This window comes from Oryzias latipes, chromosome 10, assembly GCF_002234675.1.
Source record: "Oryzias latipes chromosome 10, ASM223467v1".
Classification (NCBI taxonomy): domain Eukaryota; kingdom Metazoa; phylum Chordata; class Actinopteri; order Beloniformes; family Adrianichthyidae; genus Oryzias; species Oryzias latipes.
Window position 1 is genome coordinate 15,785,381 of NC_019868.2, and position 137,426 is coordinate 15,922,806.

General features: G+C 39.4%; 16 protein-coding genes across 23 annotated transcripts in view; 6 read left to right on the forward strand and 10 right to left on the reverse strand.

Annotated features, from left to right (window-relative positions):
* Window positions 1-3,407: 3,407 nt before the first annotated feature.
* LOC101173314 (neuronal acetylcholine receptor subunit alpha-9-II-like) lies at window positions 3,408-8,750 on the reverse strand (the record flags this gene model as incomplete). Its single annotated transcript, XM_023959483.1, has 5 exons — window positions 3,408-4,785; window positions 4,861-5,212; window positions 6,472-6,652; window positions 7,315-7,469; window positions 8,559-8,750. Coding segments are annotated over 5 exons (1,659 nt in total), but the record flags the coding sequence as incomplete, so codon positions are not given.
* Window positions 8,751-11,898: 3,148 nt separating this feature from the next.
* LOC101174511 (ubiquitin-conjugating enzyme E2 K) lies at window positions 11,899-20,825 on the reverse strand. Its single transcript, XM_004073293.4, has 7 exons — window positions 20,473-20,825; window positions 19,805-19,898; window positions 19,590-19,648; window positions 19,409-19,491; window positions 15,223-15,322; window positions 13,222-13,350; window positions 11,899-13,129 (listed from the first exon to the last, which is right to left on the reverse strand). The coding sequence occupies exons 1-7, from the start codon at window positions 20,533-20,535 to the stop codon at window positions 13,055-13,057; spliced, it is 603 nt and encodes a 200-aa protein (XP_004073341.1). The 5' UTR covers window positions 20,536-20,825; the 3' UTR covers window positions 11,899-13,054.
* A 224-nt stretch (window positions 20,826-21,049) lies between these two features.
* klb (klotho beta) lies at window positions 21,050-29,103 on the reverse strand. The gene is made up of 6 exons (XM_011480210.3): window positions 28,014-29,103; window positions 25,219-25,732; window positions 24,861-25,129; window positions 23,443-23,699; window positions 22,396-23,312; window positions 21,050-22,127 (listed from the first exon to the last, which is right to left on the reverse strand). Exons 1-6 carry the CDS (start codon window positions 28,770-28,772, stop codon window positions 21,706-21,708), a joined length of 3,138 nt encoding a protein of 1,045 aa, XP_011478512.1. The 5' UTR covers window positions 28,773-29,103; the 3' UTR covers window positions 21,050-21,705.
* A 1,056-nt stretch (window positions 29,104-30,159) lies between these two features.
* LOC101174929 (toll-like receptor 1) lies at window positions 30,160-33,598 on the forward strand. The gene is made up of 2 exons (XM_011480211.3): window positions 30,160-30,381; window positions 30,860-33,598. The coding sequence occupies exon 2, from the start codon at window positions 30,867-30,869 to the stop codon at window positions 33,252-33,254; it is 2,388 nt and encodes a 795-aa protein (XP_011478513.1). The 5' UTR covers window positions 30,160-30,381; window positions 30,860-30,866; the 3' UTR covers window positions 33,255-33,598.
* ints10 (integrator complex subunit 10) lies at window positions 33,524-42,432 on the reverse strand. 3 transcript variants are annotated; one of them, XM_011480213.2, is made up of 18 exons: window positions 41,978-42,432; window positions 41,816-41,883; window positions 41,637-41,740; window positions 41,412-41,551; window positions 41,240-41,321; window positions 41,018-41,158; window positions 40,765-40,939; window positions 40,352-40,521; window positions 40,132-40,271; window positions 39,882-40,035; window positions 37,764-37,846; window positions 37,261-37,416; window positions 36,637-36,745; window positions 35,313-35,392; window positions 35,037-35,199; window positions 34,847-34,940; window positions 34,481-34,549; window positions 33,524-34,042 (listed from the first exon to the last, which is right to left on the reverse strand). In XM_011480213.2, the coding sequence occupies exons 1-18, from the start codon at window positions 42,104-42,106 to the stop codon at window positions 33,886-33,888; spliced, it is 2,214 nt and encodes a 737-aa protein (XP_011478515.1). In that variant the 5' UTR covers window positions 42,107-42,432; the 3' UTR covers window positions 33,524-33,885. The 3 variants fall into 3 exon arrangements, with proteins under 3 accessions (XP_011478515.1, XP_004073343.1, XP_020562257.1); XM_004073295.3 differs by lacking the exon at window positions 34,481-34,549; XM_020706598.1 differs by having other exon boundaries at window positions 40,765-41,158.
* A 203-nt stretch (window positions 42,433-42,635) lies between these two features.
* On the forward strand, window positions 42,636-46,063 carry slc25a51 (solute carrier family 25 member 51). Its single transcript, XM_004073296.4, has 2 exons — window positions 42,636-42,807; window positions 44,423-46,063. The coding sequence occupies exon 2, from the start codon at window positions 44,480-44,482 to the stop codon at window positions 45,413-45,415; it is 936 nt and encodes a 311-aa protein (XP_004073344.1). The 5' UTR covers window positions 42,636-42,807; window positions 44,423-44,479; the 3' UTR covers window positions 45,416-46,063.
* A 2,084-nt stretch (window positions 46,064-48,147) lies between these two features.
* On the reverse strand, window positions 48,148-72,592 carry LOC105354904 (FERM and PDZ domain-containing protein 1). 4 transcript variants are annotated; one of them, XM_011480216.3, is made up of 17 exons: window positions 72,398-72,592; window positions 65,607-65,749; window positions 63,391-63,501; window positions 61,643-61,815; window positions 60,387-60,489; window positions 60,082-60,127; window positions 59,755-59,859; window positions 59,513-59,608; window positions 58,258-58,383; window positions 58,036-58,155; window positions 57,194-57,327; window positions 55,510-55,636; window positions 55,129-55,221; window positions 54,329-54,511; window positions 53,887-54,034; window positions 52,683-53,633; window positions 48,148-52,491 (listed from the first exon to the last, which is right to left on the reverse strand). In XM_011480216.3, the coding sequence occupies exons 3-17, from the start codon at window positions 63,495-63,497 to the stop codon at window positions 49,940-49,942; spliced, it is 5,064 nt and encodes a 1,687-aa protein (XP_011478518.1). In that variant the 5' UTR covers window positions 63,498-63,501; window positions 65,607-65,749; window positions 72,398-72,592; the 3' UTR covers window positions 48,148-49,939. The 4 variants fall into 4 exon arrangements, with proteins under 4 accessions (XP_011478518.1, XP_011478516.1, XP_011478517.1 ...); XM_011480214.3 differs by having other exon boundaries at window positions 53,833-54,034; XM_011480215.3 differs by lacking the exon at window positions 72,398-72,592 and adding an exon at window positions 66,328-67,560 and having other exon boundaries at window positions 53,833-54,034.
* An 809-nt stretch (window positions 72,593-73,401) lies between these two features.
* Window positions 73,402-74,491, forward strand: tomm5 (translocase of outer mitochondrial membrane 5). Its single transcript, XM_023959194.1, has 2 exons — window positions 73,402-73,629; window positions 74,184-74,491. The coding sequence occupies exons 1-2, from the start codon at window positions 73,509-73,511 to the stop codon at window positions 74,216-74,218; spliced, it is 156 nt and encodes a 51-aa protein (XP_023814962.1). The 5' UTR covers window positions 73,402-73,508; the 3' UTR covers window positions 74,219-74,491.
* A 1,316-nt stretch (window positions 74,492-75,807) lies between these two features.
* LOC105354952 (zinc finger and BTB domain-containing protein 5) lies at window positions 75,808-77,787 on the forward strand. The gene has a single exon (XM_011480426.1). It carries the CDS (start codon window positions 75,808-75,810, stop codon window positions 77,785-77,787), a length of 1,980 nt encoding a protein of 659 aa, XP_011478728.1.
* A 628-nt stretch (window positions 77,788-78,415) lies between these two features.
* LOC101154959 (glyoxylate reductase/hydroxypyruvate reductase) lies at window positions 78,416-81,421 on the reverse strand. The gene is made up of 9 exons (XM_023959193.1): window positions 81,203-81,421; window positions 80,828-80,958; window positions 80,259-80,331; window positions 80,065-80,181; window positions 79,841-79,929; window positions 79,586-79,687; window positions 79,280-79,415; window positions 79,052-79,182; window positions 78,416-78,968 (listed from the first exon to the last, which is right to left on the reverse strand). The coding sequence occupies exons 1-9, from the start codon at window positions 81,286-81,288 to the stop codon at window positions 78,847-78,849; spliced, it is 987 nt and encodes a 328-aa protein (XP_023814961.1). The 5' UTR covers window positions 81,289-81,421; the 3' UTR covers window positions 78,416-78,846.
* A 1,437-nt stretch (window positions 81,422-82,858) lies between these two features.
* On the forward strand, window positions 82,859-96,117 carry ssh3 (slingshot protein phosphatase 3). Of its 2 annotated transcripts, XM_023959196.1 has the most exons (18): window positions 82,882-82,987; window positions 84,863-84,996; window positions 85,645-85,655; window positions 86,960-86,997; window positions 87,167-87,353; window positions 88,548-88,663; window positions 88,787-88,855; window positions 89,438-89,503; window positions 90,305-90,487; window positions 91,846-91,939; window positions 92,013-92,141; window positions 92,371-92,417; window positions 92,552-92,698; window positions 93,999-94,199; window positions 94,345-94,537; window positions 94,619-94,717; window positions 94,810-94,905; window positions 95,019-96,117. In XM_023959196.1, exons 5-18 carry the CDS (start codon window positions 87,315-87,317, stop codon window positions 95,136-95,138), a joined length of 1,599 nt encoding a protein of 532 aa, XP_023814964.1. In that variant the 5' UTR covers window positions 82,882-82,987; window positions 84,863-84,996; window positions 85,645-85,655; window positions 86,960-86,997; window positions 87,167-87,314; the 3' UTR covers window positions 95,139-96,117. The 2 variants fall into 2 exon arrangements, with proteins under 2 accessions (XP_023814963.1, XP_023814964.1); XM_023959195.1 differs by lacking the exon at window positions 85,645-85,655 and having other exon boundaries at window positions 82,859-82,987.
* An 81-nt stretch (window positions 96,118-96,198) lies between these two features.
* Window positions 96,199-97,471, reverse strand: mrpl18 (mitochondrial ribosomal protein L18). Its single transcript, XM_004073298.3, has 4 exons — window positions 97,206-97,471; window positions 96,953-97,121; window positions 96,476-96,710; window positions 96,199-96,384 (listed from the first exon to the last, which is right to left on the reverse strand). The coding sequence occupies exons 1-4, from the start codon at window positions 97,294-97,296 to the stop codon at window positions 96,307-96,309; spliced, it is 573 nt and encodes a 190-aa protein (XP_004073346.1). The 5' UTR covers window positions 97,297-97,471; the 3' UTR covers window positions 96,199-96,306.
* Window positions 97,472-99,361: 1,890 nt separating this feature from the next.
* tcirg1 (T cell immune regulator 1, ATPase H+ transporting V0 subunit a3) lies at window positions 99,362-108,506 on the reverse strand. 2 transcript variants are annotated; one of them, XM_011480219.3, is made up of 21 exons: window positions 108,321-108,506; window positions 107,367-107,500; window positions 106,989-107,067; window positions 106,748-106,896; window positions 106,569-106,664; window positions 106,407-106,468; window positions 106,202-106,328; window positions 106,027-106,109; window positions 105,850-105,943; window positions 105,518-105,730; window positions 105,261-105,411; window positions 105,031-105,170; window positions 103,967-104,124; window positions 103,796-103,886; window positions 103,602-103,720; window positions 102,738-102,951; window positions 102,374-102,487; window positions 102,203-102,298; window positions 101,985-102,105; window positions 101,724-101,895; window positions 99,362-100,020 (listed from the first exon to the last, which is right to left on the reverse strand). In XM_011480219.3, the coding sequence occupies exons 2-21, from the start codon at window positions 107,481-107,483 to the stop codon at window positions 99,927-99,929; spliced, it is 2,490 nt and encodes an 829-aa protein (XP_011478521.1). In that variant the 5' UTR covers window positions 107,484-107,500; window positions 108,321-108,506; the 3' UTR covers window positions 99,362-99,926. The 2 variants fall into 2 exon arrangements, with proteins under 2 accessions (XP_011478521.1, XP_011478520.1); XM_011480218.3 differs by having other exon boundaries at window positions 102,203-102,301.
* A 725-nt stretch (window positions 108,507-109,231) lies between these two features.
* Window positions 109,232-115,985, reverse strand: prpf19 (pre-mRNA processing factor 19). Its single transcript, XM_023959198.1, has 16 exons — window positions 115,803-115,985; window positions 115,436-115,585; window positions 114,453-114,529; window positions 114,047-114,188; window positions 113,857-113,930; window positions 113,689-113,754; window positions 113,545-113,586; window positions 113,380-113,454; window positions 113,216-113,291; window positions 111,661-111,770; window positions 111,410-111,565; window positions 111,244-111,313; window positions 110,982-111,155; window positions 110,668-110,750; window positions 110,036-110,141; window positions 109,232-109,920 (listed from the first exon to the last, which is right to left on the reverse strand). Exons 1-16 carry the CDS (start codon window positions 115,819-115,821, stop codon window positions 109,823-109,825), a joined length of 1,518 nt encoding a protein of 505 aa, XP_023814966.1. The 5' UTR covers window positions 115,822-115,985; the 3' UTR covers window positions 109,232-109,822.
* A 139-nt stretch (window positions 115,986-116,124) lies between these two features.
* Window positions 116,125-122,463, reverse strand: LOC101174031. Its single transcript, XM_023959199.1, has 11 exons — window positions 122,303-122,463; window positions 121,891-121,948; window positions 120,751-120,765; window positions 120,541-120,671; window positions 119,748-119,883; window positions 119,300-119,584; window positions 118,592-118,930; window positions 118,329-118,513; window positions 117,186-117,287; window positions 117,007-117,105; window positions 116,125-116,898 (listed from the first exon to the last, which is right to left on the reverse strand). Exons 2-11 carry the CDS (start codon window positions 121,940-121,942, stop codon window positions 116,683-116,685), a joined length of 1,560 nt encoding a protein of 519 aa, XP_023814967.1. The 5' UTR covers window positions 121,943-121,948; window positions 122,303-122,463; the 3' UTR covers window positions 116,125-116,682.
* A 4,885-nt stretch (window positions 122,464-127,348) lies between these two features.
* The window catches only part of LOC101174273, a 10,577-nt gene continuing 499 nt past the window's right edge, over window positions 127,349-137,426 (forward strand). The window contains exons 1-12 of the mRNA XM_023959200.1: window positions 127,349-127,456; window positions 127,966-128,008; window positions 128,515-128,663; window positions 130,029-130,161; window positions 130,493-130,756; window positions 130,838-131,122; window positions 131,208-131,365; window positions 131,445-131,552; window positions 133,919-134,038; window positions 135,073-135,198; window positions 136,721-136,759; window positions 136,871-137,426. The exon at window positions 136,871-137,426 is cut by the window's right edge and continues 499 nt beyond it. Of these exons, the coding sequence (XP_023814968.1) occupies window positions 127,969-128,008; window positions 128,515-128,663; window positions 130,029-130,161; window positions 130,493-130,756; window positions 130,838-131,122; window positions 131,208-131,365; window positions 131,445-131,552; window positions 133,919-134,038; window positions 135,073-135,198; window positions 136,721-136,759; window positions 136,871-137,050 (1,602 nt within the window). The 5' untranslated portion in view covers window positions 127,349-127,456; window positions 127,966-127,968 and the 3' untranslated portion in view covers window positions 137,051-137,426. The remainder of the gene's footprint in view (window positions 127,457-127,965; window positions 128,009-128,514; window positions 128,664-130,028; window positions 130,162-130,492; window positions 130,757-130,837; window positions 131,123-131,207; window positions 131,366-131,444; window positions 131,553-133,918; window positions 134,039-135,072; window positions 135,199-136,720; window positions 136,760-136,870) is intronic.

The window sequence follows — 137,426 nt, forward strand, 5'->3', positions numbered from 1 at the left end:
ACATTTCAACAAATATAAACCAGGAAAATGTATATATATATATGATGGGAATTACTGACAGAAATTATAATAACACAGCCCCTTCAGGAATATTCAAACAATGCAATTTACTCTAATAGAAGGGTTTTATGACTTTGTTAAGACCGTAGTTAAGTGGCTCTTGCTTTAATTGCTGTTGGGATTGCAGCAAATTTAAAATGCTGCTGAAATCTATGCTGCCACACTCTCACTAAAAGAGAAATGGAACTGAGGTAATAGAATGAAATGTTCTCTGCTCTGCTAGATATCTGGTAAATTCCCCCCTCTAATTTTAGGAACGATAACCAGCAGCTAAAGAAATGTACTTAAACAACTTAAATAAGGGGCTGGAGTACACCATAATGGGGTTTTTTGGGAGAAAATTGACAAAGGTATGTGTAGGTCTGTGACTTATGCAGGTTCAGGAGACAGGTGAGCTTGAACCACATCCTCCAAGGTTACAAGAATGTCTGTGATACAAATGGAAACAAGTCAAATCAATTGCCTTGCTTCCTGCTCTGACAGGTGCTCACCTCCACTCCCTCATGGCTGTAGTGATTACACACCCCTGCAACTTGGCTCACCCAGACTCCCCCCCTATAGTATAAATGTGCCTCCTCATGTGCCTCATTGATTTGCAGCTTTACACCCTCTTCCCGGTCAGGAGGGCATTTTTTGTCTTTTTCTTTACTTTCACACGTTTCTCATCAATTTATCTGCATTCAGTCAAGCATGTCAATTAACTACCAGGAAGCCATTTGTTACCATTTGAAAGAGTTGCCCCATCTGCGAGGAATATAATAGGCTCAGTTCTCAAATTAGTAATCAAAATAAATCAAGGAGGATGGGATGAAGACACTTTTAGTGTCTTCACCTTCATATTTCCCAAAAAACACAGCTTCCTACTCAATATTGAGCCAGCACAAAGCTGTGGTTGGCTCATCCAGAACTCTTTGTTTTGACTGTCCTTCACTGAGGAGCTTCACGGGCGACTGTGTGTGTGAGGTTATTCTTTGATAAAAAAAAAAAAAATAAAAAAAAACTGTTGTACATAGATAGATTTTTGTATGATGACAAAAACAAATGCTGTTATCTGTGTTTTTGTAAAAGAGCCTGATTAAGTACAACTAAGAAAACACAATTTTATTGAGGCAAGGTCAAACGTTTAGACAGCAAAAGCTGAATCTTAAGAAAGTAAAAAGACTCTGTTCTAAATCTTGCAAGAAAACAAATTTTATTAACCTTTTTTAAACAGGCAAAATAATCTTAGTTTAAGGAAACCTGTCTTAGTGACTAGTATTAATTTTTCAATTGACACTTTCTCTTGCTTATTTAAAGAAAGTTTTTTTAAATATTCAGATTTTTTTCTGATTTCTAAAGGGCCTCTTTTTTTGCTGTGTGCTAAGAGCATTGAATGAGAGTTTTAAAAAAAAAAACAGTGACTTTGCATGCAAACAATTGCCCCCCAACCTCTTTGCCATCTGTAGATAACTGATGCTAAAAGGTAGACACTATCAGGGAGGCCATGTCTGTCATACAGCTTGGAGGAACAGCAGGGCTGATGCTAACAGCTGTGTATTCCAGCAGGTTCTGTTCTTTGATCCATAAGGCTGTGACAACTATCATGTGAAATGTAGTGCTCTTTTTTAAGCTGTCAGAAGCGTGGCTTATAGTCATGTAAATAACTGCATGTAAAAACCGTATTGTTCCAGCACAAAAATTATTTTAGAGAAGATTATTGTCCACCAATATTAATTTGTTCTTGGTTACTTATTGTTTGAGCAAAACCATATATTTTATTAAAGACTTCTTTTAGGAAAGAAATGTCAGGGAAATGTCACTTTATGGAATGGAAAGACTTTATAGCAGCTGATAGGTATAAATCCTGCACATTAATACTCCCATATAAAGTTTCAAACAGAGAGCCTTGGGATACATGAAAAATGAGTGCCCTCTGCTGTGAGCAATGAAAGATCTAAAGGTTGGCTTCAAAATCCAGTAATTTGTGTTCTGTGCAATAGTTAGTTTTCCCACTTTCATCTACCTTGGAAAAGACGGTTGTTGTTCACCTTTTGGCATATCCCTTTAGGGTCACCACAGTGAATCAGCTTTGTGGTTTGGCAGAGATTTTTTACGCCGGAGGCCCTTCCGGACACAACCCTGTAGGGCCCAGACTTGGGCCCCCTTGTGGCTACATAGGCGGTAGAGTAAAGGGTCTTGCCCACGGACCCACTCTGGATGAACCTCATTGTGCCCCCTGGGAATCGAACCCTGGTTTCCCATGTGCTGGTCAATGCACTCCTGCGTTAAATGCATTCAAATAACTAAAAGAATTCCTAATAAAATGTTTACCCAAAATATTTTGAAAGCTGTTGGGTGATAAGGGCACCATTTTTATTAAAAACCATTTCATTTGGTAGTTTTGGGAAAAGGTATTTTATGAGGGGGGAACTTCAAGTGTTGATATATTCTAAAGGGTGAAATGTTTTGGTTTAGCTAAAAGAAATGATTAAACCTAGAAAAAAACATTGCTTATTGAAAAGCCTTTTTTCTTCACAACAGTTTCATTAAAAGTTCCTAAATCTTTGGAATGGACTTTGTATTTAAAAGTGTTGGAAAAATGCAAAGGAGTGGGGAAAAATACAATCGTTTGAAATTTTAAAAGATTTATTAAAAATGTTTGCCAGTGTAATTCAAAATGTTTACATTTTCTAAAAGGTTTTCTCTGCACCAGCATTCCCTTTTTCTCCATGCAGTTCCCTCTTTCCCACCTGCTGTCCACACGTACACACTCACAGAGGTATATGCATTCATTTGACTTTCAAAGTTGCAGGTATGAGTTTTGCTGGAGAGGAGTGCAAGAGTGTGCACACTGTGTTACATAATTGATGCTCCATATTACCTTACATGCTCACTGTGCTGGCTGGGCAACAAACAAAGCTCGCTCATGAACTATTCACTGGATGATTCAAAAACAGAAAAATGATTCTGCGGGATCCCGAGTGCACCACAATGCTGGATGCCTCAACCTTCGAGCATCTTCTTTCACTGTTCTGATTAGGGCTTAAGTGGACTAAAAATATGTCACGTGTTCACCAGAATGACAATAAAGCATATTCATTTTTTTAAAGCTATGATTTTAAAACAGTTACTGTTTTCTCATTTAACCCTTGTGCTATCTTAGATGACCCCACCCTTGCATTGATGTGTTCTCCCTACCATGACAAAGGTGGATAAAGGTGGAAAGATTTCATGTAATCCATGGACACCAGTGAGGTTCACAAATCATTTAAGAAAAAAGGTTCAGCGCACTGTCTAGTGGGTCTAGATGACCCAACTCCCAATGTTAAAGTGCCTAGGATAGCACAAGGGTTACAGGACTGCATCTCATAAGATTCCTTTAATATTTGTTGTGAGGGAAGAAAAAAGCAATAAATATGTTTAATTGTGAACACATTTTTGTTTGGTTTGGTTCATTTTATAGATAAAAACCTAATAATTTATTGTTGCAAAGTACTGTTCACTTACTCATTAGCTTTATATCAGGAAATAAATATTATCTTAAAATGAATATAACTTTTAAATAAACGTATAAAACCAAAATATTTAATTTAAACAAATGTAAGAAATAGGTATGGAAGCATATTGCATTCATTAAAAAAACATGCAGTCTTCACTCTATTTTCTGTTTGTGATTTTCGTTCCTAATTTTCTTTTTAACTACTAAAGCAAAGAACTACAAACAGGTTGGGCACTAACTTCCTCTGCTCGTGAAAACTATAAGATGACCTGCAATTAAAAACCACAATGTGACCAAGTCTGTTTGTAGTTCTTAAAAAAACAGAAGGAAAAACACCAAAAATTTAGAATGAAAAACACCTGTTTATTTTTTTCTGTTTTTTTATTGAGTACAATACGCTTCCATAAACAATTCCATGAATGTGTGTTCAGTTGAACAGTTTAATATAACAACCATCTTCTGGTTTAGTCACTTTGCTTTGCCAATAATGAGAATGCTCATGAGGAAAACCATGATGAAGAAAATCCACATGAAGAACCTGTCCATCACTTTAGCTATCTTCTTCCATTCTGCTCCTTTAACACACGTGGCCCTCTGCTCTCGAAAACAGTTGGCAATAAACTCCACATTTTGCATCAGCTTGTTGTCCATTTTGGGAATGCCACCCCTGTGGCTGCAGAACACGCACGACCTAAAGGTCACAGTGGGACAGTTCAGCAAAGGCGGCTTGTCTTCAGGGCAGCAGGGAAGCTTCTGGTCCTCAGGACAACAGGGAACCTGTCTATCTTCTGAACTAAAGTCAGTCATAGGGATTTTTTCATTGGAACCTTCATATTTTCCAGGTGAAAAACTGGAAAAGCATTCATTCTCTTCTCTCATGATGTGGTGCTGGACTTCTACTCTGTGCTGCTGTTGTACAAGAGAGGCCTGAGACCGGGGCGGTTTGTATTTGTGACTCTGCCAGTCCTCTTGGCTGTGGTGGCTTCCAGGTCTACCGTTTGCGTGTATGTGAGAATGCTGGTTGGAAGCATCATCTTTGAGGCCATGGGACGACTGAAGGGAGGCAGAAGCACAGTTCTCCCCCACTTCATAAACAAAGAAGATCTTGGACATGTAGTCAATGATGAGTACTTTAGCCCAGTGTGGAACTGGCTTGGCTTCTGCACCACAGAAGTGAATGTTCATGATGAAGATGGTGAGGGCCGTGGAGGCTGTGACCATGGTCATGGTGGCAATGTAGTACTTCCCTGTGTAACAAATAGGAAAAATGCACATTTCTCTATCATTTTTGCTTTCAGGAAATGCAGCAAAACACCTCTTACCTATGAGCGGAACGCTCTCTGATGGTGGCATGCTTTCAGCCACCATCAGCTGGAAAACAGTGAGAGCCAGGAGAACTGTCACCCCAAGCGAGACCTTCTCCCCAGAGTCTGCTGGCAGGTAGAACCCCAAAGGAGCCAGAAAGGAGATGAGGAAGCATGGCAGGAGGAGGTTGAAGATGTAAAAGGAAGAGCGCCGTTGCAGCAACACTGTATATGTGATGTCTGGGTATGGATCAGAGCAGCAGCCATACATTATGACATTCTTAGTGGCGGGCATCCCATGGCACTCCCACTCCACGTTTTCCACAAAGTCTGACAGGTCACCACTGTCCATGCCCATATAGATGTCAACCTAGAATTGGGAAAGGAAAATATGAGGCTTTAAAGCTCTTTAAAGTTCCTCGCATCTTTTGATTGATTGTAAAAGCATTCCCAGTGGTCTTTTGATTATGATTATACTGTTTTTAGCGTATATCAAAGGAACCTTTGTTGTTTTCTTGGACAGTTTCCGCAAAGCAGCAGTAGTTGCCTCTTAATTGTGGCAGGGACTATTGGTATGAAGCAAGACCGCCCCAACTTCCCGTCATACATCTATTTACATGTTCTCCTGCTAGCTTACTGCACCTCACATTCACAACTTAACATTGAACCCAAGCAATATCGAAGCTATCCAGCAGTATAGTTTGGATTCAGATGCCAGCTCAGAACAGGAAAATGAAGACCTACATGGATCTATTGGTGTAAAACACATGTGTCAAACTCAAGGCCCCCCATGTCATTTTATGTGGCCCGCGAGAGCATAAAAGTTTTTTATTTCTTGAAATAAAAACTAAAAATTGGTGTGTATTTATTCATGTCTGGGGGAATCTGACTTGAAATATCAGATTGGGCAACTATACATTAGGACTTAAACACTGTCCATATAACCTAACCTGACAGAATCAAATTTAAAAGGATTTATGCTAGAGTAACAAGCAAACATATGTTTTCTATGCAACTGTAATTGTAACTTTAAAAAGTTATAATAAATAAATTATCAGTTATTTAACATTAAGGAGTAGTTACATTTATTTTTCAATACATTTAGTTACATGTATAAATTATATCTGGCCCTTTGAGGGCAGCCACTGTGCTGATGTGGCCCTCGGTGAAAATGAGTTTGACACCCCTGGTCTGATGCATCAGAATGGAGCGGAGCAGGGAGCTTGTGCCCCACCAACTGTAGCTCCTATGTTTTTTCTAGCTGCATTTTTCTGTCTGCTCCTGATTCACAGCAATGTGAGTAAAGAAATACTCTTTAATTCAATTTTAACCTTAATCTATTTCATATATGTCCTCCACCATCAGAAAATGCCACAAGAACATTTTAAATACACCATTTTAATGGGATAATTCACTAAAAAGCTGAAAACTAAATCATTTTGCAAGTTTTTAGGAATATAGAAGATGTTTTTCTGTCTTGACCAAGATTTTTCCTACAGATTTGGTTACATATTACCCTGAAGTCTTATTTTTTGATAAAAGCGTTTGCTAAATCTAAATCTAAAAACATGTTCAAACATACAACTCTAAAAAGAACTTTCTTATTTGAATTTTAGTCGTACTTCTTACCTGGTTTCCATTATAGGTCCAAGAGCCAAAAGTGAGATTGCATTCCTGACTGTCAAAGGGAAAGTAGGACACATCAACAACACAGGAGCTCTTGGTGATGGCAGGAGCATCCCATGTTATTTCTCCATTGTAGCGAAGCTTCACATTGGTGTCCATTGGTCCTGAGAAATCATCATCGGCTCTGGAAGAGCAAGTTCACTTGAGAAGATAATTTACATGTTTTACGTAAATGGATGTAGTAAACATTTCTCAATTGTGTCTCCTAGTTAATATGTGTGTAATATGGACGTTTCCCACAGTTTTATTATCAGAGCACTTTCATTCCCTACATGCACATTTTAAACTGCTTTGAATAAATAAAAAAATGTGTTGTTTAAGAATGTCCTTTAAATAAACACTTAAAAGTAATTTAATTGTTGAGACTTATGTTTTAAACTCCCGAGGTTGTTGCTTTTGTCACACAGGTTCCATTCATTTTTGCGTGACTTCATTTTCTTTCTAGAGCAATTTGCAGCCAAGCCATGAGGCGGGAATGGTCCCACTGGATAATGGAATGAACCAATCCCCCTAGTGGCTGACCTTAGTAATGTCTGTCTTGCTGCTTTTCCAGAACTCGGACGGATGGACGGATGGATGGACGGATGGATGGATGGATGGATGGATGGATGCTAAGTGGCAGCATGTTACAATTGTGCACACATTTTCTGAGGCACCTTCATGCAAACAAGCTTTAAAAAAAAATCTTAAAAAGTCATAACTGATTTTGCTCAACATTTAAAGCTAATCTGCTGAAATTTCACATGGATTGGTGACCTGAGTCAAGAATTAGTGTTGCATGCTTACTTATTATAGAGAACAAGGTCAGGCCTCCATACCAGGCTGCTTGGAATGTGGATGACGTCCAGACCATCATAGTCGTCTTTGTTCCACTTTAGGTAAGCATCATGCCATGTCTGCCTGATCCACAGGTAGGCTATCAGCACCTGGTTTCTCTCATCCTTCACACACAATAATGGGTACACTCATTCAAGAGGTTTTGATAAAAAAGCATACAAAAGGCTGTTTATAGCACCGCTGAGGTTCTTTTTCATTCCCTTTTACTTTAAAGACATTTTCCCTGTGAGTCAGAAGTCTGCTCTGTTCCTTGTAATATTATAACCTATTGTCACTTTTAATATAAGTCTTAGAAAGAACTGCTGCAACCTGCGTAAGTTTATAAAATTGTGCTGCCTGTCTAAGTTTCATGATCCTTTTTCCAGTGTTTGGCTGTTATCACATATATAAAGAAGTCAAATCTTTGCCAAGTATAAGGAGTCAGACAAAGCTTATCCCAAAACTAAACGTTTTGAATTTTTCTAATGAGAAAAATAAATTGTTTGAATAAATTATTTTAAAATGGAAACTTCCAGGATGGAATGCACCTAGTTTTTTTCACAAGTTTAGTGTCTGAACACACAAAAACGCAGATTTGTGCAGAGGACTTCCAAAGACCTTCTTGTTCTCCCTCATCAGCCCCGCTCATACATACACTCCTCCGATTAACATAACGGCTGTAACCCAGACCTGTCTGTCAATATCAGGTGAATAAAGGCCCATAACAAAAGAACACATAACCACTATGTGTAACAAAAAACCACAGCACACGCAAACACACACTCATATCTCCTCATTGCTCTCGGCTTGCATCTACTCAACCATGTCGGACTTGAGCACACATATAAAGACTCTTTACATTCAGGTGGAAAAAGTGTCTGTTTTATTTTAAAATGCAGAAAAAATCTTGAAACCACTTGAATTCACCTCAACTTAAACACAACAAGAACTTCCCCTTCATAAAAACTGTATAAGGAGTGTCAATAAATTTCCTATAAATTCATTAGACAGTCAGCAGTGGAAAAAATATTTAAAAAATAAAAAGAATAATAGGTTTTTTCATCTCTATTTCCATTTTTAGTTTCTCCAATCAGACCTTTCAGTGAGTATGTTCGCCTTTTTCAGCTTTGCGAGGTTCAAATTCTGTTTTTTCCGCTGCCATGTGTAACAGTAAGTTACACATGGGGTGGATGTACCTGCATACCTTTACTCACCATGTCTTTGATCTGAGAGAGGGTGACCTGTAAGGTGACATTAAGGGCACTGTCTGTGTCCTCCACAGGGCGCAGAGCATTGGAGTAATTCTCCATCAGATCATTCAGCAGTTTCTGAGCATATTGACCCTGTGCACTGTGAACCGCTTCAACCGAGAAAAGAAAAGGAGCCAAGTATGTAACTGTTCCGTTTTAACTTTACAGTAGATGCTTTCAATGCAGTTTTTTAATTGCACTTACCTTTAGGAAGCAACACAGCCAGGAAAAAAGTAAGAATCATTTCAAGTGTTTTTTGGGATGTCTCAAAGAAGAAACTGAAGGGATCTTCAAGCAGCAACCAAAACAAAAGTTCCTTCCCTGGAAGGCCAACTTCATGTTCTTCCAACCCCAACTGCGCTTTTCTGCAAACAGCAATGCACCGGCTCACACAGCCATCCTCACTGCTCTCACCCCCTGACAGGGGGAGGCAACGTGTCTGTTGGCTGGAAGACGGAATAAAACTCCAGCTATCACATGGCACAAACAGACGGAGGGAAACAGGATGCCCCCGAATCATCGCCGCACCACACACAACAGTTTTTAACCTGTTGTTGATGTGCAGCCAGGTGGGCTGAATGTCTGCTTGTGTCACAAAAGAGGCTAAAGGGAATGTTCTCAAGTTTAAATATGAGTTGTATTTGAATCTCAGAGAAAATGATGTCTTTTTAGAAGGTAATTATTTTTTTCAAAAATGTATCCAATGTATTTTTTCACCTAATAGTCTAGGGCAAACCTTAAGAAAAGAAAAATATGTCCAGTAATGCTTAGAAACACAAAAGAAATAAAGAATTTTATATTAACATTGACAACCAGTACTAGGATTTTTTTAAGGCTAACTTCTCTTCTTTAAGCCAGGATTTTCCCATTGAAACAAAATTCAAAGTATTTGGATATTTGAAGAGAGTTCGTTTGTGATTAAGATTTTTTTTTCAAAGAGTAAATCTTTATTTAGTTAAAATTACAGTGGGAACTAATAATTCCTATATGCTGATATTGTAAGTTAGATAGATGACTTTACTTTATTAATCCCACAATGGGGAAATTTCATTTATCTGTGGCAGCAACACGACATTCAGAAATAATCTATATAATATAACATCAATAAAGGACATCACAAATTACATTTATATTAGATAATTAAAAATATTACTAAAATTATTATGAAAAATTATTATGAAAAATGAGATTCTTATTAAATAAAGAAATAAATATTAAATAAATACAGCTGCAAAAGTGTAAAAAACATGCGGTCTGCAAAACATGTAAACTGTAAAAAAACATTACAAATTTTTTCAAAATACAGAAATAACTAATGAAGTTCACACCAAGAACAAAAACAAACAACTGTTCAGGAACAAAAAACAATTTAAAATTGAAAAACAACAACTACAACAAAAGTAAATGAATCAATGACTAAACAGAAAAACACCCCTGGGACCGTGGAGTGTCACTTTGACACGGTGTAAGTTTAAGTTATAGTAAATTCTGTTTAAATATATTCATTTTCATTGGTATTACAGAGCAGCTATAAATAGTATTACAGGCAACTTTTGTTTTTCAGCTTGTCTGATCACTCTAGCCACAAATTCATCCAACAGAGAAGAAAATATGTCTATGTAAATATATTAACATTCTTTAATTAGTGCTTGTTTGAAGTCCAAAAGCTTTTTTTATAAAACTTTGATTTTATTCTAACTTTTCAAACTCAAACTTCCATTTTTTTGTCCAACTTATTTGTAATTAAAAAGAACGTGTTTAATAATTAAATCTTCTGTTTTCCTAAAGTGTTTGAACCCAAAGGTTGAATCTATTTCAGGAAGTTTTTCAGGCAAGTGTTTATTAATCTGTTATTATTACTATTAAAAACAATTTAATGTCTATGAATCTAATAAACAAATGATGCTGTTTCTTTCCCGGTTAAAGGAGTTCAGAAAACAGCAACTTATGTAACATTTTGTTGTTTTTGTAGGGAATGAAACATTCTCTTTTATTGACAGCGTGAATAAACACTTGGGGCTTTATTCAGATGCAGTTTGTGAAGTCAAATTTATTTCAAAATCTGCTTCTTAACAAACCATATTTGACAACCATGATTATGGTGTCAGGAACTTCTACTTTCAGTATGATGTGTGAGCTCTGTAGGGGGTTTCTTTGAGCACTCGGCAGACTGTCCTCGGGGTAAATATGCAGAAACAGTCACTTTACAGAGGATGGGCAACTGTCTTCCACGGGTTGTACTTGAGATTATTTTTTTCTATATAGAACGTTAAACTCCAGATAACCCTCAGACCGACATGCTATATTTTAAGCCACGTTACAACTATTGCTGTCTTAACCTCTATTTATATATTTATATATATATATATATATATATATATATATATATATATATATATATATATATATATATATATATATATATATATATATATATATATATATATATATATATATATATATATATATATATATATATATATATATATATATATATATATAGAGGACCAGAGCATGCCAGAAAGCATTCATAATAGGTCTGCACACCTTTTGATCAAGAATGTCAATTAGCAACACCTGCATGCGGTCTTTGTCCGTCCTTCAAATTGACATTTTCCTTTTTTGTTGTAACGTACAAAATGGGGAAATCATTTATCCTTTATTTTCCTTTCTAAGGTTAAAAGCAACTACTGATATTTTTACATCACAAAGTAGGTCAAAGTAGGTTCACCCTCATCTCAGAAGGATGCCTGGTTACCTGTATGCAGCGCAAAGATGCCAGGGCACAGTACTACAATCCAGCATCGTTTTACTTTTTACTGTATTAGGTACAGGATTGTACCTAATATATGAAAAATGAGGGGGAACATGTTTTTACCATCCATGCTACGTTCTTCTAAAATGCTCTGCGCCATCGGGAGGTAAACAAAGCTACCCAGAACCCAGTTCTGCACAAATATCGACTAAAGATGTGCACGGATCTGCATAAGCCGTGGAAATTCTTCAACCATAGAGCGGTTGTTCCATTTACACTGTGATGCAACTCCCTGTAGGTTACATTTATGTTGGTCTGGCATTAATTTCACCCCACCCCCCAATCACATTTCTATTCAAATGCATGCATGGCAAAACAACCTCATAAACAAATGTTGAAAGCTTCACAGCAGCAAGAATATAATATTTAGGTCTTCTAGAACTAGTTAGGTATTCTGGAAAAGGTTTTTAATGAACTGAATATTTTTGTCCTGGTGGTCATTTAATCTTACAACACAAATTTTGAAATAGAACAGAAAGAACAAACAGATTAATTTACACTGACTTTAATATCTTTATTTACAGATGGATCATTGACATTTATCCGTTTGTGTGATTAAGATGATGCATTCAAAGTCATTTTGAACAGTTGACATCCAGACTTGTCACAGGTTGTGTTACTGTAGAGGATTGGTTGAAAACTTCTGCTAAAATTTTTGTAGGTTTAAGGGCAAAATAATGGATTGCTTTAGATGTGGTGTTGGGACACTTAAAAAAAAAAGTCAACAACATGTGTAGAAATAGGCTTCTCCCCCAGACTGCAGTGGAGCCCCCTTCAGGAGAGGAGCATCACTGCTGCTGTGTGAACACCGGGAAGACGCTTTGAACGGGTCTCTGGTGTATGGAAAAAGCCAACCTGTATGATACATGGTGCGATGCATAATGTGTTTAGTTCATGCATATTAGGGCAATCGGGGCATACTCCATTTTCCTGCGATTGCCCACAATTCAATAGTTTGCCCGGATTTCAACACCACATGTGTAACGTCGAAAAAATAACTCAGTAAAGATGCACTTTTCTGTTTTAAGAGGACTTATTGTAAGGGAGTCATAATTTCAAATGTAAAAAAAATAGAAAGAGATGTATTTTAAAATGGTATGATCCAACTTCTTCACTGTTTAGAAGACAGACACAAAGTGTCTCAAGTCTTGACCAGATCAACAAAATATGAAAACTCTTGGCTCACTCCTAAAAAGCATAACAAAAAAGGTGATCAAAGATGAAAAAATATGCACTGCATAGGCAAGAATAAGCTGATAACAGCTGCTTCTTGGACTGAACCAAAACAAAAAGCAGGGAGATACACGGACAGATGTGGGGAAGGGCTATTACTCTGGACTTTGCTCTTGAAGGAGGTGACATGGGCTTCTGATTGTAGAACCGAGCTGAACGTTGAACCAGCATGAAAGGGACCAGAGGTCAACGCTCACAGAGCAGTTGATTGGAGTGCGGTACAGTATATGTGTGACAGGATGGGCGAACTGGGGAGGAGTGGAGGTGAGTCTGCTGTCAAACAGAGGGTTCCAGAAAAAACGTCTTCAGACAGCCGAAACTTGGATGACAACGTTGTGTTTGTGCATGTGTGCATGTGTGTGTGAAGAGAGAAAAATGGGGTTCAAGACTCGGATGAAGCGGGCACCAATTTTCAGTTACTGAGCAGGAGCTCTGTCGCCGTCTCCACATCCCAGGATTTTGATGACAACGCCACTATTACTGCATTCTAGGGAGAGAAAAAAACAAATCTTTATGTTCTCGTCTTCATTCTGCAGTACAACATAGTAGGAAATGCCATAAAAAAACAAAAGTACATACTTTTTCAAAGCCCATGGCACAGAGTTTGTCTATTTTGCGTGTGTACTCCGGACTGGAGACTGGAGCGCCTGCATAAACGTGAGACCAGAGTCTCGCCGTCTGTTTAAACATCTCTGGATTCTGCTTGTACTGTGAAGTGAACAAACATGAAACATAATCACATGCAGATCACATTTTTGCCAACAGAACTTGACAGTTTATTTGAAATTTAAGTATTTTTTTACTAAACATTGTTGATGAGTAATATTATAGTTGTAATTACATGTCAACAGCGTTTTCCTTTTTCATCACACCAGATGTGTCATGCTATAATTATGTTAATTAAGGATGTGTTGGTTTTACCCCAACAGAAAGTCCATTTTCCTTCATCAATCTGTAAGCGGTAATTGATGTCATGCATCAGAGGGTAATGTAGTTCCAGTCCCCATCTCAAAAATGTTAAAATAGTTCAATGCATTCATTGTAAACATTATACATCTCAATTTCTTTGTGCAAGCTGATCAAATATGTAAAGTGTACCCAGTGGTCTTTTAATTATGATTATGCCGGTTTTGGGCTAAATTTAAAAAACCTGTCGTTTTCTAGGACAGTTTCTGCAAGGCTGCAGGAGTTCATCAGAATTTCACCTCCTAGTTGTGAGCAGGACTGTTGGTGCAGAGTAAGCCAGTCTCCACTTGATCACCACTAGATCACCGCTACAAGCTTTTTCCAACTGAATTTTTGCTTTATCTTCTCCTGATTCAAAACGATTTGAACAAAGAAATACTCAGAAATGTAATTTTACACTTAATTTAGCTTTATACGTTTGTTTTTTGTTGTTCTTTAAAAGGGTTGGGTTGATAAAAATCGATAAATCAAGCTGAATTAATCTAAGCTAAATCAATAAACTATTCATAAAAGTACAGATTCATCTTTTATACCTTTCCTTTTCCGGTGACCTACGCAAAACAGCAGTAAAGTGAAAATCCGCCAGCTTGATGCTGACGTATAATGGAATTTCCCATTGGATGGCTAATGCTTGCTCGACCTTAACATACATTGCTGACTAAATTAACATCCTTATGTACTCACAGGCATGAATTTTCCAAACTCTTTTAAAAAACCGTTTTTATATACAAGTAACCATTTGTGGTCTAAAGCACTGTTTTTTGCTCAAATCTTCTGGAATATGGTGTAATGCTTTAGCGCAAGCTCCACCTAGTGGCCAAACCGAAACGCCTTCCAGAAGAGGAGGAACATCATGATCTGCACATTTCTGTTGGAGGGAGCTTCTCCTTTTTACAATTTTACAGTATGTGAGCTGCATCAGATTAACATGAATATCTTCAAAACATATATAATTGTTGTATTTCTATACAAATATGTCCAAATGTGTAAGCCATGTAAATTCAAAATCAAATCAAATCGAGTGGATAGTGAATTTGATCGATCCAAGCTGCGGTGAATCGGATCCAATTGATCCAAGAAATTAGTGCTGATACCCAGGCCAATTATTTTATGCATATAAGTCTATAGAAAAGTACAATTGTCTCTTGTTTATTGCAGGAGTTACGTTCCAAAAGTAATATGAGATAAGTTAAATCCATAACGTAGTCCTCTTTATTTTTTAAAGATTTTTTTCTTTTGTTTAAACTCTTAAAGTTGAAACCTACGTAAAGAAATGAGTCCAGTATCATACAATGAAAGCAAAGATCTGCTTGCGACAGAAGATTATTGTCAATTGTGGGAGTTTAATGTAGTATGTAATGTACAGGAGACACAGCACAGAGGAGATTGACTGAAAATTATCTGCAGCCAATCAGGATGAAGAACATAATGTGCTGACGGAAAAAAGCATGCAAAAATTTCACCAAAAAATCCACAAAACAATACTGCGAAAGGTGAATGGTAATATAGTGAGAGAACATTGTACAAGCAAAAGAATAAAGATCACAACCTGATTTTTTTGGTTTTTGTTTCTTGGTTGACTCAAACAGACCCACAAATTCCAAACACACTTACCTGATTGGCTACCACTGCATCCTGCGGATCATCTGGCTCTGCAGCCGCCAGCAAAGCTTGCAAAGACAAGAGGACCGTCCTCAATGTCATAGCAGCTGCCCTGAAACGACAGAGCAACAACACAGACAAATGAGGAGAAAAACTGAATGCAGATGTTTTCCAAACACATGATGGCATTCAGGCTGTAGGTTAGGATTCCAAAAAAGTGACAATTAGTCATCCTATTTGATTCTACAATTCTATTACAAATGAAGACATGACTCAGAGAGGCTTCACTGGAAGAATCACATTCAGTGCCGTTACAAAATTGTGAACTTGTTGGTGTTTTTCATCAGGTTCAATGAGAGAAACTGCGTTTACATCTGTGAAAGTAATCAAATGAGAAGCTCTGGATAAATATTGAAAATGTTATAGTATGTATAACCACATGGAGTAACTGCAAGTGCCAATAACAACCAAGACATTTCTATGACAGGAACTTGTCAAAGTTCAGTGGTGCAATGAGCAACAATTCAAAGACACACAAAAAGGGGTATAAGCAGATGAGTCATTGCTCAAGTTTCTAACAAGTGGGTGGGTGTGTAGAATCCACTGAAAAGGTGGAAAAGCTACTGATGTTTAAACCCAAACACATGTAGATCCAGCAGGTTTAATGGTGTTACATACAAACTGTAATATATTGTGGCATCCCTCGTCAGTACAAACCTATAAAGTTGTTCTAAGTTCTATTTATGACTGCACATTTTATGTGTTAAAAATATTCATTTCTTGCATTTTTTTTCCTAAAAAAGTCAGAAATTATTAATGATTGTTCTAATTGAAAAAAAATATTTAAAGGATTTGGATTTGAATGCAACAGAAAGCCGTTAAGGTGATGTTTAGACAGTATTTTCCACCACAGTGACGAATAAAACAATAAAACATTCTTAAACAGTTTCTGATTTGTAACATCTGTTACTGCATTTTGAGCATAAATGTTTCAAGATTATTATTAGTTGGGGTTTTTTTCTTGTAAGAGTCCTACACAGTACTCACACAGTGACACTTTAGTCAACAGTGTTTATTTTTTTAGACTAAGTATATTTTTTCAAGAGCATTCCTCCCTAAAGAGACTTCCAAATAAGTTTTTTTGGTAGATTTCACTAGCTTTTAAGTTACTAACTTAGTGGTCCAAGCAGCTGCTTAACATCCCGTGACGCGTCAAGACAGACAGATTTGGTGGACAGAATCCGGTTGATTTCCAAAATAAAACTTTCCTCAGTTTCATAGAATAAAATAAATGGAAATAATCGTAGTTGGTGTATGCATTTTTTCTGTCTGTGGACAAAGTGATCCACGGACCGATACCGGTCCACAGCATTAGACCATTTCCTGGCTGTCTTTTCAAAATTAAAGCTTTTTTTATTACTCAGATCAGTAATTTTGATTAAAAAGAATAACCTCTGTGTGTATGTCTTAACAACAGTTTGCAATATATCTATAGAAAACTGAACGGAGAAACAGAAAAGGAAGAAGTAACAAAAACTTTAGGTTCTAGCAACCTCTTTTTCTAACCAGAAGAGTATAATATGCAAAACAACTGGTCCAAATACTGATCATCACAGGCCTTGTAGTTGATTTATGCAAAAGCACTCGTGCTAAATCTCTGAAACATCCACACAACGTGACTGGAAACTTTGCTCATATTGGTGCTTTTGAGGTTATTAGCCAAGACTGAGCCAACCTATTCAAAAGAAAAACAACCAACTAAGACATAATTACATTTTTGTTTTTTCACGTTAAACCACTTCAAGTTGACTTTGGTTTATAAAAAAATTGTTATTTTGATTGTAACCTTAGAAAGAAGGCCAAAGGTAAATCAGTCAAAAATGTCCTTTCTTTGATGGATGAGCAGGAAGTCCTTTTGGAAGATGGAAAACGAGTCAGACGGGACAGGTAAGCAGCTTTAGTTCCTATTTGGTACACTCCAAAAGTCTTGTGCGACCTTGTATATCTTGCTTAATCATTTGGTTACAACTGAAACATTTCAAATGCAACAAAACAGGCAGTTCCTAGGAAAAGTCTGCTTCTGAAATGTGTCTAATGTAACCTGAGGTGGAGCTGATGAAAGAAATGAACGACAGCAGATCTGATAAACTACCAAGCCACACCCTTAGCCTTCAAACCGATGGAAAATACTTCTAGTCAAAATGCAGCGTTTAACCCTTTGGAATCAAGCAACACCTGACGGCGTCCTGAGGCTGTGACATCAGCTTAATGTCAAATATAAACTTATTTTAATACTCTGTGATTAAGCTTTCATTGAGTGACAGAAAGAATGTGGCAATTAGTTGTAGTTTCTAAATGAGAGTGATGTTTTATTACTTTAAAAAATGAATGTCAATTAGGGACTCCAGCTGACTATTCGGATGGAAGAAGAGGAACAAGTGCCGGCTTCAGGGCCATCATCTGAATCTGAGGACTCCAACTGCAGACTGAAAAAGGCCAACTTTACTTTATGAGGGGTTAGAGAGAGGGGAACTTTTTCATCTACCAGCACAGCGGTGAAATCACAAAAGCGTATAAGGACAAGCTTCCTGCTGCAATGAAAGGCTGTCACAACTCTGATGATGAAAATGCCGACCCTCTCTTTATTTTGGATGGGGAACGACAGGATTTTTCTAAAAATTGCGGAAATCCTGCGATGAAATGCAAAACTCCAGGTCACCGCCATTGCGGGAGGAAGGCAGTTCCCCCTGTTATAGAGGAAACAAGAGCCAGACACACCTCCAGCTGTGAGCAGATTCCAGCTGAGGAGAACACCTGGGGGGTATTCCAGAATGCAGGTTATGCCAGCTCCCATGGTAAGTTTGAGGCTAAGGAAGTTGATAACCTCAGCTTTCGGTTCCAAAAACAGAAGTATGTTTCAGGGTATGTCAAGTTGCCATAGCAACTCATGCTCTGAACAGAACCTGGTGTGGAGCAGGTTTAGTTGAAGGTTAGTTTTCAGAGAGGTGAAGCAGAATAGCGTGTCCATTTGAAGAGGATTTAGTGGATGAAGAAGCTCAGATAATACTTTTTCCACCATGAGAGGGTGATAAGACCATGTATGGATGTTGGAAAGATAAACTTTTTTACTTTGATCCAACTTCATTATTTGCTTCAATTAAGATAAATCATTTTTTGAGTTCAGTCAACTTAAAAATAACACATAGTTATCAGACAGTTATTTTACTTTTATTCAAATTAATTCAATTAAGTAGGTGTAACTGGTGCTGCTGTTAGATCGACAGCACAAGGAATGTGGGATACCATTCCCTTTGCCTGCCAGGACGAATTTGTTTAATTCTTTCTGCACCATGAGTGAGAGGGAAGGAGAGGGTAATGAGTTTATTTAGCACCCCTAGTACGGCATGATATTACAAGAACTGAAGTTAGACTCAGAGTCATGATAACTGAATATACGTTATACATGCAAATCCACACTGTGTCATTCATTTTATTGTTATAAAAATTAGTATATCTGCAGCTCAAACTAAGGCATATGAGAGTTCAAGAAAAACAATGAATTAAATTTTTTTTTAATAAAATAACAATAGCTGCAAAAAGCAGGAATTCCAGTAAAACCTTTCAAATGGGCCGCAGTTCACCCAGAGACTACTTCAAATGAAGTGGAGACACTGCCTTTGTGACAACATTAGGAAGCACACAGTATGGAGGTGCGGGACCTGTGATGTGCCTTAATGTGTTCAACTGTAACAGTAACTATTTTTATATCTGAATTTCCTCTGGAATTGTTTTCTTGTATTTTCATTTGAGACCTGCAAAACAGTTTGTTGAAAACATTTGTTTTTCAAATTATTTAATGCTGTAAAAATGGTTTGTTGAACATTTTTGGGGGTTTCCACAGCAAAATGAAACACATTTTCACTGTCAAAATGTTTTGTTTTTAAATGATTTGTGTCTAGTGAGTGAATACAACATGGAAAAATTACTAAATAAAGTTAGTGCCAATAGGTGAGGTTGTGCTGATTAAAATCATAGCAGGTAAGCTAACAATTTGTCTTCCAAATTGTAAAACATAGAGGTATATTTAAAAGTAGACAAAACTAAGATTTAGGCCCTCAGTTCCAGAGAGTTAAGAAGCAAAATACTGTCTTACACAACCATGAATGCATCAGGAAGGAAAGCTGCAACAGTGACTCACCACTGGTCTTTAAGAATGTCCAAACATATTGCACCTGTTACTGAGCTGATATTGGGATGCCAGATCTTTGTGATAAACCGCACCTGCAATTTTAAAAAATGGTTTTAAAAACACTGGGACAGCTCAACTAACTATGTTAAATCACACGTTTTTATTTAGAATAATAACTGGGAATCCTTACCTTGGGTGGATTAAATGGATATGTCTCTGGAATTTTTATTTCAAGTTGATATCTACCTCCTTAAATAAATAAAAGTAAAGTGTCAAAACAAAATGAAATGAAAGTTAACAATTTAAATTGTAACAACAGATATCAATAAAGTTTTGTTCAAAAATGACTCTGAAACCTTGTAGTACAGTAGGTACATTTTTACACAGTTTTAGCTGATGTCTCACCTTCATACGGTGTATCAGGGGGGCCTGCTATTTCCCCCTTAAGTTCTGTGAAGTTTTCATCCACCAGATCGACCTTTATCTGGTTTTTGCTGGTCTAAAAGGGACGAAAAGTGAGCAGAAAAACATCCGACATTCAGCAAAGAAGGTTGTCAAACACCAATCTGCCTACTTAGCACAAGCTGACTTTCCTCACAATTGTTGAAGTTGACCTCGACTTGTTGCACATACACATCTATATTATATACTTGTCTGTAATGTACATGTTTAAGCCAATCTATACAGCGTCAAGGCAACATGGTCATGGAAAATGAAATGCCTTCACATTACGAAAAGAGAATTTGACCAATTCACTGTAGTCACCCCAGCTAGCTTAGTAGCCATGAAATACACCCCAAGTTAGCAATGTTAGCGAAGCTCGTTTACAGCAGAAAGAGAAAATAAAATGTATTAATAGGATTCAAAATAAAATTATTTATTTGGTTTGAGACTCCGTAGAGTGACAGTCTCCTGGCTGCCGCATACGTGTGTTTTTGTACAATTTTGTGAGAGGTGCAGTTAGCTTGAGCTAACTACTAGCGACTAGCAAGCTGACAGCTGAGCAAGCAACGCGTCACTCTCATTTAGCCACGGCAAGGGCAGAAAATGAAGTGGTAAACCTGGTAACCAACCTCTTCGCTTTTAAGCACCTCCTTGAACTCCCGTTTTATCCTTTGGACTGCTATGTTGGCCATGGCTTCACCGAGTTCTGGTCCAGATGAGGCCTCGCGGCTGTCCCGACTTGTTAGCAAGGGCTAGCTTGTTCTGCTCCACAGCAGCTCCTCACTTTTTCAAATACAAATTCAAAAAAACCCGAACCAAAACACTGTCACAACCGCTACTTGGATCGTCAGTCCCACGGATCGACAACAATTTTAATTTGTTGAAGTAGTAAAACATGGATCTTTCCTAATAACTGTAGAACAAGACAATGGTTGGTGGTACTGAAAACATTATAATACCAAAGTGCAGGCAGTGTAGGGATGTCATGTGATCCGAGCCACCCTGAACCCGTCTCGTTTTTATTGGTTTAAAATAATAATAATAATAATAATAATAATAATAATAATAATAATAATAATAATAATAATAATAATAATAATAATAATAATAATAATAATGCACATTTTGTTACACATGCTAGGTTTTTTAGGTCAAGAAAAAAAAAACGTTTTATTTCTAAAAAAAAAAAAAGACATTGTTGACTTGTTTAAATAAAATATGACATATTTTTATTGTAGTAATTATAATTTAGGTACAAAGATTCAAACCATGATTCAGACAGATATACACAAACAAAAACACTACTAATAAACAACATCTGAATAATTCTTTCTGTCTGCAATAAAACATATGTTATACTTCTAGCAGCTAATTACAATGAGGTGTTCACCACTGAACTGAGAGTAACAATGGAGAAAACGGAATTCTGTAAAAAAAATAAAAATAAAACACTGTAAAAGACAAGACATCTCATTGTGACGGCAGTAGGGGGCGTCCTCCTGTCACTAAAGAATAAAAGAAAGTTTTACTGTTTTTTTTTTATCTTTTTTGTTTTTGTTGGGTTTATTCTTTTTAAGGTTTTAGATTTACAGTTAAATCTGGACTCATCAAAGTTCCACACCAAACTGTAATTATTGTTGACATTATATCAGTTTTGCACTTAAATAACAGCCTGCACTTTCTTTTTGTAAAACCACACACATCAATAGGTTTTTTACCATTATACAATAGCCTATAACCACATACATCAACAGAGATGCTTTCTTATGACAGTATAACTTAACAGTAGTCTCAAAAGCAAGAAAGAGGTCCTTACAGGTGCGAGGACAGCATTGTGGCTTATTTCAGTTCCTCCGCTAATTCTAATATTCGACAGTAGGACACAAAAGCATGGGCGCTCCTTTATTTTTTCTCATCTGGATTACCCTGCGTTTGTGTCTCCCTCTGTCTTGTTTATGATTTCTCCTGGCAATGATGACATAGACCACAAGTGTTCCCAGCATAGCAGCTGTTATAAGGAGACAGCCTCCGAAAACCAGCAATGCTTTGTTTCTAAAAATCCATTCGCACGTGGAGCAACTTTTGTGCAGCTCACTGGACTTGCACGGCTGCTCTGTGGCATTGTTGGGAAGACCGCTGTGAGCGATGATTTCTCTGTACGCAGCGATGGAGGCCTTGGGTTTGGACTGGAGTCGGGCTGAAGTGAAGAGGCCGTACTGGGGGCCGTGCCAATCCTGGAACTTCCACACGTAGAAACCCTGCAAGTTAACTCCATCGAGGTACGCTGAAAGTGAAAGGTAAACGAAAGAAGTTAGTTGAAAAAACACGTATCTTCCCTTTTAAATGTTTGCAAAAGCATCAGTCACGTAAGAAAAAACATGTTTTCTTGAGAAAAGACATGAAATTTACATCAAGCGAAGTAATATTTGTTTTCTCACTCCTATTTATCATCTTTCATTTTTTTATGAAGTTTTGGTTATATAACTAGAAAGATTGACCCACTTTAGCAATAAAACTCAAATGTGATTGTGCAATGCATCCTTAAGACTCACCTTTGAGCCCCTCCTGCAAGTAACTCCTGAGGTATTGCTGTCTGAGTAAATCCTCGACAGGAGCCAGATCATCAATGCCACTGCCTGTTATGTAGATGGGGAGTTTTCTGCCATATCTCTGGCTCACCCATTTCAGCATCTTGTGCAGCCCCCAAGGTACCACAGCCTGTCCCATGCTGGAGGAGGGCCAGGTGGGGTCAGAAAGGGTCAAACAGCCGTGATCAGGGGATGGGTTTCTCTGCTTCTGGGGTTGAGGAGAAACTAAGCGTGTGGTGAAATGGTTGATAGCAATAAAACTCAACGCCCCTCTCAGCTCCTCCCTCTCACTGTCTGTAAAGTTAGGAAGAGGGGATCCTGGGAGGCCCATCAAGCGAGCTCTTTCCATCAGGTATGTCTTAATTTCATGTGGGTAGTCTCCTTTAATCTGCTCTTCTCCGTACTGTGTTCCCAGCAGTGGATCGATGAATCGACCAATTTCAAACAGAAGGAATCTTTCCGCCGCTGCTTCATGGGATTCTAAGAAAGGGTTTGCTGGTTGGGCCCAGTCAGCATGTAGTGCGAGGGACACCAATGATTGCTGCTGGTTGTACTCCCTATCATTCAACCTCCAGGCTTTTGCATGCGCTAGAAGAAGGTTATGAGCTGCTTGGTGTCTCTCTATCCCACTAGGATAAGCATCAATGAGTCTGTTTGGCTCATTAATGGTGATCCAGTGTCGAACCCATTTGCCGAATTCCTGGTAGCAAAGTTCAGCATATTGTTGAAAAGCTTCCACTGTGTTGTATTGGAGCCAACCACCAGAATCATGGAGTGGAGCAGGTAAACCCAGGTTAGGAGCTCTGTGTGTCGGATAGTACATGATGACCATGGCCTCCAGACCCAGCCTCTTGAGCTCAGTAAGCACACAGCGGTAGTACCTTAAAAAAAAATTATAGTTCACAAAAAGAAGAAAACTGCAGAGTAGACTCAATAGATTACACTAAATTTCAATAAATCCAATTCCTCTGAGATTTTGCAAGTTGTATTTGTGAGTGGTTGTTCTTCTACCTCAAAGCTTCGGTGTTTACTAGAGAGCGATCTCCCTTTGGCAGAATCAAGGTCCAGTTTAGAGCAAAGCGATAATGGGATGCCCCTGTAGATGCTAACATACGAAGATGACTTGGAATAAACTGGTAGTCAGTGCACTGAGCTGGTCTGGTCTGCAGTTTCACTCCTGGGACTGGATGCAGCGATCCATCTCCTGTCAGGTTCCATCTATACAGTAGAGGATCATTGAACTGTGGAGAGTAGGGATGGAAGTGGACCTAAAGAAGAAAAAACATTCAAAAAAATTGCTTTTTGAGGTTTTTTACATGCGTCATCAATGTCTGCAACTCATTTAAGTTTTATGGTCAGTATGGAGCATATCCAGTATCGCTTCATGCCAAAAAACTTTCAGCTGAAATGATGGACATATGTCATCATCTAATCAGCGATGTCCCATAGTACCTTTTCTGGTTTCTTATTTTATTTTTAAAACTTTTCACTTTGATTTCTGGAAATTACTTTTGTTATCCGAAATGTTTAATTTTTTTATTGTGTCCCCTTTTTTCTTTTCTTTTTTTTCTTATCTAATTCTGTTTTTCTATTATGGGTTTAGCTTTTTTTAATATTATTGTATTATATAATCATTACTGTGTTAAGCTTCGAGTGAATGTTGATGTGAATTGCACTTCGGGTTCGGCCACCGTACAAAACAGCTTTACAGATAAAAATACAATGGGTTTAGGTTTCTGTTCTAAGAAAAAAACACAATGAAGGTTAATTTTTTACCTTTTACTTGCTGTTTAAAAGGGCAGAGGATAGTTTCATTAAATACCATTGTAGGGATTTCACAAGTATTCCGCTTAAATTTCCTGTTCTTGGTTTTGTTTATGAAAACAGCACGGTCTGTCAGGTCAGCTTTTAGGCCAAGTTTTAGAGGACTACACCTTATTCCTTGCTCAGACAAAAGTCTATTTTAAGTCAAAGAATTCTGATGGCGAGCTAGGGCAATAAAAACCTGAGTAACAGAGAATAGGTTACACCTGCTTTTACGATTTCAAAGGAAAACTGAAAAAAGAAGAGGTGAGGAAAGCGTTCTTCAGAATAGGAGAGGTTTATGTGTAGAGGACAGAGGGTGGAAGGCTGAAATGAGATCAGCACAAGCTGCAGTACACACAGGATTAAAGGAAGAAAGAGGAATTTAGACAAATGCATTGTAGCGTGTTTTTCGGTTCACCTGGAAAAGATTAACTTAATATAATGTTTCTCATGACACCTGCACACACTTTCACACTAACATGCAAAAGTTCTTTTTGTTTTAGATACACTAGTGTAGTCTCTTTTAGCGACATGCTTTTTTTTCTTGCATCACACACTAAGAAACACAACAAAATGTGCCACATCATGACTTACATTTATGGATGGTTATTTTCTCAAGTTACCTGTAGGGTAGAGTCTGCGATGCCCCAATGAAAGTTGCAGGGGAAATGACCTTTAACCTCTGTGGAGGGTTCATCACTGTGGAAACCATTGTCTGCAACTACCTGCCTGTAGTACTTAGCGGAGGTTTTGGGAGTCCTGCCACAGCCTGGCTGGTTGAAGTCAACATAGAACAAGCCTCTCCTAATACTGTAGCCATAATTCCACTCAAATCCATCCACCAGTGACCAGGCCACATAGCCGAACACCTGAACACCATCAAGCTTAACCGCTGTAAAATAATCAACCATGGTAAAATAATTTTAACACACTTTTGTTCGGTATGTTTGTCACATTATCCAGATTTTGCCACTTGCTCACCTTTCAAAACTTGGTTGATGAAGTTCTTCATCAAATAAATGGCAACGGTGTCTTCCCTTCCCACACTGGCTTCAGAGAACCAGCCCGCCTCGGCCACCAGAACCCTCAGGTCCCCATATTCTAGTTTTATCCAGTTCAGGAGTCTGTGCAGGTCGGGAGTTACAGTTTGTCCATGATGGACCAGGTCTCGGCCCAGACGGAGATTATTAGGGCCAAACGACAAAGCAAAGAAATCTGCACTTTTCTTCACCCAGAGTTTCTCCTCAGGCGTGAATGTGGGCAGGAGACGGCCATACTTCTTTCGCAGAGAGTCGGGATAGTTCCCTTCACCAAAAATGGGACCGGCAAACCAACCAAGAACAGCCTCTATTGACTGCTGGCAAGAGTCAACATTGGCAGCCGTGGCTTCACCTCTTTGGGGTTCAACCCAGTGGGACCCTAAAACAATGGATACTTTACCTTTTTGACTCGCCCGGAAGTGGGAGTCATAGATGTACCATGCTCTGGCATGTGCCTGAAAATGAAAATGACACACTTTGTTACATTCAGCTGTCTAAAGAACAAATTACTCATCAATTTTTGTTCAAATATCTGTGAAAAAGAAACAAAAATTGAAGAAATAGTTGACAGTTTTCCCAATAAGCACATCGACTAAATATTTGAGGGTCTTGTTATTGTGCAACTCAGCTTAAAGGCACACTTTAAATATAAATTTACCTTTTGTAATTTTTAATATTTCTTACACTTTAACTAGTCAAAAATGTCAAAAGTGAAGAAAAGTCTTTCGTGTCTTCTAAAAGCAGCACAATTTACATTTATGAACAAATCTACCCATCTGTCAATACATTATGCCGCTCTAAATGTTTTCCAAATAAATGATTCCAAGGTTTTAGGCTTTAGATAATAATTAGGTATGTAAAGGATACAGATAAGAATCAAAAATTCAGTATCAGTGTAAAACCACATATACACTACAAACAAGATTATGTTGATAAAAAGGTATAAAATTGATCAGGATGTAAATAATTGGTTTCTGGCTAACATTGTCTGTTTTTCTTCCTGTTGTGTCTCTACTGAAGTTACACTAGATTATTAATCATTTATTTTACTTCTCCTTTTTTCAGTGTTTTATTGTTTATTGCTTTTATCAGTATGTTTACTTTTTAATTCTCATTTCTATTTGAATTTGAATTTCCGGTCCTTCTTCAGTTGGATCCCTCTCCCTCTGGGTCAGCTGCTGTTCAGCCGTCTTAATGTAATGCAGTTTGTGTTATGATTTAATAGTAAGAGTGCTTTATAAATAAAGTTTGAGTTAATTTGATTACTGTCTTTTTCTTTTTTTATGTGCATGTGATGTAAGCATAAAAGACGTCCAATCACAAGTTTGCTTCTATCAAGTCAGGTCATTGGCTGAAGGTGAACTGCAGCGAGGGATGTGTGCTGTGTGCACAAAACATATGATAATCTTTTTTTTTTTTTTAAACACTGCAAAGACCACATGAAAAAACTAAAATGATAATTTTCATTAAACCACAATGAACAAAAAGACATGGACTTTTGTTGCTTAAAATTGAAAGTGCCAGTATGGGGGGGGGGGGGGGGGGGTTCTCTGTTAAAAGGCATTTTCATTTATAGTTTCAAATGCCAGTTGAACAATAAAATGTATATCTAGATTGTCTCCGTTAAGGTAAAAGACTTGGACTGTATCCTATTGCCACAAAGTTAATTGAATCTTTAATGTATTGAATTATGTGAGAGCAACAGATAAACACCTCTAGAATTAATCCATGTCTTTACTCAATATATTTAATGGTGAGTAAAGTAAAAGATTGATTTCATATAAATATAATCAGCTGTTGAAGTCCTGTTTCAAAATCTTTCATTAAATTGTGCAGGGAAATAGGGACAAAACTGTGACAATCATTCATCAGGTTACAGAATGGCTGCTAAAAGTTCAAAAATATGAGAGGGGAAGAATGAAACATTTCCAGAAATAACAAATGAACATAAACGTATCTAGTGCACATTCAATCCATCCATCTTCTGAATATGCTGAATGCCTTTGGGGTCCCACGCCACTGCAGCCAAAACCAACCACTGTTGGGCAAAGGCGGGGTCCGCCCTGAACAGGTTCTACTGAAAAACGCATAAAGTATTCTAAAAAAAAAAAGCATCAAAAAAGGCTTCCTGTATAATGTAAACGGGCAAACTGTACTTTTGTAAGATTTAACACAGAAGTACGGTGGCCGAGAACTGCCATCGTACAGAAGTAATCATATAAATCTTATTTTTTTAACCAAAGAATTTCCTTTGCAAAAGTGGGAAACCTCAAGTCAAAGCATTTAAAGGTAAACATGACATTTTCATGTCTAAATTCATCTCCTCAGCAGTAGCTGTCCCCCCACCATCTGTGCCTGACTGCACAAACATAAGCGATTATTAATGAGGCGTATCTCTGTGTCTTCCTGATATCTCTCCAGCACAGAAGTGTCGAGGTGGTGGACTTTGACCAAAGTATTTTTTTTAGGCGTCCTGTTAACTTATCACATGCTTGTCAATAAAACATTTGGTCAAATAGTCATTAAAAAGATCAAATAAAAAGAAGTTGAGGATTTCCAAATATATGGAACTAATGAAACCAAATTTGTTTGAGGTAATTATAGAGCCGTGTTTGCCAGGCTTTCCTGCGACCAAGCAGTCATTTTAAAGATATAAACAGTCATTGACCGTTTCTGATGACACTATGGAAGTTCAAAGTTTGCACAAAGCAGTCGTCTGAACTATACAAATCTTACCCTGATAAGGTTGTGGGCCACAATAAGAGAACCAGAAAAACCTCCTTTCTCTCCAGGAGCATGCACGCCTGTCCCATATCCTTGCACAGCCGCCAGATATGGATTGTGGATCGTGAGCCAGTGCTTAACCCGACTCCCAAACGTGTGGAAACAAAAACGGGCGTACGCCTCAAAAAGCTCCACCAACTTTTCATTTTTCCAGCCTCCATATTGCTCCTGGAGCACCTGTGGCAAGTCTGAGTGGTAAAGAGTGACAATGGGCTGGATCTTTTTTTCCAGAAGCCTCTCTATGAGGCTGCTATAGTGCTCCACAGCTACTGCATTGGGCTTGCCTGCAGCATTGCCATCAGGGAAGAGCCTTGGCCAAGACAGAGAGAACGAGTAGGCTCTGGCGCCCAGATAATCCAGTGCCTCAACATCCTCTTCCCAGCAGTTATAGCTGTCACTCACAACATCTGCAGTGTCTCCTTTTGAATTACCACCTGTGGAGGAATGGGTGAAAAAATCCCAAATGGAGGTGCCTTTGCCATCCTGATTCCAAGCTCCCTCTGTCTGAAATGCTGACGTTCCTGAGCCCCAGAGGAAACCCGGAGGGAATGTGCCATGTAGTAGAGACTGGTCTGTGATGACGGGGTTTGTTCTGGGAGGCTGCCATATGCTCATGCCTCCCCGACGAGAACAGGCCGCTTTGTTCCAGCAAAAACCCAACAACAGGAGGTAGACTAAGGAGCATGCGGGTACAGAAAGGTGGCCCGGCATTCTGGAGCTCAGAAATCCACTTTAATGGGACATCAGGTGTCAGTCATTGTTATAAATCCTCTCCAAATTGATACAGAATCCATGAACTTTTGTAGAGAAAGTGATGATCCAAGCCAGAGGAGAAGGATATGTGAAACCCCAAGTTGCTACAATATCCATCTGACAACCTGGTCAGCCTTCCCTATCTCTGTCTCAGTGTACTTCTGCTCCCTCTCAGCCCCTCCCTACCACATAATGTTCCCACATTCAAAGGTTGACTCATATTCACACGTCTGCATGACTATACCGACATAACACAGCCAGTTGATTATTTCTACTTCTGAAACTACTCCATGTCTGCTCTTTGTATGATGAAACCAAGCTGAGACATAGAAATCACAGCACGTCATGGTTATGATGCTCTTTGTTAGCTGTTTCCTTTGAGGACACGCTGTCAAAAAGCTGACAGGCACATTGCAGTTGTTGTAATAAACAATCTTTGGTCAATTATTAGCTTGCACTCTGATCTTAGCTTTATAACTAAAGATTTGTTTGCACTTTTTATAATAAACCCTTGGAGATTTTTTAGGCTATTTTTGAGACAATAGATCAAAAATGATCTTTAAATGAAGATGTATATTAAACATATTGTAAGGGCACAAAGAGAACAAGAGCTGCAAACAAAAAGAAAGTGTTTTTTCTTCTTCTTTTGCTTACGGTCAAAGTGTGTTCAGCTAAATTGCAGTGTTCCCTCCAGATTTGATCAGACACTCCCAAGTGAGAATGGTGGTCATTTGACCTTATTCAATTAATTCTATATTTGTGGGTGCACAAGGCATTGCCCCCCAGGCAAGAGCAGCTCAAGCTGGCTATAAACAATACAGAGATATATATCAGTGTGTGTTGCAGGTCCTCTTGTGATTATCTTTGACCAAGCCTCCCTGACTCCAAGGTAAAAGCTAATAAAAATTAAATATATTTCTTTTATTATTTCCTTTTATTAAAGCAATATGTACGACAGCTCCCAGTAAACAACATAGTCACTTCTACCTCAAGGCACGGCTGGAATAATTGAATTGCACTGCAAAATCTCTATTTACTGTTTAAATCAGAACAACTTAAGAGAAATCCCTGCAATGAAAGCACATTCTTTTTTCAGCTCATGTTGCGACATTATCTATTTAAAGAAAAATGATTTGAGCTCCGTGCACTGCAAAAAAGGAACAATAAAGTGATAAATCAATCTACTGTATCCAAAAAACACTATTTGGAAAAAGATTTTTCAAAAATGTTCAAAGATTAAAATGTACTGAATGTACTTTCTAAATCAACACAGTTTACTACTGTTAGTGAAAGGGGAAGTGAAAATAGGATGTGCCTGTTAAAAAAAAACTTAAGTAACAACAGCAGTTGCCTCCCAGCTTTGCTAGTCAGCATATGTAAAAAGATGAGACAGACTCTGATGAGGTCAAATTCAGCGATCTGGTTACAAATTGACTTTTCTTGTTTGTTAGATTAACCTTTATTATTCATTTTTATTTTACAAATTAAAGATCTTAAACTTGTGAAATAGTTTTTTTTCAATTGATCAGACAAACGGTGGTGGAGAATACATCTGTTCTCACTGAAGGTTAGTGTCTTCTTTTCAACTATTTATCGTTTTTTTAAAATCAGTTTATGTAGTTGGTGCAGAAAAATGCAAAATGAAAAAAAAATGTTTTTTAATTGATACAGGTGACTTTTTGTAAAGATAAATCAGAAAAGCAAAGAAATAAATGTAATGTCTATGAAGGCATTTATAAATATACATGGCATAATTAACAGCAACACAGTAAATACTGTTAAAATTTATCTCAGTTAAAGCTAATTAGTAGCTGATATGATAACTAGAAAAGTAAAGTTTTGAATTTTTTAAATTTGCAGCAACACACTAAATACAAAACCATCACAAACTGAAGATATTATCAATATTTTCAAGTCTTATTGATTCCTGATTATCATCTGTGTCTCTGACACAGATTTAACTCATATGTGTTAGTGCGCCTTCATTTTTTGTTCTGTGTTTGTTTTTGAGCTGCTAACATCTGTTTCCTCTCATCCTTATCCAGGCAAAGCATGAGACTCTCAGCAGCTGTCCTGTGTGCAACGGCCATGTTGCTAGGAGGGCAGAGGTGTGCTTTGCTCCCTGGAAGCATGGTAGACCGTTCATCCAAGAACCTATCCTCTGTCCCAGGAGACCTGCCGCCGAGCGCCGTGTCCGTAGACCTTTCCAGAAACCACATACATCAGATTCACAAAGGAGACTTTCAAAGTGTCCCCATGCTGAGGTTCCTGAATGTGTCATGGAATGGTTTGGAGCACATCGACGCAGAAACTTTTCTTGACACTCCACACCTGGAATATCTGGATCTGTCACACAACATTCTGATGAACCTCTCAGGCCAACGGTACCTGGTGAACGCGGGAAACCTCGTGGAGCTAAACTTGGCCTGGAACATGTTTCTTAACATGACACTTGGGGAGGAGTTCAGCTTGTTGGTAAAACTGAAGGGACTGACCATTGGAGCCAGGAACATTGGTGTGGGAGACTTCAAAAACATTGCAAGGCTAAAACTGCAGAGTTTGACCCTTTTCCTGGAGGAGGAGCTTGGATACGAAGTTGGCAGTCTGATAAATGTCAATGCTAAAAGACTGAGCATAGTTTTTGTTGATCAAACAGTTAACAGTGGCCTGATCTCTGATGCTCTGTCGGTTTTTGATGAAGTGGAGATGAGAAACTTGACAGAGGGCTTTGATGATTTAACCACGCAGCTTAGAAAGAAACCAGAATGTCGTACTTCCAATCTGACTGTCAGTGACATGGCAATCGACTGGAGGAACTTAACAGAGTTTCTGAATGTGGCTCTGCAAACTTCTATTATCCACATAAGCTTAACAGATGCAACTATAAACAAGCCTCCTTATTTTGACACCAAAGTGGCTCAGACAGCAAGAACTAAGACCTTTACATTAAGACGGGCAGTTGTCAGCTCCTTCTTCTTTTCTCAGGAGGCCATGTACAACTTTTTTATCAACCTCCCAGTGCAATTTCTAGCTGTCCTGGAGACTTCAATCATACACATGACATGTCCGGAGAAGCCGAGTCCAGTTGTTGAGATTGACTTCTCCTCCTGCGCTCTGTCCGATTCCCTCTTCTCCAGAATCAAAGGTCAAGAAACCATTGAATGTGAAACTCTTACTAACTTGACAAAACTGTCGTTAGCAGACAATAATCTGAAAAATATTCAACTGCTGAGTGAGCGCGTGCAGCACATGATCTCTCTGCAGCACCTGGACCTCAGCCTCAACTCTCTGGTTTACGACGGCAAGCTGTGCCGGTGGCCGCCCAGCCTTACCGTCATGAACCTGTCCTCTGGAGGCCTGACAGAGCAAGTGTTTGAATGTCTGCCAAGAGGACTGGAACGGCTCGACCTCCAGAACAACCAGATCTCTGTGGTACCAACATCCATCTACAAACTGACAAAACTCTCTTCTCTCAATCTAAACTCGAACAGGCTGCGGGACCTGCCGGTGTGCAACACCTTCCCTATGCTGAATGAACTCCTGCTCAAGTCAAACTCTCTTCACGCCCCTTCTGTGAACAACCTGGAAAACTGTTCAATTCTGAAGACGTTGGATGTCAGCCACAACCCTTTTACCTGCACCTGCTCTCTGAGGGATTTCATTAAACTTGGTATCAGTACTGAAAAGGCAACAAGTCCTATTGAGTTGTTGAACTGGCCTCAAGACTATTATTGCACCTACCCTGAGGAACTTAGAAATTCTCCTTTAAAAGACTTCTGGTTGTCAGAGGTTTCCTGTAATGTCCATCTTCTTGCAGCCACCATTTTGGTCCCTGCAGGGGCGCTAATTATTAGCATTGTGCTTCTGTGCCACCATCTAGACATTCCCTGGTACATGAGCATGATCTGGCAGTGGTTGAGGGCCAAACATCGAGCTAGAACACGACAAGTTCGGCCTGAAGATCTCTTGGGTGTTGAGTTCCACGCTTTTGTGTCTTACAGCCAGCACGATGTGGACTGGGTAAAGAATTTCCTTCTTCATAACCTTGAAGGTTCCGCCGGAGGGCTCAAGATTTGCCATCACGAAAAAAATTTTGTGCCCGGGAAGACGATCGTGGAGAACATCATGGCATGCGTGGAAAAAAGCCGCCGCTCTGTCTTCATACTCTCAGCTCACTTCGTGAAGAGTGAGTGGTGCCATTATGAGCTCTACTTTGCCAGCCATCAAGGCCTCTCTCTGGGCACGGACGGCATTGTGCTGGTGCTACTCGAACCTCTGCCTCAATACCTCATTCCCAACAAGTACTATCAGCTTAAGTCCATGATGCTTCGTCACACCTATCTGGAATGGCCTCAGGACAGAGCAAAGCACAGGCTGTTCTGGGCTAACCTCAGAGCTGCCCTGCAAGCTGACCTACCTAACCTTTCGGTCACAGACTAGGAGGATTAACCAGGACTGTGTGAAATGAGGAACTGAATCTGAACTAATGAGGGAACAGAAACACTTAAAGGAAATGAGAAACATTTGGATTCTTTTTTTATTTTTGCTTTGCTAACTGTTTTTTGTTGCAAAAAAAAAAAAAAAGTTGGGGAAGGCTCTCATTTATTCTATTTGCAAAAACATCTGCGTTCTTCTTTTACTGTGTGAGCAAATGAGACTCATTGTTGTGTTTGAAATGTGCAGTAAGGAAACCCCCAAAAAAACATCTGTACCCAGATGAAGCATTTATTGTAAATCTCCAAATTACAGATATGTAACAAAAACAATAAAATGTACAAAAGTAATACAATGCATTTGAGTCTATTGTTGATTCAGACACACAGCTGAGCACAGAAATGTACCAAACACTTAACTGTTATTCTGGTTGAGAGGAATTTTGGTTTTGGATCAGGAAAAAAAAGAGCAGAAGTGGATATTTGTTGTTCTCCTAGCCATTTAAAGACGTATTCCTGTTTAACAAAGAGAAAAGAACATTGTTGAGTTTGTGAACAGAATATTAGGACAGCAGGACCATGAGTCTAACTTATGGAGCCACAAAATGTTCTCAAATTGCGCCGACAGCCAAGGTGTGTTAAGGAAGGGACTGGATGATGATGATTTTCTCGTTGATGCAGAAGCGGTGCAGCACACTCAGAAGGTTTTCTCCACAGCGTGACACCTGCCTCTCCATAGCCAGGCGGAAATCCTCCTTGACTCCTTTGGTGATCCCTCGGGTCACTGTGTGGTGCCTGAAAGACCAAGCGAATATAAATAACAAGAGACTTTTTCCACAAGCATTATTGTGTGATAAATAAGACTCCCCATAAGCCCTGCAGTAACAGCATGTTTTTTGTCTCAACATATTAAGTCAATAAAAACAAACCCAAATTAAACCATAAAAAACATCCACAAATGAAATGAGACCAAAGTGTCATGAAAAGGTAAAAAAAAAAACAAAAAAAAAACACCAACATTGTCCTTGTATCAACAACAATGACCACAGACAGAGAAGTAATGGCTCAAGTAAACAAAGCCAACAAGAAAATCAAGGAACATCTAACTGTTGATGTAAAATGACAGGCCCAACTTAAAACTGGGAGGACGACAAGCTTTGAAGCTGAAAATGAAGAGAGGGTGAGTGGTGTCGGGACGGGATGGGAGTTGTGGTAGGAGGGGCCTTGGGGTACCTGTCCATCCTCTGTACCCCTTGTAGCAGAAGGGTGTTTAACTCCACCCCCAAGGCGGGACTAGGGTTCCTAAGGAATAGTCAACAACTCTGTCAGTGAGGTTCCACTCATGTGTCTTTACCGCTACAGAAACGAACCGAGGAGATGCACAGAAGCTTTGTTTTTCTCCCCCATCCCATATGTTTTTCATAAGGCCCACTCCATCAAACAGGTTATGTTCAAAGCAAAAAGATCCCCCCACAGGCCGTGTCTACAGATATCATCAGAAACTCTCTTGAATAAAGAAAAATAAAATAAAAGTAAACAGAACGGGAAAGTGCAGAGTCGCCATGCCAACGTCAAAACCGCTGAAAGGCTTTCGCTTACTTAATGAGCATTCCCTGATTGGGCAGCAGCTCCAGCTGAATCCTTCCTCCCTCTGGAGTGCGCAGGTAAGCAAACTCCTCCAACATGTCAATGTCTGAGAAAAACCACCGGTTAACGGAAACCATCACACTGGAAGTGGCTTTCAAGACGAGCGTGCAAATACAGCCGGATAGTGAGACTGGAAGGATACTGGTGACATAGTTGAAGAAATTCTCATACTGGAAACTTCCTTGGTGATAGATTTTGTCCACTGACTTTAAGAACAGCATCTCTCCCTGTGGCCAGTCGTACTGCAGGAGCACCACCACGTGACCGAGGGATAAGTCGTCCCGGTTGTCTGCAAAGGCGCGGAGCTGACGGGACACAATGAGAAGCATGAAGGCTCTACATTTACACATAATCCAATACTACTCAACATAGCAATACTACATAGCAACAATTTTTAAACCTTTTCTACTTTGATTACCTTGAAACAAGCGAGCATCAGTTGGAAGCAGAACGGTAAAACAGCTTTGTTGGTGCATGGAAGCAATCTAAGGTCATTACCTGGTAAAAGAAAAAAAAGACTCTAAACCAACAATGTTCTTTTGAAAATATTTGGCCCAATTAATGTGTATTACACTCCACTTATCTTTCTATCCATTGTAAAAGCATTCCCAGTGTCCTTTAATTATGATTATGTCGTGTTTAGTGTCGTTTTTTTAGGACATAGTTTCTGCAGAGCGTCAGTAGCTCTTCAGAAATTCACCTCTGAGTTGTAGGTGGAACTGTTGGCGTGGAGTAAGCCTGCCTCACTTCCCTGTCATCCATCAGTTTACACAGCCTTCCACTAGCTTACAGCCTCTCACATCCCCAATCTAATATTACTGGTGAGCCACTGGCCATTGGAGCCATCCAGTATCCAGCCGCAGAGTTTTGACGAGAAATACAAAGACGTACATGGATCTAATCGTCAACTAGTGAATGCATCAGAATGGAGCAGCAGGGAGCTTGTGGCCATGTCACTACGTCCTCTTTGCAAAAACATTTTTTCATCTGCTCCTGCTTCACAGCGATTTTAATAAATACTCAGAAATCCAGTTATGATCTTGATTTTCTTTATACATATCCTCCATTATAAGAAAAAGGCTGCAAGATGTTGAAATCAACAAAAACCCTATTTTTATTGAAGTTTAAATGCACCAAAAAGAGACTATGTAAGTGGAGCATTATACATCCCCAAATAAGTCAATTTCTGACTCAATTTATATATTATTTAGTTGAGAGAGAGAAAATAAAAAATGACGTGTTCAGACTTTTCTATTTTTTATGAATTAAACTTTTTTGATTTTATTTTTTTTTTAAGTATTTTACTCTCATCTGTACAATGACTGTCAATGTCTGAGATTATCTGTTGGTTCTTTGGACGGTTCCTGAGGGACTGTAGATGTCTGCATCAAGATCCAATCAAATACCATAAATATCTATCAGAAGTAGGTCAAATTAGCCTCTTCTTGTCTTCAGGATGACCCCTCCTAACACAATCCTCCCCATTCTCGTCAACCACGCCAATTTAGGATATTATTACATAACGGTTGCCACACAGCAGACTAGACTAGACTTATTTAGCATGAGTGATGTGTCAGAAACAAGCTGCAGAGATGTCCATGAGAGACAAAAGGTCTTGCTCCTCTTAGATGGGAAGCTTCTCATACTGACCCAAGCTGAGCTGAAACTAAATAAACTCACTTCCAAAGATTTACTTCCACTTGTTTTTTAAGAATCATTGAAGAAATCCAGGATTTACAAACCTTTCCTACTTTTGCTCCTGACTCTGTTATGATCCTCGGGAGCCTTTGTCTGGTCTTGGTTTGGGGGAATCAGTCCACTCACAACGTCCAGCAGTTTCTCACAAGCCATCTGAAAAACAGGGCAGAATTCAAAACGACAAGAAATTGGTGCAGAGCAAGTAACACTTTTCAGAGAAAATAAAAGGAGGAATTAGGAAATTAAATAACATTTTACAATATTTAAAATGGCCACATCTAGTAACCTACAACAAAATCCTTTTTTATGTGATGCATATTCATTATTTTTTGAATAACTTGCTCAGTTAAAGAAAATAATGGTATCCACCAGAAGCTGTTTAAAATATATGAAATACTAACCAAAGCAGAAGTTCTAAACAACGCCACCTTAAGGCATGAAAGCGTAACTGACTCCCATGTGGTGCTCAACTCAAAAAATGAGCATTAAAAATAATATATATGCCCCAAATATCTATTTAAAGTTTATAAAACAATAAAAATTAAAACGATTCAACTTTGATGCATTACTGCTGCTCAATACAACTACAAAGCAGAATATTGTGGAAGACCTGAAGTTACAGCTGGTAGCAATGGGGTGATGGTGAGATGGAATAGATGTGTGTGTACCCTGTACTCTCCCAGTGCGTAGTGACACGACGCCTGCTGTATGAGGACCCTGTGATGCTCCAGACTTCCCTGGCCCGATGGACTCTGCTGCCCAGGCTGGTGCTGCTGCACAGCAGACATCTGATGCAAACTGGAAAGAGCTTTGCGATACTGGCCCTGGTGACGACATGCAAAGAAACAAACCTGTACAGCTACAGACAACTTTTGAGTCACACCTGTGAGGAAAAATAGAGGTTTTGACTTGTGCTCCGATCCCATGGCAACAATTTACATCCCTAATCAGGTGTAAATCTTCTTATACTTCAATTTTTTTATTATTTGTAGGCTACTAAAAAACTAAGGACTTCTAATAAAGTTTACTTTAATTACTACATTTAAAAAATGATAAATTAGCTAAATGCATTTAACGAAATGGTCAAGACCACAAACTTCATAATGAGACACAGATTAATACAAAAACTCATATCATAAATTGAAATTCAAATTATGATAATCCCACTTACCTGAAACACAATCATATCAGTGAGGAATATTCTGAACCATAACCAGCTGTCTGTCTTCCATGACGCACAGATCTTCTTGAACTCTGAATGACATGAAGTACATTTCATTTTTAGGATTTTATTCTCTTTCTTTACATAAAAATGAAATTCTAGCTAATGATAATAATACTGAAAGCACAATGTTTGAGTGTTGTCCTGACATATACTGTACATTGTTTTATTCTGTCATTCTTTGCCTCTTTGAGCTTATTTTGAGAACGTGTTATTTCTATTCATGGTTTATCTATTGACTTATCTTCCGTTCTTCCTCACTAAACTGGTTCAGTTTATTTTAGTGACAGCAATTTGCTTGTACTTTATTTAACTTTCATTATGTTTGATGGACAGTGAATCAGTCACTGATTCTGCAAGTTGTTCCACTTAAAAAGCTGAGACTGGTCTGTCATGTTCATCATAGATACACTTTCACTGTGACAAAATGCAAAAAGATGATCCAGGACATAACATAGCTAATTTTAAAAGAATTTATTAAAAAATGAGTATGTGATCAATAACAAAGGTTCATCTCAATACTTTATAATATAACCCTGGTTGTCAATAACAGAGGTCCAAGGTTTCCTGTAGGTCTTCACCAGGTTTGCTCACACAGCAGCTGCAATTTTGTCCCATAATGCCATGCAGATCTTCTCAAGAACTGTGATGCTTTGAGGCTGCTGCTGGACAACACAAACTTTTAACTCGCTCTGCAGATTCTCTATTGGATTGAGTTCCAGAGACAGGCTAGACCACTCAATAACCTTGAAATGCTTTTTATGTAGCCACTCCTTTGTTGTCATGGTGATGTGATTGGGATCATTATCATTTTCATTCTGGAATATCCAGACATTTCATCCTCAATACTCTCACGGATACAAAGATTTTGTCCAAAATCTCTCCATAAATGCCCCCCCCCCCCCCCCCCCCCCCCCCCATCACACTGATCAGTCGTCCTGTTCTTTTTGCCGAAAAGCAGCCCAAACCACGATGTTTCCATCACCATGCTTCACCAAATGGGTATTGTTATTGGAAATGCAACTTAGCATTTTTCCCCCCTCCAAACACGGCCAGTGGCGTTTCTATCAAAATATTCCATTTTGGTCTCATCTGACCACATGACATTCTCCCAGTCCTCCTCTGGATCATCCAGATGTTCTTTCCAACCTTTAGGTGGACCTGGACAATCTGCTGGTTTAATCAGTTGTCATGACAACGTCGAGTGTTACTAATAATAACCTTTATTGCTATGGTTGCAGTCTGTTTCAGGGTGTGAACAGGTGTCTATTCAGATAACCAGTTCAAACAGGAGACATTAATATAAGTTACAAGTGGAAGATAGAAGAGCTTTTTGAATAAGAAGTCACAGGTCTGTAAGGGACACAATTCTTGTTCGTTTGTATGAGCTAAGTGCGTTTTTTTTCTGCACAGTTATACAGATAAATACCTAAATAAATTGTCTTTTTCCATTCTGTCTCTCACATTTGGAGTGTATCTATTGTAAATGTTACAAACCTCTGATCTTTTTTGCTCTACTGTATGTTTTGTAATGATGATGACCATAGATGAATGGTAGATGACCTGCACTTGTGTATCTCTTTTCATCTACTTGTTCATAAACAGATAAATTAAGCATACCGGGAGCTGCCATGCTGCTTAACCCTTGTCCTATCCTAGGAATTTTAACAGTGGGAGTTGGGTCATCTAGACCCACTAGACAGTGCGCCGAACCTTTTTTCTTCAATGATTTGTGATCTTCACTGGTGTCCATGCATTACATGAAATCTTTCCGCCTTTATCCACCTTTGTCATGGTAGGACTAACACGTCAATGTGACGGTGGGGTCATCTAAGATAGCACAAGGGCTAACCTAGCCCCCAAGACAACAAGAATTTTTTGATACAATGTTCTTTTTTTTTTTTTTTTTTAAAGGCTATCACGTATATTTTTGATTGATTTATTGACTAAAATTCCCTGCAAATGGCTTGGAATTGTGTTACTGTTCAAAAATAATGCTTATTCATTTTGAACGTCTACTCATTCACAGATGTATCATAAAAACAAAATACAAATTGTGATGTTTACCAGCTTCCAGAGCATCGTGCGAGTGAAGGAGGTCCCAGCTTTCTCTTGCTGCGCGAAACCCCTCCAGAGTCTCTGACCAATTGGGCATCTCTGTCTTACTGACCAAAATGTGCCGACCACGCCCTTTACCCAAACCTTCCTCATCATCTGAGCTCTGCGTCAACACACAAAAAGCACAGTCATGAAACAACACAATAGTTTTACGCAAGATTCATTTAAAGATATGAAAGATTTTAAAGTGTGTCATTGCCATTGTCTTTTCTCTCCCGTCAGCCTGTTTGCGTTTCTTCTGTGCGTGTTTCACTGGTCCTTTATCCAAATCCACATCGCTGTACACTGAGCTCAGATCCTCCACCAGGATCCATGGTCCTGAACTCGCACCACTGGCTCCTTTAAAACAAAATGTTATGGTTGAGTAAAGACAGAGATCCACAGCCAGGAATTAGAAACCGTGGATATTTGAAGCTGACCCTGAAACAGTGCAGGTTGTACAGCTGAGACATAGAGGAAGGCACTGCGGAAGAGGGTGAGAGCACCACATATGACCACCTGGCTACAGTATCGAGACCTGGTTTCTCCATCCAGCCCTGGCAGGTAGCGGCACAGCTCTTTCATTCTCTGCAGCATGTCCACAAAACTCCTTCAGGGAACCCAGAAAAAAAAAAAAAATACTTAAAAACTTACAGTAAAATGTTACAACACATTTGCACAACTTAACAATTTTTCTACCTTTCTGGACATTAAATTATGTAAACATTCTGACATTAAAATACATTATTTATGGTCTTTTTCAGGTTAGTATACTAACTGTTCATTTTTGTAATTTGCATCTACAAAAATGAAGACACTGGAGACTAGACGGTCCACAAACTGATAAAAATACCTTTGTCCTTTGTCTCCTTGCCACTCACAGCGAACTCCAACCACAGCAAGTAATTCAAGCAGCCTTTCCCAAGGATCTGCAACCAGCGAGGATTTTTCTGATAAACCATCAATCACATAACGCTGAGAGCCACGCGACATGCTGGGGGACTTCAGTTTCCCACTGTCCTGGGAGCCTGAAAGATGGAAAACAAGGATCCTAAGAAATGCCAAGGAAAGAGAGAGGCAGACTAATGGAGACATTGCTGCCTTACCCTGTAACTGCCCATCAGCTGAGGGTCCTCGGGTAACGTATCCAATATAAAATTCAGCAGCTTTCAGTATGTACTTCTGCATGAGGCTCGCAGGAAGACGAATGTCCATATTGTTTATGATCAAAGGAAGGACATCACATACTGCAGGAACAGAAAACATAATCAATTAAAAACCACTTTTTTTTCAGGGGGAGGAATAGCAATAGTAATATATTTACTGACCAAATAGTTTTCGGAAACAGTTGACAGGAGTGTCTACATTCTCTGAAGCCTCTGCATCCAACAGTGTCTCACCTAAACTGAGCTAAGGAGAAAAAAGGGGGAGAAACGCCAGGTTACAACAAATACACAAGTAAAAATAAAAATAAACAAGTGCTATGGTGGTAGCACATACCCCATGTTGGACCACAGACTCAGGAAAGCGCTTGAGAAGTAGTAATAACATTTCTGCCTTCTCCAGGGTGTTGAAACATTGTTCTGTGGCTTTTAGCAGCATCTCGCATTGTACACGGCCAGGAAGGGTCTCAAAAAGCCCTGGATGATGAGAGTCATGTTTTAGATCTGTGTTTAGCTTGTTTTTTAACCATCTAAAAAGGAAATGACGTTGTAATAGACTAACCTCGCAAAAACTGGGCGTGCTTGTCTTGGGAGTCGCTGCGCAGCGCAGCAGTGATGACACCGATCTCACGCCAAACAATGGGCTGATCAGGAAAGTTTATAAACCTAAATATATGAATATTATAAATAATTGTGACCATATGTATATGTAGGAAATCCAGGCAGCGTGCACAAACTCACATGTCATACAGCAGTCTGCCGGCGGGTGCTGTTCTCTCTGCATTGCGCTCAATGGTGTACATTTCATACTGTGAAAACATTTGGACGAATTTTTAAGTAAATTAGTAGTAGTACTGCAGTCATAGAATACAAACAGATTTTTTTTTCTTTAAAAAATAATACCTGAATGTTGAAATCTGTAGGATAAAGGGTTCTTGCGGTTATTAGCCACGCTTTGGCTGCACAGGAATCAACAGAGACCAGCTCCCGAGCTTTTTTCACTAAAAACTCACAATCTTTTTGCGCGGACATTGCACGCTAATCAAGTTTTCCAAACTAGCGTGCAATCCACTGAATCCACAGAAACCTAAACAGTAGTTTTGGTGCCACAATCGCAGGAAATCCAACAATTATCTTTAAATTAGCAGCATTTTAACTATAGCTAAATAACTTCTGGGGCTTATTAAAGTTCATTTGTCATCGTAGCGAGACTAATTAAGATAACCTATTTTTCCCAGCCCGATATATACAGAAAAATGTTTCGGAAGGGATGAATCCGTCAAAATCCTTTCAAATTCAACAAACAAAGCTAGGAGAAGCTTCGCTTGACGGCACCTCGTGACGTCACGCAAACGTCGTAAAATTCGTTCTACTTTACGGACAACTTTCTTGACAGCAGTGCTTGTCATTCGTGCCAAAGCAAAGGCAAAATATACATTAATGTGTGCACATTTGAAAAGCTTCAACAACCTTTGTTTCTTAGTTATTTACATACAATAATACAGTGGACAGAATATGTAGATCTGTATTTAAACATTTCTCGAGTCCATCCACTTGCTTTGAGATCGGTGGATCAGGTCGAGCGCGCAGGCGCAGATGGTGCATTGCTTTCACCTGCTTCTTCCAGGGTTTCCAAACGGACACGACCTACACTAGTGTCTCGAATACCCTGCAAAACACTGCGCTCAACCTTTCCGCTGAAAACACGGTAACCAGCCGGTGTACTAAAGCAGGTAAACACGAACTCAAACAACTTCTACTACTTGCTAAGATGGGGGAGCTGTTTTGCTTCGCTACAGACAGTCAGTTCCTTATAAACCAGTCAACGCCTATCCGTCATGTCATGACTACGAATATGCTAACTAAACTTAGCATGCAAAAAGCTGTGTTTTGCAGGCTTATCATGCATGTGGTGCAACTCTGTCTTATTGTAAACAATTAGTAACGCAATGGCGTAAACAGTGGCTTACAGAAAAAACGAATTAGCAATGGTTGCTAAGTCGTGTTTTGGCATTTGATCTGTTGCTGTTAAGCTTAACTACTAAACCTCTAATGTTAATAATTAGCTAAATTAATGTGAAGTTTGACAGCAGCTTAACTTTTATTTTACTGTTCTACTGGTTAAAATATGGATTATTGCGGACTAATTTTGTGGTAATAAACAACAATTTTAGGGTTAGGGTTAGTTAGGCTATTGTAATCAGATCAGATTTGAAATGATCCATACAATACACGGACCCAAAAATTGTCTGGGTTTTCATCTTTAAATAATAAATCGTTTCAAAAGATTCTGGTTAAATAAAGATCTGTTCTTTAACTTTCATGAAAACAAAGCTAAATTGCATACTAACTAAAATGCATTTTCCCCTTAATAAAAGGAAAATCATTCCACAGATTTGATGAATTTAGATTATATATTCTATGCAAGTGTCTGTTCTCTAAATGCATTTCTTTAAAAATAACCCAAAAAGCAAAATTGTAGTGGATTTCATATAGCATTTAGAATGTGAACATCACATTTTAGTATACAAAAACTGCAGAATTAAACCGGAAGAGCGCTATATGTTTTAGTTATGTACGGAAACCAAACTTTGAAAAGGAATGGAGAGGAGCGCCAATTAGTCTTCACTTCTGGAAGCAGATGTACTGTCAGGTCTAGTGATTTGACTTCTAATCAAAGGTCAGATTCTTCCCTAATCATTTACTTTGCCAGACTATGACCGGAACAAAAATGAAGCATTCTATATACATTTTTTTTTTACATAAGCATTTAAAGCTGACATTTCTATCAAAAAATATCATCTTTCTGACAATAAAAGTGACAATTTTGCTGCTGAATGCTTCCCCAGTGGTGTTTTTATGGCCCCTAATTAAATAAAATTTAATTTAAAAAAAACAAGCTCCTTTAGGAAAAGTTGCTTTTTTGTGATATTTTTGTTTTACTGCGTGATTTTCGTCAACGGTATTTTAAAGCCCGACAATTGGTTAAGGAGTGGCGTTCATCAGGTCATGTTTCCATGTTAATGGCCTGTTTCTCTTAAGAGCAGAGATCTTGTGATAACCTCAAAAATAACATGCACATGCATGTCTTAGACAAATCTCAATTTTTTTTTAAGGCCTTTCACCATGACTTGGCTGAGTTTGTCACTTATGGTAACAACTGTTATCAGCAGGTAGTTGAGACGCCCTATTTTTACATATCCAAGGTGGGATATTGTGATAGTTACTCTACGGTAGACTTATTTTTTTTATACTATATGGTGTATTGTGTTATCTTTATAAAAAAGGACTTGATGCGCTCTTTTTGACAAATCTGTACATGTGATTGTTTTTGATTGCCTTTAACAGTGGTGTGCAGAACTGATGGGATGATGGAGGACCAGGCAGCCGTGCACTGAGCCTTCTATGGCTGTCGCCACCATGGACTCCGAGTCAGCCCAGACACCGCAACCCCAGTCTGCTCTGACAAAAGGAGGCCAGTCACTGCTGCCCGCTGGGGCTCTGAGCGGCACGTTGGGCCCTCAAGGAAGGCATTACGCTTGTGGCTCCCTTGCAGCGTTCACCAATATTGTTGTGACCTTTCCCATCCAGAAGGTTCTGTTCCGCCAGCAGCTGCACGGCGTGTTAGCCACTGAGGCGGTGCGACAGCTCCAAAGGGATGGGCTGAGGAATCTGTACCGGGGTTTGCTCCCCCCTCTGCTTCAAAAGAGCACCACAGTGGCCATCATGTTTGGGCTTTACGAGGACTTCTCCCGACTGCTGCTTGTGCAGGTCGGGGACAGTGGTGTTCCCGAGATTGTCACGAGAAGCTTTGCCGCAGCCCTGGCGGGAACAGCGGAAGCCATCCTCACGCCGTTTGAGCGTGTACAGACCCTCCTGCAAGACCATCGGCACCACAACCGCTTTAACAACACAGCCCACACCTTTCGAACTCTTCTGACCGAGTATGGTGTCAGAGAGTGCTACCGCGGCCTCGTGCCTATACTTCTCCGCAACGGCCCGAGCAACATCTTCTTCTTCGGGCTCCGCGGGCCCATAAAGGAGCTGCTGCCAGAGGCCACCAACAGGGCCACTCACGTGATCAATGATTTTGTGTGTGGAGGGCTGCTGGGGGCGGCCCTTGGCATTATGTTTTACCCATTAAACGTGGTGAAAGCCCGGGCCCAGTCCCAGGTCGGCGGGGCCTTCCAGCCATGCAGCAAGGTGCTGTTAACAGTGTGGAGAGAGAGGGGTGGCAGCCTGGCGATGCTGTTCAGAGGGGCCCACCTCAACTATCATCGCTCCCTTCTTTCCTGGGGCATCATTAATGCCACCTACGAGCTGCTCCTCAAGCTCCTATGAGGGGAGGAGCAACGCTCCCAAAGGGAAAACCCATACAGAGGTACGGAAGAGCTGGAGGGGGAACTGTCACCAAGACAGCAGTTGCACTACAGATGAGGAGGGGCCAACAGTCAGTGTATCAGCTGCCATTGTTACTATTCAAGAAGTATTACGACGGAGACACACCTGAGCCTTTATAGAAAACAAAACGTGTGCCAGGGTCCAAACGCAACGCCATGGTTTGCTCCGAAAACTGAAAAAAGTGGGGGGTGGGGGTTAAAAGTCTTTCAAAAACTTGTTTTTGGACAAACTTTTCTATGTTCTGTGGTGTTTTAAAGATTGTACCCATATGTTCATCATACCCAGTTAAGGTTTTCCCATTTCATCACTTTTATACTTTATTTTTTTTTTAGCATGATCAGTTGGCCTCATTATTAACTTCCGCCTGCTATTCCCCTTCAAGCTTTTTTTTTCAGAATCCATCCTAAATGAGATTCCAAAGAGGCTGATCCAATCCGTGTCACTAATTCACTGGTTTTTAAATATATATATATATATATCTGTAAAATTCAAAAAAATATATATAATTTTTAAAGTGATTGACTAATTATGTGTTGGAATTAAATGTTTTGAATAAAAAGTTATTTTCAGAGAGGTCTTTTGAGTTGAGACAAGTGCTCATTGAGTTTGTTCTTCAAGTCTGTCAAGTGAGTAAAACGTTTCATTTAAAACCTCTTTGACACTTCTAAAACCCATAAAAATGTGCTCTTGAACATTTGTTTTCCGTTTATATTCATTACTCCTCATTGGCTCTTTAAGGTTGCCTGCTCTCCGGCTGCTCTGGAACATCTGTTGACATAATGGGCTCAAATTTCAAGCTCGAGTAGATTTGTCGCACAGGAGCTCCGGTTATAGCCCAAAGAGGAAAGGCATGCTCGGATACTTAGGATGAATGGCGCTGAAAAAAGATGGGGACAGAAGATAATGTTTGGTGACACAAAAAGCTTAAGCTGCCATGTAAATTAACCTCTTGGCTTTATTCAGTTTTCATTTTGATTTCTGCAGTGTACTGAATTTGATGGAAAACAAAACACATTTTCAGCTCTTCAAACTTTGTATTTCTATTATGACTTGCTGATGTGGCATAACTTCTTAAAAAAATAACTAAGCACAAGCAACGCTCAAACTCACTGAAAATGGATTGTAAATCTGGCGTTTCAGGAACTGCCACATTCAGTTAGTTTAAGAAAAAGTTAACAAATAAAGATGTTCACATAATGGATAAAGCCTTCATGGGACTTCAATTCTTTTGAGGTGCACCCCACTTTGTCCTGAGTCATGAAACTGTAATGTCTGACCTGCTATTTTACCCAGAATGCACTTTAATTCTTTATTACGCTGTCATGCTTTGGAAGTGTGGGCTTTACCACTGCTATCCACATTTATGGTTCCCTACACCACAATGCTACATTTTACTTTACTACAGCTTGGAAATCACAAGAATATTATTTAGTCTTCTACTGATATCTAAAAATAAATCCCTTATGGCTTTTCTTGTGCATGTTTTTGCACTGATTTTGTCACTTTCAGCCATGATTGAAAATGTGTGGCATGCAAGAGTTTGGGTCTTAAGAATTGTAGATTTTTTAACCTATTATAGAGATAGTAACGGTTTAAGCATAGGGTGGACAAATGAAAACACGCTTTAATATTGATTGAAAATTAATATATATATTTTAAAATTGAACATTTTAGATTTTTTTATTTCAAAACTGTGACTTTTGTTGTCATATTAGTGCCAATTACACCAATGGGTTCATGTCCGTCAGGGAAAACTGCTAACGTGTTGGATTAATTAGGAAAAATGCCTTTCCAACTCAAAAAACACACAGCAATGCAGAATAACTTTTTGCACCTACACTAAGGTCAATGTATATTTAGTGCACCATCTATGGTGAGACACTAGAATTACAAGGAAGATAAATTATTAATGATTATCAATATTACAGTATTCGTACAATATTAATACAGGATTATTTATTCCAGATAAAATAGTTTAGTGTCGTTTACCTCTCCTTTTTTTTAGTCAATAACTCCTGTTCTGGTTGTTTTTATTCAGTAGAATCATTTTAGAATCTGTGTTGATGTGGGAGGGTGTGTTGGTCTAACTCAGGGTCTGCAACCTTTACGGCTAATGGAGACATCTGTTCCAGTTACTTACTCACCAAGTCCCAGTGTGAGTGGCAAAAGTCCCTTTGTGTTTTAAAAAATACGCTTTTATGTTTTGGTGTCCTCTCATTTATAAAATGCAGCTTGTAAATTTTTACAATAATTGAATTAAAACAGTGTTATCTTTTTCTATACATGACAATTTTAACTTATTTAACTTTTGAAAGTAGCAGTTCCTTTCAAAATAGAATTCACCCTGTGTAAAATAAGACCCTCTTGCTGCAGTTGATTTACTTGAATTAAAAATGAAAGAAAGTCAAACATGACATCCTCATGATTTTGGTGTGCCATAATTCTTTTTCTTGTTTCACTATCGAATATAAACAACATGATGTAGAATTCCTTACTTTAATCTGTACGTGTAAATGTAATTCTACATTTACATTTACCAATACTGTAAAAAGAAAATTTCCACGTCAAACCTCCTTTGTGACTGTTTCAGGTAACAGAAGTTGCAGAACTCTAAACAGAAAATATCTTCACAATTCACAGCAACTCCAAATCTGAACACTCTGGAAACTGAGCACTGTTACAGTGATGTTTATTCCAAAAACAAAACATTCCTGGTTACATTACCTTTATGGCATGAGGACAGGGAGGAGACTGCTTAATGCTAAAAACACAAACATTTTCTTGGCATTTAAAGTTATCAAATTATGTTCGTCTGATGATGGCAAGTTTCACAGAATGTTGGTACGATACGGGAGCTGACTGACATTTCTCCAATGGCAAAGAGGTCTAAAGTATCACATCTGGCTTTTTTATTTCCATTTTATTTCAAAAACTCAACATCTGTTTTTATTTTAACTGATGAAAAAGTACCTCAACCGTTCCCACTAAATATCCAAGAGGCCTTTGTTTGGGTTGATCCACCATTCACATTTATTTTTTGAGAAAAACATACGGTTAAAGTGTCTCTTTTTAAAATGTGGCAAAAGCAAATTTTTTAAGTCGGTCGTTGGTAAAATTGTGCACTGAGTGATAAAAACTGTGCATCAGCAGCCCACCAGATCAATGTATCCCTTCGATCTTCATCATGCCACACAAAGAAAGGAGTCTCAACGTTGACAAACAGCATGCAACTCTTAAAAAGGTTTGCTGTCCAAAATACAGAAAGTTTTCCGGACACAAAACAGAAGCCAACATTCCAAAGGAAAAGCACCCATTCTACTGAGAAAGCTGTTTCTGTATTGGACGTCTTAACAGTGGAGGGGTTTGGGGTTTATGTTTGCATAGTAATAAACTAAATTAGGACATAAATCTACAGTTCTGACCTTATAGTGAAACAAGTTCGTTCACCTGGATGTGTGGTATATCAGTTCAATGGTGCTTTAAAGAGGAGACCATAGCAAGGAACGGTTGTGGCTCAGTGTTAAAGGACTTTGGATCTTTGCTACATCTGGACAGAGTTTAACAGTCGCCCTTGTGCCAAGTCAGAAACATTTTCAACTACGTTAAAAAATAAAAGGTCCCCTATTTGGAAACCCGGGCCTTACATACTTTACAAAAAATACTGGATGTGTAATGAATAAAACAAGATTAATGGTATAATACTGCATACATTTGAGTAGTGGGTTCCATGAGGCTTTTACACAAACTCGGTTCAGACGACTCGTAAGGGGTAGAAAAACACTTACACGTGGTTATGTGTCTCATAAAAAGGTGCAATCTGTAACAGTCAAAAGTGCTCTCCCTGCTGTGTAATGATGCCGTGTTTTGAATCCAATAAATCTGTGACTGTAATGCTGAAAAAGACAAAAAACAAGTCCATAAAAAAGTGCAAACCCTGCACAAAACTAACAAAGTCAATTACTTATTCTAATTCACAAGTGTAACAAAGTACACTGTGATTAAAAACATGAAAATGACCATTTACAGATTACACCTTAGAGAGTGGAAAAATCTCTAAAAGCAGCTGTGCCAAACAGAAGGAAAAGTAAAAGTTCCAGTGACACCTGTAATTTTTATTTCTTTCTTTACCAGATGCCTGCAGATCACAGATCCTGGTGCAAAATGTTTAAAAATAAATACATAAATACGAACGTGGATAATACATCCTTACATACATACACATATTGTATCATAAAATAATTATACATTAATATAAAATTCCTATTCACAAATGCATAGTCCACATGCGGCCAGGGACAGTCAGAGCATAGAAAGTATCCCTCTTCGGAAACCCGTGGTATGCTGTGGTGTGTGTGGCACTTACTGTACAAGAATACAGGAGTTACACACCACACAGTTCTGTGCTGTTTCTTTTTGTCACAGCTCCAGCATCAGTGGAATAACTAGTGGATAAAAGTTCACAGGTCAAAAGTTGAGAGGAACATGGCCTGCTGTCTCTGTGGTGTCTGGGGTTTGTGTCCGGAAGAGTTGTGTGAGTGAGAATACTGATGAGATGAGCACAGTACAGCGCTTGGCGAGGAGCTTCACGCCATCGCCGTCCCCTTGAGCCTGTGCAGACCCACCAAGCCCCTCATTTCTACTACCAACTCCAGTACCAGTTCCAGCTGTCTCAACAGCCCTGACAAAGTCCTGGTACAGACCCACAATTTCTTTTATCTTGTCCATAGCCTGCTGGTCACTGCTATCCTCATCCCGGTGCGTTGAGTTTGCTTTGTTGCAGAAGTCACAACCAGGGCAGGGATTTGTTCGCAGGCAGGCTGCTGACAGCTGAACCAGAGCACTAAAGCTATTGGATAATGAACGTAGTGCCTCATCAGGTGCCCAGCCAACACGTGTGGCCCGCTGACACCCAGATGCCAGACGTCGAGCTTCTGCCTGGAGAAGACTCCTCTCAGCCTCTGTCATGATGGCAGATCTTTCCCCAGTACAACACAGGTTTGGACCAGGTATAGCACTGTCTTCAGTTGCATTGTGATTAAGGTCTGGCCCTCCTTTTAAGAACGTCCTCTCTGATTTTAAATGCTGATGTGGATGCTCTGGTGCTCCCCTCTCTAGTACCAGAAGTAGTTGCTCTATATCTTGATGTAGAGAAGCAAAGCCTCCCTTCAACCCAGCATAGTTCTTTTTGGTAAGGGAACGAAGGGAACCACCAAGCGAAGTTGTTGGTGAAACAGGACATGACACCAGAGGACTTAGCTCAGACGAGGCAGTGGAAAAAGTAGATAAAGGACGGGGGTTGTCCTTTAACAGTGACAAAATGTTAGGTTTTGGAGGTACTTGTGGAGAAGGGGCAGGTATGGGTTGGACGGGTTTTGTATGTATGCGTCTGGAGAATTCATAAACAGTGAGCTCTTCATCAAAGCTAACACCGTCTTCAGAGTCTACGCTGAAGCAATTTGTGTAAACGGTGCGACAGCCACAGGTATCACGGTGTTGCTGTGGAGGAGTGGTGTCTGCTGCCGAGGATGTTGGAGAGTCACCGCCAAGCTCCATACTAGATACACCTCCAAAGCCCACAGCTGAATTACACCATGACTGAGGTTGTTCTGATGAGATGCTGCAGCTATCTGTACAATTTTCTCTAAAACTGAGATTAGGCTTTGATACATTTGACCTATTAGTCTTATTCATATGGTAAGTCACTTCCTGGGCTTCTTTGATGGTTGCAATGACAACCTCAGCTCCGTCATCCAAAATGCTCCCTTTGTATTCTGATTTTAAGGAAACAGTTTCTTTGTCTTTGACAGGGGTCTTGTTTAAATCTGATAAACCACTTGCAACAGATAAACCGGAGCCAAAGCCAGATGTGTCTCCATTGATGGAGTTTGTGGAGGGATAATCTAGAGTCCCTAGAATTTCCTGTGAGCGTGTCATGTACCAGGGCAGAGACTGGATCTTCCCTCTCAGAGCCGATGCTGGTAGTCTACCTCCAAGACTTGAGGAGCTAGTTCTTAGATCAGATCCAGAACCAGATCTTCCAGGTTCCTTACTTTCTTGGCCACCTATGCCTTTGGAGTTGGAAGTGGTCAATGAGGTGGTAATGGTGATTGATGCATCTGAAGTTTTGGGTGATAGGCTCTCATGACTCAAAGACACCCTCCTTGGCCCTGACTGACTGCTACCATTGCGACTACTCCATAGGTGAATTCCATTTGGTGGACTTACTGCATCCTTAAAAGACCCTTTGTCTGGATCAGTTGGGGAAACTGGAGAGCTGGCCGGTAGTGATAATGGGTGAAGACTGATGGGAGATGTGGGTTTAGGAGGAACTGGAGGAGGACCAGTTTGCTTTACAGAGGAAATGGACAGGGACTGGTTCTGTTGTTTTTTCGATAACCTATCAGTACCATTGCTCACCTTCTCACATTTGAGAGTTTCTGTTTCATCAGGAATGCATGAATGCTTTTCTTTGGAAGTAAAAAAAGATCCATTCTTATATATTAGATCCTTACTGTGGTTTGAGACGTCTTTTGGAGTGTTTTTCTCAGTTTGTGATGTTTTGACTGACAATGGCTGCTTGCTACAACGCACTGCAGTGATCACAGATGCTGGCAAAGGCAACCCACCTGTGGTGACAGATTTGAACTCCATGGTTTCTGGTTCCATTTCCACAGGCTCAGCAGATAGATGTCCAGAGGCATCCCCATTACATTGGGAATATGATCGTCCATGCTGGGACAATTTGGAAGGAACCAATTGGGGTTTTGGAGGCAGCTGGGGCTTTGGAGCAAGTGGTGGTTTGACTTTGACATCAACTTTTTGTGGTGGTTTTGAAGGACTGGGTTGTTGGTTGAATTTATTTGCGGGGCCTATCACTGCCTCTGAACTCTTCTTGGTTTTAGAGGACTGGTCTTCTTTGGCAAGTGGGGATAATGACTCTTTCTCTTGGACCGAAGACAGACCATTCCAGATTCCACTCAAACGATTAGCATTTTGCCTGTCGGCCAACTCAGCATCTGTGAGAAAAACAAAATCACAGAAGAGAGAAATGTTTTAGGTTGTTTGATTGAATACAAATATTCCAAACTTTTCATCGCTATAAAGAGTTTTCCTGCATAACTGTCACTCAAAAAACAAATTAACATTTAACACTAAAAAAACACATGATGTTTTATTTATGGTTATGTCAAACAAAATAACAGCAAACCTGATAGATCAGGAACTGTAGGTGTAAATCTCTCCTGAGCATCGAAAAACTCATCCTCAGAATCTGAGACATTGTCTCTTAGCAGAAGCGCTGATTTAGGGTTGGGTGAAGGTGTCAGAAAAAGTCCCTCTTCATCCTTGGACATCAATCCATCAGCTTGACATGGTTTGTTTCTTGGGATTGAACTCGTCCTTACTGGGACTTTGGGAGGAGTCCTTTTTGTTTTTTTAATAGATGATCTTACAAAAGGTGTGGTATCGATCATCCTTAAATCTCTTGAACTTGGAATCTTGGAAATACGCCTGAGCACTTCGACTCTTTCAATCTCCCTCTCTTCATCCTCTTCCTCATCCTCATCAATATCATCATCACTTGTAATTCCAGTTGGACTTGACAAAGAATCAGCTTTGGAGAGCTCAGTAAAACAGAGGAAAGAATTGTCATTGCTGTGGTAGTTCAGGTTGGTGGGACGGGTGAGCCCTTGATGCCGCTTAGGCTCCAGGAGGTAGGGGTGATGAACGTTCAGACTCAGATGATCCTCACCTGTGGGTTTGGCTGTAGCAGTGTTTTCATCCAGAGCAGCACTTAAGGAACCACTGGATAAACTAGAGAAGCTGCTGGTGACACGAGGGTCAGTGTGGTACCAGCTGGTCTCCAGGCTCATCTCCTCATCTGTATTATTGACTTTACACAGAGCACTTCCTGTTGCTCCTCCTTCTTCTTCACTCTCGTTTCCCTTACCTTCTGCTGTCACCATTATCTTAACTTCCGGGTTGCCTTTGTATTCTTCTCTTTCTTTCCTATCTTCCTCTCTCCTCTTTTCCTCCTCTTCCCTCCTCCTCTCCTCCCAGTCTTGACTTGCTGGGTCCGGACTTTTATAATTCTGAGAATCCATTGGGTCATCCTCATCTGTGGAGTCATCTGAGTCACTGCAGAGGCGAGACACGTAACCTAATGCACAAACATCCAACAAGAACAGCAGAGAATTTGTTAGTGCACTGGTTTTAGACAATTGTCATAAAAGATTATTCAGTATCATTTTTTTTTTATCTGTACCCGTACTGGCTCATGTCACATGTGATAAAAAAAATGTCAGGGAAAAGGCCAAGGCCAGAAAGTGTATGTTTTAAGTGAAACCATTTTTGCTCACTTGATAAGGACTCATAGCACACGCCTCCTACTACGGTGAACCTCCCACACACACCTTCTTCAGCAGGAATCCGGTGCACCCTCACTTTCGGGCGCCCCATACGGAAGACATTAACATTTGGATCCACCAGAAGTTTGCAGTAGCCTCCCAGCAGACACCCTAAGTCTTTGGCTGCTAGAGAGTCCATCAGTAAGGCAAATGGCTGAGAAAAGGAGGGCATCCAGAATACAAGGTAGAGCAGTAGTGGTAAAGCCAAAAGGCAAGAGAGGGAAAAGTGATGGAGTGAGAGAAAAGGAGAGATTTTTATCTTTGAGACAGTGACTTCTTATTTTATTGCAACTACTAAGTCTCTATGGATTTCTCTTTTTTTTGGATTGGAAGTTGAGTTGTAACCAACATTTACTTTAGCTGTATTTATATCCACTTTTTAGGATTATAACATCCACGTTTTTGTTCATTGAAGAAGTATAGCTAGTTGTTACTACATTTTTCATACCTTCATATCATGTAGAGATATGCGCAGCAGGCTGACTTTTTCTGACTCGGAGAGCAGCTCCACCCGGCTGATGTTGCTGAACTCAACCAGCGTCGAGATCACGTTGAGTTTGTGATTGATGACTTGACTCATTCCGTACTTGGCTCCCACTAGCAAGTTGACCGACACCTCTTTATCTTGAAGCTGGGGGTAAAAATGAATGCTTATCATTTAAGTCTCTCTCAGATCATCCTTTGATCTATTATAAAAGCGTTCCAGAGGTCTTTTAAATATGATTATGCAGTTTTTAGCCAAAATAAAAAAATCTGTCATTTTCTAGGACATAGTTTCTGCAGAGTGGCAGGAGTTCATTAGAAATTTGCGTCCGAGTTGTGGACAGGACTGTGAGTGCAGAGTAAGCCTTCCCCACTTCCCATCATTCCTTTGTTTACACGTTTTCCCACTAGCCCCTCACAACCACGACCTAACGTTTCAACAAAAATGGCGAGCAATATTGGAGCTGTTCAGCCATGCAGGTTTTAGCCAGATGCCAGTTCAGATAAGAAACACGAAGAGGTATATGGATCTCGTCTTTTCCAACAGAATTTTTTTATCTGCTCCTGATTCACAACAATTTGAAAAATCAACTTACTCGGAAATGCACTTTTAAGTTCAATTTTCTTTATACTGGTCCTCCATCAGGAGAAAAATGCCACAAGAACACCATTTTCAATGTAGTGCGTGTTTAAGTATTAGATAGTATAAGTTGTATGGATTGGTAAATGGATGCACTAAGCTTTCACAAAAGCTTCAAAACCTACCATCATTGTAGCGGAGTAAGATCGTCCCCCATATGAAATGAGCTCTCCAAGCTGAGTGATATAGGCCAGCCGAGCCTGTGTTGCTGATATTATCTAAAATAAAAAGTCATTTATAAGTAGGAAGCACACACAGCAAAAGGAAGTGATATTCAAATACCCAAAGCAGTGTAAGCAAATAAGCCCCAGATTTTACCATCCCTCTTTTTAATTACACTCCCGCCCACAGGTTTTTTTTTGTTTTGTTTTTTTGCCAACCTGCTGTCATTTAGCCACATTAAACCACAGAGAGATTAGCAACCCACTTTAGATAAAAATCCCCCCAAAGCCATTATCTGTGTCTCTAAACTTGTACACGCTTCGTTCCAGTCAATTATTGTTTACCTTCTGGCGTGGCTCTAGTAGGGACTGGATCTTTTTTAGGTGGTAGCTGAGGGCTATCCTTAGGTCCTTCCTCTTTAAATTGCTCAGTAGAGTAGGGCAGACAAAGCTTTCCAGGCCAAACTCTTTCCTGTAAACAAGATGGAAAAAAATCAGGCCAAGGAGCTCTGTGGATGCTACACCTAAACTGCAGTGTCTTTTGCCACTTGTCTGATAAAATTAACAAAACCAGTCTTCATGAAGATTTAGAAAACACAAGAAATCTTTGACTGAAACAAGGAACAAAAAACCTGCTAACAGAAAAAACAAGTACAAAACTTAGGGAGTATTCAGACTGCAATAGTCTGTTGGTCCAGACCAAGTCTGCTTAATTTGAGCCGGATTGAGTCCTGAACCTTACGGTTATTAAGGAGGCGACAGCTTTGAAGGTATGTTCAAAACAGTGTGAGAAGCAATGTGTATCACGTTAAAAGTTGTTTTATAGGCCTGCATACGTCCAACCGCATTTCAAGAAGTTGCTGTGTTTCATAGTTGCTCCGCTTACTCTGTTTACATCCCGTAATGTAAACAGGTAAATGGTGGCCATTTTGGTTCAGTTGTTCCGCTCTGAGCATGGAGCGTATTCAGACAGAGGAAACTCAGAGCAAACCGGAGCTAAGACTGAACGGAAATGAACCGAGACCACCTCAAGATAATTGGTCCGAGAGCAGTTCCTGGTCCCAGACCAGGGTCTGCTTGGGTGTATTCAGACGGAAAATGTGTTGCAGATTATTAAGGGAAATTAACTTGGTGTGGTTTACTTTAGGTGAACCAAATGTGTCCAGTCTGAATACCTCCCCTGAAGACCATTTAGCCTATCTTAATAAAATGGCCAAATAAATGTATTAGCTTGCTTTTTACACATTAGCTTGGAGTTGCTAATATTAAAGAAAGCTGGCTCACATTTTCACTCCGTAGAAATTGCATGTTTCCTATCATGTTAATTGTGCAAGGTACATGTCCTTTTGTTGTCTGTTTTTTTTTAAGTATAACTAGCTGGTGTGGTATTTGCTCGTTGACAAAGATTTAACATGTTGTTGTCAGTTGTGTCAAAGAATGTGATTAATTTGGGAGAACCCAGGACAGAATTCAAACAAGATTGATATTAACAAACCAAAAAAAAAAAAAAATGGAAAAAGCTTTTTGAGATTCACGTCTAAGAAATTGTAGTTGTTTGATAAAATATAAGTACTAAATAACAGTATTAATGATTGTGTGTTGCCAGAAATACTTAATTTAAAATATGTGGGGTGGATATGTGTGGATATGTACCACACCTGCCACTAGGTGTAACTAGACAGCCATATTTCAACTGGCTGCTTAATTTCCCACACAAAGGAGTTCATGAGTACACATAAGGTTTTCTGAAGCTGTGACATTGCATTATAGGGGTCTGTGTTTTTGTTTGTCTTGGAGTTTTACACCAAAGTAATGAGACAGAATGACACATATGTCCACGATTACACACATTTCCCTCAAATTGATCAGGTATTAGTGGGTCTCTTTTGAGTTCACAATCATGCCATTGAGACTGCATTTTACCCCCAAATGTACAAAGTTACACAAGCAAAAGTGGAAGAGGACATAATTTAGACATGACCCCAAAACTCTCACAGTAAAATGACCAAAACACACACATAAGACTCACGTAATACTCTTGATGGACATCCTAGTCTGGCCACAACTAGCTAGTCTTTCATGCATATGCAGGGCAGCCAGACGGAGTGCCATGCCGCACATCATCTCTTCTATAAAACGCTCCTGTAGCACATCTCCAACGCTCTGCAAACATACAATTGAAATACACAATTGTAATAGCTTTCTAAGGCATGAAATATACACACATTTCGTAGTAAATTATTAAGTTACTACATTTTTCATATGGAGCTGCATGTTTAAGCAAAACAACAATGGAAGCTCCAAACTGCCAGAAAATGCAAAGAGCAGGAGATGTAGATCAGGCTGACAATGGTGACACTCCTTTTGCTTCTATGTGAAACTATGCACAGACTGTGAATGACTTTGCATGTTTTTGTTCTGCAAAGATTCTCAGAGCTAATCGTTATCAAAGAGGCAGCTAATGCAAAAAAAAAAAAAAAAACATTTGTGTTTGTTGTCAAGGGTTTACAAGATGATAGGGAAGCGGGAAATCATATCAAGTGAGGGTGGTTTATGCTAGGCTGAGATAATGCATGAAAGCATGAAAAGTTCAAACATCCATTAAGCTTTTACTCTTTTATATATATATATATATATATATATATATATATATATATATATATATATAGACTACTTATGATCAAGCTTCCATAGCAGCATGAGACAAATATTTAATATGCTGTGTAGGTGTTCTGTATTGTATGGGAACTCTTAATGTTTGAGACAATATATTTAAATTGAACTAAAATAAAATTGGTAGCTTCTTAAGAAAACAGACGTCTTTAAGTTGGGACGGAGGGTACAAAAATGCTGCTGTTTGACTTCTCTGACCTGTAAAAAGAGATATTCAAGGGTTGAGGGGTCATCTTGTAGTAGGTCCATTGGGTCTTTGGGAATGAAACAAACTCTGAACAGGCATCTGTAGTCATGGGAGTCTTTTTTTTGCACCACCTGGGGAAAAACACAAAGGGTGGAGTCGTTTCAAGAATTTGCATTAGATCTTAACCAGAGGGGTGAGTCATGACACTTGCATGGATAGCTCTGTATTCTCACCTTATTTATAAGCTCATCTTCGTGCAGTAGCAGTAGTTTGGTAATGCTGTACTGTTGTTCCAGTACCAATGCAAAATATTCAATGGCCCGGATAGACAGTTTATCCTTCAGAGTTAGAACAATATCCTGAAATGTAGAAGAGCCAAAAGTTTAGGCCTTTTCAGAAAAAAAACTGGTTTGTTTCCAATGTGCCCATGTTCCCTTCATTCCTAATTTTCTTTCAGCGACTTTATCTAAAGCAATGATTAAATGTTCATAAAAATAATGATATTACACATTGCTGACCTGATTATTTTCCCTATGAGACCACTATTTCAATGTTAATAATTTTATAAAGTATTTCTGCAAACCAGATCTACAATAAATTTTACCTGAATAATATTTTAACATGGTGTTTTGTTTTATTGCAAATTACTAAATGGTTTTAAACATTCTGTTAATGGGAATAGAACAAAACTATAGCTCAGAAACTTTTCCATGATGGTTGCACTCATGTTGGGTGTTTATACTAATCAAGTCTTCTCACAAAATAAGTATGAGACAGTCTGATTAAAGGACTAGAACATATTGTGAAATTTCAAACGCCTGTTATATATCATGGAAGGGTTTTTTTGCCACCAATATTTCAAAGCGATATGCAATTTTCAATTGATCATTCATTAAGCAATTTGATCATGCAATTTGAAGATGCACTTTTCAATTGAAAATCATTTAAAAAATAAAATAAAATACAAAGTAATTTTGATCATTTCAGAACTTTAATTAAACTGTTGTAAAGAAACATCCATCTTTCCATTTCCTTAACCGGCTGTATCCCTTTCAGGGTCAACGGCGGGGCACACCCCAGCCTGTCACAGGGCCACACACCCATACACACTCCCAGTCACACCTAGGGACAATTTAAATTAATCAATCAACCTATGAAGACTTTGGACTGGGGGAGGAATGCCTGGAGAAAACCCACGCATGTACAGGGGGAACACGCAAACTCCCAATTGACGATTGAATATTTAAAATTATAATTAAATCTTGCATTTTTGAAAATAACATTTTTTTAAATAAAAACAAAATCAAGCTGTCACTGGTTTTTGGTATCATAATTCAAATGAAGATACATTTTGCAATTTACAATTCCATGTTTAATTTAGCTGAGCGTTTCGAAAATGCACTTTGCAATGAGCTCACTGTGGGATTTCCTTAAGGTCACCTTAAAAACATTTACTAGCACATTTCCTCCAAAACCAATTACTCCTACCTTGACAGTAGTTGTGTTATCAAACTTGAAGGCTTTGGTCTGCCCGTTCTCCAGGTAGACCTTTAGCACATTGGGCAGAAAGAGAAGAGAATTCCCCTGGTGGAGAAAATGAAGCCAAGCGGTTAGAAGGGTTTTTGTGCAAAATGACTAAAAGATCATTCGGATGAATAAAACAACATAAAAATACATGTCATTCCTTGTGGCTTTCAACATAATTTCAGTTTCAGGCAAATCTTTCTTACCTGAGTGTGCCCATTGACCACTATCTCTTCTGCAAAGCGCACTTTAACTGGATTATTTCTCAGACGAGCTCTCTTCTCTGCAGACATTATGGACGATTTAGGATTCTGCAACACATATATAATGTTAGGTTAACATTTCAAACTGAAAACAGTGTAATAATGCAGTCAGCACATTGACACTATCCAGTTTGACAGAATAACCCTGTCAGGAGTCGCAAAGGTATGGTCACATGCTTTATTGAATGATTGTGTAACACGGTTTTGGCCTGTTTTTGTTTGAGTCTGTGTGTGTTGAGGCCAAGTTTTAAAAGGTTTCTTTGTACTCACTGTCATGTGCCGCAGGATAGTCACATTAATGCAATCCTCCAAGTCCCTGATTGGAAAAGGAAACAAACATTGACAAAAATCCTACACATCGTGTGGCATGTTTTTCTCTGATAGTTACATCTGTGTTTGGATAACCCAATGGACTCACAAACACACTGGATATGACAAGCCAAGTGTTCCCAAGAAAACAACTATAAAAGTCTCATAACTCACTAGCTTTAGCAGACATCCTGTTCCCAGGATGTTTCACCAAAATAAAGAAATGAAGGAAAAAAAGGATCTAAATAGACAGAAACCACTCTCACCTCATGATGTTCTCCACTTGCTCTGGAATCAAGTCCTCGAGCACTTTATCATTGATCTGCAGCACTTGGTCACCTGGGTAGAGTATCCCATCTGCAGGACTCCCTAAAATCACATGTGGATCAATTCCCAGGTTGAAAATGAAAAAGCATCTAAACAAAAACTCTGGCTGCACACATTGTAAGACAGGAACTCTCACAGATGAATGCACACCCTCATAAGCACAACCCCACACATGTGTCCGGTTATGTTTATTGATGCTCATTCAACATGGCTGACTCAACAGTGTTGAGCTCTCTGGGACACGAGGGGTTACAGCTACTCTGAGTTTCTTCCAACTCAGTTCAGCTCTGCCTTCCTCAGTTTATATACTCATTTGTCTTCAGGCGAGAGGGCACGACTCACTGAGGCACGGGAGTTTCAGCTTACGTCGTAATGTGGCCTCCACACGCACGATGAGCATATGGGGGGGAGAAACAACTACACTCGTGCACACATATTTTCACACAGCCGGATTTTTGAGCCACTGATGGCATGCTGTGCAGTCTGTGAGCTCTTACACACAGACCTTCACCCCCTTTGTGTTCAAGCTTTCACCTCATCTATGCTGGTTTCTTTCCGTTTTGGGGTGCTGTGTTGAGTCCCAACAACAAATGTATTTTAAATGCTTCTTTGAACAATTTTTTCGTACCTCCCACTTGCAGTTCCACATCTTTCTTTCATGCCTACACATTTTCAAAGTCAAACCACTTCAGCGGTTGTTTATTCCCTCCTGATTCCCTCCCCTCCAGTTTGATGTTATCCTCTGTTATCACTTCCTTTTCACTTTCTCACTGTCACTCCTCTGGCAGCAGATAGTGACTACAGTAAGGGTAGCAGGGCAGGACTCTCCTTAGGGCTTCTATCTGCTTATTTCACAGCACACACAAAAAAGTAATGAATCAGCATGTATCTGTCAACCTTGGTCAGCTTCCTGCATCAAAGGGGCCTTAATGAAAAGTGATTGGATTTAGAGTGGGCGAGCAGGTGGCTTTGTTGTTTCTGTGGCCTCTCTGGCACAATGCTTTACTGGATAAATGCCAAGAGAGACTAATTGTGATTGTGTGTGTTTGAGTGAGACAAAATCAAAATGTGTAACTCCAACCTGCTGCGAGTAGTTTACAGTGGCAAAAGCTGGCCATTTGGAGAGGGAAAAAGGAAACAAAGTCCACAGACACGCACAATGGCATGCAAACAGCCCGGAACGAACGCCACATACCAGCGGCAATATCCCTGACCAGCAGGGGTTCCCTTGTGGTGAGGGTGAAGCCATGTCCAGTGCTTCTGTCCAGGACTGGGTCTTTTGTGATCTGCAGCGTCAACTTGGCCTGGAAGTTTTGATTGGATAGACTGTTGGAACGCTGTGATCTCCCATCGCCTAGCAGCCGCTCTCTAAGGAGGGTAAACAAAAAAGTTATTCGACTGAAAACTGCTCAGTTCATTAAAGACCCACTCCAATGAAGATCACATTTTTGGTGTTTTTAACTTCTTCTTGTGGTATTTTTCTGATGATGGCGGACATATAAAAGAAAAATGAAGCAACAGGTTGCATTTCTGAGTATTTATTTATTCAAATTGCATTGAATCAGGAGCAAACAAAAAAGTTGGAAAAGCTTGTAGTTGTGACGATGGTGCTGCAACGGCAAGCCACAAGCTCCCTGCTCTGCTTCATGCAATACATCCACTTGTAGACAAATAGATCCGTGTATGTCTTCGCTTTCGTCATCTAAGCTGGCATTTGGCTCAAAAATGTACGGCTGGATAGCTCCAGTGTTGCTCACTGGTTTGTCACACCAGTATTGTTCGGTTGGGGTTCTGGGGGGCAGTAAGCTAGTAGAAAAGCATGTAAACAGTTGGATGACGGGGTATGGGGGGTGGGTTTACTCCACGCCAACCTTCCGGCCCACAGTTCAGATGCAAATTTCTGATCAACTACTGCCGCTCTGTGGAAACTATGTCCTAGAAAACAAAACTGGTTTTTGATTTTACAATAGATTATAAAAAGATTGGAGTGGGAATTTAAAGTAACTTTTTTAGGGGCAGTTGAATAACATCTTACTTTAATGACAATTTAATATAACACCTACTTAATTGGTTGTAAATACAATGTTAACAAACAAGCTTATTTCATTGTTAACCTTTATAATTTTTTTTCTACAATTAGATTGTAAAGAATTCTGGTGATGTTGATGATGACTTTTTTTTATTTTGCTGCAGTCTACACAGATCCTTTTGCAATAAAACGTTGTTTGAAAGTTTGTATGCAATGTAATGCCCAATTTACTAAATGAATTTGCAGAAAGTTCTACAGTTACCAAAACTGCTACATTTAATGTTTTTTAAACACCAAACAGAGACGGTTTTTAAATACTTAAAGTTATGCCAAAAACTAGGCATACAGCACTCCAATAAACATGCATGTACCTTTTTTTTTATTATAGTCTAATGGTAGCTGCCTGCATTTGCTGCTCACAATCAGGATGACCTACTGGTACTTATTTTCTGGATAAAGAAATGAAAGTTTACTGAGCTTGTTTGCTACGCGTCCATTGTTGGGAAAGAAAAACCACTTTGTGGACAGCAAGAGGACGGGCACTTTTCAAACACATATTTGTGGTTGGCTGTGGGAGATGTTTGAGCATGAGTACGACAGCTTGAATATGAACTCAGTTGTGTGTTATGTTTCCTCAGAGGACCAAAAGAAGAAGAAGAACCAAACCTCTACAGACATTTTCTAATCACAGAAGAATCTGGCTACACAATTTGAAGTAAATCAAGCTGTTTTATGGCGTAACAGCAGTTTTTTCTTTTTCTATTCCTCGTATCCAGTGACCTACAGTCACGCACAAGCTGCCAGAATTTCTGCTCACATCCACAGAGTGCTCACATGGACAGCCTCCCACTGTTTTATGTGTTCCCCTTCCTTTTTTTTTAACCTTTACAGCACGTCTTCTGTCGTTGTCTTACCTGCTTAGGGACTCTCGGGTGCGTCGTATTATAGTTCCCACCACCTGCTGCACTCGACTGGCCCTCCGAGCAGGAGACCTGCTCCTGCATCGCTCTTTCTCCTCCATTTATCTGAGGTGACAAAAAGAGACGCAACGTAAGAGACACATATTTCAGAAAGAAAGAATAGCAGGCGTAGGAGGTGGTTCGGAGGAAGCATGTAAATTTGGAACTCCTTTGAGTTTGTTTCAGTCTTTTTTTGAACCTCATAATTAGTCCAAGCTCTGTTTTTTACATACAGCACTGAATGTGGCGAATCTTTACATTTTTATAAACTTAAAACAAGAAAAAACTAAAGGGACAGAGGCAGGGTTTAGTCAGAGCGAACAGCAACACATGTGACTGGACACTCCACAACAACAACTGCTCCACCACAAAAAAACAGGATTCACAAATAGTTCAACATAAGTATGCCACGCATTCAGCACAACCTCGCAGCTGTGCATTTTCTGCTTAGGTTGCCCTTTGAAAAGGTGAGCATTGGAACATCGTGAATGCAGGAGAGCTCGGAGACACACAGAGAGGCAGAGGCTGTGCAGACTGAAGACAAACTGGAAGACTATTTTCTTTTAGATTAAAATCCCAAAAATGCTTGACAAAAATAAGCTCTAAGCACCACAAATGTGTATAAACAACTCAGAAAATGTGTAATTTTTGCAAGTTTCAACACAGCTTTGTTTTATTACTATTTTATTTTTTCAGCAGGAGTTATTTCGCAACCTTACAGAGAGATTCTGCGTCTCCTGCGACCCAGACACAATCATTGAGGCTAACGATGATAGATGCGCCACTGAAAGTTAAGAGACTCAAAAGAAAACCTGACCAAGAGCTTTGTTTGATCAGCATCCTGTAATATGGAGCCAATTTGTGCTCCAGACATTTTTAAACACATCCAAAGAAGCAAAACAGTTTTCTGGCCACTAGCCACATTTGTTCAAAGCATTAGAGGGGGCCTTATTCCTGTAAATGAAGAAAGCCGAGTCATTTGAGTCCAATAATCCAACATGGATTCAATTTCTGGGTTTGGTAGAAACAATACACAGAGAAATGTAATCAGCAGAAGATTTCAAACAAAGCTGCTTCAACTTAATGTGCATTTAAACATGAGCAGTAGGTTTTTGTTCATCTTTAACTAGTTTCCCTCAGTGGTAAGAACACATGCAGTACAGCTCTGTCCTTAAGAGGATTAGAAGCCATCATAGTGCATGGTTCTGAAGTGGTCACTGTGTCGCTTTAGCACCTCCAGCTTAACAGGGATTGTTGCTGATTGAAGTGCACGAAGAAGCCAGAGTGAGACTCGGCAGCTGGCAGCTGGCAGCTGGCTTTAAGGAACTGATTGTAATTTTTCTGATCGGAATTGCAGTATTGTTTTCCCGGAAAACAATACAGCCAATAAGGCAGAGCTTCAAGAATTGAAAAAACTTGTAGTTGTGACATTCTGAGCTGGCATCTAGCAAGATAACTCCAATATTGCTCACCATTTTTGTTACACTGGTAGGGTTATGTTGGGGGTTGTGAGGGGCTATGAGCTGGCAGAAGAGCATATAAGCAGATGGATGATGGGAAATGGAGGCCAACAGTTCCGCCCATGACTAATAGGTGAATTTCTAATGCACTCTTGCTGCTCTGCAGAAACTACCTCCTTGAAAATTTTGGTGAAAAATAATCATAAACATAATGAAAAGGCCACTGGGACCACTTTTCAAATAGATCAAAACATGATTAGAGTGAGGTTTTAAAATATCTTCTGGCTGCTATTTCAGATTTATAAAGATCTCGCTGAACATAAAGCCTGCCTGGAAGCAAGGATGAGGTCTGTCTTTCATTTTCTCTTTTCTGCTCTGTAACCTCCGGTGTCCTTGCAGAGTCAGGTAGTCGTCTCCAATGACAGTCTCCTGAGGGAGCACTGGCAGAGCATTGCTTATAGACATGCACACCCTTTGCTTTCCAGAAAGTGGCATTTTTCAGACTTTTTCATCACTTTTCCAAACTATTTTTAAAGCAGCTTGTTAGGCAGGAATGACAATTGCACACATTGTTTTAGAACCCTGGAAATTATCCAATTACCGGAGTCTAAAATGATCATGTGTGCCACATCCCTGCCACTGAAATCAAACCCATAGTTGAAGGGACTTCGGGCTCAAATGCTTCAGCTTAAAAATGTGGGAGTCACTCACCGAGATCTAGCTTGTCTCTTTAAGACTCCAAAAAAAGGACGCCCTCTTGTCCTCTGAGACATCAGCTCTCTAGCCCCTCCAGGATTGGTAGAAAAATGGCAGAGAGGGATCATCAGGGCTCAATCCCAGTCTGCTGTAGCCACCTGTGTAGAGCAGAACAAAGCTTTTAGGAGGCCTGTCAAAACCTATATACAGAGTCCCTGTCCGTGACCTATAATTAGAATCCGGCCACGTCTCATCCAGCTGCATCCACCGGTTTTCATTTGAATTCGGACTTTAGCGAAGAGGAAAACTCTGGTTGACATTAATACTGCAACACCATCAGTGTGTCAAACCAAGCAGATGTGAACCCAAAGCAGCTATGTGGCTGTGGTTTTCTGAGGCCCCTCCTCCAGTCCCAGGCTTGCTCCCTCTCCCTCTACTATTTTGCCTCCTCTCAAAGCCCATGGCGCTGAGAAAGCGAGGCATTTCATCTCCCTCTGCTTGTCGAAATGAAATTTTCATACAGCCCAGTTTAGCTGGGAGTTCTCACGAGGTAAAAGCAAAAAGTATGGGCTGTAAATCCTGATGCGATTTCGAGGCAAACAATCCCAGCTGAATCAGAACAGAAAAGCAAGACTTTTCAGTGAAAAAGGGAATACTTTGTTAAGCAACTATCATTGCAGAGTTAGTAGAAATGTAAGCGGGGGGACACATTCCTGGCATCATATGAGGAAATCACCTCATGCTGCAGTTGAATGTGAACTCCTCCAAGCTTTTTTTCTGTCTGCAACAAGGAGCTCATATCAATAAAAGGAAAATCCCATCTGTGCAACTCCTCCATCACGGTCCAACACGGAGAACTCTTTTATGGTGCCCATGTGTCCCCCTAGAAAAGCCAGAATAAGACCCACATAGACTGCAGGCCACATGAATTATGCATGGGTCTAATGCAGCAACCTCCAAACGCCTCCTTTAGCCACTCTGCCAAAAGAGGCACGAAGAAGAGCGGAGCACAGGAAGAGAAAAGGGCACCAGAGAGTTGTATGGGGGTTGCAGTGGAGAGGAGGAGACTATGAAGGGGCTGAGAAAAGGGGCAGGAATACAGAAAAGAAAATTGGGTTGAGCCAAAGAAAGGAGAGAAAGGATGTGATACTGAGGGGGAGAAAAAGGGGAGAAGAGTCTTAAAAAGAGGTGAAAGGGCCAAAGTAAAAGAAGTGAGAGAATGAAGCTGCAGGAGACAAGAAGAAGGAACAAAAGTGTCTGTTGTGAGCAAAAAAGAAGGAGTGGGGCATAAACAAAGTCAGGCAGCGGATATATTGGCAGATGTTTAGAAGATATCAGGTAGAGTGGCAGAATTTTATAGTCCCTATGATCTTTTATGTTGTTTTTAGCAGATGTGAAATTATTACTCTGCAAAAAAGGGTTCCTGAAATTAATGCCTACCTCATCCCTCAATCAATATTTCTCTAGATGCTGTCCTCATCATCCATTTTATCTTCAGTCCCTACGCTCACAACACATTGAGCAGATCAGCAAACCCTTTCCACTCGCTTCTCTTCATCCTCTATTCTCAGCAGGATCCAAGGTTTATTCCAAATCCCCCCTTTCAATGTCTCATTTCACTGAGACAAACAGCCTCACCCTTCTCACTGCCCATTTTCCCCCAAAACAATGACTCCCTATGTCTCTAGCAACACAGTCCGTTTTTCAGCTTGGGCAGGATTGCACATGCCCAAGAAAGAGGAGCATTTCATGTAAGTTCTCCACTTTCTCCTTCACGAGACAACCAGGGTGATACTGAAAGGGCAGCTCTGCGCTGCCAGCTGGAAGTGACAGAAACTATTCAGAGTTCAGACAGCAGGTACTGTATGTACGGGATCTTAAAGGGTCGCATTTTAGAGTCACTCCAATCATCTTTTGGTCTATTTTAAGTGTTCCCAGTGGTCTTTTAGTTATAATTATGCAGTTTTTAGCCAAAATTAAAAAAAAAAAACTGTTGTTTTCTAGGATATAGTTTCTAGACCGGCAGTAGTTAAGCATGGAGTAAGCCCTCCCCTACTTCTTATCACCCATCTGTTTACACACTCTCCTGCTAGCTTACAGTAATATTTGAGCTATCCAGCCATGCAGTTTTGAGCTAGATGCCAAGTGGATGCATCAGAATGAAGCAGAGCAGGGAGCTTGAGGACCGCCGATTTTAGATTTTTCATAACATCTACAAACTTTTTCATTTTTTCATCTGCTCCTGATTCACAACCATTTGAATAAAATACTCAGACATGCTATTTTAATCTTAACTTTCTTAATATATGTTCACCATAATGAAAAAAATGCTACAAAAACATGTTAAAAACACAAAAAATGTGATTTTCATTGGAGTGGGTCTTTAAAGGGTCACATTTCAGAATCAATTTAAAGGTTCTGTTTTATTTATCATTTTTGTTATTACATCAAGACTCCACAAAGTACTCAGCGTAGCGGCAAACGCTTATACAGACACAACTTTAACAGACCTTGACATCAGAAGTAAGTCAACCATTGCATGAATTGTATTTGGACTCTGGCATGAATCTCACTTGCTCCTAAGTACACATAAGGACTCCTACACTGAGCTGTTTCAACACGTCCAACAGCCTGATCACAACTGTTACACCAGTTTGAAGGCAGCAAACGTTTGAAGTGCAGGTTTTTTTCATACCAACAAATTGGTTGGATCCCACAAACTCAGAGAGGCTCTAGGGTTTTCCTTACCAACAAATTAGACTCACGAAAAAAAAAAGAAAAGAAAATGCCCACAAACACTTCTGCTAACACACCGGACACAGCTGCACAGCATGAAGCGCAGAGTGGAGGCATCAGCAGGGGTTTGCTCTGCAACTCAACATTTCATTTAGGCTCACAGTGGCTGCCAATAAAGCTGGAAACAAGCTTCTGGGAACATTCGCTTCAACAGCGGCATACTTGTGGAAAGTTTGTGTGAAGATGTGAATGGCTTGAGGTCAAGAGGATTTAAGTTTATGCGAGGCAGCTGAACTACTGGATACATCAGATTGTAACACAGCAAAAGTAAAGAACCACCGGTCGAGTACACAGTCGATGTTTTAGAGTTACTCACAGCTAAGAAATTTGGAATTTCATGCTTTTTCCCCTTGAAATGTTTTTGATCATGGGTCACTTATACGTTCAATAACCCGAAAAATAACAGTCGGCTAAAGAACATTTTTAGTAAGTTGTAAAAATGTAAACAAAACCATTAAACTGTTATTTGGTGTGGGGGGTTTTTGTACACGCAAAGGCATCCTAAGCACTTTGTGACCAAACTGCACTTGGATCTTGCCCTATTACAGCTACCACAGCAGCAGAGAGTAAGTAGGAATACGCCACATTAATGCAACTCACTGAGCTACATCCATAATAAATCTGTTCTTAACTGCAGTGAAGTTCAGGTTCAAGCTGTACTAAAGTGTGGAAATCTCAAGACTTGTTTTTACAATTACATGGTATTAACTCCATGTAAAAAGAAACTCTATGTAGTAATGGAAGATCAGAGGATTTTCTTCAAGCTGCTAAATGGTGTAAATGCAAACAAGCAGCTTTAGGCTCTGTGACGACCTTGTTTTAGAAGTTGCCGCCATGATCTTTCAATGCTTTGAGCTTTTAAATACTCAATTTAACTTGTATTTTGTGTATTTGTGTATTGGTTTTTGTGTTTTATATGAGAGAATCAGAGGATAGTAGTTCCCTGTGATCTGTATTGCTGGCTTACTCAGATCCTCTTTGCTTTATTCAGCCTGTCAGTTTGTTTCATTATGAAGATGAACTCTGCCTGTGTCACTCATAACGTCTTCCCCTTTTCATCAATTGCCTGAGAAGGCCTGATTTTCCCACCGAACAGGGTTTTCTAGAGTGCAGCATGATGTCATTGACCTCTGTTGACTGATTGCTCATGAGAGACAAAGCAACAAAGAGGTCTAAGGTGTTTGGATGCCGTGAGTCTGCTTTTCTTTTTACCCTCTGAGCCAATTTCCAACAAATCTTGATTTCTCTTTTTAAAAGTCTTATCTTTAAGCAACATATGAGTAAAAGGAGTTTGACAGTAAATGGATCCACAACATCACCGATGAGGAAGCATGCAACAGAATACCCAAAGCCATCAGTACACATGACAGGCTCCTGAGCATCATAAAGACAAGAAAAATGACCTGGTATGGACACAGGACAATATCAAATGGCCATCTTGCATGACACAGTACCAGGATTCAGAAAGAGAGGAAGGCAGCAGAAGAGGTGGGAAGACGACATCAAAGAATGGACAAGACTGTCTTTCTCTGACTGTTGCAGATGGCAGGAAATTGTCAATGGCGCCTCTACAACCCACTCAGGGTCAAGAGACCCATACGATATGATGAGTTCAAAGGGTTTGACAGGAGCTGGATTAGTCCTATTTGTGTTTTAATATTACAGCCAGGGTACAGATAAAGCAGGACTTTTAAGACCCACTCCAATGAATATCCTGTTTTGGGGGGTTTTAACATGTTTTTTGACTGTTTTATCATGATGGAGGACATATACAAGGCAAATTAAACTCAAAATTGGATTTTTGAGTATTTCCTTATTCAAATCGTTGTGAATCAGGAGCAGACAAAAAAATGATTGAAGCTGTGACGTTAAAGCTAGCAACAAGCTCCCAGCTCCGCTCCATTCTTATGCATCTGCTTGTAGACGACTGGATCGATGTACGTCTTTGATTTTCTGGCTCAAAACTGTACAGCTAGATAGCTCCAATATTACTCACTATTTTTGTTAGATCAGGTTGGGGTTGTGAGGGTTGTAAGAGGGTTGTGAACAAATGGATGATGGGAAGTAAGGGTAGGCTTACTCTGGACCAATGGTCAGAGCCACAACTCAGAGGCGAATTTCTAACAAACTACTGCTGCTCTTCAAAAACTGTCTTAAAAACGACAAGTTTTTTTTTTTTGCCTAAAAATGACATAATCATGATAAAAAAGACCACTAGGAATGCTTTTACAATAGATCAATAGGTAGTGGGGTGCGACTTTAATATTTAAAAAAAATGTGCAGAAGAAGGGAAATAAATGACATTTTTTCACAAGCTTTATGATGTTTTCAAGCTGAAGCTCTTCCCTCTAAAGATGTTTACGCTATACAGTCACATTAAGAGAGCTGCCCTACATTGTGGCACCCCTGCCAGTCAGCTGTGCAATCATCATGGGGCTGTCACATCAATGAGGTCAGGTCTCCTTTTTATTCCTTTCATGAACAATACTGGTGTACTTTCAGAGGGGAAATTTGTTTCCACGGAAACCAAAAACAACTGTTGCTAATCAATTTACTGAATTGGGTTTGATCAATGAATCACTTTCATTTTCATCAATGAGAGGAAATGTGATGAGATGTGTTAATCTGCCTCTCAATACGAGGCTGGAGGGCCCGCCATCACAGACATCACAGTTTGGAGACATGAAGCTGAGCGTGAAGATGGGGAGAGAGAGAGAGAGAGAGAGAGAGAGAGAGAGAGAGAGAGAGAGAGAGAGAGAGAGAGAGAGAGAGAGAGAGAGAGAGAGAGAGGAGAGAGAGAGAGAGAGAGAGAGAGAGAGAGAGAGAGAGAGAGAGAGAGGAGAGAGAGAGAGAGAGAGAGAGAGAGAGAGAGAGAGAGAGGAGGACTGGCTGACTGGCTGGCTGGAGAAAGTGGGGCAGAAGAGCAGCCGGCAGAGTAGATCCAGGCTAATGCTGTCATGCAAGCATCAAGTCTGTCCTGATGTGCGAGTTCTGCCCGTTGTGATTTTCCTCTGGCGGAGTGACCTCAGAGCAAGTCGCATCACATGGATGGAGCGCACATTCCTGAGTCACAACACAAATGCCCGCAGCATAGGACAGCTCTCACAAACACGCGCGCGCACAGACAACACCTAAATGGCAGATGGAGCTCAAAGCGCGCAGCATATGATGCCGTTAAATACCGCAGACTCGGTCGCAGAGCTGCGTGGGATCACAGAAGTCTGAAGCGCGATGAGCGGTCAGATTGTGTCACGTCATGCATTAAACGAAGGCCCCAGAACAACAAAAACGCATTGTTCCGGTCTAGTTGTCTGGTGCTGCGTTTGACATGCCCCGCACGGCACGGAGAAAGCGCAGCACAGAGGGTTAAATAAATAAATAAAAGACACAGGAAAGACAAAGTAAAAAAAAAAGATGTGCGTGTGTGGTACCCAGCGTACTGGCATCCCCATATCCGTGCGTATTTATCCAATCCGCGATCAGTGACGGTGACTCCACTGCGCAGACGAAAGCGCAGATTTCCAACCCTGCTGCTCCAGACATGTGTTGGCAAATATGGAGATTTCAATATAGTAGAGTGGTCGGATTGAAATCGCAGCTGTATTTAGGCTATAAGGCGCTATAACGCGGTAACGCGGAGATCATGGATCTTCTACTCCTTGATGTTTTATTAAGATGATCTGTCTCCACATATTTTTACAGTATAATCATTCCGATCAGTGGTCACAGCCATGCCCTATAGGAGGCCAAACAAAGACGAATAAGTGGTCAGTCTGTTGTAGCTTTCTTTCTAATCTTAATCGGATTTAAATCTTACCACCATCTCCCTCGCACCCTCACCCGCCTTCAGTCAGGGTGGAGTTGATCGTCAACTCAATCTCTCATTTCGATACGAAGGAAATTATCCCCCCCCCCCCCCCCCCCCCCCCACACACACACACCACAAAAGCAGAGCTGGACGGACGCAGGGTGGACACGCGCTCATCAGACAATAACCGAGTGGGGCTCACCTCGTGGTTTGATGAGGAGACAGACAGACGCAGCGCGCGTCTGTCTGGGAGATCACGGGAAAAATCGAGATCGATTGATGCCTCCAAAATATCCGCCCCGGCCAGATGATGGTGGTGGCCCTGGCTGCGTGCTGGATGCTGTCATCGGGGCTGCTCTCTGCTCTAATCCGCGGCCCTGAGCTCAGGAACAACCCACCCCTCCTCCCCCTCCTCCTCCTACTCTGGGCTCCCTCTCTCCTCCCAACCTCCATCGCTGACTGCTGAACACCCCTCCTCCTCTCCTCCTAAAGGTCGTTAAAGCTTTTAAAGTAGTTTTAATTAAATAATATAGAACTAAAAAGAAGATTTGGAGTAAAAAAAATAAAATAAAATAAGACACAGTGAGACCAATTATCTTTCTAATAAACAGTTGATATTTCCATCGATAAAAATTACGTGTCGATAATAAACAGTATGAAATTAAATTTCTGGAACTTCTTGATAAAAAAAACAAATTTTTCCCCCCAGAAATAATTATCCAGAAATCTAGTTTAGCCAAATAAAGCAACACCCAAAAGTCCCACTTTGTGTGTCACGTCCACTAAAATGCACCCAAATCATCTGAATAATTTTATTACGAATTTCTAGATGTAAAATGTTAAATTATTCATTTTATTTTATTTTATTAGTGTTTGAAAAAAACGGGGGCAATACCATCGACATAAATAAAGTACGTAAAACGTAAAAAACAGTAAGAGGGAGGAAAATGCCCCCATTCATTTGGCTCAAATAAATGTTTATATTTAAGAAATGTTATTTTTAACCTAAGATAAACATTCAACTCAATAGAAAGAACACTGTTTTTAAATCTAAACACATTTTAATATCACAACAAAAAATGATACCTGAAGGATAAACTACTGAGGAAATTTAAATAAATCCAAAATTTAGAAAGAAAAAAAGATCGCTAAAACAAAAACAGCGATCACCTTGGCGAGTGCGGTTTGACCCTCCGAGGCTGCCATTCTACGTCAGCTGTGACGTATTTCCTGCCAGACTTCGTCCACCCCGTCGTCGCAAAGCTATCGACGGAAGAAATTTGACCCCAAAAAGGTTTTTAACCAAAGCTGAAATGTTTAAACTTGAAGGACTCGGTCCGAAAATGGACCCAGAGGAGATGAAAAAGAAAATGCGAGAAGACGTCATTTCCTCTGTACGGAACTTTCTTCTTTACGTCGCTCTGCTCAGAGCCGGTAAGCGTCCGCAGGTCACAATCTGTACTGACTTCTACACGTGTTTCCTCCTTTATTTGTTGTCATAGCATCGTTCTATCTCCGTGATCGATTATTAGTCTGTTCACACTGGAAGCACAAGCTGATTTTAAACACTAAAACAAAACAGGGATAAAACAGTTAAGTTCTCCTCTTGAGTGATTTGTTGATTTCTTATGTTAAATTAGAAAATTATGCATTCAAATTTGATTAAAATTAGTCTAATTTTCTATTAAAGGTGATATTTTTTAAATGCACATTTGCTTTTATGAATCGTAATTATTGAAAATAAAGATTAGCCTAGTTTATCATTAAAATAATAACGGTTCAATGTCAAGCTGTTTAAGATTTTATAATTAAAAAAAGTTCTGTTGTAATTGCAGAGATTTTAGGAAGACCTGTTTGTAAAAATTAAATGCTAAAAAACAATAAATTCACTCCACAAACTCAGCCAGAGTTCAAGTTTTTTATCCAAACTCTATTGCCATGTTGTGCAACATCTCAACATCTTTATGTGTTTTTTTTTCTGTCTGCAGCCCCATATGTGCTAAAGAAGCTGGACAGCATATGAGAAGAGGCCGAAGTCCAGCTGGATTTACCACCATCAATCAAGAGATTCCAGCATCAGAGACGGCGAGGACCTGCAGCAGATGTGGGCCATTGAAGCATCTCTTGTTCTTCCATCACTGCTTCAAAGATCTTTTTTTTTTTTTTAGTTTTGTTAAATGTTTTAAATGTCTGTCAGCCTTTATATTTAACACTTACTGTTTGTTAAGTGGAGAGTTCTGTTCAAAGAAATGTCTTTTAGTTGTACCGCTCAATAAATGGAAACAATGGTAATTTATTTGAGCATCTTTTTTATTTTCTTTATTTGTTTTTTTTTTATTCTTTTGTTTTTGTTATTTCGTTTTGCGATAGTGTAAGCAGGCGTAATTTAACAAGCATTTTAAATTCCTTGTTTTTCTCAGTTGTTTAATTTTAGAGCCAGAAGTTTCTTATTCCAGGTGTTTCTGGCTTTAAAAAGCTTCCCTAAAACAATTTTATTAGACCACTATGTTGTCATTCAATTATTAGATTTTTTATTATTTAAAGGTGTGGACGAAATAAAATATTTTGTTTTTCTCTATATGGATAGACATGCCTTTGTCATTGTTTACTTGTACAATGAGATTGAAAGCAGTCACAATATCAAGAAAAGACAGTATGTACACAATTTAAAAATGTCAGTTATGTGCTTACAGTGATTAAACAAAACTGTATATTGCAGATAAAGAAAAAGAAAAATTAAAGCCGTTTAACAAGGAGGTTAAAAAAGTATTGAAGTTTAAAAGAACAAATATGTTAATATAAACATATACAGTACATAGGTATGTGCCAGCACAGGGTGTTAATCCAGGAGTTTACGAGGGTTGTTGCCAGAAAGTTGTTCCCCTCTTCGGCACATCCCATAAGGGGTCGCCACAGCGAAACAACTTTGGGGGAAAAAAAGGGCTGTGTCTGCATTTAAATGAAGAAGCAAAAGCCTGCAGAGGAGTTAGAATTAAGACAATACAATATATGTTTCTATTCAATTTCAAACAAGAGAATTTTTAAAAACAGGTTTTTCTTTATCTTTGCATTAGTTGAGCTTTACCAAAGAATTGTGTATTATTTTTATTTCTAGCTTTTCTTTCCCCCTCCAGCTGGTCTTATAACAAAAAGAATCACCAAATTAATTGTTCTATATTCAGTAAGTAATTGCCAAGTAATTACTGTTATAGCCACTAGGGGGCAGTGTTGTTTAACCAAAGCGTCGATTAGGCAGCGGCATCCGTAACAATGGATGCTGCATCGCTCGGTTGTTTGAACCATCTGGCTTTATAATTACGATAGATCGGTTTTTAATGTATACTATAGTTTAGGCTTCCCTATCCGCTGCGTGGACTCATGTTTTACTTTTTGGAGACTATTCTCGCGTCTCCTCCGCATCCCTCGGTGCTTTTCTGCCCGCCCATTTTCCACAGCATCTCCAGGGCAGCCATCGCAGACGATGCTACTCTGAGCCGTGATCTACGTTTCAGCTGATGCATTGTAGGACTTGTAGGACTGTTTACCTCCTTCATATATTTTTTTCCACAGTAAAGTGGTGACTGTCCAAGAACTGACACTGCAGCAGCAGAGATGGACTTCCCAGGTCATTTCCAGCATATTTTCAGTCAGCTCAACCACCAGCGCCTCCACGCTCAGCTCTGTGACTGTATTGTGGTGGTCGGAGATCAGACCTTTCGAGCTCACCGCTCTATCCTGGCTGCCTGCAGCTCTCACTTCAGGGCTCTCATCAGTTCCTGTGACAGTGCCGACGGAGGATCAGAAGCAGACACATCTGCTGGAAACAGAGATCCCTGTGTGATGGCGCTGGACCCAGAGGTTGTGACCCCCGAGGCCTTTTCAATCCTCCTGGACATGATTTACACCTCAACTCTTTCTCTAGAAGCCTCCAGCGCCATGGATGTTTTGCTGGCCGCGTCACACTTGCATCTCAACACTGTGGTCAAAGCCTGCAAGCTCCACCTTTCCAGGAAAAACTTCCCAACATCAGCACCGAAGGGTTGGAGGTCGGTGAAGAAGCAGTGCCAGTGTCCGTGTTCGCAAGCAGCAGCCGGCTCCCAGCAGCTGATCATATTAGACCTGGATGATGAAGAAGAGGGAGAGGAGGTGAGTCAGTCAGGCGGAGACAAAGAGAGCTGTGGGAGCAGAGAGCAGAGTCTGGAAACGTCTTTGAGACAGAAGAGAAAATCAGAGGACAGGCCCAACGACAGGAAGAGATTCCATCGACTGCCTGGAGCAAACTATAAGGAGCGTTCGCCTACTGTGACCAGGAGCACTGAGGAAAAAAGAGGAGAGGAGACATCATCCCAAGATAGCCCCCCAAAAAGCAACGGAATCTGGGGAAACCAAGGTTTCGATGAAGACGAGGAGAAATATGAAGCAATGAAAGGAGAGTCGGAGGAGGTCCAGCTGCCAACACAGTCAGACAGCACCACAGGAGGCACATTGTGGGGGAATAGTGAGGATATGGATGGAAACCCAGTGGTCAAAGTAAAGGTGGGAAAAGAGGAGGAGGAGGAGGAGCTCAAAATGCAAATACTGGAGGTGAAGAAGGAAAACGTGAGCGCGTACTCCTCTGATCCAGAAACGTTGCCAAACAATTCCCTTCCATCCCCCCTGCATGACTGCACAAATCATACGGATGTGCATCTAAATGATGAGAAAGTGTCAATGTGTGGACATGCAGGAGGGGATTTACCATCCCTGCACACCGATGGTCAGACAGATGCACAAAGGCAGGTGGGGGATTTGGGTGAAGTCTCAGTGGATGGAGAAGGTCTGGATAGCCTCTCTGAGCTTGCTTTTTCCTGCTTCCTCAATCCCAGCAGTGAGATGGACTCTCTGGAGGAGGAGGAGGATAGTCTAGCCAGCCTCACAGCGGTCGCAACTGCGGCTGCAGCTGCCAGTGATGCTCCGACGGCAGATGAGCAGGAAGAGAAGTTGGAGGAAACAGGCGAGCCCTCAACCCAGCCCTCCGATTCTTCATCTCTGGTTTTTCCAGTCACAAACGTTCCCTTGCAGCAGTTTCTGCAGCCGACTCAAAACACAGGGTTTAGTGACACGATCATCCTCCAACCCACCCAGAACTCATTCACGGGGTTCTTGAGTGGGATCGGATCAGGCCTCAGCCTGGAGAACGCTGTCGTTCAACCTGCAAGATCCGGAAAGAGCTCTGGCACAACGTTTCGCCGCATCGCTCCCAAAGTTCCTCCAGGGTCAGAGTCGGTCACCGAGCCAGCCGGGGAGGCGGCAGATCGGCCCACCCTGACCAAAGCTTCAGAGGACGTTCTGTCCAAGTGTAAAAAAGCTGCTGCCGAGGACCATGTGTTGCTGGTGGAGGGGGAGAAGAAATACGCCTGCAAAATCTGCTGCAAGACCTTCATGAACTTGACCGACTGCAAGAAGCACATTCGCGTCCACACGGGGGAAAAGCCGTATCCTTGTCAGAAATGTGGCAAGCGCTTCAGCCAGTCCTCCCACCTCTATAAGCACTCGAAGAACACCTGCTTAAACTGGAAAGAGGGGCCGTCTTTCGCAGACACGCTGCTCTGAGCAGGAACTGTTGTCATTTTCACGTCCATTTCAGTAAAGATTATTATTTATTATTTATTTTAGAACAAAACAATGAAATGTAGCACTTTTACAACTATTGAATGGATTTCTGCACTGGTACTGTTCATATGCTAGCAATAAATGTTGTATTTTGTAGACTTTTTTGCATTTATTTAAAAAAAACTATCTAGAAATTAAATTTTAACACAAAGTCGAGTAAACAAAAAGTACTAATAATGCTAAAATAGCAGTGTGCGATAAAGAAAAAGTGTGAATTTAGAAATGTACTAAAAATTGCTACTAAAATAATTGAAACGTTACAAATTTGATGATCAATGCCCCATTCAAAAGTTCTAAAAAGATACATTTAAATAAGTAACTTTAAAAAATACTCCTAAGAAGAATCTTACTTCAACCCACTTTTCTAACCTAAATTTGGGATAAATATTAACATTATTTATCTTCATAATTGATTTTTTGTTTTTATCTCGTTTTATGCCATAAGGATGGAGTAACTATTACCAGAAAGTCCTAAACATGTTTTTGTTATCTAATAATCAAAGAATACAATAATTTTTCTTTATGTTGTTCTTTCTGGCTTACAAATAGTTGAGCAAAACTCAAACAGTATTTTTTAATCATTTTATTTTATTACTTTTTTTTCTAGTTTTCACTTGAGTAATGTTACTTTGAAGTACAGTAATGATAAAAATGGTAGCAATGAGCCAAACAGTAGAAAAGAGAATAATCACTTCATCTGGTTTGATATTAATCTGGTTTAGAGGAAATCTGTTAACATTTAAGAAATTAAAAAAAAACATTATTTCTTGCTAAAGTACTGGTTAGCTACTCTTCTTTATCTGAACCAATTTCAAAAACATGAAATAACTAAATAAAATCGTGTTTTGCTCAAGTTGAACTCATTCCTAAGTGAATTGTTGCACAAAACATTTAATCTAACACACATAAAAGAACATCTGCAGCACTAATATTGTCGTACTTCCATATTCAAACTGCTCTGCAGGGGACATTTGGCACTATGGCTTCATTGTTTTTATTCTATAGGGTCAGTTCACTGGGCATGTCTGACCCCTGCAAACCTCCCAACAGGTTTTGAGCCGCCAACGCTGACATGACGCCTCTGGTGGAGTAGGTGGCACTTCCTATGTGTGGTAAAACCACTGGAACGGAGAAGGGAAAAAAACACGATTTAAAGTTTTACAAGTAAGCTGGCTCAAAAACGTGCTTTGACTCCTTCACTCACCACAGTTTTTTAATGTTAGAAGTGGGTGGTTTGTTGGAAGAGGCTCGGGTGTTGTTACGTCCAGTCCAGCTGCGGCAATCTGACCGCTGCTCAAAGCGTCGTACAGATCCTCCTGGTTTACTACAGCTCCCCTACAACAATACAACACATGTGCAAAAATAACAAACGCCGTAAAAGGAATTTCAAGTAAAAATCCTTATCTAGTCTTTTAAATCCATGTTTTCCTACCTGCTGGAGTTGATGAAGATTGCGTTTTTTTTCATCTTGCTAAAGAAGGCCTTGTCACACAGGCCCTGGGTTTCTGGTGTAAGCGAGCAGGAAACAACTATAAAGTCACTTTCAGATGTAAGTGTGTCCAGTGGAACTGTGAAACGCAGAGGAAACTGAATTAGAATTCCAGGAAACAGAGATACCAGATAATCAAACCAGGGAATAAAAAAAGTTTTCTCTAACACTCTCTAACACAAAGAATTCATCTTCATCAGCCACTCTTGCATTACCCCATGTAAGTGTCTTGCTCCTTATTTGTCTTACCAAACTCTCCATTCACCTCTGCAGCGTAGCTTTTGGCTGTTCTCCCAGAGTACAGCAGCCTCTTCACCCCAAAGGGCAGAAGCCTTTGAGCTATGGCCATTCCTGCCCTCAGACACAAACAAGCCAGGCTTTAGACTATAAAGAATGGAAACATCTTACTACTGAACAAATATTTGCCTACATGACTCATATTAAGCTCTAGGATAATGAACTAGTGCTGTTAAGAGTAAACAAAGCAACAAGAGTTAGCTCAACCAATGCGTCCGAGTCCAATGATCCCCACTGTGCTGCCAGACAGACCATAACCGCACAACCAGAGAGGCTTCCATGAGCTCCAGCCACCACTGCAAAGAGGAAAATTACAGTGTTTCCGCTGTAGATAAACCATGCTGGGTTTGTTGCATTTGGGGTTCAAAAGTATGAGAAATACAAATTTAAAAACACATATTGCTATTAACGAGTACTTCAACCAGACTGACCTTTTAACCTCTTCCACACCTTCCGGTAATCTGCGAGATGTGGCCAACAGCAGAGCAACGGTCAGCTCAGCAGTGGCGTCCGTCAGGACATCCGGAGTGTATCCGACACGTATGCCTCTGAAACAGGCAAAGAATAATGATGAGACGACAATCACATCACCTTAATATTTTCAGCTTTTGGTGGACTAGCTCACCGTTTTTTGATCTCACTAAGGACCAAGTGGTCAAATCCCACAGACATGGTGCTGATTACTTTCAAGTTTGGCCCTAAAGAGATAAAAAAAAAAAAGACATTCAGACCTAAAAGGTTGAGTAGACTATCCTTTCTCTAATATGTTTTATTATAAATCACATAAAACTATGAGATTATAAACAAAATAATTTGTGTTTATTAGTAATAACCTCAGACACAGAATAGAAAGTTACATTTTTGAATTAAGAAGAATTAAGAAGAATTAGATAATTGAATGTTCGTTTGTTGCCTCAAGATCAATTCAAGGAAAAGTTTCTTGTTTTGCAAAGAATAAATCTAATTTTCACAGGGTTTTTAGACACAGACACAACTATTAGCATAAATTATTCATGGAATCATTAAAAACAAAAGTTAGTTTTATGCTTCAGAACATTTTTTTTAAAAAGCTGCACCACATAGGATAAGGAAAAGATTTTGATGGTAATGACACGATATGAGGTTTTTCTTTTTACTGTAGTCACTGTCTATAAGTTATTATTGTCACTTAATTAGATAAGAGGTGATGAGTACCTGCAGCATCCAAAACCTCCTGGTCGATCTTGTCTGACAGCAAACACAGAAGACCGTGAGCTCCTTGAACTCCTTTGAGGAGCTCTGATCGCGGTACTGGTTCATCTGAGTCCCACTGAGACACTTCACATCTGTTTCCATGGAAACAAACACATATCAATATGTCAAAACTGTACCTTTTCGTAATAAGATGACTTTGTTGGTGACTTGTTGTCACCATTGAAAGTTATTTGTTAACGTTTACACCTGTAACTCTCTAACTAGAGACTATTTTATTGCTTCAATGGAGAACTGCAAAGAACACAGAGTAGGAAACACTACTATAAACCTGCCTGGAGGGCTTATTTGGCCAAGGCTGAAAAAGGAAAGTCGTACCCTTCTGCTGCTGCCAGGATTTTCATCCCCTCTTGTGGGATTCGTCTGGTTATGAACACCTTCATGAGTTTAGCCGCTGCTTTCATCCCACTAACGCGCCCCGTGCTGGTGGTAGAGTCCTTTTTGAACTGAGCACAAAGGTCAGACTGCAATTTGAACCATTAAATTATAAACTACAATTCGCACAAACCGGAAGTGTTCAATGTCCGTTTTACTGCGCGTGCGTTGGATTTTCTTTTTCCCTTTTTTTTCTCAAAAACTTTATTGTAACTGCCAGGCACAACACAGAATGAAAATAAAATAAAGTGTCGCGGGTAGGAATGAATAAATAAAAATACAGAATCGGTATGTAAAACTATATTTGACAAAGCATTACAGATTTAATATTTTAAACAGTTTTATGTTGGGTCCACATTTCAAGACATTTTACAGCTATTTGTTTGTTTGAAGAAAAAAAAATCATCAGAAAACTGTTGTTTGTTTGTTTTTTGTTTTGTTTGAGTTTTAGATAATGTTCATTTATAAACGTAAAATACAGCAAGGAAAAACCAATACAAAAATGTGACTGTTTTAGGTGAAAGTTTACAAAAGGTACATTATTTCAATATTGGGTTTTGCAGAGTAAAATCTATGTAAATTATTATTACAATTTTTATTTATCTTACTGGAATTAAGATACCGATTAAAAAGCCCCATCCTGTTCCAAGATAAATCATCTATATATTGTTTCCAGTAATGAATAACACGTAGCAACAACATAATATTTTTTTTGAAAAAGTGCCTTAATGTATACATTTCCTGGAACAGAATGTAAAACAGCTTTTTCTATTATAGTTCATCATGTGCACTGAATGATTACTTAATTTTTTTAAACAATTTGTCCGCAAGTATTAATACCTTAAATATTGCATTTTTGATGACAAAAAATGTGCATTTACTTTTGATACTTGATCTGTGACATGTTATAAAGATTAATGAAAGAATTCTTCTCGTGCAGTTATAGGTATTCTCCCAAATTTCTATACAGTAGATTAAATATGGTAGCATTAAGGAGTAGTACAATAAATATCTACGGTTAGGTTGTATTCGAATATGTGTTTAGATAGATCTATCTATCTATCTATCTATCTATCTATCTATCTATCTATCTATCTATCTATCTATCTATCTATCTATCTATCTATCTATCTATCTATCTATCTAACATCTTGGAGCGCGTCTAGACTTTGTCGGTGAACTATCTTCATGGCTCTAACCTCCTCCAGCACTAAATCAAGCAACTTGTCAGATTCCTCCGACACGGGTTCTGTTCGGGGAAATGTTTAGGAATTGCTTTTCGCAATGAATATTTACGCTTTTATGCAGTACATTGATTGCATAGTGCAGCAGTGCTGAGTGTTATGCCTCCTCCTCCTCGCTATTGGCGTCTTCCTCCATATCCGGAAGACTGTGTCTTTTTTTTTAAATTAACCATTCAAATAACCATTTCCAAATCCAATCCATTGTATTTAGATTAAGTTAAGTTAAGTTTTATCCAAATCATATTTTAGGTTTCGAAGTTTCGAAGACAATCGTGTTCTTCAAATGCATCTTGCGTGTGACGTCAGTGTCTCCTCCCATTAACGCTGGTGACCCACTTTAGTCGTTTTTAGTAGCTGCTATGCCTTATGGGGATTGAAGTCTTTACTCAACATCAGCAGAGGGCGGAATAAGGAGCTGTTGGCACGGAAGACATTTAAAGACATTCATATCAGGAAACCAGAGGAGAGGTTCCAGCTCTGAAAGGTGAGGAAAATGACACGAAAGGACACAGAATTACAAAGCTGCAGCAACGTATTGGGCTAGCTTAAATTGCTTATAACAACAAGCTGCATATCATATTATTAATTTTTATGTCATTGTTAACGTTACGAATTATTATTTTTTAGCACAGCACAGGAGTCAATATATATCAGTTTATTTTGTTGCACGTTATGCTTTTGTTCTGTACTGTGGACTCAGTATTTGACCCACCGAGTTGAAGCCGGCTTCTGACTTCATAGTGAGGCTTTGCTATACTTAGTTTGACGCTGTGCTTCAGGTATGTGGCTCTGCGTACTGTTGCTTTTTATTTAGTTGGCTACCAATCTATGTTTGCAAGTGTAAAAAAAAGCTAATTATCTGCTTCTACTAGTACTGCTAAATCAAATTATTAATCTAGATTGTTAGCTGCCTTTTCCACTTTTTTATTATTATTTCAAAATGCTGTAGGCTTTGATTTAAGAGGCTTAAGAGGAAGGTTCCTTTAAAAAATGTAGAAATATGTGCATACATAAAATTATAATAGTGAAAGTGCTGAATGTTGCCAAGCAACCAAAACTGACACATTAGCAAAATACTTAATATAGTGTGATCCTAAAATGCAAGGGGGTTTAAAAAATACTGTAGACTACTGTTTTTCTAAAAATATTTTAACCAGTTTTACTTTTAAAAAAAAATTATTTAAAAGAAAGAAAGCAGCACAATTCAAAGCTGGGGTGAGTTAGTATCCACACATCCTATCATCATTCTTTGAACATTTCTGTAATTTATTACAATTTTCTTCATGATGTATGTACGTTGCATCAAATATATTTTTAAGATTTTTGTAAATGTGTCACTGAGGCATCTATTCTGCATTTTATTTGCAGAGGACATCCTAAGTTAGGTTCCATGGGGAATTCAAATGTTTTATTATCAAGAGGTCAACAATAGCAGCAAAAATAGTACAGTGTGTGAACAGGAATAGGCAAACAGCTAATTTTGTGCTTTGTGGCATATTCATATTTAATAGAAAAAAATCTTGAATCAGGTCAGTGTAGAGACTAGAAGTGTTCTCTAGTCGTTTGATCATTGCAACATTTAGCAGTGATAACGTCTGTTGCACTTCTTTCTTTTAAAGTGTGCCAGTCTAATTCTAGTCCAGATATTTTGTAAAGGAATTTTTTTCCAGGCTACTAGCAACACCATGATGATATGACCTACACCCTGCTTTAGAGATGATTTACATTTTAAATCAGATTCTTGATCTTTTCCTTTCATTTTAAATACATGCTAACCTAAAAAAGGCGTTGCTGTGATAATTATATAACAGTCCTAAAGTCTGCCAAACCTTTCCAAACTTTTTTTTATAGCTACACGGGGTTTTTACGCATGGTTTAAGTTCTTTTAAACATCAGAAAAACATTCAGGTGCTTAGAGGTGCCAATGACTGCACACAAACAAGTTTGTGCAAGTTTGAGGAATAATTAGCACATAAAGTGTTCAAATTATCTTCACCTGACCTCTCTAAGCAAATTCCTTAAAAAAAATAATAAAAGCGGTTTGTTTTTGTTAAATGCACTGATATAATACATTTCGGTTATCCAGGAGTACTCTGTAACATTTACTTTAGTCTCATTTTTTGGTCTAAATTTGTACAAAAAGAGATGCTGAACCAGTCTTTCAAATAAAAATGTTAATTTTGCTTAGCAAAGGGGTTCTATTCTTTTTATTCTCATTAGATTGAATTTCACAAAAATAATTAATTTTCTTCCAAAAAACAGACACACATTTTAAGCTGGTTGAGTTAGTTTAGGCTCTTTAGGTCCTATTTACTGCATGTACCGGTAATCTGTCTGAAATATCTGTTTATCATTACAGAAAGGAGCACAGAGCTGTTGGCTGAGGAACCTGTTGGGACCTGCCAGAAACCACAGAGTGCAGCAGAGGCAGACCGCCGCTGTGCAATGGCTTTGTTGACCCTGCACAGGATCCCATCCATAGCTGCCGCTCCAGTAAGACGAGTCACCTACACAAACATTTTCCACTGCATCCTCAGATGTGTGTCAGGTTTACGGTTCCTTCAGAGAGCCAGGAATTTTGTCAACAACACGCGCACACAGACACCCGTCAGTTCTGCGTGGAGAACGCACTCAGCTGATTTCTGTAGACAACTGGGCCATATTTTCCCTATTAGATAAGCAGGCGGCTTGTCTGAACGTTACTACAAAGGATAAGTTGCACCATTAGTCTTCCAGGAAAAGATGTCGTAAAAATTGGGTTTAGGAATGACTGGCCTCATTACAACTACACCACCTTTTGTTTCAACTGCTAAGTAAGGCCAATTTATTCATTAAAAAAAAGTCATTTAAATAAAACCTCATCTGCTTCTGTCATCTTTTGTTTTTTCTCTCATTACATCATTAATTGTTCAAAGGTTTGTCTTTTGTCCTGTACTTGATCTGTTCACTATAAATGACTGAGGTATGGCTTCTGGATTCATTCTTGGCATATTTCTGTCACATAATCTAATCTTCCAACTATCTTAACTTATGTTTTCTCCTTTTCTCCTTTTTTTTCTGCTATCCTCTCATCATTCCTCCTCTGGCTCCCACCCACTTTTCTTTGCTTTTTTTTTTCTTGACTCTGTCTGGACTTGTCAGTTACATAAAAGGTAATGATACTGTCTCAAGTTTCTTTTCCTCGTAACCACTGCAGTTCATTCATTTTTAGTTATTCCTCTATTTTAACCTCTCTAGTTTTGTGTTATATCCCTCCTTAGTTTCTATTTTTGCTCAACAATGTCCTTAATATTCAGCTTGTTTAAACCCAAACCCACACTTTAATTACTTTGCACAGACTTGTCCCTCTTTGTGTGTGTTTGTCTTCTCTCTGCTGCACCTCATTAAAGTTGTTTTACTGGTCATGAGAATTACTAAAAATATTTCCTATCTTTTGTGTCTGTACATGCACAATAAAAGAACTCAAAATCAACCTTAGCTTTGTATTGTTTGAGAACTTTGTTTTTACAGCACCTTTATCTTAATTTAGTTCAAATTTGGACAAAAATATCAAATTTGGATCGTTATGTTGCTGTTCAAAGATCTGCTAAGGTTCAGACTGTCTTCTTTTTAATAACAAAACACATTAATTTGGCAGTAATGTATGTCTATAATTGCATGCATTCAACATAAACGGGAAGACACAGTCCCACTCTGATCCTCTATTGATCTGTTTTCCAAGCATCTGCAGTGGTCTTTTTATTAGGATTATGCAGTTTTTAGCCAAAATAAAAAAAAACGGTGTTGCTTTCATGGACATAGTTCCTGCAGAGCAGCAGGAGTTCATTAGAAATTCGCCTGTCCCCACTTCCCATCACCCATCTTTTTACACGCTCTCCCACTAGCTTACAGCCCCTCACATTCCCAACAAAAATGCCACTATTGGAGCTATCCAGCCGTATCGTTCTGAGCCAGATGTCAGCTCAAACGAGGAAAAAAAAAGACCTACATGGATCTGTTTGTCTGCAAGTGGATGCATCGGAATGGAGCGGAGCAGGGAGCTGGTGGACCGCACAGCATATTTTCTACATAACAAATCCGATCTTTTTCAAACAGCGGTTTTTGTCTGCTCCTGATTCATAAAGATTTAAATAAAGAAATAACCAGAAAAGTAATTTAAGCTTTTTTTTTTTTTAAATACAGTACAGACCAAAGGTTTGGACACACCTTCTCATTCAAAGACTTTTCTTTATTTTCATGACCATGAAGATTGTAGATCAAGACTGAAGGCATTTTCATAGTCATGAAAATAAAGAAAACTCTTTGAATGAGAAGGGGTGTCCAAACTTTTGGTCTGTACTGTATATCCTCCATCATCAGAAACACGTTAAAAGCATGATTTTCATCAGAGTGGGTCTCTAAGCACAATTAATGTTTATATTTTAAACAGAATTGTAATTGGTTTTTGTTTTTGAAGGATGAAAGCTTCCAAAGAAGAGGGAGACTTGAGAAAAGGTAGCTGTTGCTCTATATAAGCTTTAAAGTATCACATACATCATATGAGACTGTTTTTGAAGGAATACCTCTTAATCTGTAACAAAACATTTGTTGGTCCTACTGACTGAAAGTGTCTACTAACTGACTAAATGGTGTGTAAACGAATGAAACTTTCTTTTATTTACAGGGAGAGCTTTGCTCTTGTGAAAGGGGCAGTGCTTCACCTGGAAGATGGCGAGAGAAGTGATCCACCGAAGGGAACTTCACCACTTGCATCTCCTCCTACAAAGCAAGGCAACGCAGCATCAGTCACGAAAAACAAACACATCCACGCCATGCTGGAGCAGCTCAGACCGGAAGATACCATCAAGCTGGTGAGGTGTTTTCCATGCTGCAAGTCAAGTCATTAAAACCTAAATAAAGAGTTAAGTTTGGATCCTGGTTAGGTAAACTCTGCCCTTCTAAGGATTTTAAGTCATACATTAAACGCAGTTTATAAAAGTAGAGATATTGTAATTAATCTTTTAGCTTTCTTGCTACTTTGACAATCCTTAGTCTTTAAAAACAAAAGCTGTTATTTGGGTGGCATTTATAAATAATCCTGTGAGTGTGGCCAGACTCTTGGCTGTGTCATTATATACCTATTGTGAAACTTCATCTCCTCTGACTAATAATTGAATACTTAGAGGAAGCTTTTCAGTCTTCTCAGGGTTAGCACAGGAAGATACTCTTCCTCCACTTGTCCTCACTGATGCAGACAGCTGGGTTTAAGAAAAACTGCTGGTTATTGAAGGGAAGCATCTGTGATGCAACTGGATGACACTTGAATAAAGTCCTGTAAAAAAAAAAAAAGGTTTCAGAGTATTTAAAAAAAAAACCCAGTGCAACAGCTGACCTGAATATTACAAAAGTATTGCAGGAAAAAATAATTTATTCAACCAATCGATAACCCAAAGTGATCAGTTTTGGAATTTCAGGCTTAATAAACTTATAATGGAAAGTATGGAAAAGAAGTAAAAAATAGGGTGGGATTTTTAAATGTTTGCATCTTTCCCGTTCAAGCTATCAAACTATTTGACAATCATTATATTTAATCAATTCAATGTGTCATTTATGTGTACTGCATGTTTAAGTGGAAACATGTCTATTTATGATTAGGAGCAATTAGATTGTCCAGAAGAGAGCATTCTCTTTCTTTTCTGAATTAATATCTTAAATAGATGTGATGTATCTATGTATTTGTAATTTATTTGTTTTTCCCCTTTGTTTCCATTGCTGAAATTTGTTGAAAAAAAAACAAATCAATGAGGAGTTTGAGCACACAAAAATCTAGATAATACTGTGTAAACACTGAGACTAGAAAAATGATAGAAAATAACGTAAACTGAGCTGACTTTTTGTTGTATTTTTCACACTATATAGTTTTTTGAGTTGTCTAAAATAAGCAAAAATGGTATTATAGGATACAACGGCGTCCGACAGCCTCACAGATGACCTCACTTCTGTCCATTCTCTGCTCTCTGTCTCTCATATTTTGGGCTAATGCACCCCTGGGTTCTGCCTTGCAGGCAGTGGAGTTGGAGTCTGTCAGTCCAGTCAGAGTCAGGTATCTGATCATCGTCTCCACGCAGGGCAACAAACAGGAGAGCATCCTTCTGGGGGTGGACTTCCCCAGATCAGACAGGTTCGTGTAACTCAGATGGCGGTGTACCGTTCTGCAAAGACGAGCACAAGGTCCTGTTTATACTCTTTTAAATATTTCAGTTCAACCTTGGTAAGTTAAAATATCCCACTTGATTCTTTGCAGCAACCAATGCACCATTGGCCTGGTTCTGCCAATATGGAGTGACACACAGGTGTATCTGGATGGAGATGGGTAATTTATTTATTTCTTTAATTAAAGAAAAATAAAGACTGAGAATCCCAGGGGTTTATTGCAAAATGAATGTTTCGTTTATAAAGTTGACTCATTAAAGGTTAAATTAAACATATTTAATCTTTCAGAGCCTGATATTTTGTGGGGTTTTTTTTATTTAAATAATAGCATGTGTTCTTCTTTTCTGTATGTTTGGTCAGTTTAGCTGCTTTGAAGTGAATGCTTCTTCTTTTTTGTGAGGTTGTAGTTCGTCTAAAAGACCAAATGTGTTGGTTGGGTTGTTTTGTAACTAAAGTTTGTTCTCTGTTATGATTAAAATAGCCTCAGAGTTTCTTTTCAAGGAGGAAGATGCTGTGAAACAGAGCGTTTAAGCTAAAGTTCTTGTAGGGAGTTCTTCTTAGTAAATCTGCTGACACGTTCATCCACATTTCACTGAATAATTGTGTTCATATCCTCCTCATTATCAGTCAAAGCGTCTCTGGTTTTCACTGCATCCTTTCTCTTTGCCCTCTTTGAGAAGACTGTGCTTTTGTCCAGCAAAAGATCAATACCTCCTTAAATAGTTCTGTTTGTCTTCTGCAGTGGTTTCAGTGTTACCTCAGCAGAGGAAACCCGAATCTTTAAGCCAGTTTCCATGCAGACCATGTGGTGGGTATTCTACACAATTATTATCTTTGTATTCCTCTTGCACCTTCCTCTGAATTTGAACTGGGTTACATCCAGATGGCATTAGAACATTTCTCTTTCATGTTGTCACTTCTTTATTATGTTGTTTTAAAATGTGGCCCAAAAAAGACTAAAATTGTGTGTTTTTGAGCTGCTAGCTGGTAGCCTCATGCAAAACAAAAGAATAATCATAGGCTTGGGGAAGCTGTGCGTGCCAGGGTGTTGTTTTTTAGCATTCGAGAGCGGAAAAATGTCAGCTGAGAGAGGGGTGGTTTGTTGTGCTTCAGAGGGATTTGTTTCATTTAACATCTCAGCTGACATTTAGTCATTTCAAACTTCCAAACTTGTCCTGTAGACATCCAATAGAAATGAAAACTCATACGTACTGAAACGACGTGCAACTGCACGAAGGGATATCCTGTCCCAACATAAACAAACAAAAAAGATGGGTTGTTAATGCTACGAAGTTGGTGAGTGTTGAAAAAGTAAAAAAAAAAAACCTGAAAGGTTGCACATATTCATCAGCCTCAGACATGAAGAAGTGTTTGGTTGGTATGAACTTTACAGCCACCAATTTCCTTTGTGTACACAGACAAGCGTTGCGTAACTCCACCTGTCGTTACAATCCTGAACAATGACTTCAGCGGTGGTTTGCACTGCAGAAGGCCTCTGGAGGAATGGCTGAAGAGAGATCATGTGGCGCTTGCAGCTTTATTATTTTTTTATTGTTTTTAGATTTGATTCTCAGGAAAACAGTGACACTCCTTTATCTCTTGCTGTAAGGTCAGTGTTGCAGGTGCTGCACGGCTGCTGTGAGCGGGCTGTCAAGGCAACGCTGATCCCCGGCACCGGGCTGGAGTGGGCCCAGCACTACATTCAACACGTCGAATCGGATCGGGTCTGCCTCAATGAGTGGGAAGCCATGAATGACCTGGAGTCAGTCCGCAGAGACAGTGACGGACAGAGGTAAAAATATACATATATATATATATATATATATATATATATATATATTTATCCCAGCTTTCAGAACCCTTTAAACTCTGATCATCTTTTGGTCTATTTTCAAAGTGTTTCCAGTGGTCTTCTAATCATAATTATACCGTTTTTAAGCTAAATCAAAAACCCTGTGTCATTTTCTACGACATAGTTTCTGCAGAGCGGCAGGAGTTCATTAGAAACTCACCTCTGAGTTGTGGGTGGCTCTGTTGGTGTGGTGGAAGCCTGTCCCCCACTTCTGTTTACATGCTCTCCCACCAGTTTACGGTCCCTTACAACCCCAAATTTACGGTGCTTTGTTGAAGCTATCCAGCTGTAGGTTATTAAACCAGATGCCAGCTAAGACGAGGAAAACAAAGACGTACATGGACCTTAGTCCTCTACAGGCTGATGCATTAGAATGGAGTAGAGCAGGGCTTGTGCCCCACCAATTGTCGCTTCTACATTCAAACTACAAGCTTTATTCAAGGACATTTTTGCGTCTGCTCCTAATTTACAACCATTTAAATGAAGAAATTCTCAGAAAATGCAATTTTAAGATGAATTTTCTTTAAACATGTCTTTCAACGTTAGAAAAAATGTCAGGAGAACATGTTAAAAACACCAAAAACATAAGTTTTATGGGAATGGGTCTTTAATGTTTATTGAGCAGCAACATAGACTAAATTTAAATAAACTTTTTTCTAGTTCTAATTGTAGTTCTATATCTTGATTGAGACAGTGTTGTTTAAAGATACTTTTCTGATGATGGTAGCTAAAAATCTGATCATCTTTGGGAAATGTCCAAGTTAAAGAATGAGATATTGAGTATTGTAGCATATACACATTTTATAGCAATTTGCTCCACAGAAAAGGCACCCTATTATGTAATACATGTATCAGTTCCATGACTCTTTCTCTAAGCTAACATTGTTTTCTAAATTAAACATTTACCGTCTAGTTTCCTGAAATTTTTTAGTGCAGTTGTTGCTACAACAACAAGGAAAAAAAGGAATAATTTTGATTCTGTTTCACGTGTTCGACAGGAAAATGCTCATTACTGTGCAAAGAAAGTCACTTCCTGAAGTGGAAAAATAAGCCATTCCAAGTCAAATACTATGTAAATATCCACTTTAAGTCATTTCAGGTCTTTTCCGTTTCAGACTTTTAAAATGAGCATTTAACAACATTCAGCTAGTAGTGGTAGTAATGCAGCCAACTCTTATAATGATAAAGCTGTGGTGCTGATGTACTTTAGGTACTGTGTAAAATAGAGTAAACACTTTGTCATCTGTTATGAAAATGCAACAGATTGTTTAAAAGCTTTTCTCTTTTTATGAATAAAGTTCAGCTGACAGACTTTCCAATGAAATGCTGATCAAAGAGCACCTGAGAGACATCATGAGGACAGAAGACCTGGACAATCTCACCTCTAAAATGGTGAGACAATAATGGAAGACATGGAAAAATGGTTTATTAAATGGGTAAACGGGTTTTGCTTTCCCTACTGTAGGTTCACACTACTCTGGAAAAAAGGATAGGCTTTGATATGAGGCCCTACAAGCAGTACATAGACAACGAGATTGTGGTTACCATGGCGCAGATGGACAAGCCATCCAAAATATTTGACTACTTATACTTGGTGAGTTTTTATTTTTTTCATTTTCTAAGCACTAAGCTTCATTTTGCCGTGACAAAAAGAGGTGTTGTGTTTCTCAAACTGAAGGAAGTGCGCTTTCGCCAGGATGTTGTCATGTGACTGTGACTTCCTCTTTCTGGGACATGTGTGTTAATAGTGATAGGGAACACGGCCTTTCTCGCCGTGTGTAGCCCTGACTAAACCTCTTTCTAAAATGTGTGTTTGCTTTCAGGGCTCAGAGTGGAATGCAGCTAATTTTGAGGAGCTGCAGAAAAACAAGTTGGTGTCTTTTGCCCCTAACATTTTCCCCTTTTCAAACGTTCTATATTTTGTTTTTTACCATATAAAACACTTTTTGAACCCTATTTTGTCAGAATAAAAGTAAACATAAAAGTTTTGACTGTATTTTTCAGTGTCGGCTACATTCTGAACGTGACAAGGGAAATTGACAACTTTTTCCCAGAATCCTTTACCTACATGAACATCAGAGTCTATGACGTGGAATCCACCAACCTGCTTCCCCACTGGCCAGACACATACAACTTTATTAACACTGCAAGGTAGGACGAAATCAAACCCATCAGAGGAGGCTCCGCCTCCAGACTGTAACTGTTAATAGATCATCTGCTGGAGTTCTTTTTGGTTTTGTAATAATTCTCTTGGTTCTGGATAGCATAAAAACTTCATCTGTCATAGTGGATCAAATAATAACAGATATGGTTTTCACAATGTAGTTTTTACAAAAATGAGTTACTGCAAGGCCTAAAAGGAGAGAGAGAAGCTATTGTTTGTGTTATTTTAGTTATAAAAGCCAGACTGCACAGAAAATAAAACAATGGCTACACATTGGGTCTATCTGAAGCCTAAATCATTACTGTCCTTATGAGTGAATAAAGGGTGTCTGTGGGCAAAAGATGGGCACATCTGTACAAAATGTCATCGATTGCTTGGTGAACTCCTGGGGCAGAAACTTTCCCCCTAGTTGTTTTCTACAGGCGCGTGACGGGTCGTAGACTGCAGCATTTGTCAGTAAGCAGCCAAAGTGTGCACCATTCTAATATCTGGAGTTCTGCGTAATGGCACCATATGACAACATCAACCTCCTTTATAAGTGCATGCAACTTACATTATTACATATACTTACCTCACGCAAGACAATGGTACGTTCCATTTCCTGGTATGTTAATAAATGTTTAGTAATGAATAACTTTATTGATTTAAACAAATATAAATATTTATATGTTTAGCCTGTTCTGTTTTATTTTAGCTAGGAGTTAAATAGGCTGCTGTGTGATGAAATCAGCAGAGTAGCCAATCAGATCTGGAATCTGTGTGGCAACGCAAGCAAGGAGGCTTCTGTGTTCCACATCGAAGCTTTACAGTGAGAGTGACATGTCTGTGTCATTATCTCACTATTAAAACTCCTGCATCATGAAACTGCAAAACACAAACAACTCTAGGCCCAAAATGCACAGCCCTCCCACTGCCTTAGGCAACCCGGAATGCTGTGACAGAGCTGTGCATGTGACCTGGAGTTGTTCTTTGTGTTTGTGAGTTCAGCCACAATTTAACTCTGGTATGACTGCGACATGTATCCTTAAGGAACACATTCAATGACTGCCGTGAATGCATTAAAAGAGCTGACAAGCTTTCCCATTGAAATTCACAGAAATTGTTTGACAGCCTCTGTGGAATTCTTGCACTTCACCTTTGGGGCATGTAAAGCATTAGTACTGTCATATAAAGCTACTTGAGAAAAAAACTGAAGTCCAAAACATTTTAAGTAAATAAATTACATTATGTGGGAGATTTCCTCAAAATTGAAGTTTGTTTAAAGCCTTCTGACTCTGCGTGACACAGGAAAACAGGACAGGCTGTGTTGGTGCACTGCAAGATGGGAGTGTCTCGATCCGCATCCACGGTGATCGCTTATGCCATGAAACAACAGCGCTGGTCACTGGAAACGGCACTGACCTATGTGAGGGAATGCCGATCCATCGTGAATCCCAACGAGGGCTTTATGAAGCAGCTTCAGACCTACAACGGCATCCTCACAGCCAGGTCAGATTCTATTAACGGAAAAAGCATGATTTTTTTGTTTGTTTAGCTTGTGTACTTGACCTTTTGTTTTCACAGTAGGGATCAAGAAAGAAACGTTTTTTAATCAGATTATAATTTTTTTTTTTTTTATTTCTTGTCTTTATAGCCAAATGCGTCACTCTGAACTCTTTAGACGAAAGTCTAAAGACCTTAGACAAAAGTCAGTGAGAAGCGAAAAAGACGGAAAAGAAAAGCCAGAGGGTAAAAAAGAGGACGAGGAGGAAGAAGACAGTGATGAAAGTACTGAAAGAGATTATGACAGTCAAGACAGTCCAGAGAATTCAGAGGATGACTCAGAGGTAAATATCTTTATTTATCAATATTTTTTATCATATATATTATTTTGTATCTTTTTTTAAATCATATTTAATCAAACGCAGGTGTTTGACACTTCTTACGTGGAGTCTGACCGCGTGCAGCCAAAGGAACTAGCAGAGCCAGCAGTCGATCCTGTCGTCACTTTAAATGAACCGGAGAAGGTAAACTGTTAGTGGATCCAGTTGTAGTCCTGCTATAATAAGCACACAGTATGTCATTTGTAGATCTAAAATGTCTCCTATTTCTTTTTTAGGTTCCTTCAAGCATAAACCGCAGCGGGAGGATGAACCTTTTCTCTCTCATGCAGTCCATTTGTGAATTAGAGGATGAAAATAAAGGACATGAACAAGTGAGGAAAACTTTCCTTTTTTTAATTTTAAAAATAAAGCTATGTATTTTCAAGAACTCCCCCATAAGGACTTTGTGTAATAGTACAATCCTCTTAATATCTCCTTTTCAAAGCTGCCTGGCAGTCCAAGGAGATCTCCAAGACAGCGGATACGTAGCCAAGGGCGACGGAGTCTGACTCACCAAAGAGCCTGCGTGGACGTTTCACCAGAACCAGGACAAAGCCGGCCCTAAAGCAATCAAAGTAGAAACGGACAAACGGGGGGGAGGAATCATAAAAAGCCACCCAGGAGAGTAAAGTCCCGAACAGCAGGATTCATGCCAAGGCTTTTATAAACCATATCAAAGTTGTATTTTACATGCTGTTCCTTATTTTGTGCACGTTTCTGTTGATTGTAACTGAAGGGTAATTTTCTATGGGATCTTTCAGTATTACTGTATCTGTGAGAGAGTAGCTAAAGAAGCTGCCACCCTTCTTTGTATTGTTATTTCCCCCTTTTTTTCTGTTTCTGTCCCATCAGTTAATCAAAAAGACCTATGCAGTATCTTTTCCTACACACATCTCGTGTTTCTCCACATCCTTTCAACCCTCGGATGAATATTTGCTGTGTCTAAGCTGTGCATTTTGGAGCATACATCAGGGCCAGTTTTATGGTGCATGCCAGTTTGCCAAATAATGTATTTGTACATGCCAGTGACTGTTGTCACCCATTTTATCATTTTAACTAAACATTAGTGCCTTCAACCTAAGAATGAAAGGGCTATGACTTGTGTTTTAATGTTTTTAACGGGACTCTGGGGGAAATTTTTCTTTCTACATCAACTCAAAACTGCATTTTGCAAAAAGTGTATATGTGTATATATACACACACAATATATGATTGCTGGATGACTTGGGTGCATGAGCTTGTATTCAATTCAGGATTATGTGCATTTATGTAGACATCAAATTGATGGGTTAATTATTGATGCTGTTGCGAGATGTTTCATGCTGGTGTTATGTTTTGCTTGGTAAAGGCTTAATTTTCACATTAAAGGCAGAAATGTGGGTTTTGTATTCTGTCCACACACTGTCCACGCTGCTGAAAGTAAACGTTCACCAGATTGTCTTCCAAATAAGTTTGTGTTCACATCCTTGTTAAGTGAAACTGTTCACCGTCTGCACCTCACTTGTTTACAAGCACTTTGAGTGAAAAATAAATTATTGTACTCTAAGGACTTTGTGTTCTTAAAAAGAAGAAATCCACTTCAGTTTTGAAATATTTAGTTTAAAAGAGACAAAACTCTCTGTTGGTAATGTTCTTAGAACACATTCATTTATTCTGAGTGGCCTAAATACAGTCATTTCTGTTAACAGAATAAGGGGGAATAGGATATCCATCAAAATTTCTAAATAAAAGTTTCATGTCCCAATGTATTTTCTTCTAGGTTCGCTGAGAACGATTCCTCCCTCTTTCATTGCACTCCTGAAAGCTTGAACCTGCAAGACAGGGGGGGTAAAAAAAAAAAAACAATGAAATGGAGTTCAATGGAATCAAACATCTTTGTCTAAATTAGAGCAGTGCACTCACAGAATCGGAGCGGTATGTCCAGGGAATGGCCCTGTACACCATTCTCGTGATACCAGCCTGCTGGCATCGGCGGGCCAGCACCTCTCCCACAGCCTGACAGGCAGCCACGCAGTTAGTGGATGGCAGCTCCTTCTTCAAGGCCCACTCTTTGGTTGAACAAGAAAGCACCGGAACAGGGGAGCTGCTGGAGAACACCTGAGCGGTCACGTGGTGTTGGGTGCGAGAGAACATTAACCTGAAAACACACAGAAGAGAACTTTAGATAGGTTGAAAAGCTTTGTGCAAGAATAGAATCAACATATTTTACTTAACAGGTTGAAATTAAAACCGATTTACTTTTGAGTTATTTATAAGTCCTCTAAAAAGTAAAATGGTTAGTATTCTGACGTTAGAAATCTGTCCATAGTGTAAGTTTGAATTCCCCTCAATCGATTTACAAAAAGAGATGCTAAATATGTCCTTGGGTGTGATCTGGACCTATGGTAGAACTCCCGGTGAGGCCACGTCGTCTTCCAGCCTCGGTCCTTTACCGCCAGAGCCATCTGCTCCAGATTCCGCGGGTTTCTGTTCACAAACGTGGGGCTCACGACTTCGTTTTCATCGGGGGTCGGCTCCGGATCAGTCCCAGCCTGACTCATGCACCGAGCTGGAATAACAAGTGCTCATTAAAATCAAACGCTCTGTAGCTAACAAACAGATAAATATAATACTCTGGTAAAAGTAAACTCACCTGTTGTATTATTGGCAGGCAACGCAGGACATCTCCGCTGAATTTGACCCAACAAAACCCGAACATTGCGGCTAACTTCGTTCAAAAACATGTTAGCTTTTGCTTTGTTCAGTTCTCAAACTAAAAACTGTTAATGCCCTAACATTTAATCAAATTTTATGTGATTTAACACAAGGGTTTAAAAATTAGGCATGAATTATAAGATTTTTCCCTGCGCCATTTTTGACATTGCAATAATATCCGGTTCGCCTGGCGTAACTAAATATGGAGTACGGGCAGAAACAAAGCTTTGCTAAAGGTTCCGTTTACCTTACCCTGACCTCTAGTATTTTCGCATGAAACTTTCTTTTCTTTCTTTTTTTTTCAAATTAGACATTTTCTTAACTCAAAAATTAATATAAAAAGATTTTTAACATTAAAACAAAAGTAAATAACGAAAAATAAAAAAAAGAAATAATAGATATATAAACTAAGGCCTTTTTGGTTAAAAAAAAAAAGAAAATTAAGAGCAAGCCATTATACTTCTTAAACTACGCAAAATATCTTATTTTTTGTGGGTCTATCCTAAAACCTAACTTAAAATGTTTTTACCGTAACCATGATTGATAACTTTATACTGCAGATCTTACATTCTAGATTTAGAGGATTCCATTGGAATCTATAGGGAAATATGTTTTAATGGAAGTTTTAACATGTTCTCTGCTTTATAACCACTGCTTTCAGTCCTGAAAGAACAATTAAATCTGTTTACACATGTGTGACACAGGTATAAATATTTACATGTTAACAGTCTTAAAACTTAAACAAGAAAAATAACACAAGAAGCAGAAAAAAGCAGGAAGTTACAGTTTGCACATATTTTAAAAGTAATAAATATTAAAGAAAACGTTATTCCATCCATACAAGAAGTTTGGGGTCAGTGAAACGCATCTAGAGTACATTAAAATCTGTGCAGCAAATAACACAAATATTGTCATTTTAACAATGGGAAAAGGGCAGTTTGACATTTGTCATGCTTCAAAAACTGGAAGTTACCAAAAAAAAAAACAGTTTACATAACTTCTCTTATCGTGAAGGGTGTAGACCTGTTGTACTTTAAATGGCAGAGTTACAAAACATTCTTTGTTAGTACTTCTGTGTGAGCAGGAAATGCTTCTTTTAACAGAATACTATTCAAAATACAGTACTAATAACAAAATACTACACTGTCCAAGTCTTTAAGGATGCTGCTCAGGTCAGCAGCGGAGCTAAGAACAAGAGTTCTCTATTTAAGGAGTATTGTGTTTCTTTCAGTAAAAAAACTGTTTGACAAAAGAGTTTATTCAAAATCAGTAACTATAAACTTTTTTTATTTAAGATATAGGACATGAACAGGGGCCAGAGCCTGCTTGTCATTGAATATTGGCAAAAGTACAGACCTCTGAATAATGTATATAACTGCTGACTTTATGTGTGATTCAAGGAAGATTTACAGAATACTTTAAGTCAACGGCATCAGATTAAAAAAATAGCTTAGCAGTAATCATTTAAGGTCTGCTCTAGGAAGCAAGACTGTTACTGAACTGGATTCTTGGAGCCTGCACGGACAGCCTCTTGTGTAGTTTGAATGTTAAAGAGCACAATTTGGAGAAAAAAATGCTCTTTTCAATTTTGCTCAGTTAAAATATAATCCGTGTACAGATAGCTTTATTGATCAGGTGGCCAAAATAAAACTTGCACATCTGCTAAACATCAATGAAATGTCTAAATGAAGTAACATTTTCAACTGTATTTGCTTCATCATCTGCCTTACCTGTAAAAAAAAAAAATTAACAAGCACCTCTATAGCAAATAAATGTCATTTTGGATTAAAAAAAAGATGTAACGGTGAGTTAAATGCTATTTCTTGTTATTTTAAGATGTCCACATAAGTCTTGAAGGTTGACTCTTTTGAAACGATTTCACAAAATACTTTAAACTCTTTGCCTTTAAACTATATTTGGGAGTAGATCTTATTTTCTTCTGCATCTGAAGTACAGATTTAGTATCAAATCACCTATTTCTAATGCAAATACTGTTTAGTGGGTCAGTACCATTGGTCTGAACAGTTTTTGAAAGGTTCATCCTTCATCTGAACCTTTTATAAAAGCTAGTGTGAAATTTGTGCAAAACCACGATTATTGATTGATTACAGATTTATTTTGCATGGGTATTTAGAAATAAACAAGAGAGTTATCTTTAAAACAAAATTGCTTTTTTAATTTGACTGAAAAAAAGACAGTATTTGATAAATCAAGGTAGAGGGTTCTGCCAAAATGTTCGATTCATCATCAGGCAAAAGCATCACCATGCTTCTCTCAAAGTTTTGGACTCAAAACTGCAAACACAATTTTGCCATAAACTTCTTTCCACCTCCATGGCGCAATAATAATTAATACATAAGCATTTAATAACTTTAGTCATGCAGACCAGTAAAACGAGCGCGTCCATTTAAAAGAACTGATCCCTTCTCACAGGCTCCATAATTACAGGATACGGAGTAAAATAATTATCATCGGGATACAAAATTTGATATTTTTCTATTCAATATTGTTAGAATTCATAGCACAGTGACTTAAGCTAGTAATGCAAAAATAACAGTCGTTCAGGATTATTGTGCAAGTTCATTAAACCATTTGGTAGCTGAAAGGCAGCTGGGTATCATTGAGACATCCAGAGTTTCCTCATTTAACTGGATTACAATCATATCGCTGAAGAGGCGTGGACCAAAGATGTGAAGGAGAAAGGGACGAGTTTGTAGCCGTTTCCGCTGTAGAACTTATTCTGAAATTCCACCCTGGAACAGAGAAAAGCTTCATCAAGAAATGTAAATGTTTTTCTGTTACTGTTCACCTTACAGCTTATTCATACTTCAGTAAAAATGATCAGGGGTCTGTGATGTTCATCATGAAACACTTCCACTGTGAGTCAGAATGGGAAATAAACAAACAAACAAAAATCAGGAAATCAGATTGCATGATTCTTGTTTGTATATTGCTGCATAAAATGAAAATTAAGCTCCAACAAGCAAGCAAAACTTGTGTTCCTCACAGACCTGTTCCTTATTTCTATCCTCCATTTGTCACCTGTATTAATGGTTCCTATTTGAACTGGTTATCTGTATAAAGTCACCTGTCCACACCCTTGTACAGTCAGAATGACACCTCTCCACCATGACCAAAGAGCTGTCAAAGGACTCCAGGGACAAGATTGTACTGCAGAGCTCCAAAGGTCCCAGTTTAAAGCAGCACAGGTCCGGGCCCATCTAAACCTTGTAGAGACCATCTGGATGATCCAGAGCAGGATTGGGAGAATGTCATGTGGTCAGATGAGACCAAAATGGAACATTTTGCTATAAACGCCACTCGTGTTTAGAGGGAAAAGAATGTTCAGTTGCATCCCAAGAACACCATGCCCACTGTGAAACATCATAGTTTGAGGCTGTTTTACTGCAAAAGGAAACAGGATGACTGAGCCGTATTAAAGAAAGGATGAATGGGGCCACGCATGGAGGGATTTTGGACCTAAACCTCCCATCAGCGAGAACGTTGAGGATGAAACGCGGTTGGATCTTCCAGCATGACGATGATCCCAAACACACTGCTGTGACAACAAACGATTGGCTACATAAAAAGCATTTTAAGGTTCTGGAGGGGTCTAGCAAGTCTCTGGACCTCAGTCCAATATATGCAGGACGCCGGAAGTCTGTTGCCCAGCAACAGTCCCAAAAAATTCATGAAAGAATGAAACAGTGTGTGTTGACCTTGTGAAGACCTTCAGATCGAGATAGGTGGGTTATGCCAATTGTTGATCCGATTGTGGTGCATATAAACAGTTGATTCTGTTCGTGGCTCACTACTGCGCTGGTTTTACGTCCTGCGTTAGCCGGTGTGGGTTTTACGTCCTGCGTTAGCCGGTGTGGGTTTTACGTCCTGCGTTAGCCGGTGTGGCGCTCCAGAAGAGGCTTTGCAGCGCAAACGGGACCGGCCGGCTGCTCCGCGCGAGCAAACCGCGTCTCTGAGCAGAGCAGCCGGACTCGTAGCTTCGTGTTTGCAGGCAGGGGAAGGTGCTTTGTTACCGTGTGCATTCCAGAGGAGGATTTGGACCGCAGTTTGTACGGCTGGTCTGCGTGAGCAAACTGCCGGACTCAGGAGAACCGTGTCTCCGAGCAGAGGAGCGGCTTTGGGACAGTTTGTGTTAAAAGGATTTATTCCGATCGAAAGTGTGTCGAATGGAAATGTTTGTTATAATCGGATCAAGTTTTTCTGTACACAATTCAATTGACAACCAGGGTTAACTTTAGGAGAACTTTGGTTATTAAGTACTGTAAATACTCATTTTCTGATAAATGCTTTAAAAAGATCCTGTGATCCAGTGATTTCCTGGTTTCTTTTTTGTTTCTCACAGCTGAAGTGTCTCTAGGATGAACATTGCAGACCTCTCTCATCTTTTAAGTGGAACAACTAGTGCACTGTAAACATGAAGCCGTCTTCTCCTTACCAGTGCAGACGGAGAGCATGCAGGAAAGCTGAGAGGCCTTCCATAACTAGGAGGATGGAAACCGTTAACACTGCAAAGAAGGCAAAAATCAAGACTAGAATGGCAGAGCCCAGGTAGCCCGGCCATTTCAGCGCTATGTGCATGACCATCGTCCAGAGCACCTCCGACAGCTCTGTCAAAACAAACACACACAAAAACACAGTGATGAGTGTGCAGATGTCAGAGAGAACGTAGGTTGCAATTCAGTGTGATCTAACTGACGTGCATGTGCCAAACTGAGGGCCCAGAGTCGAAGGTAAGACGCTGTGTTGGATATACAGCCCAGGCAGTATTCTATGGTGTGGATGGCTTGATGCATGAACACATCAGCAACATCAAACTCCTGCAAGCCGCAGAAATCAAATCAGTAAATGAGAATCACAGGGGCACCAGTGGCCAAATTAAATCTGTGTAATGAATTGACTCATGTCTTCTCTTACTTCCTCTTCTGCTGGAGCTCCACCCTCCACCTCCCCCTGGCGAGTGTTGACAGAGCCGTCCTCCGTCACCAGCGGGCGTCTGTCTTCCTCCTGGTGCTGCTGCAAAGTCAAAGCAGGGAAAGTCGGTTTTGTTGTGCGTGAACAGGTCTGTTTGAGCAAAAGTCAACTCACCAAGGGTTGTCGTCGTCTCCTCCTAAATGTGAGGTACTGACACATGGGCTTCCCCAGCAGCAGGACCGGGACTGAGCAGAGAGCCAGCACTACCAAAACCTTCTGCACCACCAGCTACACAAAAGCACAACAGGAGAGCAAATGTTCAGCTGCAGCCTTGCTGGCATTTCAACAATGTCTGCCTGTTTCACGGCAGAGCCGTAAAAGTGACCATTTCAGATGAACTATGGGATAATTATATTCTGCTGCTTCTTCATCTTTATCATGCAGGAAACGGTAGTAAAAAAAATTGCTTATTGGAAATGGAAAAAATGCTTTTAACAAAATAAAACCCAGTTTGGCAGATAGTAAAATCTGTGCCCACCTGTCCCTTGAAAAGCTGCGGGTTGTCTGGGTTGTCAGTGAAGAGGAACATGTCTATAAAGTGGATTAAAATACTGGGAGCAATTTTGGACTGAGCAGGGGTGTAGGCAATCCACTTAAAGACCACCATGAACACCAGGTAACCGAACAGACACAGCATGAAGAACAGCTCTGGGATTAGAACAAAGAACACGCTGCTCATCTTTTTAAAGTGCCTGGAAAAGAAAAAGAAAGAAAACTTTATGAGACAAAAACAGGTCAAATGGGGCTGGGCGATAGAACCAAAAAAGAATCCCTCTGATTTTTCAGGCCAAAATTGTTTTCCAAATTTTGTTCTTCCTCCTTTTACTTTCTCAAACAAAATTTACAAATGACTGACTTTATTTAACACAAGCTATTTTATATTAGCATATCCTTCCGAAGTTGGCCTGGATATGAACTGCAACTAAAAACAAGCAACAACCAAAAAAAAGGCTAGAACAGTGCAGCAGGTTTTTTGTGAGCTGCCGCTAGCTTGAGTACCTTGAGTCTCTGTTTCAGGCGTTCAAACAAACAACCTTCAAACAGATTTTGCAGCGTAGGATTTTATTACTCCAATTCTAAATTCAACGGTTTGCTTCTGTGGGTAAAAGCTCCTCTTTGCTAGTTGCCATTTTGGCGTCTGCGCGTAGCGAGAAACGGGCTTGCTGACCTTACTCCAAACAGAAGCCCAAGAAAGTAAACAATAAAACCCAAATTTAAAGAAAAAAAAAATCTTTAGAACAGCTTTTTGACTTTATTGATAAAATCGATTAACCGCCCAGCCCTAAGGTGAAGAACACAGAAATAAAGAGATAACCATAAAAAGCCAAGGCTGCTCACTAACCAGTAGTTGAAGAATGACAAGCAGACTCCAAAAGTCATGTGTATGACGCCGATGATGACTGACATCTTCATCTTGTAGGAGTTTAAGAAGGTTAGTTTGTTGTTAGCCATGCCCCAAACCTATCAACAAAAATAAACACAAATGAGACAAATGCTACATGTTTGTTTGTCATTAGAAGGGGGCGAGTGTCATACTGGGTCAATTCCAAACGGGTATGGGCTGGTGAAAACACCGGACACAACAGGATCCATGCTCAAGAACTTGTTCCCCCCTAGAACTGATGCACTGAAAGCAACAAAGAAACAAGCAATGAGACAGAATGGAGTGGATGAGAACACTCGCAGCGATGTGTGATCTGTCCTCACTTCCATATGTTCTTGTCAAACATGGGGCCAACGTGCCACCCTGAGGCGAAGGTACTCAGACTTCTGCTGAAACACTCGTTGTAAATAGCGCCGGTGTAGATGGAGAACAGTCCCATCAGGAGAATCAGATACCTTCCTCCAAACATCATCTTCCAGATCTGAAGCAAACATGATGCCAGTCTTTACACAGAGCTTCCATTGTGTCATATAGTTCAATGGTCCCCAGCCCCTGTGGCGCAGAACAGTACTGGTATGTGCGCCACAAAAAAGAAACTTTTATTAATAAACTGATTCTGAAGTAAGTTTTTCTTTGGAAAACTATTGGATTCTCTCCACTACATCAGACTCATTCTTGTCGCATGTCGAGTCATTCGGTCACATGTTGAAAATCCATCCGGTACTTTGTTAAAGCGGCTCCACCGACCGCTAAATTGAAACCTCCAAGTTAGCAAAGTAAACAAAAAACAAATGTTTTTGGATTCACTGTGACAGTTATTCCCAAACACCAAAACCGCTAAAACAACGGGCTGTCTAATGTTACCAGGAGGCTGCTAATAAAGTTGCTCAAACGGTGGATTTGCATGTTTGTTAATAAAAATAAATCAGTTTTAGGGCAGGTTGTTTTTTTTTGTGTTCATTTATCTATAGCACTCTAAAAGTCAGAGGAGGCTGAATGCTGCTTTATCAGATTTTCATGGTTCCTCAATAAAATCTCATGTTCAAAAATGGTTAAAAGCAGCTGCAGACATTTTACAAAAGATGAAGATAAACGTTACCTCTAAAAGTAAAGGGAAATTGGTGGCTTAAAAAATAAATAAACATTGGACGTCTGCCTCTTAACAGGCCGGCCCGTCACATCAAACTGGTCCATGGCCTGAAAAAGGCTTGGGACAACTGATATGTAATATTGGTCACAGGAAGGAACCGCCCTGGAACGTGAATTAGTAATCCTGTAGACATGAAACACCTCAACTTAGAACTTGATAGGTTTTTTGTTGTTTTTTGCGCTTTAGACCATTTTGAGAATGAAGCTGAAGCAGACATTTCCCTCCTGCTGGACCAACCTCATTATTACTACTCTTGAGTTTGGGGTCCTTCTCCTCAAGGACCATCCAGAGGGCAGCCAGGGACATGAGAATCCCATGACCCACATCCCCAAACATGACGGCGAACAGGAAGGGGAACGTAATTATAGTGTACACCGCTGCAAAGTTGGAGACCGATATTTAGATACACCAGAGGAATACTTGAAAATGGTTTTGTTCCATTTTAGGAGAGTCTCTTGGTGAAGTACCTGGGTTGACTTCGCGGTAGCCGGCTACTCCGTAGGCATCAACAATGTTCTGGAAGCCAGCTGTGAAAGAGTTGAGGGGAAACAGAGTTGGAGGGGGAGTAGAAGTGGGCAGGCGGTTGTAGAAGGAGTCAACCCCGCTGCCGCTCTTCCTCTGGGGACACAAAGTAAAAGAGGGAGGGTTGGAAAAAGAAAGACATGATTACTAATGTGTGCCTCTCATTAAGTTGCTGCTGGACATGTCGACTGCGTCATCTCACCCCTCCCTCCCTCAAGGCGCTCTGCAGCTCTGGCAGCTTGGCAGTGGGACACCAGGCCTCGGCAATCAGACATTTGTCTGTGACAGACGGGCTGCAGAGGTTCAACACCATCTGGATTGCTTTGCACTTCTGGACCCGCACCTTCCACTGGGGGAGAATGGCAACTGATCGCAGCAACAGCTGCTGCAGGAAGGCCTCAGTCTGAGACAGCACCTGGTCATAGAAAAGGGGAAGTGAAATACCAGCTAGAGTTATAAAGAAACCACGTTTATTAAGAAGAAAAAGTTCAATACTTGGTGCGATAAAAGTAAAACCCAAAACTCTCCACTCACTGATTTAATGTCTTCAATTCTGCTATTAAGGCCCTGCAGAATTTCCTCTCTTTCAGCTGGGCTCTCAGGATATGCAAATGTCTGCGTGTGGAAGCTACGAGGACAGGGAGCGAAAACCACATTACATTTTTGTAAAAGTGAACCACATGATAAGATAAAATGCAAACACTTCCTCACCAATCACATATCTTCTTAACTTTCTGCCCAATCTGGTCTCCCCAGAAAGAAATGAGGAACACAGTCCATTGCACCATTTCTCCCTGACAAATAAACAGAAGTCAGGCTGTGATCCATCACATGTTTCAAACGGCAGTTCATCTGTCAATCACAGCCTCTCTCTGCAAGCTCTCACTGTGTCTGGGTGTTCCAACCGTTGGTCCATCTCCCTGAAATCCACAATGATGTATCCTCGACACGCTCTCCAAAGCAGCCGCTCAAACGAGGGCACCTTCCAAGGGTGCACCACTCCTGCAACAAAACTGAGGAAGAGGAGATGCAGAGAAACGTGTCACGGCTGGATTAACAAAGTTAATATGGGAAAAAAGCAAAGGACATACCTGAGACGGACATCTTGCCGGTTGTCAAACAGCCCGTGGCTTTCGAGTGCAGGGGGCGGAGCCTGCGACAGTCAAAGTAGAATTTTTACTTTTGGTTTCTCTTTTTCAAAGAGCAAATGAAGAGAGTAAAAAACAGTGTTAAAATACTTGGATGCCAATTACATGTGAAGCTGTGATTGAGTGCGTTTTGTTCAGAACTCCTTTGTATTGACTGAGCTGGGTCTGTTGGGCCCGAAGGCTGTCTCTATTCCTGGAAACCTGTTAGGAAAAAACCCCAATTTCCTATGAGTTGATGTCCTTGTCTGGTGATGCTCTGCATCATCAACACAGCTCATTCTCACCTCCCTGAGCTCCCTGGCTAACCTCTCGCTCTCCTCCTCTATGGTGATGAGCTCACGTGGTTGCGGGGCAGAGGGCATTGGGCAGGGGAGAGGAAGAGGACCCTGCAGGGGCGGAGACAAGGAGCGACTGATCTCCTGCTCCAGGAAGGCTGAATGCCAGACAAAGAATGTCAGAAAGAGTCAATAAAGATTGGAACAAAACTAAGAAAGAAAAAAAAAGAAAGAATGAGTCAAGACTTACTAAACGTCTTCTCAAGTTCCTCGCATCGTCTGACCTCACCCACAAACTTCCTCTGGAAAGCATTCACGTTGGGATTCAACTGAGACATCAGGGAGAGAAGAAGAACGAATGAAACAAAAATATTTTTGTGTTTTGTCAAAAGAAAAAAAGTTGCAATTTGATTATGGTTTTCGGTGACTTCAAGCATGACATGTTTTGTTGTACAACAAACTCAGAATGGCTTCTCAGTTCACTGCAGAATGAACTAGAAGACTTGTAAACAGACTTGAAACCAATCTGTTACTCAAAGATCCTAGAACAAATTCCACTCAACTCCCTGATCTTTGCACCATAAGACAAAGAGCGCGGGGGGGGGGGGGGTGATTTAAAAGCATTTACATCTCTGAACTCCACCAGGCCCAGCTCTCCTAGCTCACTGACACAGTTGTAGGCCGATCCGGACTGGAGGAAGAGCTGCACAAGGCACACCTCTTCGCTACGAAACATGGAACCCATAGCTTGGCAGCCAGGTCCTAAATGATCAGAAAATGAAAAAACAAATCAATACTTTTCTTCCAACTTTGATCAAGAAGCCACAACTCTGTTCTTTGGAGACAGAAAAAATATATTTTTATTTTGGAGAAACAATCTAAAAAGCAGCATAAAGGTCACATTTATTAAAAGGTAAATCTGGAACTTCAAAGTATGAAGCAGTTAGTGGAAAGAGGAAGAATCTATCTTCTGACTAATGATCAGGTGGGGATTCCATTCTTGCACAGCCGTGTCATCTTATTTATTTTTTCAATGCAATTTGACAAATGTAGAAATTCTCAATTGATTATAAATTATACTAATCATCAGGTACACACCACCTCTAGTTAGCTTTATACTCCGTTTGATGGGATTTAGGTTTACAGGGTGAACGTAGTTAGAAGAAGTATAGTTAACTGACTACGTTACAAAACTAGTTAGTAGACAAAAGGGAGAAATAAAATGGGTAGTTTAAAACAACCAACATAAAGTGAAACCAGGAATACACGAGGATAAATTCAATTTGGATTTTGAGAAAAACCCTCGTTCACGTGACGGTGAGACCTAAAAATGAGGTCGCCTTGTGTCAACATTGATTTACTTTTGGAAAAACTTTAGATTTTAGCGGGACTTCGTCAAAATGAAATGAAATCTGTAAGTTAAAAAAAAACATATACGACAATTTGACGGGTAAAAATGGAAATTATGGGGGAAAGCAGAGCAAACAAAAATTGATCTGACAAAATTTGACAAATCATGATTATAGATCCGCGCGCGCGCAATTAGCAAGAAAATCCAGCCAACTGGCTGATAACCTCTCACCCGCTCGTCTCCTGAATTCCTCTGGAGGTCTTCTCTGGCCTCCTTTTGGTTGTCCGACCCAGTTCGGACGAAGAAACCGTTATGAACCTTCAGGGACAAACCGTGTCTGCGGGAAGTTTTGTTGTCCTGTGGAGGCACTTCCCGATTGACGATGTCACGTTACCGAGCGCGCACGTGACGCACCTCCTTCTGTCGACCGGGCGGAAGGGGTGGAGCTTTCCGTTGATGTTAGCTGGTTTCTGCCGGCTACTTCGTGGTTTAATATGTTGCAGGATTTTTTTCCTTTTTTATGTTTTGCTGGATTTTCTTTTATTTTTAATTTATATTCGCACATTGGTAATATAAACTGCAAAACTGATAAATAAATGTAAAAAAGATAATCATAAAGACATAGAATGATAGAAACTTCTGTGAAGCAAGTGAAAGTACATTTAAAGTACTTATGTTCTGCACCTTGATGACGTCATAATGTGTACATTATACAATTACACATTTTCTTACTGAAAGTATTTATTTAGCTATATTAAATTCATACAAATATCCACCTGAACTTAGCAGAAAACAAATGTTGATCTTGTGAATGTTCAAAAAAGAAAAAGGCTTTTCTTCAATTCTTCACCCCCCTGATGTTTTCAGTTCAAGTCCCTAGATTTTCACTGAAATCTAATTTTGCAAAGCATTATTGCCTTTTTATTATTCACATATATAAAAAAAATCTCCCCACTTAATTTTCTGCACCGTCTTTAGTTATGCAATTCTAAGTTTATTACTGAATTTCTTTATACAAAAACAATCTTGCTAGAAAATGAATTGTAGGAAAGACGCAAAATATTTCTCACTAACGTGCAATTTGTGTCCAACACATTATTTATGGTATTTCTCCACATTTTTAAGTAAAGCCAACAAATTAATTCATTTGAAAAAAAAATATTTTTATTTTATCAAAGGCAGAGCTGCAACAAGTACAATGCTGTTTAATGAGCAATACAGGAAAAAGGTTTAAACTGAACAAATAAAATGAGAATGAAACTTTGGATGGCAAAATAAACAAAAAAAAAACAAAGTCTTCCTCTTTTTCAGGATGTTTTACCTCATTGAAGCTGTGCATAAAGCTAAGTAGGTTATCAATTCATTTTTGACAAATTACAATGTGAAGTTGTACAATATGCTATAAAACCCCCTCTTCTGACAAGTTAATTAAAAAAGAAAAATGTGTAATCAAATAAAACAGCTGGCACTGACAACAGGAATAGTTTAAGCTTTTGTTCCAGCAAAACAAAATGTACTTTTTTTTTAAACCATCAAAGTCAATAAGCATGTTCTTATTATGCGGCTGTGGTATTAATGGAAGATGGTTTCATATAATCTCTTCCAAACATGTGAACTAACACACTAAAAAAAAGTTGCCTTATTTCTAAAAATGACTATTTCCAGGACAGAATCAGCTCAGACACGCAGATCACACCATCATCATCCCCCCCTCAGCTGGCAACGTAAATCCTCTACAAACTGTAAAATCGGAGACTTCTGTCCATTCCTGCGGATGTCAGGAACTTGGCATGTTCTCCAAAGGCCACCCCAGTCACCAGTCCAGTGTGGTCTATTAGTGAAAACAAACACATAAATGATGTATTCCTTTCTCAAGGAAAAAAGTCATTTCAAGAACAAAAAGCAGCTAAATATTTTGATTAAGTAACTGCTTCTTCACCCCTCACCTGTAAAGTTGAGTACTTCAGACCACTGTTTGCAGATGTAGACACGAATGTCAGTTCCTGCAACGGCCAGGTAGGTACCGCTCTGATCAAACACAAGGGACTTGACCTGAAACACAAACAGGAAAAAGATGCAGCTCATGAGCTCCCTATGCAAATAAAATAAAAAAAACAGGGTATAATACATTTCCTCACTTTAACATCAAGCCAGATGTTTGTTTATATTTCTATTTAATGGTCATTTATGGTTTCTCCACGCTGAATGTGTGGGGGGAGGGGCGGGGATTAGAGGCATTGTGTCTTAATTCCTACTTTTTTTCGGTAAATGTGTAGGTTTGCTTTGTTTTTTTAAGTTAGAAAAATATTTTTATCCTGTTAGCAACAAAGTAAAAATAGCTTTAAAAATAAAGTTTGAATTTATCCCGAAACCATCCTAATATATACAGTATATTATACAGTCCTCAAGTTAGAAATAGTTTACAAGCTGAAAAGTTATACATTAAAGTTGACATTTTGGAAATATTGGTGAGTATGTAAACACAAATACTTCTAATTTCAGGATGCAGAAGAAAAATAATCCTAATAACTGCCGTTCCTCCTTTAACTGCTGTTATTGTGTGAGAGAAACCTCGTACCTCGTAGTTGTTGTCCAGGGTGATGGTCTTAAAGTTCTTCAACTTCCTCAGATCCCAGAGTTTCAGAGAGCTGTCCTGAGCCCCTACAGTAAAAAAAAAGCATGCAGGAGATTAAAACATGGCAACAAATCCCCATAAAGTCTTCTGCTAATCAACTGCACAACACAAACGCAATCAGAATATAGACTGCCGTCACATTGAAGCAATCTCTAATATTCAAAAGCTTAAAACATGAATCATTACAGCTCGATGGTGTACTCATCAAAATGTACACGTGTGCTGTGTGGAGGAGGAGGGTTTCATTTGTGCCTCACCTGTAGCCAGATAGTATCCGTTCTCAGAGAAGGCGATGGAGGTCACAGGTCCAGAGTGGCCGGGGAAGTTGGCCACATTGGTTCTCTCCTTTAGATCCCAGATCTTGATCTGAGAATCAGCAGTGCCAGTTCCAAAGATCAGACCGTCGGGGTGGAACTGAGCACACGTGAGAGCTGTGGAACCCAAAAGGAAACATTGGCAAAATGTGGAGGATGAGTCCAAGCAGCAGTCTGATGGTAGAGGGACTCAGAAGGCGCTTACCACAGCCAGCACTTTCATCAGTAACTTTGGTGAGGACTTTACCAGTCTGGATATCAGAAAAGGCCCAGTACTGCAAAAAAAAAAAAAACCCACAATGTTGTTAAACGGAGGAACACAATTTTTGTCATTTGATAGCACAATGTTGGGGTTGAGGCTCTACACAGACCTGATCCTCAGAGGAGCTGAGCAGATAATCTCCAGTGGCGTGCAGAGACAGACCTGTCACGCCCGCCTCGTGGGCTCGCACCACCTGCACACAGTTCCCTCCGGTGACGGACCACACGCGGATGGTGGTGTCAGGAGAGGCCGAGAAGACCACAGACTAGACAGGTCAGAAAGCAGCGGAAAAGTCCTCCCATTAAGATATGAAAGGACATTTTAGCTCACAGAGGTAAGTAGAAGAAACAGAAGACTTACCTGAGATGGGTGGTAAATGACAGAGGTCACTTTCTTAGTGTGACCTTTAAGTGTCGCCACAATCTGCTCTTCACTCTTGTCAAACACAACAACGTTCTTATCAGCTCCACCTAAACAAACAGAGTTAAAGGCACATCAACTCTTTTTTGCATAGAACACCACCACTACATTTATTCAACTGTTGAGGAGATTTAAGCAGCAGATTTTAAGAGTATAATTTTATTTTTTTACAGCACATTGTGTCCTGATTGGCTGGGGAACTTGTGAATCAATCTCTTCTGTGTCGTTTCTCAACAGAATTTGTTCAGATTGTCAAATTCACATAAACCTTTGTTTTCATTTATTATAGTGAACTTTTTTTCCCCAATGGATGTTTGAACTTTGAGAGTTAAAACAAGAGAGAAAAGTATGAAAATGTGAATGTCTGTCTGAGGAAAGTGAGGGATTTACTGCCGTAAAACATCTAGAACTGGAGTGCTCATTATGTTGAAGGACATGTGGGTAGATCTCCAGCCATCAAAGAGAAATAATCCAAAAAACATATATATACTTTTTTTTTTAATCTGTCAATCATCTTCCTCACCGAGAAGTGCATGATTTGATTGACATGTAGATCGGTCAAAAAAACATCCTCTCATCCATACGTTTATACAGCACATGCGTGTGTGTACGGCACATTCTTTCTGCGTTTGGAGAGCCACTAGCGGCCTCGCTGTGCGCGGACTGTTTAGTGAGGCCTGGGTCGCCCAGCATGCCTCCTGGAGCGAGACCGAGACCCCCCGTCTGACCCAGCCGTCCTGTCTTGGCGCCTGTGCCCGGTCGGGGGATCTGAGCCCACTAAGCCAGCAGTGTCGTCGTGAAGCATGTGCTTCTGGAGCTCTGTCCACGGGCCAGTGGCCGCTGTTCGCTCAATCATGGTTAAGCCTGCCGCGCTTTTCAAATGTCCTACCTTCTCCAACACGGTTTACAGCAGAACATAGAGGGCAATAGTCACTGCTTTTTGTTTTCACAACAGAACGCCTTATGTGTTCCAAATTATGTATTACTACAAAAATAATATTAATACACACAACAAGGCTTTCTCCTTACAAAGATGTGCATACTCTTACTCTGTAGCTTTTGAATTTTTAGTACATAAACAGTATTTTAGACAAAATACTGCACTGGTTCTCAGCTCAAAATACTGTAGGTAATTCTTTTGGAGCTTGTCGTCTCAAAAGTAGCTTGCCTGCCAAAAAGAAAATGTGGGCACCCCCATAAAAAAAAAAAAAAAAAAGAATACCAGTACTTTGTAGATCTCACATATTGTGGGTTATTTTTTAAAATGCAACTCCTGTTATAAACAAAGCACTGATGCTCCACTTGCACCTTTCAGCTTTTGAATTCAAGTCTCTCCTGGGTGCTGTGCTGAAAAAAGGCTTCAGTCAGGGAGAAGCAGCAGCACAAGAGTGAAACTCACAACGCTGCACCTTAAACAGCCAGTTTTCATAAAGTCAAAACAAAAGCACACAAAATCACCTAAAACTAAATCAACATTAAAATAATGACACTTTACCTGTGAGCACTTTGTTGGTGTCAGAGGGACACACATCCAGAGCCAGAATACCAGGCACACTGGCACTATGCAGACCCTACAGGAAATATCAAAGTCACACCACAAATATGAAGCAATCCAAACAAAAAGTTACATCCTCTGGATTCTCCAGAATCTCTTCTTACAGCGTGGGAAGCAACTTGGCGGTACTTGCTGAGATCTTCAGCTCTGACCAAATCCTCTGGAACAGTTTTTCCTCTCTGTAGATAAAAAAAAAACACAGGGTGAACTGGGCGCTACCAAGACAGATAAAGACTCCACAAACTGTTAGGTTGTAGTCAATACTGCACCTTCTTTCTCTCTGTGGTGAGGATGGTCGCCTTGTCTTGAAGCTGCAAACACACAACAACAGTCAAATAGACCAAAGGAACAAAATCTTTCTACAAACAAACTTTACAAAGTAGAATGGTTTTTAAAACTAAAGAAAGCCGTACCTTCTGAATGATCTCTGGGGTCATTCCCACCTGTTCACTGATCTCCATGGGTTCTCCACCAGCACCCTGAAACACAATATTGACAGTTATTAGACAGATGAGTTATGAAAGTCAATACAAAGCCTTTTTTTTAAAGGAAAATAATTCAATAAATAAATCAAATTTTACTGCAGCAGCTGGCTGAGAGGCAGGGACTGCTTGAGGGGCCACCAGTCCAGCTTGGGGTTTAAGTGTAGCAAGAGCTGGAAAAAAAGACAAACAAATGAGCCAATTAGACAACCCCAATTATGAATAAACAAAACACACTCTTCATTCAAAATCACTTTGTAAGATAGCATTTGACGCAAACTTCACTGACCTTCTCTTGCAGCAGTGACCTCTTTGTTGAGGCGGGCGATGACTCTGCAGGCGGCATCGTGCTGGTAAAGGGCATGAGAGAGTTCTTGGCGAGTCGTCTGCAGCTGCTGCCTCAAGGTGAAACTATGAAGCATCACAGCATCCTAATTCACAAAAGAAAATGGGTCAGGTTACTTTTACCAGAGAATCTCTCAAAATCCACTTCGGGTCGTTTTGAAAAGCGGATTCCAGAAGGAACCCATCACATCAAACGCAGATCATGACGTTTTGTTTGACCAAAACACATTCTTCATTAAATAATGACAATTCCACTGACAAGATATGATCCCATTCTGCCACAATTGTAAAAATGAACTGTTATTCATATTTTAATGACTAAAAACATTGTATACGTTGATGCTACTTACCCACTCGTCTTGAAGTGACTTGAGAATGGCAGGAATGCTAGTAGCAGATGGAGCCTTTGGTCGAATAGGATGAGTAACTACAAAGAAATTAAAGCAGACATTTTCTAAAGCCGTATAGAATCACTGTATCCACATTAGGTTTTCTTATCATGCAAAATCAACTTTTTGAGCTTTAAGTGAATCATAATGTTAAGCCCTCAAGAAAAACGACCCCAAAGCCATATTTTGATCCATTGACGAAGCTCTGAGCATTCCTCTAAACCCAGACCCCCCAAACCACCTTTTATATGCACAATACATCCATCTTTACAAGTTTGGATTTTGTTTGTTTTTGTGGGCGAAACGCAGACACACTGGCGAGGCCAGCTCTAAGTTAACAAAATGAAATGGGCGGCAACCACAAGGAAGGAGCGAAAGCCAGTGCCTCAGAGATCGAAAGTCTTACCTCCAGGTAGGAAAAGGAGCTGAAATAACTAATATTTCATAAATAATTTGTTCTTTAGTGTTCCAAAGGTAATATATGTCATTTATATGGATATAGTTTACTCTGAAATGCTTAAGAAAAGCATGATTATAGGCCCACTAATTAAGTGTTGCAAATATACTACAACAATATTTTTAGGTTAGGCGTGTGTGTCAGTGTATTAGTTTTTGTTTTTTTACTATAGATATTTAATAAATATGTTATTATGACCTTCTCTATTTTTTAAAAACAACAAAAAAGTACTTTTCCCCCCCACACCATTTGTTACTGCTGTTTTTTGATCAACTTTCTGGCATTTTTTTTTAAATACTTTGTGAAAAATTGTTTTTCCAATAGTTTTGGTTTCATAAATTCGTTGTTTCTTTGCTTAATTTTCTTATATATTTATTTAAATTTTGTAAATTGACGTGCTTTAGAGATGCAATATGTTATGAATGATATTTGCTTTTTAAGACGAAGGTCTTGAACCTGCGCCATTATAGGCTGATGTGTCGTTTACCTTTGATATCCACAAGCTGCTCCTCGGACAGGGGCTGTCCGTTCATCGGGTCCGTCCCATTCTCAGCGATGTACTTCTCTATCAGTCTGCGCTCGAACACATGGTTGGACACCGGAGAGATGCACGGGTGCTCTGGAACCTCGTTGCAGACTGAAATAAAGGTGTGGCAACCGCTTGAAAGACTATTCTAAATCAGTAAATTCTTTTTTAAAAAGTAAATAAAAGCAACAAACATAAAATGAACGGAAGCAATTCCATATAAAAGGCGGCATTGATGGCCGCTAACTGCTACATTAGCTAGTTACTAGTAGCATTTGCGTGGCGCCTCGCTAAACACACACATTTCAAAGGTTTTCACTTAGCTTACTTGCACAAACCAGAGACATGTTCCCAACGCTGTGTAAATAGTCTCCTCTGGAAAGTAATATATGCTTACTCCAACCTTGTGTTTCGCTAGTGTGCACCGATAATGACTGAATTGAAACTAAGAAAAGCTATGCCCTTTCATAGCCTCAATAAAATGAGCCAGCTTCTTCTTCTTCGTGAAATGTCTGCTAAACGCAATTCGAACGTTGTCTCCACACTGCCCCCTAGTGCTTAAAATGAACAATGCGTTGGATTACTGTGTCTAGCAGGAAACTAGTAATCTGAAACTAAAAATTGGATTACGTGTGTTTAGATAAAACGGATTTATTGTTTACCACGTGTTTATTTTAAATTTTTGTTATAGAAATATTTTATGTTTTGTTCATGAAGTTCAAAGGTTAGCAGACCAAATGGAAAAGCACATTTCACAGCACTTTACAGTTGCATTGAGTTGAAAGGAATGACACCTGCAACAAATACTACACTGTTACAGATAAGATCATAACTAATTCAATAATTGTTGTTTGGGTTATAAATGTATTAACACTGTGGAAGAATGTTTAAGTGAGTATGAAATATATATATTTAGTGTCAATACTCTATGCAGCTCTAGAAATAATACAACACTTGCAAACAGGGTGACACTCAGTAAACACAGTGCAGATAACAGTGGCCCTGAGGGTCTGGAGGTAGGTAACAGCAAGAGATCTTAAGAGTACAATCCACCACTGCAACATGAGACAGAAAATGCAATGCTAAATTCATGCATCCAAAGATTATGTTTACCAAAATATTTTGAACTGTAACTTGCATTGAGTAATGTCCTTCACTGTTATTTGTTCATTCTATAATGTCCTTCTTTTCTCATTTTGGCACCTGTTTTATAAAAAGTCCAGTTTCTCTGACGTGTAAACGCTGCAGGATTCAGAGGTGTCTGTGTCCAGTGGCAATGTTGAAAAGAACTCTGAGCTCCACCTTTTTTCATCTCCATCCTTCTTAATCTGGTACTGAGCGCAGTCCTCAGAGGAGTGGAGGCAGTCTGTTGCTCCAGGCACAGGAAAGGAAATCTTCTCTTCATTCTCATTCACTTTGTTCTCCTAGAGGGAATTCAGGGGGTGGGGGGTGGGGGGGGGGGGCACATGGGTAGTTTTTATTTCTTTTGATTTTATGTCAACATGAGCCAAAAAAGGCTGACAGAGTTTTACCTCAGTGCTTCTGTCATGCCTGGGCGAGACCCCAGCTGTCCGTTGCTGTACTTGCTGGTTTTCAGAACTTGGTTCCCCTATCGTGACAGGAGTGTAATCCTAGAAATGAAACCCACATGTTCAAACACTCAGTTCTATTCAGCTGTTTAGGCTTCTGTGATTCCGTTCATTGGTCTTACAGTGTGAGCAGGGCTCGCTCTTGGGCTCCACTTTCTTGGTGTTCCAGGATGCTCAGGGTAACTGTAATAAGCTGCAGGGTGTGGATGGGTGTGACTGTAGTCCTGCAGTGACAAACAATAATTCAGCACAAAGTTACACTAGATAGGACTCTTAAAATTTTTCCTTCCCATACATACAGGTGCAAAACTTTGCATTTCAAAGGTTGGAGACACAACAGACACATATTTTAACCTCCACCACTACTGGTAAAGGTTGCACAACTATTTCGGAGCTTCTAAATGTTTAAAATTAACACTTTATTTATCCCACCATGGGGAAGTTTTTCTCTGCATTTTGACCCATCCCATGGGGGGAGCGGTGAGCTGCAGACTAGCCACGCTCGGGGGGCAACAGCTGGGATTGATCCACCAACCCTGCGGTTAATGGACGACCTGCTCTACTGCCTGAGCTAAACTGCCGCCCAAAAGTCTTGATAATTAAATTCTTGATACATGTTCCATGTCATCTTATTCAGCTGGAAAATAATTATAATACAGGTTGGAGAATGTTTCAATCAAATTGAACGTTTAGGACATCTCGTCATTGTTGAATTTTAAATGGAGGAAAGAAACAAAAGAAGCAAGTTAATTTGTTTTGAAAAATCAACATTTGTGTGTGCGTGGGGGGGGGGGGTGCATTTCAAAATGATAAAAAGATCCAAGATTTATTTTTGCTGCTTGGTTTCATGAATGATTGTTTCAGGTTCTAAAGATACATTTCTGGAAGTGAAAGAAGACGTTCTACAACAGAACAGCTAACCTCGACACTGACGCTGCTCATTCAAAAAGAGGAAAGAAGTGGTTCATAAGAGGAAGGTATTTTTGCGATAAAAGACATTTTGAAAACTTCTGATCCTAGCGGCGTGACCGCTCTCCACTGAATAAGATCCTTTTTGCTTTAGTTAAATGCTTAACCTTACTATTTTCTGATGACTATACATAATCCATTCCCACGTGGACAGTGTAAAATGACATACTGGGAGAAAAGGCAATAGCTAATTCATTGTACATTAGAAACATCACTCAAATTCAGTCTCAGTAAAGCCCTTTTACTCTTGCAATAAATGACAGAAGTTTGTGTTACTGCCGCCTGGTTCTCCTCACCTGGATGTTAACTCTTGGAGGGTTGGCTGGTGGGGTGTGGTTTGTCCTGATGCCAGTGATGATCTGTGACAGGCTGCAGTTTGGGTATCGCTTCATGAACAAAATGAAGCCAGCCAGCGAAACAAACATGCCAGAGGGAACGGTGATGGACTTCAAGAGCGCTCGCCAGGTCCCGCCCCTTTTCTCTGATAAAAGAAGAAAGAAAAAAAATACAGAGGTCAGACAGCAGGTCAAATGAAAGGTTATGAAATGTGTTACCTTACCGATTATGTGCAGGTAGGTGGCAGACACAAGGTTGCCGTTTTTGTCTCTGACTTCATACAATCCATCATGCCTCGACGTGAGTCTGGTAATGACGATTTCAATGAGGGAGCCGTTTCGGTTCAGAGAGACGAGTCCTCTGTACCGCAGGTCGTGGTCGTTTATGTGGCCCTCGCGAAGCAGCTGCACTGGGCCACGAGGGGGTTTAGGGTCAAAGGGACCCATGGATGATTCATCAGGAATTTGTCCAGGGGTAAAAGTGAGATGGGCATGGTGGACCGGCAGATACAAGGGAAGGCTCAAAGACTCCTTGGTGAAGCGTGTAACATTGAAGGAGTGTCCTGCGGATTCCCAACAAACACACAAGAAGGTTTGAAGGCGTGAAAGCATAGAAAAACCCTCAATTGTTCATCAGATTTGCGGAAAACGACAGAGACCTGGACATTACATTAAATAATAATAATAATAAAATAATAATATTTTAGTGTCTTCAATAACTAGTACTAATAATAATTTGTGCCACAAAATGCTAATATGTGCAACAAGATGTTAATATATCTGCACAAAATCTGTGTCCACAAAATGCTAATAAAATACAAATTTGTCTCTGCAAAAGTCTAATTTGTTGCCATAAATGTTTAATTTGAGGGAACAAATATTTTTTATGTCATGTCAAGGGCTGTGTAGAAAACAGATGTGTCTCTGCTCACCACGCACAGACAGGGTGCTGCGAGATAGCACCTTCCCATTGTCGTCCCTCACAGTGTAGTTGCCTTGGTCTGCTTGTGTGACCCTCTCCGCCACCCAGAATTTCCCCCCTCTCAGCAGTCGCCCTCGGCCCGTCTCAGCAGTTTCAAGATTGGTCCGGTTCCACAACACAACTGGCTCGGCATCAGGCAGAACACCCCAAGGAGAAAACTCCAGCACAGAACCATTTTCTGGGATGCTGTGCTCAAAAGTCTCCCCATAGTGTTTGCGGTAGGGTTTCACACATTCTGAAATATAAAAAGACAGAACATATCGATTTCTTTTTACTGTATGAAGTATCATCATTTTCACAAGTTAACACTGTAACTATTTAATGAACATATACAAAGCTCAGGTGCTGCAATGAAAACAGAAAGACTCATTCACAAAACAAAAGAAAACAGATTTTACCCGAAACAATCAGATGAACCGTCTCATAGGTGAACCCAATAGACAGTTTGTTTGCATAAAGTCCCTGATCACTGTGAGTCACTTCTTTCAGGACTAATGTTTTATCTCTGGTCCACTCGAACCGGGGATCCTTCACCTGTGATCGGGGACAAAATCACAAAACACTTTCTTCAACGAGTTTTAATTAGTGAAAAGAAGTGTAATTTCATGTTACTTATGTACAGTGGAGCAAGAATGTGTTTGTAAGTCACAGATTCTGCAAGTTTTGCCTTTTAAAAAGATGATTTTGGTTTGTAATGTTCATTATAGATACAATTCAATTGTGAGACAGAAATTTGATTTTCACAGGGCAGTTCCTTCTTCTTTCAGAAGCTCTTATATCATCCGTTTGTTACTTGCATTAATGTCACCTGTTTGAACTGGATATCTGTACAAAAACAACTGTCCAAACCCTTAAACAGTGAGACTGCAACCTCTCCACCATGACCAAGACCAAAGAGCTGTCTAAGGACACCAAGGCCAAGATTGTAGACCTGAACAACACTGAGATGACTCCACATTGCAGGAGGAAGAATGCCAGAACCTACTATGAAGCACAGAGGTGGAAGCATCATGGTTTGGGGCTGCTTTTGAGCAAAGGGGACAGAACGACCGACTTGTATTGAGGAAAAGACAATCTACTTAAAGTAAGTGATCATGTTTGTTTCTACATGTTGAAAAGGGCAGTAATTGAAAGCAAGGCTCTGACTCATTCATAACCAACAAACACATAGTTGAGTATTTACACACTCACAGTGGTCTTTTCCAGCAGGACTTGTCTTGGTCCATTATTATCTGGAGTGAACGTCACAATTCTGGATGTGGAGTCCACCGGCAGGTGAAACTCCTTCCCGACGCACACCGTCAGGACTTTTTCCCTCTCACCTGCAGGAGAAAAGGTGAGCAACCTCTGCAAAAGTGAAAATGTTTCTTATGGAATGATTAAATGATGCCTCAGACTCACCAAGTAATTCCCAACCTGTCGGTAAAGAGATGTAATTGTAATCGTATTTCAGTGGGTATAAACAGCTCATGTATATCTAAGGATGACACTCATCTGAATATCCTTGTATTAGCAGAAAATACAATTCAGCTTTTCAATTCAGTTTTATTTATACAGCCCAATATTAAAACACAGTTTTCTCAACGGGCTTCACTAATTCTACAAATCATCAAACCAGTTATAAAATACAATATCTGATTGCTAAACTAAAAAAAAAAACTAAATTAAACCGGGCATCCCAGCCCTTAGACCCTCCTTTACAAAAGAAATATATAAATTATTCATCAGGCGTGTAACTATTAATGGATTTCTATTTCTATGGTCTAACCAGATGTATCTGTACGAGGCAAGTTGTTAATCCAATAAACCTGTACCATTATAAAATCATTTGATTATTCATTTTGAAAATTGCGATTTAGATTGAGGCATGGACAACATATATGTGATGGCAGCTAAAAAGGATCAAATTATCATTCCAGTCCAAGGTGTGGAAACGCTTTGAATTTAGCAAAGACATGTGACCATACAGTGTGATAGAATGTTCTAATAATGCAGTTTGTATTATTTTGATGTGAAAAACAGCATAGGGCTGAGCTTTAGGAAACTAAAATGTGAATAGATTTGACATTAATTCTTGTTTACATGTGTGTTTATTCACATATTTAAATTCACTTGATTATCTTGCAAGAAATACAAGGAATCTGGAAAACTTTACTGTACTGTTCAGATATTTATCTCTGAGTCACACTGATTGAATTTTTGACTAAAGATCCATTTTAGATCAGTGAATCGCATTGTTTAAAATGAACAGATATCGACTATAAATCGAATCAGCAACCAAAAAATATGATATGATATGAAATAAGCGCATTTATTCATACTTTATCCTATCTAATAATAAGTACCGGTAATGTATGCCAGCAAACTCACATTTTTTTTAAATACATTCAGGCCACAAACTGCTGACACTTATTATTATTTTTTTTTATTTGATAAAGAGGTATTAAATGAACACTAAAGGATCGGCTTGTTTTTTATCTAACACACAAAAACAAGATTTATTGAAAGAAAAGAATAAAAATTGTGACATCAAATGCTCACCTGCTGCAGCTTGAGCTAAATAAAGTAGTAGAAGAAACTGAGGAAGGGGCATCTTCTCCTGTAAAACACAGCATCAGTTCATTGTCATTCACCCCGAGCCTCCTGCCCGAAACAAGCCGAACCTCACATCACATCCGATCATCAATCAACAAGCAGCAGGGAGGAGGCAGGGGGACCGCAACCGCGGTGAATGGCGTCTCTGCTGATTTAAACCCACATTATTATTCTATAAAACATCCGTGCAGACACAAATACGAAGCATCAGCTGTCATCACTGTGTGTGTCCGATCATGACGTGAGTGCACTAGACGTCCGCTCGCCTTCGGTTAACCTCCACACAGACACAGCGAGCAATCAGTTAAAGGCATGACAGATAAATTCCCACACACGCGGCGTGACTGACGGAGCTCACCTGCAAGCGGAGTCGCAATATCAGATCTACGACTGGAGACGCGCGTCTGTTTGTGAGGATTGTAGGATAACAACGTCCTCTGCAGAGCGCGCATGAGCAGTAAACCCCCACCACCACCACCACGCTCACTCCTGTCGTGGTTGTATTCTGGGCAGTTTTTACGGAGATAATGTCACGTGACGCTGATTTTTACGCCAGGAGAGGAGCACATGAAGCGCAAACAAATACGCTAAGGGCAGGTTGCTGCAATTGAACGGATCACAAATCTAGATAATGAAAGAATGAGCTACAGAAAAAGCCAAGATCATTATAAGAATTTATTTGAAATCAGAAAATCCATCTGTGATTATTAGAAAGAATCTGGTTGTCAATTTTACCTTAAAAAATAAAAGAATTATAAAGTATATACATTTGCACGGTTGACTATTAGTAAAACATTATTTAAATGTAATATTAATCCATTTACTTTTAGTTCTATTATTAGTAATTCGCAGCTGATTCCTAATGATGTAAATTTGAAACCATTACACCATTAACATTGACAAAATAATTCTATTCTATACTATTTTGTTCTGTTCTGTTCTATTCAATTCAATTCTAATCAATATTTTTATGTAAGTATCTCCAAGTAAAGGTTAGTTTATTTAATCCATTCCTTTTATGTTTATATCTCTGTCATTTTGCAGAACTTCAGGTCTGTTTGGACAAATTAAGTGCTTTAAAAATAAACTTGATTATCATTATTGTTATTCTTATTATCATTAATAAGAATAACAATAATGATCTAGCCACAGGGGTTGCAAGCCAGTAACTTCTGTGCCGGTCCCAAGCCCGGATAAATAGAGAGGGTTGCGTCAGGAAGGGCATCCGGCGTAAAAAATTGCCAAAATAACCATGCGAATCATCCACAACACTTTAGACATACCGGATCGGTCGAGGCCCGGGTTAACAACGACCGCCACCGATGCTGTTAACCTACAGGGTGTCGGTGGAAATTTGACTACTGTTGGTGGAAGAAAGAGGGGAGGCAGAAGGGTCCGTGGCCAGAGAGAGAAGGGAAAAGGCAGGAACATAGGTTTGAGAATAGGGACTCTTAACGTTGGCACAATGACAGGGAAAGGCAGAGAGCTGGCAGACATGATGGAGAGAAGGAAGGTAGATGTACTGTGTGTGCAGGAGACAAGGTGGAAGGGCAGCAAGGCACGTAGTATTGGAGGAGGGTACAAACTGTTCTATCATGGTGTTGATAGGAAGAGAAACGGGGTAGGAGTGATTCTGAAGGGGGAGTTTGTAAACAGTGTTCTAGAGGTGAAAAGAGTCTCAGACAGGATGATGAGCCTAAAGTTAGAAATTGAAGGGGTGATGGTGAATGTAGTCAGTGGGTATGCGCCACAGGTTGGCTGTGAGTTAGAAGTGAAGGAGAGATTCTGGAGTGAGTTGGATGAGGTCATAGAGAGTTTTCCCAGAGGAGTTGTTATTGGAGCAGACTTTAATGGGCATGTTGGTGAGGGCAACAGAGGTGATGAGGAGGTGATGGGCAGGTTTGGTGTGAAGGAAAGGAATCTGGAGGGACAGATGGTGGTGGACTTTGCGAAGAGGATGGAAATGGCTGTAGTCAACACTTACTTCCAGAAGAGAGAGGAACATAGAGTGACATACAGAAGTGGAGGTAGGAGTACTCAGGTGGACTACATCCTATGTAGACGAGGTCATTTGAGAGAGGTTAATGACTGCAAAGTGGTGGTAGGAGAGAGTGTAGCCAGACAGCACCGCATGGTGGTGTGTAAGATGACTCTGGAGGTCAGGAAGAAGAAGAGAGGGAAAACAGAAAAGAAGACCAAGTGGTGGAAGCTACAGAATGAAGAAACTTGTGAGGAATTTAGGCAGAAGTTGAGGCAGGTCCTGGGTGGTCAGGATGAGCTTCCAGAGGACTGGGAAACTACAGCAGAGATTATCAGGGAAACAGGTAGGAAGGTGCTAGGTGTGTCATCTGGAAAGAGGAAAGACGGTAAAGAGACTTGGTGGTGGAATGAGGAAGTACAGGAATGCGTCCAGAGGAAGAGGTTGGCTAAAAGGAAGTGGGATGTAGAAAGGACTGAGGAAGGTAGACAGGAGTACAAGGAAGCGCAGCGTAAAGTGAAGAGAGAGGTGGCAAAGGCCAAACAGAAAGCTTACGATGAGCTATATGACAGGTTAGACACAAAGGAAGGAGAGAAGGACTTGTACAGGCTAGCCAGACAGAGAGACAGAGATGGGAAGGACGTGCAACAGATAAGGGTGATTAAGGACAGAGACGGAAAGGTGCTAACAACCCAGGAGAGTGTACAGAAAAGATGGAAGGAGTATTTTGAGGAGCTGATGAACGAGGAAAATGACAGGGAAAGAAGGGAGGAAGATGTGGTTGTTGTGGAGCAGGAAGTAGCAGAGATTGGAAAGGATGAGGTTAGGAAGGCTCTGAAAAGGATGAAGAGCGGAAAGGCCGTTGGTCCTGATGACGTACCTGTGGAGGTATGGAAGTGCCTAGGAGAGACAGCAGTGGAATTTCTAACAAGGTTGTTCAATAGGATTTTAGAGAGTGAGAAGATGCCTGAGGAATGGAGGAGAAGCGTTCTGGTCCCAATCTTTAAGAACAAGGGTGACACGCAGAACTGCAGCAACTATAGAGGAATAAAGTTGATGAGCCACACAATGAAGCTGTGGGAAAGAGTAGTGGAAGCCAGGCTTAGGAAGAAGGTGGAGATTTGTGAGCAGCAGTATGGTTTCATGCCCCGTAAGAGCACCACTGATGCCATTTTTGCTTTGAGAATGTTGATGGAAAAGTACAGAGAAGGTCAGAAGGAGCTGCATTGTGTGTTCGTAGATTTAGAGAAGGCGTATGACAGGGTGCCGAGGGAGGAGCTGTGGTACTGTATGAGGTCGTCTGGAGTGGCAGAAAAGTATGTCAGAGTAGTTCAGGACATGTATGAGAGAAGTATGACGGTGGTGAGATGTGCTGTAGGTCAGACAGAGGAGTTCAAGGTGGAGGTGGGACTACACCAAGGATCAGCTTTGAGTCCTTTTTTGTTTGCTATGCTGATGGACAGGCTGACAGACGAGGTAAGACAGGAATCTCCCTGGACAATGATGTTTGCGGATGACATTGTAATTTGCAGTGAGAGTAGAGAGCAGGTGGAGGAACAGCTAGAGAGGTGGAGGTTTGCTCTGGAAAGAAGAGGTATGAAGGTCAGTCGTAGTAAGACAGAATACATGTGTCTGAACGAGAGGGATCAAGGTAGAAGCGTTAGGTTACAGGGGACTGAGGTGAAGAAGGTGCAGGAGTTTAAGTACTTGGGGTCAACAGTTCAGTGTGATGGGGATTGTGGAAAAGAGGTGAAGAGGCGAGTGCAGGCAGGTTGGAGCGGTTGGAGGAAAGTGTCAGGAGTGTTGTGTGACAGAAGAGTGCCAGCAAGACTCAAAGGAAAGGTGTACAAGACAGTGGTGAGACCAGCTCTGCTCTATGGGTTAGAGACGGTAGCAGTGAGACAGAGACAAGAGGCTGAGATGGAGGTAGCGGAGATGAAGATGTTGAGGTTCTCCTTAGGAGTGACCAGGTTAGACAGGATAAGGAACGAGTACATCAGAGGGACGGCTCATGTTGCCTGTGTTAGCGACAAAGTCAGAGAAGCCAGACTGAGATGGTTTGGACATGTTCAGAGGAGGGATAGTGGATATATTGGTAGAAGGATGTTGGAGATGGAGCTGCCTGGCAGGAGGGCAAGAGGACGGCCAAAGAGGAGATACATGGATGTCTTAACAGAGGACATGAAGTTGGCTAATGTTAGGGTAGAAGATGTCCATGATAGAGTGAGGTGGAAAAGGATGATTCGCTGTGGCGACCCCTGATGGGAAAAGCCGAAAGAGAAAGAAGAAGTTATTCTTATTATCATTCTTATTCTTATTTGTTTGGTACCTTTCATAATAAGTGGTAAACTCTATAACTTGGGCAGGAAATGAAACAGGAACGAGAAGACAAAAAAGTAAACATGTAACATGTTATTTTAATAAACAATATAAAGCAGTAAAATAATATTGCAATACAATCTTGGATTGAAAAACTCAAGACACTGCTTCCTGGGATAATTCCTCCAAAAGAATCATTAGAGTATTTTTTGTCTTTTTCCTAGAGCTCATTTTTAAATGTACTTTTAATGTGTTTTTGACAATTTATTGTTTCCATTTTGGGTTATTTACAATACCCCCAAAAAAGTTTTTTTACCCCACGGGTTTTCCCGGGTTAAAAAAAATTCTGTTATGAATTTACAAGCACCCCCTTGTCTTAATCTACACTCTCTTCTTCCCACTCGCTTTCAAGCAATAAATGAAATCTACTTGACTTAACTGATAATCAATATATTTAAAAAAAGTGTTGCTTGTGTAGGCATTATTTAAAAAAAAGTTTCTTTATGATTAGGAGCAATTAAACGGCAAAAAGATGGCATCGTTTTCTACAATCTGTTTTTTATACTTTGATCAATGTAGCTTTTTACTTTATATCTGAAATGGGTTGGTTATATCTGTGTTTTGTATTTTTCTTTTGCTGCAGTATTCTTTAAAGCGTGAAATAAATGAAATCAAAATCATATCAAACCAAATTATTTAGGGAAAACATTTCTTTGTATCATTTTCTAAAGATTTTTAATTGCTTCTTTCTTCAAATCCTTTTTTAAATCTTTACAAACAAAGAACTTGTGTTTTTTTAAATTTTTTGCACTTGTGAGAAAAAAATGCTGCTTCACAGAACTGAACCTTACAAACAATGAAAAGTAGAGAGCTGTTTTAAACTGTGAATTTTCATAGAAAAAAGTAGATTTGAAATAAAACCCAGTGTTGGCTGTGAAGAACAAGTTAGAAAGTACATGACTTGCGATCATGTAGACAACCTATTTTCTTAATCACACTCAACAGACACACAAACAGTGTATTAAAGTGTAAGTAAATCGATCTGAGCGCGCTCCGGTCGGGAGGAGATGAAATGACTAGGAGGGCGTGGCTTAATGCCGCATTTTCCGAAGTGCCCCACCCACTTCCTGTCTAGCGGAGGTACGCTCTTGTGCCGACAGAGATCAGTGTATTTCTTCTGAAGAGACACGAAGGAATTATCATTCATATTTCTCCGTAAGTACTAAGTTTTCTTTTCTGCATTAATAATGTGATCTGCGTTTATATTACTTTTTGTTCCTGGAAAATTAAGATAAGAAAGAAAGACGGAAAAAAGTTCCGTCAATGTTAATTAAATTACATTTCCGATTGTAATGTGATACCCATATGCTAGACGTTTGTTACAGAACTTTGATTTTTTTTAAAGCATCACATTTTACAAGACTGACTGCGGTTTAGAAATATTTTCCCACAAAGTTTTGCTTCAATGTTTGTTTTAAAAGAATTCAAAAACAGCGTCTTGGCGGAGGGATATGAGTGGTGCTTTGTTTGTGTTCGGTCCTCTCCCATAAATAACCTTTGGCTTTGTCCCAACATTTAACAAGTGTTGAGGTGATGAGGTTAAAAATGAGAATAATAGTTACTTTTGCGCACTTCTGCATTAAACCACCAGATAACACATTTCTAGATCCGATTTTGACTGTTTGAACAAAAGTGTCTGACTCCTCCCTCCTCCCTCCCTGCAGGACATGTTATTCATATTCTTGACAGTATCCTGTGTTGTCCTTGGTAAGTATTCATTCATACAAGGATTCATACTTCTATCACAAAAAAAGTCAGCCTAACAGAGGTTGAACATATCTAAAACTATAAAGAATCTGATCTATTTATAGCCTTTGCAAGTCACATGTAGTCACATTTCACACTTTGATTACAGCTGTAGTTGAACTGCAAGAAGAGCCGGTTTGTAAAGCAGGACTTCTAGGAAGATTCCATTGTGAAGTGTTAATGTGCAGCAACCAAGAGGGAGGGGCTGTTAATGGGGACAAAAGCTAAAAGCTGAAGAGGTTTGTTATTGATGGTCCTTAGCAAATCCTTCAACGTCAAAAAAATTGTGCTTCAATTTTAGGTTCATTGACATAAAGCATATTTATTTGGGACTAAAAATAACTTTACAATGGGAGAAAAAAAAACACGCTTGACAACAAAACCACACCTTTTTTGCCTCTATTTGTCCTTAAATATTTATTGTGATTTATTTTGTGTTTATTTTTTAACTTTTCTTTTTGTTTAAGGTTCCTCCAAAGGTATAGATCCTATGGAATTCTGCTTTAGCTCTAGTGCACGGCTACCAGAGCGTTGTACACCCAGTGTCTATAATGGCCCGCTGTATTTTACTCCAAGAAATGGTGGACAAAGGAAATTGCTGATGGATAACAAGGAGGTGGGTAGTGATGAATGACAGGTAAAACCTGTCGACTTTACACGGGTTGTAACCTGCTCTTACCTAAAACAACCACTGAACTCCTTTCAGCAAAGCGTGTTTACATGAACAGTGTTAATGCCAAATGTTATACGGTAAATACATTTTTCACATTCACAAAGGGAAATCTGCAAAAAGTATAGCATTATTGAGGATTTTGACTTTGTGACTGCATTCTTGTACTTCTTTATAAGAGCAATATGAAAGCAGCTAATTATTCAGTCTTTCCATAATCATTTTTTTAGGATTGTTGAGGCACAAAAAGCCGGAAGTTAAGATAATTTTTATCTATGCAATAAGAGCTGTGGTATTTGAAGTATTTTTTCCAGTTTATTGAAGTCAATTTGATGTTACTTCACCAGAAACACACTGCATTGATGATATTACTTAACAAATACTGATTTATTTTTAAATAAAGTTAGCGTTTTTCACTTTCACGAGCAACTGTAAAACTTGAACAATTTAATATAATTGTTGTTAGTAGTGGTGCATTTGACAAAAAAATGACTAAAATTATATGTATTTTAAAAATGTACACATAAAAAAGCTGATATAATATGATTTAATGAGTTTTTCTTATGTTTAAATTAATGTTCACTAATTTTCAGTTAAAAAACTATTATTTCAACTTAGTATAGGTTTTGAATAAAGGTGACTTTTAGTCACTTAGCCTTAACATTGTTTCTTTTTCTTTTGTTATTCTCAATATTTAATCTTGATTGATATGTTTCTCCAGTAGAGGTCTGAAATTTACTTTTTCTTTTAACACAGAGCACTTGGCCAAACACCTGTATTTCTGCCTTCTAATAAAACCTTTTAACACATTATAATTGCTTCAGTTGTAAATTTAATGCTTTTATTTTCAGTTTTTAAACAGATCATTAGTTTTTCCATCAAGTTGACTCGGTGTGGCTTACAAAAACTTGCCTTTATATCTGTTTGCATAAAACAAAACATCATATTTCACCCAAAGAACCTCAACAGGAGAATTCTTTCAAACCCACCCATGGGAAATTCCCACACATGCCGGCAAACTTTTGACAAAACGTTCAGTCGTTCTCCATGTTTGTTTCACGATTGAAAAAATGTCCTGTCAGTTCTGTCAGTTTTCCAAGGACAGCTTGGAAAATTGCTGCAAAGTTGTGGTGATTGGACAAAGTTGCTGTTTCATTAAAAAAAGGACAGGAAATTCTTGAAGGGACTGATTACTTTTGTGAGAATGTTGTTATTGTGAGTAATGACTTCAGTGTGGACACATTTCATTTGTTGGGTGGGTGGTGGGCTTATGTAACTACTGAAAAACTGTTTGTTTTTACATCCTCGCAGGCTAAAGATCCTCGGCTCGTTATTAAACCAGACTCTGTTGTGCTGACGCATTTGACTGAAAAGGATGATGGGACTTTTGCAGTTTCTGGTTCAAATGGAGAGATCATAGATATTTTCTCCGTGAAGATTTTGGGTCAGAACCTTGCAACACTCTTTGCTTTTTTTTCCCCTATCAAAAGATATTTGTGTAAAATCTCAGTTAACTTGATTGCACTTGGGGGTTTATTGTACACATTAACCACATATACAGATAATCTAAAAGGCTTTTTGAAATGCAACCACAAACGTAGATTGCTCTACAAACTAGTTACCAATGTTTTTTTTTCTTTTTATTTACATTGAAATAGTTTTATCCTTCTAAATTCATAACATTTAGTGGAAAAAACAGATAATCTATTCTTTTTAAAGTAAAGTTGAATGAAAAAATGCTCGGATGTTGAATTGTGCCTAATATGTTCCTTCAGACTGTGCCTCAGAGATCTCAAAGGTTTATGGGGAGGAACTGGAGTACGGTCTACCTCAAAAGGCTGTATTCCTGGAGTTCACTCCGTTTCACCGACTAGACTACCCAGTGATTCTGTGGAATGGCACAAACTTTTATGAAGCAAGAGTCCGAGTGGAAAAATATAAATTTAGGATGTCCAGACTCACCCAGGCAGACAGCGGCTTCTACAACTTCAAGCAAAAAGACAAAACTTTGGTGTCAAGACTTCGACTGACTGTACAAGGTGATCCTGGGAGTCTAAAAGAAGCCACATTGAAAGTTCTCTGCACACTATAATTAGACCAAAATGTCCTTTTTTTTAAAGGGAATACCAGTTATTATGGGGGAGAACTAAAAGGGTCTGTGTCCATTGCATACCCGGAGTCTGATGGTCCATGGACTGTGACCTATTTCCCTGAACATGGAGGGGAAAATGTAACCGTGATAAAAGCAAGAGCTCTGGTCAGGAACGACAACCCGCTTCGTTCAAGAATTCAACTTTTGCCCTCAGGCTTTAAAATTAGTCACATACAAAAGGGAGATTCAGGCTTCTTTGAGTTCAGAGACCCGGCCGGGAACGTAGCTTTGACCTCGCACTTGACCATTATTGGTGAGTCCTTTTTTTTTAAATAAATATGCTAAATCACTAGTATCCAACTAAATAAACTCTCCTCTCTCAATATTTTTGCTTCCAGAATCTCATCATGCGGTAACATACTCTGTTGTTGCTGTTGCTTGTGTCGTTTCTGGTATTATCTACTGTGTGTCTCGCAAAAGAAGATGCTGTAATAGTTCTTCCACTGCGACTGCTCAGGCTGTCCAGCCAACAGCAGGACCTAACGTATATTACCATGTAAGTATTTCATTTAGAAAGACTATAACACCGCCTGATTTAATGTAGGTTTTTAAAAATACACTTGTCCTGGTTTCAGGATGCAAATGGTCCTGCAGGCCCAGGATACTCAGCAGGAGTGTATCCTCCTCAGAATAGCAAAGATGTGGTTTTTCATGATCCTCCCGCCACCTTTCCAGGGCCTGTGGTAGGTGTCATAAAAGGGTTTCTAAGGTACAAGGTACAACAAGCCTCTAGAGAGGTGCAATGGACAGTCAAGTTATACTTGTTTATTAAACTTAAAATATGGCCTAAAACATAAATTTAATGTAATCCAATTTTTTAATTTAGGACAATACAATCTAAAACACCTATTTAAACATTTCTATTTACTGAGTCTTTTTGTATCTGGGTTCTTATATTTATTTAAAAAGTCACACTTCAGTGTGTAGAGCTCATTCAATTCTACTCAACTGCTACAAATATTTATTTCCTTATTGCTAGCATTTGATTTTAGGTTTTGGGCACTTTTTCCAATTTTTTATACAAATGTTTATCTACTATGTCATTTAATATTACTGCTTTTTTGTTATAGGTTTTTATAACTGATCTTTGATTTTGATTTGATTGATTTAATTCAAGCATTGTAGTCAAAGCAATAGATAAATTACACATATTTTTCAACCTCATTACAGAAATGATGTAATGCATAGGTTAAAAAGACAGAAAATAAATCAAAAACAAAAACGTCACTTAAATCACATTTGCTTAATTAAATACAGTGATCATTAACTGAAGTATAAGTAGAGTTTGATTTATTGCTTGAAAAGGAGTGGGAAGAAGCAAGTTTATATAATCCAACCACTTCTGAGTTCATTAACTTGATAGTTATACAGTTTTTTAAATCCGGTTCTGATCAGATAGATTCTCTTCAAGTAACAGAATCCAGTGACTAGTAATGATTGATGATCTTCAGAAAACATTCATTCATGATTTCAGTAAACAGTAACGATACCGATATGTAATAATAATTGATTATCATTAGAACACATGATCGCGTCAAACAAGTAATTGTTGCTACACATTGCAGATCAAGTTAACAAAATCAATAGCTTATTGGTTGTAATTCAAACCTTTCAGTAATCTATATTGCACAGTACAATGTAATACTCATTGGTTGTAATTAAAAGAGCTTTGATTATTTCACCACAATCAAGTTCACACATGTATTTGGAATTATTCAAACACCTGTTGATCCTTAAATCCTCTTATCTTCATAGCCTGAAATAAGAGTTTCTTTATACATTTTCTTGAATATTTGGATAATTGAACATTTTTTGAGTTCATTACTTAAACCGACACACAGAAACTTTTCTTAGTGGTTCTTATCAGTTTGATCTTGAAGTTCCTACATCCCCTCAGTTTGTAGCCTCCTTCATTTTCAATGAACTGTTTTTAGATATTGAATGGTAACTATTTCCAACTGGCTCTGTATAAAAGTTGCGCAGTGTAAAAATCCACAAGGTCATGCAGTTTTAAAAGTCTTGATTGATAAAATAGATTGTTTGTATGATCAAGATATCCGGCTTTATGTACAATTCTGATGGCTCATTTTTGAACTAGAAAGAGAGGATGTAGTGAGCTCTTGTAATTATTCCCCCAAATTTATATACAGGAGGTGAAAGTAGTACGGTAGTATTAAAGAACAGTACAATAAATATCTACTGTTGTATCCTAATATATGTTTAGATTTATTTACGATTGAAATACTTTTTGAGACTTTAGTTTGTATGTTTCTGATGTGTGGCTTCCAACTTAGTTTGTCATCGATAAAAACCCCTAAGAATTTAATTTCTGTAACACTTTCAATTAAGACATTATTTATTTCAATTGAGAGCTCTTTATTTGCGTTGTAGTTTCCGAAAAACATCACTCTGTTTTTATCTAGGTTCAAAGATAATTTGTTGTAATCCATCCATATTTCTATTTTGTTTATCTCTTTGTTCACCACCTTGATAAGTTCCCTATGATTGTCTGTAGAATAGAATATATTTGTGTCATCAGCAAATAATATGAGTTTCATAAGCTTTGAATCATTGAATATATTATTTATGTAAATATTGAATAGCAGCGGGCCCAGAATTGATCCTTGTGGGACACCACAACTTATCTCTTTGGTTTCTGATGTGTATTCATCAATCTTGACAAATTGTTTTCTTCCCGTTAAATAGCTACAGAAAGCTGAAGGTCATGGATCCTGTTTGGGTCTAGATTTGTAAAGCAATAAAGTTTATCACCTTAATAAATAACGTAATAGATGTTAGTAATGTAGAATACCACCTAAAAAGGAAGTAAACTAATTGTTCATTAAATCCAGGTGTGTGGAGAAACTGAATACAAAATTGCTTTCAATGACATATCTTTGACATACTGGCAAAAAGATAAATACAACTTTTAGAATATCAGACAATCAAAGATCAGCAAAAAACTTTATTTTACCTGAAATTTTTTGCACACTGATTTAATTTAATGTATTCTTAAATATTACTTTTACTACCCTTATTTCTGTTTCAGGGTGGAAATCAGCCTCCAGGTCCAGGATATTTCGCCCCACCTTATCCTGCAGCGTATCCTCCTCAGACAGTGAACGCTGTTGTTTCTAATGAACCTACAACTACCTACTCTGGACCTGTGGTAGGTACAACAAGAACATACATGAAGGATAAGTACACCCATTCAGAAGTAACATACAGATTAAAAAAGCAGAGACGAATCCCTGTTTATATCCTGCAAAAACAGGCTGGTTAGTTTTATATTGTAGGTATTATTAGTTAAGAAATGGTTGAAACACTTTTCACTTTAAGGGATTTGTACAAACCAAAAGTGGAACTCCTATTAAAAAAATGATTGATTTTTACTCTATGAAACAACAAACAAAGCAGTTTTTTGCCTGTTTTTTCAAAACTCCATTCATGTATTACATGTTTTACATCTCATACAAATGGCATCTCATTTGTACCTGGAAATGTGTCCATGCTTAATCAATTACTGTTGACTCATTGAGTTCAAGGGGCAGATGTTGTTGCTGTAAAACAAACCCACATTATCATCAGGTGTGTCACAGCAAGTCCCCTGAAAGCTCCAGTCTCTACCTGGAACAGACGTGTCTGTTGAATGGAACAAATTTCTGGATCTGTGTGTTTTTTGTGTTCTGTTTCTTATCCTCTCACAGCCTGCGTTGTGTGCCGTTTCGGGAATTCCTCTACACAGCTGGGATCCTTAGAACTTAGAACTGCTTCCTAAAGCTTGACTTTTAGTTTACTGTGAATGAAAGTGTGCTATGCAATACCTAAAGCAATCTATACTTGGCTGTTTTGAACATTTGCGTTAACATTTTGCAAGAAGTGTGATTTAAGGGTAAACACTGAGAAATATAGACAAATACAAAACTGTGAAAAATCTTCTTTATCAGACTAAATAATATTGACTTACTAAATGTTTTTCTAAATACTCTATTAAACGACCAGTGAGTGTAAATAACTAACAGAAAATAACCTTCAAGTCATCAGAATTACATGATTCTAAGATGAAAATAGTTTGACACAGTTGCCGGTTCATAAAAACAATTCTAGCTCTATAATGGCCGTACAAAAAAGTTTTTTATAGATCTGAATCGAATACATGAAGTGATTTCCTTTGTGTTTATTGAAATGTTCTTTTCATTTCAGTTTCAAGACTTAAATCAGCCTGCAGGTCCAGGATTTTCTGCTCCACATTATTCTGCAGCGTTCCCTCCTCCATTGGTGAATGCTGGGACTTCTTATGATGCTGCAGCTGCTGCATCTGGACCTGTGGTGGGTGGAGCGATGTCTGGTTGAAGTGTGGGATGCACCTTCAGAGAAAGATTCAGTGTTTATCAGGGAGACTTTGTAAGGAAAATAGCTGTTAAAATACAGATCAGGATGATAAATGATGCTACGCTGTGACTACAAAAATCCATATATCACATCGTATAACAGCAGTTGGTGTCAACTTTCAAGTTAATTTACATGAATTTACTTGTGAAATCTTGTTTTTATTTTAAAGCCAACTCTTGTCACTGAAGTTGAAGGGTAAATGCTTTGCTTTTAAGACACTTTCCAACATCTTCAGTCTTTTATAGTAGATCCTGACGTGTTTTACTTTTTTTTTTTGTGAGGGGGGCGAACAGTTATCGCATGTTTTCTTGTATTTAAACTATCCCAATAGAGGCTGTGATGGACTGTCTGCATGGGCAATGGTATACGGCAGTGGCTCCGGCGGTAGAGCAGGTTGTCCAATAACTGTAAGGGTTGGCGGTTTGATTCCCGCTCCCTCCAGCCAGCTGTCGTTGTGTCCTTGGCCAAGACACTTCACCCTCCAGTGTGATTCCACTGGTGTGTGAATGTGCATGAATGTCCTGGTGATGGTCAGATAGTCAAAGTGGCAGCCACGCCTCCGTCAGTCTGCCAGCTGACGAAACAAGCGAAAAGTAACTCGGGCTCCTCTGTAGCTTTTGTATTAACCCATAAGACCTCAGACATATTTTCCTGAAAAATTAAATAATGTAGAATACACCACAAACCAAGTGGACCAGTAAACATATTTATTTTTTAATCCTTACCTTGGGTAAAAATTAGTGGAATAACATCTTCACTTGTCCACTTTTAGACAGCATCAGTGTCAAGAATCTAAATGTTTTGATAAGCATTTAAATCACTTTTTTTGAAAGAACATTAAATTTATTGAATACACTAACTTGTTACCCACTTACTTTCTAGAACTAACAAATGAGGGTCTTCTATCTTTGCTTTGATTAGTCCGGTTTCACTAAAGCCGGCCAAAGAAACAAAACTACAGAATGATGGAACAAAATGGAATGGTGTCAATAAAAAAAAACGAAATATGCTCAAAATTACCGTTTTTTTTTGCCCTTTCTGTTGCCTTTCCGCATGTATTTGTCCTTTTTCCTCATTCTTGACTTTGTGTTCATTTTGGGTGGCAACACATGTCTTCTTTATTCCCTGCCTTTTTTTTACAGCCCTTGATTACCCCTTTTTTTTTTTTAATTTCTTGCTGTTGGCGGAATATTTGCATCGTTTGATAACATCTTACGGCCTTCTTCCTGGTGTGATCCTGTACTTGAGGCTTGTTTCTAAAGTCTCATTACATATACTTAGTGTTAGATCATATAAAGGGAATATGCAAAGCAATCTTTATAAGGTATGCAATGAAGTGACAAGTTTGAATGATGCTTTGCAGCAGATGATCTATGCATTAACTGTGATTTGAGGGCATTATTGTTCTTTCGTCTCGCCTGTGATGAAAATGCAATGATTCTTTTCTTTTGCTCTACAGGGATTTTATCCACTAAATATGAACGTCTCCCAGGCTGAGGTACAACTGCAAACATTGACATACACCTCTAAAGACTTAACTGATTTGTATCAATATGAGCCTTTTGTAGACACTGTTTTTATGTGTTTCTTTTTCAAATATTGTCTCTAGATGACACCACCGACCAAAGAGACGTGTGCTCCAGTTTCAGCCTTTGGTTCCAACATTCTCTCTTCTGATACTCAGCCGTCGTTTGAGTTGAACAGACTGAATTTGTCTTCGGATCTCCCACTTAATACAGAACAGCCATCCACTAATGTTAATAAACCAAATGAATTCAACTTTTTATAAAAAGAAGGCCATGAAAATCTAGTAATATGTAAACTCTTTCAGCTTCTGACTGAATTTAAAAAAAAAAGTTCTGTATCCTGATTAAATATGACACATGTTGGTGCATGATAGGTGTGTTTTTTAAGTGTTTATCTTTACTATAATAATATACGGGTAGTAAATATTTTATGTCATGGAATAGCTATTGTTTTTTTCTCAGGTAAAAAACCTCAACAGCTAGAGCTATTTTTTGGTTTTATGTATAAAGTAGAAATGTATTTATCTTAAACATAATACTGTATATTTTGCATGTATTATGCATCCTTATATTCAAATAATATTTCTTCTAGCAAAAATTCAAAATGTAAATTGTATTAGTTCTTAAGACGTCTGTCTG

What these genes read in the sequence shown, in the direction of transcription:
- LOC101174511 (XM_004073293.4), bottom strand. Translation starts at nt 20,535, where the DNA reads ATGGCCAACATAGCAGTCCAAAGGATAAAACGGGAGTTCAAGGAGGTG. An exon ending in AGGTGCTTAAAAGCGAAGAG is followed by an intron (nt 19,899 to 20,472) that starts GTTGGTTACCAG and finishes CGTCCCTTTTAG; the next exon opens with ACCAGCAAAAACCAGATAAA. An exon ending in CCCTGATACACCGTATGAAG is followed by an intron (nt 19,649 to 19,804) that starts GTGAGACATCAG and finishes TATTTATTTAAG; the next exon opens with GAGGTAGATATCAACTTGAA.
- klb (XM_011480210.3), bottom strand. Translation starts at nt 28,772, where the DNA reads ATGCCGGGCCACCTTTCTGTACCCGCATGCTCCTTAGTCTACCTCCTG. An exon ending in TGGCCCACAACCTTATCAGG is followed by an intron (nt 25,733 to 28,013) that starts GTAAGATTTGTA and finishes TTTCATTTTCAG; the next exon opens with GCACATGCCAGAGCATGGTA. An exon ending in CATCAACCAAGTTTTGAAAG is followed by an intron (nt 25,130 to 25,218) that starts GTGAGCAAGTGG and finishes ATTATTTTACAG; the next exon opens with CGGTTAAGCTTGATGGTGTT.
- LOC101174929 (XM_011480211.3), top strand. Translation starts at nt 30,867, where the DNA reads ATGAGACTCTCAGCAGCTGTCCTGTGTGCAACGGCCATGTTGCTAGGA.
- ints10 (XM_020706598.1), bottom strand. Translation starts at nt 42,106, where the DNA reads ATGTCCGCGCAAAAAGATTGTGAGTTTTTAGTGAAAAAAGCTCGGGAG. An exon ending in AGTCTGTGGTCCAACATGGG is followed by an intron (nt 41,322 to 41,411) that starts GTATGTGCTACC and finishes TTTTCTCCTTAG; the next exon opens with CTCAGTTTAGGTGAGACACT. An exon ending in TTTCTTCAACTATGTCACCA is followed by an intron (nt 34,941 to 35,036) that starts GTATCCTTCCAG and finishes GGTTTTTCTCAG; the next exon opens with ACATTGACATGTTGGAGGAG.
- slc25a51 (XM_004073296.4), top strand. Translation starts at nt 44,480, where the DNA reads ATGGCTGTCGCCACCATGGACTCCGAGTCAGCCCAGACACCGCAACCC.
- LOC105354904 (XM_020706597.2), bottom strand. Translation starts at nt 63,497, where the DNA reads ATGGAGGAGAAAGAGCGATGCAGGAGCAGGTCTCCTGCTCGGAGGGCC. An exon ending in CTATCCTGCGGCACATGACA is followed by an intron (nt 59,860 to 60,081) that starts GTGAGTACAAAG and finishes TATGTGTTGCAG; the next exon opens with AATCCTAAATCGTCCATAAT. An exon ending in GTGCTATGAGTCCTTATCAA is followed by an intron (nt 53,634 to 53,832) that starts GTGAGCAAAAAT and finishes TTTGTGCATTAG; the next exon opens with GTTACGTGTCTCGCCTCTGC.
- tomm5 (XM_023959194.1), top strand. Translation starts at nt 73,509, where the DNA reads ATGTTTAAACTTGAAGGACTCGGTCCGAAAATGGACCCAGAGGAGATG. An exon ending in CGTCGCTCTGCTCAGAGCCG is followed by an intron (nt 73,630 to 74,183) that starts GTAAGCGTCCGC and finishes TTCTGTCTGCAG; the next exon opens with CCCCATATGTGCTAAAGAAG.
- LOC105354952 (XM_011480426.1), top strand. Translation starts at nt 75,808, where the DNA reads ATGGACTTCCCAGGTCATTTCCAGCATATTTTCAGTCAGCTCAACCAC.
- LOC101154959 (XM_023959193.1), bottom strand. Translation starts at nt 81,288, where the DNA reads ATGAAAGCAGCGGCTAAACTCATGAAGGTGTTCATAACCAGACGAATC. An exon ending in CATTGGACTCGGACGCATTG is followed by an intron (nt 79,688 to 79,840) that starts GTTGAGCTAACT and finishes GTCTGAGGGCAG; the next exon opens with GAATGGCCATAGCTCAAAGG. An exon ending in TCTAACATTAAAAAACTGTG is followed by an intron (nt 78,969 to 79,051) that starts GTGAGTGAAGGA and finishes TCTCCGTTCCAG; the next exon opens with TGGTTTTACCACACATAGGA.
- ssh3 (XM_023959195.1), top strand. Translation starts at nt 84,949, where the DNA reads ATGGCTTTGTTGACCCTGCACAGGATCCCATCCATAGCTGCCGCTCCA. An exon ending in GACTTCCCCAGATCAGACAG is followed by an intron (nt 88,664 to 88,786) that starts GTTCGTGTAACT and finishes GATTCTTTGCAG; the next exon opens with CAACCAATGCACCATTGGCC. An exon ending in ATTCAGAGGATGACTCAGAG is followed by an intron (nt 94,538 to 94,618) that starts GTAAATATCTTT and finishes AATCAAACGCAG; the next exon opens with GTGTTTGACACTTCTTACGT.
- mrpl18 (XM_004073298.3), bottom strand. Translation starts at nt 97,296, where the DNA reads ATGTTTTTGAACGAAGTTAGCCGCAATGTTCGGGTTTTGTTGGGTCAA. An exon ending in GCCTGCCAATAATACAACAG is followed by an intron (nt 97,122 to 97,205) that starts GTGAGTTTACTT and finishes TTGTTATTCCAG; the next exon opens with CTCGGTGCATGAGTCAGGCT. An exon ending in GGACATACCGCTCCGATTCT is followed by an intron (nt 96,385 to 96,475) that starts GTGAGTGCACTG and finishes CCTGTCTTGCAG; the next exon opens with GTTCAAGCTTTCAGGAGTGC.
- tcirg1 (XM_011480218.3), bottom strand. Translation starts at nt 107,483, where the DNA reads ATGGGTTCCATGTTTCGTAGCGAAGAGGTGTGCCTTGTGCAGCTCTTC. An exon ending in TTGTCATTCTTCAACTACTG is followed by an intron (nt 102,952 to 103,601) that starts GTTAGTGAGCAG and finishes TTTCTTTTCCAG; the next exon opens with GCACTTTAAAAAGATGAGCA. An exon ending in CGCAGCTTTTCAAGGGACAG is followed by an intron (nt 102,488 to 102,737) that starts GTGGGCACAGAT and finishes GCTTTTGTGTAG; the next exon opens with CTGGTGGTGCAGAAGGTTTT.
- prpf19 (XM_023959198.1), bottom strand. An exon ending in AGTCACTTCAAGACGAGTGG is followed by an intron (nt 114,189 to 114,452) that starts GTAAGTAGCATC and finishes TTTGTGAATTAG; the next exon opens with GATGCTGTGATGCTTCATAG. An exon ending in CGGATACTATCTGGCTACAG is followed by an intron (nt 110,751 to 110,981) that starts GTGAGGCACAAA and finishes TTTTTACTGTAG; the next exon opens with GGGCTCAGGACAGCTCTCTG.
- LOC101174031 (XM_023959199.1), bottom strand. Translation starts at nt 121,942, where the DNA reads ATGCCCCTTCCTCAGTTTCTTCTACTACTTTATTTAGCTCAAGCTGCA. An exon ending in TCCTGCTGGAAAAGACCACT is followed by an intron (nt 119,884 to 120,540) that starts GTGAGTGTGTAA and finishes CCCCGATCACAG; the next exon opens with GTGAAGGATCCCCGGTTCGA. An exon ending in GGTTCATCTGATTGTTTCGG is followed by an intron (nt 119,585 to 119,747) that starts GTAAAATCTGTT and finishes TTTATATTTCAG; the next exon opens with AATGTGTGAAACCCTACCGC.